Consider the following 144,179-nt stretch of genomic DNA (forward strand, 5'->3'; position numbering starts at 1 on the left):
ATTATGGCGAAGCATAGACTGCAATTTACCCTGTGAATGCGTAAATTACAAACATGCAATAATCATACAGAGTGCAGTAGTTGAACTCTAGCTACAATTTTGTAACATAAATTATAGCGTCGTTGCGGCTCCAATAAATTGCCATACGAGTAAAGAGCAACATCCTACTATTTGTATCGATAGAATATCCAGTATATCCTAACTTAATAATAAAATTTTACTTGTAACATACAATATAATTTTTCTAAACAACAAGCTTATCAACTTGCAAGCTTTAGAACATCAAAGAATCCAACTTATGATATTATAGTCATCTCCTGAAATCTACTGGTATTTATACTGGTAAGATAGAGCATTCTAATTCTCGTGCTTAAACGCCTACAAGCATTCAATAATATACCTAGTGTAATAATGATATAACGATTGTAACTGAAGAGATTATGCTCTACAATACCGTATATTGACTGGTATAGTAAGTAAATAAGTAGTTCTTGCCTAAACACTATAGATGCCTTTACTTCTAGATTTCCTGTAATAAAGTTAAATTCCAGTTTTTCACTAAGTTATTTTGGAATTATTGCGGACCGCAGCCAATTGATTTTATTATACACATCCATCGCTATCTGTGCATTTCGATAGTTTGGAATTATGATGGACCTCAGCCAATTGATTTATTATATATTTCTATCTCTATCCGTTCATTTCGTTATAACTATTATAATCAATCTAAAATGATATATTCTCTAATATGATGAATGTGAAAGTTTTCGCTAAAAAGCTAAAAGAGCAAGGTAAGATTTTTGAAAAGAACATAATCTTTACCGAACGAAAAATAAATTATTATCCGAATCGAAAAAATCTCAATTCTAATATCAGCTATCCCAATAAGCCGCTAAAGTATAGTTATTTTATTTAGCAAAAATAAGCTTCGTACTTTTTTAGCCTGCTATAATTTTATGATTGTAGAGGCAGTAGTATTACGATATATCTGAAACAGAAATGACTATCCATCTTTAGTTTTTGTTTTTATTACGAACGTCGCAATGACCTAATAGCTCATAGTTTTATCAATTTTAGTATTGTAAAATATTTCGCTATATAGATTCATCATTTATGCTTCTAGTTGCTGACTTAAAGAAAAAGAAAAGAAAGTTATAATTATCGCTCGCGACCAAGATTTCCTGCAATTTTAAATATCAACAAACTTCATAATAAAACACCCATCGTTGTTTTAGCTAGAGACTCCTACGAGAAATCCCCTAAAGGAAATTTTTCTTTCTTACAAACCCCTGTTTTTGCAAGAAAAATGAAAATCTGTTTTTGTAAACTACAAATGAATCAATTGTATAGAATTGTTGTACAGGCTAAAGCCAATTATCCTATTTACCTTAGCTGTTTTTAACTGTTATTATATGCGGAAGGAAAGTAAATTCTTCTCGGACCGGCAAGCTATTAATAAACGATACTTTTAAGGTTAAACGTGATGTTGACCTATTTGTACAAGTACATTGGACATCTGCTTGAATTTAATAAATCAAATTTCTAGTGAGTACATTGCGAATATTAGGGGGATAAATCATAAACCCATTCATTGTAATCCAATATCCGAAGTAGAAATGATTACCTATCTTTATGTAATAGTTTGATGACGATCATCATTAATCAATAAGCAGGTATCGCATCGCTTCATCAAGGAATAATCTTTTACAAGCAAATCATTAACTACCTAGTCAATAACATTAAATAGAATCTCTAATCTAAAGACAATAAAACATGTAATCGTCGACGCCAAGAATTTCCCAGAATTTCATAATAATCAGCACAAACAGCCATTATTAGCTAGCAGGAAATATCAACCATACCGTCTGTTCTATTAATTTCATTACCAAAGGAGATATTAATGTCACATCAAAAATAAACCTTAATATTCAATTTCATCTTTCCTTATTACCAGCTCAATCGAGATGACTGTATCTCTTAATTTAATCAAGGTAAAAATATTTTAACCAATTAAAAGAGGGTAATCTCACAATTACGATATTAATTACAACTAGCCAATTGACTTAATTCTTTCTAGCCAATTAATGACCCAAGATCAATAGAAATTTCAAAAATTCAATCATCAAAGAGGACTGGATAATATTATTAATTCTAATTCTACAAACATTAATTATTTTCTTATAAATGCGTGGCTATATCCATGTACCAATTCACCCAAATAGTAATGAATCAGTCACGACTACCAGAACTTCTTCCATTATAATATCATCCATGCATTAATATTAAATGAAAGGCTCACAGTCTTGGCTCTCAGTCTTGACCGGATATCAAATAATGCAAACACCTATGTCAACTTTATTTTGTGCTTAACTTCCATCGCTATTAATAACTGGGAATTCCATCGCCTACTATTAGCATTATTTCCCGTCTACTATACTTTTATCTACTGTACTTACTGATCACGACTAAGATATTTCCAATCATATTTGAATAGTGGTGTAGTATTCCACCAATAGCTTTTTATTAATTTTAGAGCAAAATTGCTATCGATCAAATTTTTGAAATTGAAATAGTGTAAAGACCCAGCATCAATATCCATTGACAGTGAAATAATAATCCAACCAATAGAGTAAATTCTCGATTCTATAGTAAAATGGTCATTGATTCTATAGTTTACCCGATTCTTTGATCTTATGTTAAATGGAATTAATGGAAAGGCCCAGTATTAATATCCATTGGCATTTCAATCACGGCACTGTATTTAACCAAGGCAGTAAATTCTTGATTTTTCATCGTAAATTTCTTTAATTTCTATAGTTTATCTGATTCTTTGATCCTCTTTGAGTTTTACAGCGAGATGACCATTAATTTTATAGTTTACCTGATCTTTTGATCCTATTTCAAATGAAAGTAACAGGAAGCCAGGCATTAAAATCCGTTGGCATTTCAGTCACGCCATAGTATTCAACTAATAGAGTGAATTCTTAATAGCGAATTTCTTCAGGTTCTATAGTTTATCTGATTTTTTGATCCAGCTCTAAATCGAAATAGTAGAAAGGGATAGCGTTAATATTCCTTGGCATTTTAATCATGACGTAGCGTTAGACTAATAAGGTCCTATTTTAATTTTAGAGCAAAAATAGCCGTTGATCCAATCTTCAAATTGAAATAGAAGATAGCTGCAGCAGTAGTATCTCTTGACATTTTAATCATGATGCAGTATTAGACTAATAAAGTCCTATTTTAATTCCAGAGTGAAATGGCCGTTGATCCAATCCTCAAATTGAAAATAATAGATAGATTTAGCATTAGTATTCATTGACACTATAATCTCGATGTAGTATTTGACCAATGAAGTCATTTTTTAATTTTTCAGCCAAAATAGCCATTAATCCAATTTTAAATTTAAATGGATATCAATACCCTGCATTAATATCCATTGACAGTGGGATAATAACTCAATCGGTAGCGTACATTCTTGATTTTATAACAGAATGGCCACTGATTGTAAATTTTGTACGATCGTCGATCCAATTTTAAATTGAAGCTGTAAAAAATCCCATCACTAATATCCGTCCGAATTATAATATGATGCAGTATTCTCCCAATAGAGTCAATTCTTGATTTTAAAGCAACATTAATTTTATAATTAATTCGATTCTTAGAGTTAAATTTTAAATTAAAATGATATAAAAAAAACCCAGCATAAGCGTCCATCGAGATTTCAGTGGTCTTGCACTATTCGACTACTAGAGTAAATTCTCAACTCGACAGCAAAATGGCTATTAATTTAGCGGTTTATCCTATTCTTGGATGCAATTTTAAGATGAAATAGTAGTAAAACTCTACATTAATACTCACCCAATAATATATATAGTTTGACTTATTGAAATTCCCTTTTTTGTATTTAGGTGAGTGCTAATCCTAAACAACATTTTGTGCCGCCTTTTTTATGTTATTACCAGATGTTCATTTTAATTTCTTTAGTATGAAAGAAAATGTAATTCTACAGAAAAAAATAGATTTGTAATTTTTTACTAACGGAATTTCCAATTTCAGTAAAATGCAAGAAATTGGTATGCTTAGAAAACTTGCAAGACAACTATAGCCAGATTAGGCTTTTACTTTTTTTTACTAAATAATCGATGAATGGAATAGATAGACATCGTTTAGATTGAAAGCTAAAGTAAAATTACCGTCATGATTACGTAGGGATAATTATTAAGGATTACTTCCACCTGCCATGTTGAAATGACTGGTATGAGATCAGAAACAGACTTTGTTCATGTATGAGTAATCCAATTTTCATTGCTGTGCAGATATTTGAAAATTTTTGATGACATCAATGTATGATTAATGATCCAGTCTAATTCTCTAATAGCAATTAAAATCACTGGATTAATCTGCTTATTTTGAAAGAAGAATTTATCTTGAATGCAATGGAGTATAAAGTCAATTAAAATTGACGTCAATCCTATTTTACTTAGAAAGAATAACTAGTACGAAACAACATCGTAAAGATGGAATAATATTGTCAAATGTCCAAATTACAACTCGATATCAATGGAACAATATCATTTATTTACTTTAGAGATGTAGTTTAATATTATTTTTGTCGTTATTTTTTCCTTTTTATCCCCACTATTCCGTTGTTACTCTAGTCCATTGGACCCTTATTGAAGTTCAATCAACGATAGACGAATAATATATCATTCATTGCTTATTGCAGTCTTGTTATGGATGGAATAGCGTTGAGTTAATCATTAACAAGAAGTTAGTTGTATTGGATTGAGAAAATCAAGTTGGTGTATACAATAGCCTACAGATGGGATCGAAGCGTTGTCAAGAAAAGGAGATGGAGAGAATTGATTTTTTTAAGGAAATTGTGAACTACCGCCAACTCATGTCTAGTTGTTTTGCCGAATGCGTGGGCAAATGGCAAAGAATACAAGTTTATATAGTTATCAAGGCAACTTTCTCATCACTCTATTATTGCAATTGAAGGTAAATGAGTAAAACATATGCCCCTAAAATCTCTTTCTTCAATAACTAATTAAGATACAAGTGAAATAGTATAGGCTATTTTGATTTCAATAAAACAATGTAATACCCTATTGAAATAAATTACCCCCATTGCAGCTAAATATATCCTCATTATGATGATAATCGTCACTGCTAGCGAATAAGAAATTGTTAATTTTCCAATGTTAAGAAAACATTATTAATTAACAATCATACTGTGGACTATTTCAATGGATTACATTTCTTAAATTGAGGCTAATGTCTTATTCTATTTTTGATAGTATCAAGGTTAATGATCTTAAAATGCGGCTATGGATATCGAGGAAAAGTCTAATAATAAAAGACCTTCTAGATTGCCTTAACTATATTTAGAATAGAGAAATGAATTACTTACAAAATCCTATCGAAACTTGTTTATTGATAGGATACTTCTTGGTTCTATTTTGACGGAAAATAGTAAACAACTGGGACATAACATCATTATACCTCCGATCTATTTTTGAATAGAGAAAATAATTTTAATTTACCTATCCTTGATACTATACCTATTGTCTAATTAACTACATGATACTCTCTTCTATCAGTATAAGTACAATATTATTAAATTAATGTAGATAATAGGAGGAAAAGATGTGACTGAAAAAGAAAAGTAGCCATAGCAGCAGAGGATGAATTAAATAAAAATTACGCACTGCAAAAATGGAAGGAGGAGGGAGAAAGAATGATAAGAAAGACTTTGTTCTGTCATGAATAGCTTAAAAATTAGCCAAATAAAATAGTGTATAATTAATCAAGATTAATCAAAAGGCACTCTTTTCTATACAATATAGTAATTTTTATATCAACTATAATTGAAAAGGACAAACTAAGACAGGCCGAGTGAGAGAGGAAAGAAAAAAGAACCCATGAAAAAATAAAACACACATATAATCTATTACCAAAGGCGTGGATACTAACAGAAAAAAAACAACAGTTACATAACAAATGCAGGAAAAAAAATGGAATTATCCTATCATTGCTCCTAATGGCACATAAATGTTAATCTTACAATAGTGGAGAAGTGAATAAATCAGACAATAGAGTTGTAATTTCTCTCCTACAACATTAAACTAAAGTATACTCTCAACTTTTGAATACGATTCCTGTCGATGGCCAATGAATCATTCATGCTTGTAGTCTAACTTATTTGGCTTTCATTTTCTTCTACCTTGAATTTTGTAGCCAACACCTTTTCCCATATTCCATTGGTGTGGTGTACAAAAAAGAACTCAACACCTTACTCGATCCATTTTCAACGATTTACAACAAGTTACTCTGATTGATCCATCTTCAAGTCTATTCCAGATTTGCTGTATGTTGGTCCTTTATTTTTGACCTTCTATCTACGGCAGAATTCAAGTCTTTCAACCAATATTACTAATATCCTATGGTCTTCCATTTCTGTAAAATAGAAGATGAAATAATGCAACTGAATGGCTAATAGCAAAATTCAGACAAACCAATTTCCACATTAATCAATGAAAATTGATAAATCAAGTATACTATCGCCAATCATTCATAGCTACCTAAACTTGTCTCACAAAAAGAGACAAGAAAACCATTTTTATCAGGATAATTTTTAATTTTTCGCCCAGTGGAAGATTGATTTCATTGCCTAATGATAAAAAATTACTCTAATATATTAAATTTAATTAAACTGTTTTGATTTTTTCATCATCTTCTATACTATAACTCTCCATACAACCATTATAACAAGATGGTAAACTTAAATCAGACCTGCCAGGAACATTCGATAAATAGCTCCTGTTCTTGGCCATTTTCTGATGTAGTTGCAGCCAGTCTGACGATCGCCATGATTATAGTGGCTATCATCACCATTGTATGTAATACTGCAGTCCTTACGGTCATCTTTAACAAACCTATGCTACAAAATGCTACTGGTTTCTTAATGTTTAGCTTAGCTATTGCCGATCTTTTGATTGGTCTTTTTACTATGCCAACATTAATTGTAACCTTATTAGCCAAAAATTGGGTATTTGGCGATGCTTTCTGTTCAGTGAGCGGTGTAATCCAAACTGCTATGAGTAATTTATCGGTTTGTGTTATTGTCGGCTTATGTATTGATCGCTATATTGCTATTCTACGTCCATTAAGATATTGTAGTATCATTTCACGTAAAAGAGTTATTTTTTACTTGATGATAGCTTGGTCATTTTCAATCTTGTTAGCATCTTTACCCCTTTTTGGTTTACATCAATTTGGACTTGGTCGCTATACTTATTTACCAAGCGAAGCTTCGTGTTGGCTATCTATTGCCGATAGTTATAACTTTATAATCCTATTTATTAATTTATTTCTAGCTTATACATTAGGCATTTTCATCGTTTATTGCTTAATTTATCGAGTAGCTCGTCGCAGCTTTTTTCGAATATCTGATATTACGTTAACTCTATCGCCTAAACATGATCGCCGTGTCAATTCCAAAGCTGCTAAGACAACATTTGTTATTGTAGGAGCATTTATATTATGTTGGATGCCAAGGATGATTTTACTTATTTATCAAGTACAACTTAAGTTAAGAAATGATCCTCAACTAGCTCATCATACTGTATCACCAATAGTGATGCTACTCCTAACTTGGCTATCCCTGATTAATTCAGCTTTAAATCCATTAATTTATGGTACCTATAATCGCAATTTTCGACGTAGTGTTGTAGAAATTTTATCCACGGGCGAAGCGAGATCGCGTGGCGAAAGTTTATCAAACCCTCATGCTAGGAAAATTAGCAATTTTACTACCAAATCTAGCTCACGTACAACATGCACCAATTGCTCATCAAGTTAATCTTCATGACCCTCCAACTACTCATTCACGCAATGAAAGATGGTAAATTGCCAAGCTACAAGATTTCTATCGTTTACCTTAAAGAAATGATCAACAAATATTCATTACCAATTTATGTTCTCCGAACTTCAAGGGTAAAGACTGCTGTTGCTATACTCGTTACTAATATTCAATGAATAAGTTATAATCTTTCCATCCAATAGACTACGATGTTATACAGGAGGAAAAAATCCAACTTGTGCGTTAAATAAATGATCGCTAAATGCTCATTACCAGTTTATACTTTCTAATCCTAAAGGGTAAAGATTGGTTTATATACTATCATAGATATCAATTGAAAGACTAGGATCTTTCTATCTAACATACTATGATGTTATAAAGCTATGTAATATAAAATTGAAACTTTAATGGATGCGATACAATCTCTCTATGTAGAATACTACAGTTTTATAGCTAATATAAAACTTGAAACTCTAATGGATGAGCTGCAATCTATCCATGTAGAATACTACAGTTTAATGGGCAATATAAAACTTGAAATCTTTCAATTGAAGAGCTGCAATTTTTCTATCCGGAATGCTATAGTGTTTTCAGGCAACGAAAAAATGGAACTTGAAACTATAATGAATAAGCGATAATCATTCTGTTCGATATAATACAGTGTTATAAAGCAAGAAAAAATGGAACTTGAAATATACATGCTAATCTATCCACTAACGTTCATTGGTGATAAATGCTCTCATCTTTGAGGGCAAAGAATGTTATATGTATTTGTATTAATTGTGATGCTAATGGCTGAGTTATAATATTTCCATCAAATGCTAAATTATCAATTAGCTTTCATGAGTAACGAAAGTTCTCTCATCTTTGAGGGCAAAAATATTATGTGTATTAGTTGATGATGTTAATGGATGAGCTATGATCTTTCTATCAAATATACTACTGTGTTATAATGCACAAAAAACAAAACTTAAAACTTACTCGCTCAATCCATTTTATCAACTAACGCTCATAGCCATGGATGCTCTCTCATCTTTAAGAGCAAAGGTTATTGTTTTACATATGATACCTGATGATATTCATTGATGAGCTAGAATCTTTCCGAAATACATACTGAATGGTTGTACTACAAGAAAAATTCTAACCTGAAACTTGTGCACTCTCTACCGTGAATAAACGTGTCATATAATCTTGTACATAGTTAAAAAATCTTCACTCTAAATGTCGACCGTATGATAGCAAATTAATTTCATTGTAATCATTTACCAATGTATAGAATAAGTATTTGATAGTATGATCATCGAGTCTCCGTAACTTTTGTACAGAAAGAGACCTAAAGGAAATTTTAACATATTCATGTTCTGCTTTAAAAAATTATTCTATACCACCATATCGTATTAACAATTTTATAAATGGAAGAAAATAAATATAAAAAACTAAATCTAACATCATTGGAAGATTATTGGCTTTGTTTTTTTAATTAACATTTACCCTTTGGGTACCAATCGCTACAATATCGATTAATCCTATTTTAATATCATATAGCATCGCGAACATAGTCAAGTCTAACGAGTTAAATTTCCATTTTATCGCGATAATATAGACTCCATCACGATGTGGCTACAACTTTAATTAATTGATCGAATTTTTACTTTAGATACTGATAGTCATATCATGGCTACCTAGTATACAGATTTAAAAATAATTGAGGTCGATAGATTGGGAGGGTACCCAATCATACGCTTGATAGCAGTACTGATTTTAATTTGTCCTGGAGCTTCTCAATTTTTACCAATTTCTGTATGGGCATGAATAGGTAAATTGCCAATTATGATAGACTGCGGTATCTTTCAAAATGGTGGATGCGATAACTATTCTATAACTCAATAAATCTATCGTCACATTATGACATAGATTGATTACTGATATCTATTATTTCCTAGTAAAATAGATATTTCATGCACTTACCAATTTTCATCTAAGTCTAAATTGAATTGGTATAGGCATACCAAGAAACAGAAAATGTCTTGTTAAAAAGGAATTTTATTTCTGGCATCATTGTTCACTAAATTATCATAGTCTGAAATAATTTGTTCTATTAGAATTTTGGCTCAGTTAAACTTCACAGTCAATGACATCCTTTTAGCTACTTTCTGATTGTCAATATTACTTCTTATAAGAGTAATAATTTCAGCTAGACAGTAGATCCTACCTTACTAGTACTAAATACCATGATTATTTTTTAAAATTGCCTTTAGACAACTTTGAGCAACGGCACAAAATCAAATAAACTCTGCATCCTAATGCATATTTATCCGCTATATTAGAAGAATATCATCGACTATGTACAGTTATACAGTACTTTAGGGAGAGGGCATTAATGGATGAGTAGCATTTATAGTGTATTTTCTCAATTTACTGATTTGAATCTATAAAATAAAGCTTAAATTCCTAAAAAATTTATCAATTCCTAGTGCTTGCCTAAGCATTAACCTTTATAGTAGATTAATATATTTGAGTTAGAGTTGTTTAAGGAAAATTTGATTGGCTGTAAATAGATTTAGTACGTGTTTTTTTATCTTTTAGGTAAGTAATATTTTTTCTTCGAAGTACCTCTTAACGCAGCGATATTAGCTTAGCTCGAGACCGTAAAATATTGTATGTCCTGCCCTAAAATTTATTTACTAAGATATACGCTTTTTTTTATGGTATGGTTGCCGCGAAAATTATTATATAAATTATAAGTTACTCTTTGCCATTCAAGACAAACAGAATCCATTTAAAAGAAATTCCTTAACACTTTATGCTCATTTATTGTCTTGTTTAGTCTAGAAGACGCTATCTGAATGATAAATTAATTTAGAATAATCATTTCTGGAGAAGCAAATAAATTAGAACAGCTGTAGAAATAGAAGAGCTAAATTTATTATCGAAAGAAGGAGTCATGAGAAGCTAGAAGAAGCTATTTACTTCCTGGTCACTGTAGCTTATCAATTTTTCTCCTTAATTAGTCAGGAAGTGCGCATTTATTAGGTTATTCTATTTTACTGATATAAAACTACTATCTATCGCAGTGCGTAACTTCGTAGCTAAGTTCAAATAGACAATGCTTCCTTTCTTCTAGGAAAAATTAACAATATTGTTCGCTTTTCCCTTTATTTTATCAATGATTAGTGTTTACGGCCAAAAGATATTCTTAACACAGAGCACAAATTTACAGCTATCGTTGTCTAAGTAATCTTAAATAGACGTAATAAACACAAAAGCCGCCTAATTCTTAACTTAGTATTTTAAAGATGGCATCACAATCAACGTAATGTGATCATCTAGATTCTAATCTTTCCTAAACCTTTCATCATCGTATTTGCAAAATTATTGCTATAAAGCGAATAAGAAAAGAGCACATGGTTAGCTGATTGTCGGATTCATACAAGGTGATATGGCGATATAGGTATAATTAAATCAGTTCAAATTTGAGAGATGCTTATTTAAAAGCAAATCATGATTAATTAATGTACTGACGAATAAATATCTGCAATTGATAGTGAAAGTTCATAGAATAAAACGGAAGTAGAAGCGAATAGTAAAATAAACAAAATCGATCACTACCGGTAGGACCTATTGCGGTAGAAGTCTTCGTATAATTGATTGACCCTTGCCCAGCTTTGTATTTATAGATATATTGGCATGCATACGAGTAGACAACTAGTAATAAATACAATTCAAATATCAATTGCAAATGATGATCATGTTTAACAGATTACTTCTGAATAATTGCTGTAATTCAATACATGCATCATCGACTATGCTCTTTCTGCTGTATTTCCAATAGGGTAGGATTTAAAATCATGCAGTTTTTCTGATATTGTATCATGACTATACACCCTATACTATACAATTATCTCTAATATTTTCTATGGTGACATTTTGCATGAAGTAATCTGCTTGGTAAGAATTTCAATCATCGAAAGAGAAGAAATTTAATATCAAGTCTGTTTTATTCAGACTAAATTCCTTTTACAGAAATGCTTTATGGACAATACTTTGCTATTTCTATTGTCTATCCATAAATTTGAAACTCTAGAAATGTGAATATTAAAATACTTTTATTACAATTACTTGAAATCTACTAACAGCAATATCTAACGTATAACTTACGAATAAAGCCTAAATAATTTATCATAGATAACAATTGCAAGCAAAAATTGTTTTATTCGGAAATCACGAAAAACATTAATTAATTAATTATAGCGTATCATAGAACAAGAACGATTCTGAGTATGAAGCATTCATTATTGGGTTCCAATGCTACTTAATAAAGTATTAGTTCTCTGTTATGATAATAATTTAAGCAGACTTGAACTATCCACACATATACTTATATACTAATCAATAGAGTGATTATGATGTAAACTAGCAAAATACTTTACTTTTGTCAAGATGGAAGCTACTATTCATATTTGATTAATGACAATAAATCAATCAAGTTAGTACTACGTCATTGTATGGCCGGTATAACCAATTTGTTAGCTACCTCCAACTATTATTAATATTTAAACTAGTTACTATCATTTTATTATTCTAATATTGAGCTAAAGCTTGATTTACTGTATAATAAAGCATTATTTGATTACACCGGTATACCATATACTAATTTTGGCTTCTATTTTGATGCTTATCAGCTAGTTATTTTAGCTTTTACAATCGCCCTTATGTAAGTTAATTAAGATCATTAATCAAACTATTAAGATAGTGAGCAAAGTTTGAATCTGTATTGCGTAATCGTATCGAACTAATACGCAATAATCATGAATAATAAGCCACAGTACGGCCCTAATCGAGGTTAGCTAATTTCGCCAATCATAACTATTTCAAATCAATTATTGTTTTATCATACTAATAACCATAGTATGGCCCATAATACGTAATTTTACTAAATAACTCAAATATATTTCACATTAATTAACTTTGTAACATGACTCAAACAATACCGGGAGGGTAGTTAGTTTTTGGGCCTAATTATCATCAAATTTCAAGTTGATTACCATCAGCTTGTTGCATCAGTATCACCGTTTATCCGATATTTTATAGTGATTAGATTCAAGCTGATCTCAAGTCGCAAAATGACCATTATTATAGTGGTTTGGCTTAACTATTAATGTCCATTACTGATTTTTGCAACAGTTATTAGTATAGTCAATTTAACTAAAGGCCAGTTATAATTGGCATTTATTTCAAACTTCTTTGCAATTGGTAGATGAGTGAACGTGTGTATTAATTAAATCGTAGTTTGCCTCACTGAAACAAATTTGTTAGCCCCAACTCTCATCAATATTTACTTGATTACTATCATTTTATTATTATATGCTTATAACATCCATGCCATTGTTTAATCTATCTTCTTAATTTTAATTATACTAACGTACAATATATTAATTAAGCCATACCAACGTAAATTTGGCAATTAGTTAAGTTAGTGCAATTAATAATAATGTTCGAATTAATCAATATTATTCAGTCATCACATATTAGACTAGAGTATGAGTAATAGTGCGTGATTTTAGCTTACTGTTTAGTGCCTGCGAAGTTATATAATACTCTACATTGTACACTCTACTAGGAGCTAGTTAGTTGCAGTAATCGCTGGCATTTAAATTGATTGCCAATGTCGGGATAATTCAAATCTAGAACTGCCAACCGAATTTTAAGAGACTCAATACATGAAGACAAGCTATGTGTGCTTGCTGTTATATACGTAAATAGTTGTTATGGTTACAGTTACAGTTATCGTTGTCTAAAAATCTTCGGCAAAGCAATGCATGTATTAACAACTCACATTAATTCAGACGTTGTTATAAATCGAAATGATTCTAATTTTCTCCATCTTTGCAATCACATACTTACAAGATAAGGTGCGATTGAAATAAAGCTTTTCATATCGACAATTACATAAAATGTTTAAGTTAATATCAAATATGAATTACTCATAGGGTCCCTGCGATCTTGACGACCAGCAGCGCTCAAGAAACGAAATAAATCTCCTACACAGCTATCTTGGCCTTCTATATTCTTAATTTCGCGTAATTTTGCTACAACATAGAGGCCAACGAAATCGAGTTTTATCCAACTCAATAGAGGACTGCTGTCGACTACTGAGCTCGTGACTTTTCTTTACAGCATCCGTAAGCAAATCTTACGCCACTGAAAATCTATAGGTAAACTTGTTCGTCACTGAAGCTCTTAGCGAATGTTTTAGCAGTCTGGAAAAAAAAATAAAATACATAACAACAATTTTATTAACTGCTACTGCATATTGTTTATTAAAGTGTAATATCTTTTGCTTAATAAAACTTTCACTACAACACTTGCCTTACGAAGGACTCTCTTTCTTTTCTGCGCTCTGCTACTCAATTTTACTAAACTAGCAGCTTCAGGATTCTATAGAATGGTGCAATGGAACAATAAATTAATCTCGAATTTGTAAATTATATTATTGTATGATGCAGCGACATCATCGTAATTATGATCAGATAATGATAGCCGAATCGGAGGTGATTTTTTATTTGAAAGATTTTATCTACTGAGGGATACTAGAGTTGACAATTTGATCATTTATACTTTAGAAAATCTGTAGAAAAAATGGATAAATTCCAGGTCAAACAATTTTTGATAAATTCATCATTGAACTCTGTAGCTGCTAATATGATAAATATAGATCAGGCTGTGTAACTGAGTAAGAATTTTAAAATAAGGCAGTAGAGTATTTAGTACTTGAGTGAGCTGTGAAGCCTACTATACTGTATATCCTATGGATGCAGTTATGATCATATATTTCTCATATAAATCGAGATTTGCAATACTAAAAAGAAAATCGACATTCAGTAGAAATTAAAGCAGAGTAAAAAGCCTATATACAACTATATCTCTCTCGTATTTCTATCAGATAGCAAAATTACTTTTATTACTTTAGTAATACATATATGAACGATTTAATAAAAATCGCAAACTCGCAGAGTAGTCACTGTTGAATATCCATATAGAAGTTAACTCTGAATGCAAATTTCGCACAGACCTCATAGCGAAATCTCACGTTAAGGTGGCGGACAGAATACGCAAAAGTTTTTTTCATGATAAGACAGCAACTAGAATTGAAACTTTATATACTGAAAGTTTTTAATATCCTACTACATACCTGTTTAACAGAATTAAGATGCACAAGCCAGCAATTCAAGGAAATTGTCTCTTTCTCCTTGAACCTTCTTCGTTCATTTGTAATGCTACAATTTGGATTTACTTGTATAATGTGCTTACGATTTGACTTCATTTACACTTGAATAGCGCTTCCATAAGATAATTTTCTTAACGGATTCTTTATATCATAGTCATTATAATCGTTCTGGACTCACTTACTGTCTAATCATTAATCTTGGAGTATTCATCAGATTAAGGTCATTACAATTGAATCGATAGTATATTGATCATAGAGAATTATTTCTTCAATTTAAGTCAATGTCCTAATCTTGACATAGGGAATTCTTCCAGATTAATAATCTTATAGAAAAGGAACAGAAGCAAACTCGAAGGTCCTACATACAAAGATGTCGTAATTCCATCAATATACCAAGGATGCACTACGGAAAAAATCCATTTCCAAAGGCTACATGTTTATTTACTCTTTATTTTTACCTTTCACAAAGTAGTTATTAGGTGCCCTTAAAATGTCAATATTGTCAATATAGAGTGTAAATAGTCTAGGATATCAGTTTTAATTTTAAATTAAAAGTACCTTTCAACGCAAACATTACTAATTGCATGAACTACTCGAAGAAAACTTGATTCCCTTCGAGTAGTCTATGCTAATTGATACAATTTTGTTGCTCTAATTTTAGAATTAGGCATGAAAGATACATCATACCTTGAAAGAGTCGAATTATTCTAGGAGAACTGTAAAATCTATCTTTAATTATGTATCTAAAGTATTAAACATCAAGATATTGAAGTCTTACGCTAAATCCTTTAGATATAAATTGTTTCAATACGGTAATTTAACTGATGGTATAATACTTTGTCATAAAATCACTTAATCTTCTAACTAAAAGTATTATTGCCCTTTCTACCTCTCATACTTAATGATAATTCTACGACTCATACTTGCGTAAATTTCTCCTCAATGAAAGCTAAAATTGTATCAAAGCAACTAAAAAATTCAAAACAAGCATTTTTACTATGATGCCTATCTAATTAACTTGTAACAGAAGATCCATTCCTACGAACGATTTGCATTTCTAGCAGATGGACTAATGTAGCTCTGATATTTATTCCGAGATATTGCATAAATCAATCTGACATATTAAATTAGGCTTTTACAAAGTCTTAAAGATCTGATTTGGACCGAATAAATATAAAAATTAATAACAAGACAAGCTATCATCTCGCAGATAATTCTGATGATAGCTACTGTGAAACAGCATTATTTTTGTATTATCATTCAAACCCATTTACTTGTGGTTTGATGTTAATTGAATACTCCTTACTTTAAAGTTTCGGTCTGGCAACCTACAGATATACAGTTATAGCTTTAGATTTGGTACATTACTATCTAGTTATTAATTTTTCTATCAGATACTTATATTTACTTTCAACTTTGAATAATATTATGCTATAAATTAAACTCATCAACTACAGTATTTTTATTATGGTTGAATAACATAAGCTTTAGCTTCATGGACTGTCTTATGATGGCTTAGATAGTCATTGACGGTTTGTAGAAGTTTTACTCTCTTTTTCATATCGGAGTATTTTCAATAACTGTAAGGAAAATTTTTGCTGTGTTATAATAGCCGATAAAGTTTTTGGCTATTTTGTGGTACTTCTACTTTCATTTTTTGATTTATTATAATATTTTTTGATAATTGTAAATAAAAATTTTCAAATCATTTGCGTCATAGTCAATATGCGTAAAGCTTGACTGAATATTCTTTTTATAATTCTCGAGCAGTTATTGACTTTGTCTATAATTTCTCAGTTTCATTCACAATCGAATATACTACGATTTTATCTTATTCATGACCTGTATTGTTGTAATTGGACAATTATTATTACCCCTGAAAGCAGTTTTTTTATATTGCTAACAGTATCCTTGGTGTCTTCAAGCTTGACTGATTGCAAAATCTAGTGCATAAAATTTATAGAAGGAATTCCAGGATCATTTATTTGTCGAGATTCTGGTATATTTTGCATCATGAATTATATTGTTTGCGCACTTTATGAATTTTGCTTAAGTTTTTTCCAAGAAGTTGAAGTAGTAAATAATGTCATTAAAATCTATATGAATAATTTATGTGCTCTATTTAGCTATAAACAATTACTTATCTATCTATATCTATCTATATACGTAGAGAGAGAGAGAGATGTATATGACACTACGCAGATAAATATGTGCTCATAACGTATGGAAGATATGTGTTGAATTTACAGATGAGAGTGGAATGGTACCTTGATGCATAACTAGGCCAATAAAGTTATTTTCCGAGTATCTCAAGTTAGACGTGGTCACCATCTCGTGTAGATACGGACATCATAGTTATTAGCTTACAATCTATACCAACATTCGTGGATGTCTACTTTGTAAGGCTATGGTGGATAGAAAAAATCATTCTCATATTTCTTTTAAGGTATCGTTCATAGTGTAGTAAAAGGACTAAAAGTAGAGTCCTTTGTAGTTTTTAGTATGTAATTAGTATTATTTTTCTATAGACAATACCTAGAAAGTGATAGTGTCTTTAAGTTTTACCCTGCCAAATCATCATGTCGCCATCTTTTCTTCTTCATTATTTTACAAGGTATTATATAGATTACTATAGAAGTAGCCCTATAGAGCAAATGCCTAATCTAAAGAAAGGGCGTTTGATCGTCTATTCAAATTGTAAAGGAATTTGACTTAGTAGCAAAACCCTATTCTTAGAGAAAGGGGATTTATAACATGACGATAAAGTACTGTAATGTAGTCTATACTCGTACAGTTACAGTACAATCTGACGCTAAAACATCAACTGTCAATACTCGCGAATACTAAGCGATACTAATGTCAGAAAAGTAGTCGTAATAGTCATATAAATTTTTTGGATAAGCGATTACTGTGATCTTTATAAAAACCGAATTTTTCCGGATTTGTGTCCGATATAATTTTCCTGTTTTGGAACCGGTCGGGTTTATTTTTAATTTATGTCTGAATTATAATTTTTCTGTTTTAATTTTTGGATTTTTGTTCATGAAAAATATCGTAAGAGTTGATTTTTGAGATTTGGACTTTTTGTTATGAATTTGAAACTTTGGAATTTTATGACGTGACTTGAAGTCACATTAGGAGATTTGGTGAGGAAAATAGAAAATAAGATGGAAATTGGCAGAGGTTGTGTTGATTATTAGGTAGTTAGAATGTTGTTTTTATGACTAAATCTTGATGTTTAAAGGTTGATTTTTAGACTTTTATAGTGTATTAATGATAGAAATTATGTTAGAAATGAAGTTTGATGTATTTTTATAGTTAGCTTGTTAGTTTTATAGTGTTTTGTAAGGGAATCGTAGGGTAAATTGTGTCTGAACTTTGAATGATTTTTGTTTTCTAAAATGGTGCAAAGTAGTTTTCTAAAACGGATCTTAAGAGCGATTGGTTAGCAAATGTTTAGTTTTAAATACCTCAAACGGCTCTACGAAGCCTATAAATGATAGTGCAATTAGAAAATTGAGAGAGAGAGTAGAAGAAGATTTTATTTGAAGAACTTGTTGAATTTAAAAGGCCTTCGGGGTCGAATTGTCGTAAGTTAAAACGTTCTTCTTTTTGAAAGGTTGTTTGGTCGTTGACAGTTTTTAAGTCTGTCATTTATTTTAATAATACTTAAAGCTAAGTATTTGTAAGGTTGTTCGGTTTATACTTCTCTCCATTTTTGTTTTGAAATAAATTGTTGTTCGGTTATTTCCCCAAATTTTATTTGGTGTCAAAGTATTAGCGTTAAGTCGACCGGAGTGCAACGAATGTAGAATCAAAGTTTGTTAAAGTTTTGTAGCTTGATCTCTACATTTTCATTTCATTACAATAGGATGTATATGCTCGCTAGGTAATCAATCTGGTGTCAAAATTAAATGACTGGAATAATAAAATGAAAAATCAACAGATTACTAGTTAAATATATACTACAACTGCTTTCTGTAATTGTTGAGATGACAAGATGAAGCGAGATACAAACTTTATATAATTGGAACACAATTTCTTTCTTTTCTGCTTATAAAAAATTAATTTATCAAGTTTTGATTAGCCAAACTTATGAATAGCAATCATGAAACACTTAATAATGAAATAAATATATAATCTTATAAAAATGCTCTACAGATTGACGATGTATTATTCGATAATCAATTAAACCTTTTCCTTATTCATAAGCATGGAAAGGAAGTGGTCTAGCTGAACGATAGTACTAAAGATCTGTTGTCTAACAATCATGATTGATTCTTAATTTATATGTAAAGGAGAAAATTTAAACATGAAAGAATGATGGCGCCACTGATCTATAAGTACAATTGCAGGTCTATTAATTAAAATCGATCAGTTTAATCGTTTATTTCTTACTGTGCACTTTTCCTACTACACTGGTCTATAAATTGAATTCTATTGACTTAACACTTGGCTAAAACATCTAGTATATAGTTTTGAATTCTACAGTAGTCACTGATCGATGATTTTAACCAATCTTATATACTGTATAATATACAGTAATAATGTAACTCTTAAAAAATTAAAATGGTTGTAGATATGTCGTACATAATATTGAGTCAATTATTGACGTAAAAAATGATGTAGATATCGATTTATCTACGTAAACTATCCTATTTTCCTTTATTTATTTCTGTATACAATTTTACAATATTAGCTATAGGTCTAAATGAATATAATTTTGATTATGATAATATTAATTAAAATAGCGATTCCTCCTGGAACTAGATTAAGTTATCAAGATAAATTGTTACTGTTGCTACGGTTTGTGTTTATATTTGTTTATTCAATGGACACAGATGACTAAACCAGCATATTGAAGATCAATTTTTTGAATATGTATAGTGGAAACATTTTATAACGTTGCAAATCATTTTCTATCATCATTTTCTATATGCCGATCTTCAACATCAATTAATAAAATTGGAACGATCGATCTTTTAATGTTAACATTCATTAGTAATCAAAAAATATGTAATGATTCCATCTTAAGTGAAGTTATAATATTTGATTGTCCCTACAGTTACTACAGAAAATGTTTTACTTTCTCAGTAATCATACAATTGGACTGTGCTAATTGCTTTTACATTTCATTTACTACCTCAAATAATTAGCATTGGAAATAAGGAAGTAACTGATAGTAGTAATAGGTCAATTTCGACCCCTAATTTCCTTTATTAAACGATCATTATCATTATAAAATTGTTTTAGACAGCTTATAATCATTCGAGGGTAGATTCTGACCGTATTATCTGTAGTAAGAAATGAAAGCATACGGAAATGTAAATAAGAATTGATTTGAGTACAGTATCTATTGACCTGAATTAATTGATGTAACTTTTTGAATTTTCATAATAACGCTACTAAATGTCATCCAATTGCATCATATTATCATGAATTGATGTTGCTTAATAATTAATTAAACTATAAGCCAAGGTGGTATAAAAATTATATTTCTAGTACATGCTAACGACATGGAATATCATGGTATACCCATAATTTTTGCTTAATTTTTTACAATTTTGATAAGTTGACATTTCTCAGTTATAGCTAATTTATATTTATCATTGATCATACAGAGTAGGCCATTAGATGTTATATAACTATAATATACAGTAAGTATAAGACTACTTTTATAGTTAAGTATAATTATAAGGTGGAAATCCTGTCGATTGTTTTCATATAGACTAGCTGTGCATAATAATATAAAAGAAAGCCGTAGAATAAATTTAAGTCGTTGTCTGTTGCAGACAGTATTGACGAAAGTATGGAGGTCAAGGCTATCTACATAAGTACTATGGTAGATCAGATTAAAATCAGTTGATTAACTGATCGCTATTGAATGCAATACTAATAACACTTGAAACGATCTATTGACAGGAAAAAATAGCGTAGAATTGAGAATGCTTATAAAGTTGAAGCCAAATCCAATTAGCCAGACATGCTGAAGAAGTTGCAATTTTATTGACTTCAATCACTTTGATTATTTTATAAAAAGACTGATTATCTATACGGTAAACGACATATATATGTCAGTTCTTCGCTAGGAGTTATAGCACTATTAAACCATTTAATTATTATTGGATTCAAATAATTATAATCGTATTTGATCCTATTTCTAGTTATTTTGCTAATGTTAATCATCTATCTACACATATGTCTATTTGCATAGTACTAGATTAGTTGCTATCCAACATAGACTAAATAGTTTTATATCGCCATTTATCATTGGAGAAAATAAAGCATGTTCTTTTATAGAACTAGAATAGGCAGGATAACCCTTGTAGAAATTCATGTATATTGATAACTTTCGCTTATTGTTTTAATAAAAACAAGAGCATACGAGTCTAAATTGCATACACATAGCATTAATTAAGGAAAATTTCTGTCAATTACAACACCAACTTTTCTCTGACCAATTGAATAGATTTCATCGTGACATATTACGTCAATTTACCGGTAGAAACCAAATTTCCACGTTGACTCAAATAAATTCCGATTATACTCTTTTTCAATTAATGAAACAGCTACTCAACCACGTGATAGATCAGTTCTTTGCTTGTTCATACAAAAAAAATCGGATGAATAGATAGATGATAGTAAGAGAAAGCAATAGAGTAAATTTTAATAACGGATTAGATATTATACAGACGCTTACATGATGGACAATCAGTACTAACTTTAATCTTAATGACTAAGGTGATTGGTAGATATATTATGGATAAATAATCCTCTGCCTATCACGATTGGTTACTTGCCTCATTTAAGAATAAAATTGGTTGATTCTAAATGATTAATTGTCTATGAGCCACTGCAATATCATCGTTAATTATTAGCAGCAAACGGCAAGTATTGATCATGAAAATTTAGCGGTGGCTATGACTTTCACTTTTGGCTTTTTCTTATTCTTAAATTGATCACGATTTTCGTTCTATTAAATTTCTTTAACTTTTAGATTATTCATTTTCTTACGATAATCATAGAGTGCAGCTTCATCTGATCGTTTTCTTTCCTATTTCAGCATTTCCACTTTAAGTAGACTTTAGCATTGAATCAACATCAATGCAAAATAGCATTCTTAATTAGAAACTATCTATATGAGTTAATCGTTGTAATTGCGCAATTTATTCCTTTCTTTTGCTGCTCAGACCTTCCATTTTTATGTTAAAAAAGGCTACAAATACAATTTTTAATCTAATTCTTTCCTTCTATAGTCCTAACTTGAACAATATTCCCCGAAAATCAATTAAAATTCTTGTATTTCTTACATTCCAATTGCTTCATACTTAGGTATCCATTTTAGATCGTTACGCGTTTAAACTGCAAAATAACCAATTTTGCAAAGGATACCACGCATTCCGGCTATTTTAAGCCAGCCATTTCTAAATCATAATTTTCCTTACTAAGTGCTTCTCAATACTGTACTATCTGTCATCATATTAGAATTATCCTGATTTTACGGCGGGTATATTCTGTACATATATATGTACATATACTTTTAAGAATTTGATTGTTTTAGTAACTTAGAAAGATATCCTTTTGTATGAGTCTTTCAACTTAATCATGTAAGTTATAGCTATCATTTTCCTATAAATCTATTTGATATATTACAGTTTATAGTATCATCTGTTATCATTGCAATTTGATTCGACTAATTTATTTCCTTCTTTCGGTATTTTACAATTTTATAAGCTAACTATAAAATAATCTTTGCGGTGAATCCAAAATCAATTTTAAAATTATTACTGTATAGACTTTCTCTATATTCTTTAACTTTCAAGTATTTATTTGTGTCTTTTTAATTGCTACTTCTTTTATTTTTCTCTCCTTTTCTCACGCTCAACTAATCATTGAATTGATTATCAGTGGCGCTTATAAGAGTTGATCAATATGTTCCATATATGTCGATAGAGTAACAGTCAATAAGATAGAATTATTCGTCTTTGCAGATGATGCAGTCTCAGTTCATCGTATCGTTCAGTTAATATTTAGCCTTTGTCAAAGGTCATCGATATTGTTGCCTTCATGGCTTTAAGTACCGCTAATTTTAATTATTCTTGCGACTTGCAAAGCAACGAAACAGTTCGATGTAGTGGGCAACTATGCAGTGCATTACTATCCATATTAATGATTTCACTAATTATTATTACAGTTATTGGCAATGGATGTGTCATGTATGTTATTTATCATAAATCGGTTCTTCATACAGTCACTGGATTTATGATGTTCAACTTAGCTGTAACTGATTTTATTGTTGGTATATTTAATATGCCATTTTCCTTAGCAGCTTTTGTAGCTAGTCAATGGGAATTTGGATTAGCTGTGTGTAAAATTGTAGCATTTATTCATACTCAAATGTCGACGGCATCAGTAGTATGGCTAGCTGCTATTAGTATCGATCGATGTTATGCCATCTGTCGACCATTAAAATATTATTCGGTCATAACTACATCCAAAGTGAAAATATTCATCGCTTTAGGCTATCTTATTTCAATTGTAGTAGCATTGCCACCATTATTTGAATATAAATCATGGGGACGATATCGTTACCTTGGCAAGATGGCATTTTGTTGGGTGTCCGATTGTAAAGCAAGGCAATATTTGATATCATTAATGTCATTTTTATTGACTTCATTTTTGGTTATCGTTATATGTCATGCATTAATCTATCGGTCTGCTAAATCCAATTTTCGACGAATTCCACGACCTACTATGGCCGATCATAACGATCAAATAAGTAATTCAACAACATCGCGTACATTAATGCCATGGTTATCGAACTTTACACAAGTACAGCATAATGCAACGGTTAGTAAGCGCTTAGAAATAGCTGATAAAGATAAAATTAATAAGACAACTCTGATAATTGTGGGGACATTTTTCATTTGTTGGGCACCTCGTACTATTATTGGTATCCTACAATTGCTTACAACTCAATTAGATAACTATGGTATGATAGAACTGCTATTTTTATGGTTATCTATGATTAATTCAACGTTAAATCCTATTATTTATGGTTTCCATAATAAGGTTTTTCGACAAGAATTTCGACGTGCATTTAGTTGTCGTCCTCATCGTATTCGACCTATCGTTTTACCGACTTCTAATAGGCCATCGATGCAATCATTTCATAGAAATACATCAAATTAAATTAGTAAAAATGTTGAAACATCATTTTTTCTCCAATTTATAACTTGAAAATGGTTGATGGTTCTATTGTAATTAGGCTGTTATTGAATACAGCTAATCGTAAGATTGAGCAATAATATTTTTCTTTCTACTGATTATAAACACCTATAGAATAATGTAGAAATGAAAGCTGCAAAATAAAGTAATAGAATATTAATGTATGTCTTTCTATTTTTTGTTCAATATAATAACAGTATATTGGCTTAAATTATCCTTTAGCTGTTGGTTATTGAACTAGTATCCAACAAATAGATCACAAGTCAACTTGGATGGAGATAATACCATTAGTCCAAAGGCTAATAATGGTTTGTCTTTTGTATAGGCGATTCTTTTCCTATACATTATTCGATTCCAAGTGGAAAGAATAAATATAACTTTTATTTTAGAGTTTACAAGAGAGTATTTGCCAACAAAAGAGTAGAAAGAGCATTCATGGTACTATTATAATTAATCATAGAATAGTAATTCTATCTTCTTGCGTGATAATATTATTACAGTACTTATTTCTTGAAACTATGATAAAAGCCTGACTAAAATAGATTACTGATGCCTATGACTTGTGCAAAAGTATTATCCTTCAAAAAATGTTGGCGCTACTAGTCTCGTCTTTTAAGAAATTTTAAATTCCTTAGTTAAATTCATTCTGAGAAATAATAAAGTAGAATACCCTATCTAGAAATGGCATGATAGAATATCCTCTAAAATAGATTTAAGAAGCCTACAACTAAGGGCTAATTCTTATACCTCTCTAAATAGAATGATATCGAGAAATATTATTGGGTTCCTATCACACTATCGGTAACATGGTAAAATCCTATCTAAAATTAGCTTTAGAGGCGACTAATAAGGCTCAGTTATTAGTTTAGTACAAGCATCATGACTTCGAGAAATATTATCATGCTATTAATAAGTTTTTGGTAGCATGATGGAATCTTATCTGTAATAGATTTTCAAGGTAAACTGCAAAGCCAGAACATTGTTCTAAGGATAAGTAGAATAAGTGGCATGACCAGAAGAAAGCTAATCTTATTCCTTCTATAACTGTAGCATGATTTATCGATGGCACGATAAAATTTCAACTAGCCATGTGTAAAGTTCATTTTGTAATCTAGTAACAAAGATTTAGGAAATATTATCTTAGAATATGAGTAATAATACTTTCTATCGAGATGCACGATCATGTTTCTATTGATATACCATATATTCCAGCGATAATAGAAATAATTTTATAGTTACTCAGGTATTGCAAACTTTAAACCAACAAAAATAATATGTCATAGATTTATTTTAATACTTGTTTGTGATAGCATGCGTAATTATGGATGAGAAATAAGCATAAAGTACAGCAGAAGAGACAATACATGTCAGTAGCTGTCAATAGTTTTCATTTCTTTCCCATGTCATTATCTTTTCCTTCTAAACTTTTTATTCTACGTGACTACATATGCGAAAGTGTTATAGCTAAGTAATATGAGCTACATTTATAAGAGGCTCTATTTAAATAGACCGGATGCAATTTTCAAGTGAATGGCAAATGAAATCTTCATAGTTTGATCAATACCATTTGATCATTGGAAATTGTGTCACGAGACTGAAAGTAAGCATAAATTCTCGTCGGCATTTTTACTTATTTTCGTGATTTTAATTCAAACTTTTTTAAAATTTCACTTTTTTTACGATCTAAAATACGGTGATATGAAAACTCAAGAGTAAGACGCTTCTAAAATTCTCTTCTGAAGATTTTAGGCTTTTATTAGTCATTTTCTACTTCAGTTTTACTTGGTTTCTGGATCGGCTGATTGGAATATTTCTAATGTAGATGTAAACAAACTTGCAATTAGATCTATCTGACAGCAAAGAAATAATAACAATTAAGCAAGATGGTTATTCCGGTATATTGTAAGCTAGAATAGAATATTCCAATCAACATTATATGTCGTGCATATTGAAGACAAGAGGCTGAATTTTAAATCCAATAATAGCTTTAAAATATTTATATTATATTATAAAGTTGGATTGAAAGCACGGGAAGATACATAGGAGTTACTTCTATAGTAATAGAACGAAACTTTAATTAGCGAATTGGATTTTGAACAGAAATTAGAGTTAGATCTTAGTTCGCTGTTAAAGTAGATATAGCATAATAAGCTGAACCTTCTGTTGAAGTGCATATATACTCTTACATGGTAATAGAAAAATACTGATATAATTCAATTTAGGATCTCTTTGTACCTTCATTCTTTTTCAAAGCTATTGGAAGATAGAAAGAATTTGTATCCCAACCTACTAAATGACATGATTACTTCCTACCGATATTGAAGGAAATTGAATAATATCGCTTACAATGATAACTTTACCCTGATCTGGCGAGAAGTTCAATAAGATATTTATGTATTAGGTAGAACAGTAAAAAAAAATTTATTTATTAATCGACTTTATCCATTTTTAATGAAGGTCATATTACCCTCTCTTACATATAAATCTAGATCGTGACTAGATTTACATATTTGCTAATAGCCAAAAGTAATTTTTATCAAGTATAAAATATTCGGAATATCCTTCCAAGTCTTCACTTGATAATTTATATATTGATATAGATTGAGAAAGAAATAATTTACGAGCTCTACACGCGCATTCATACCTAATGTAATTTAAACTATTTGCAATCAATCAGCCAGAAATTGTATAATTGTAAATAAATGAAGAAGAGCATATACCTTGGGTAGCCGCAATGCGAATAATCGAAATTATATTATTACTTAATCATCAATATAAACTATCCAATATTGAATTCCTATAATTATTTTCTTTCATTTACTTTATCATATTCCATATTAGTTATTAGCATTGCTTAATCATCAGAATTGAATTTCTTCGAAAAGGATTATGCTAATTTAGTTCCTAATTTCAATTTATGTTTTGCCTTAGTTGCATAACCAATATTAATATTCACAGTAATTTTTCTTTACGGTGCAAGATTATCTAGTTGATACGATTCTTTTAACTGTTGATTGAGACAGGAAATATGGATAACTTAAGACAGAAATGTGGTCGAAATCAGTAGTATCTAGACTGCGTAGAGATTTCTAGTCTACAATCGCAAAAAAAACATAAGATTTCTATAGAAACGTTGGGAGTTCATAATTTAACTGAGTTCCTATTAGATGATGATTGTATTTAAATCATCTTACACTATATATTTTTATGTAATATCTCCATTTGTCAGCATTGGCCAAGCCTAATTAAATTTTCATTTTTAATGATAATAAAGATACGATAGGTTATGACTAGAAGGTGGTGAAGGAGGCAAAATTAGTTTCGAATCTCTTACATTTGTCTTTAGTAGTGTAAAGGACTCACATGAATAATATATGAATAAGATAATAATTGTCAATACATCCTCTTATTCTCTTCTTATTAATTATATTTTATCCAATAAATCATAGGAATAGAAATATATATTACTTTATAGAACATTTATTTTGCAATCGGTAATGACGGCAATAAATCATAGGTTCAGGATCAGCTAATACATAGAATATTGATGAATTATTTTGAGTCAAATCCGACCACATATGATAACTTTCCTATTTAACCCAGAAAGAAATAATGTCATTTACTAGTAGCTACGATAGTTGTGAAATATTTTAGATATAATGATATGAATTACCGCTGATATTCAAATTCCTTATTTAAAGCTGGTCTGTCAGCCATATAATTATTTTATTTACCGATTAATGTTTAATTTTGTATGTGTATTATTACAACATCGCGAAACTTCAGAAAATAAATAAGCAACAGGAAATTTCGCTATCAACTGCTTTTTGCCCTTTTAAGATAGCATATTATAGCTTATAAATAAACCAAATTGTGGCTACGATCATCAAAGTGTTGAGAAATTATAATCATGAATAGTAGACTAGTAAATTTCAATACCAGAGTAACGCTATTTTATAAATTTGATAGTTTTCCCAGGATTACTTTAAGGCAACTAAACTTTATTCCAGATATTTGGGTTACTTTTTACTGAAAATCAGCTGCTCTACCCTGCTGTACATTTCATCAACGATTAGTATGGTGCACTGAGTATTTAGATAATAAATAAATTAATCAAAAGCGCTATATAATATTCTATCTCACTTATGCTATGATGAATTCCAAAAGGTTAAAATGTTGGAGATGCTAATCTCCGTAATAGTTTCCTAATCATATTCAATAAGTAGCCTAAATCATAATACAATGATATGTTTTCTATCTAAAGCTCATCACCGATAACTAACAAAATAATTAATTTAAATAATGTAGTAGCATCTATCTTCAATTTTATATTGCGTCAACGTCGTAATAATTTATTATAGGCGAAAGTGCAGGCGGTTTAATCTCCGATATGGATTTCCTATCTCATTATGTAGGTTATTACATGTGAGCTATATGAGGGATAATCAATCGAAATAGTAGAGGTATAATTGACCTTAATCTTATCCTAAATNTCAAGTTTGCGTTCATGATGACTAATATGTTCAATAACATTGAAAATATTGAATCACTTTCTTTTCCATGAAGATATTATATTTAGGGCTATACCGATATTTATTTTGACAACTAACAAGAAATTATGATAAAGAAAAATAAACAGCATCGTATCCTATTTTCATATAATGTATTTAAAAATTTTGATAATTTACCAAGATGGGAGGTATTCTATTGTCACTAGCCAATGATTAATTGAAAGTTTAATAGCAAGCTATCTTAAATTTTATATTATCTCTGAGCTAGAATGAATTGCCATAGATAGAGGTGTGGTTAATAGTCCAGTAGTGATTTTCTATCACTTAATACGGTATTCTATAAATTATATTCAGTATAAATTAGCGGTAGCTAACAATTACTTAACGAAAGGGAAGAGCTTTCTATCTTAATTTATATCGTATTTAAATTGTCAGTGACTGAAGATAAAGGTCCAGATGATTTTAATCTTGCCACGATTTTTTAATTTGCCTTTATTATGTACCACGGTATATATTTTACTAATATTAAGCTAATCAGACCTGAAATTTATTACTAGTAGCTAACAAGCAGTTACTCATAAAGCGAATGAGATCTTACTATAACTTTATACCATCCTTGGGCTTTGATGCAGCATAAATTTCAATTACGTCAAGCCTATTATATCCAATATTTACTACCGATAATTAGCATGTACTAATACTTAATTAAAAGCATGATATGGCCTTGCTCTAGTTATCATAATAGATGAAGAAATCGAATACATAATAGATATCCTTGGAATTCTGTAGATTCATTAAATCAGATTAAGTTATATTCAGCATTACCTAACTAATGAGTAAATTAATTACAAATATATAATAACATCTTATTTAGTTTTAAATTATGTTAGGATCATGATTACTAAGAATGGGTGGTGGTCCAGGTAATCTTAATTTCATCATAGTTTTTCTAATTAAATAATCATAGAGTGACATACCTTGTTAATACAGATGATCATCATCATATCTAACATATTTTACAGGCTATATTCCAATATTGATTACACAATAAGTAAGTAAATTAAACAAATGAAACGAGATTTTACTTCAATGCATAAATTGCATTAGGCTTATGGCGATAAATCAAAATTGATGAAGATATAGGCAAACTAAATCTTCTGAATTTTAATAATTGATATTGGTGAAATAATACATAGGCGTATTTCATTAATTTGGAATCGTCTAGTTTCAGTTTTGATTAATTAATAAATAGATTAATTGAAAATGTAATCAGTACCTTATTTTAATTTTATATTGAATCGTGGCGAAATAGAATAAGTGAAAAACGCAGGCAATCTTAATCTCGCTATAATTTTTCTAATTAATATTTATGGAGTGACCGATGACTCATTAATATTGACAGCATTGTATCCATCAATTTAGCTTATGAGTTTAACAATTAATTAAATGATGTACTAGCGTCTTAGTTTGATCTTTTAGATTTCTTAAAGTCACGATGAATCAGAATAAACAGAAATGTATGTAATTTTTAACTTCGCCATAATTATTTAGTTTATGTTTATCAACTTCAGATCATAGTTAAAATTTCAACATAGCTCTATTTAAAGTAAAATATTTCATTGATGAATTAGCTATAGCAACCACATAACAACTAATAATAACTATTATTATTTTGAAGACTAATTCTACAATCAATTGATTTCAATAATAACTCAAGCTATAAGATATTAATCTTACGAGACCGTAACATCTGTCAACGTTGGATAATACACCTATAATAGATTACTCGTATGATGAAGATAAACTAATAAATTGCCAATCACGTATTCACATTTTATTATCTCCGCTAATTTCGTCAAAATGCAAGAATTAGCTTTAGCCTTAATCCAACTTATAAATTGCAATATTATTTTTCCTTAAGTAGTTATCTTTTTGTCATAACAAATACATCTCGATATATATTAATAAAAAAGTTTTACCTAATAAGCTATTAAAAAGTGTGAAAATGGATCTCATGCTAATACTAATCGGCATAAATTAATTTAGGTTGTGAATAATGTAATAAATATCAACTAAGATATCTTTTTGTTTTGCATTTCAATTTGCTTTGATGCCCGCATACATAAGAATCGTGTACCTAACGAATAGAACTTAAATTAGAATGAACTGGAAGATTATGTACTGACAACTGGTGACTATGTTACAACAATTGTAGCCAATACTACATAGCTGTATTAATCTACAATTTTTGTCTTAGTTCTCCTTAACCTTAGCATTATTTTAGTACAAATGTAGTTTTACATATTGTAATAGGCTACAACTAACGTCAACCTGACTAGATTTTTAATTACCATTTCTATGACTCTTGCAGTAGTAATTTAGTAAATTATACTTTTACAAAATTTAAATCTTAACGTATCAAAAAATATCCGTGTATTTCTACCTATGAAGTTGAGCATTAGCGAAGATACATTCATTAATTCTGTCTTAATTACTTTACAGACAGTAATATCGATACTAGCAATTTACACCTTCCAGAAATTAATTTTTCCTCAGCAATAAACGGATTTACGTTAAAGTGCTTTATTTGACTCCAAATCGAAGAAAAATTTTAAGATTTCCTCTATTTAGGGAATACTTTTGTCTATTTTGACATTATAGCCTATTATCACAACACCTACAATTATCACGATAAATATATACAGGATAATGACTCTAACTTTGGCAATTTTTATCATGATTTTGAACCCTAATGAATGAAGTGCTTATTGCTAAAAGGTGGATGATATGATATTTAGATAGAAATTAACCAAATTGACTATAATATATATAATATATATACAAGAATACTATTAGTATAACACTATTAGTATGTCAATTCCAAAGCAGGTTTTTATCTCGAGTAGGATAAGCAAAGCTAAATAATTCCAGTAGAACTGAATATTTGGGATTCGTTAACTTTCTGGAAAATAATATCATAACGGCCATAAATGCTATATAGCACAAAATTTTTCAATTATTTATATCTTCCAATACGCATTATGTACACGTATCATCGGATATGTTTAAATAGGAGCCACCTTACAACAAAGAAGCGCGCCTGCATATAAACATCGAAAATATTGTTAGTGTTATGAAATTACAGCTTGCTCTTAAGTGAATAATTTATACTCGCATTTACCACTTCACAAATCCAAGTATTGATCTTTTTTATTATTATATTCGTACTGAATATGGCAATCGGGAAGAACGTATGTACACATGTAGGAATATAACAAGAGGAATGTTCACATTTGTAGCTTAATGCTAACATTCAAAATCTCAGATTTGACACATTTGGCAAATATTGAATCCGGTTCGATTTTGCTTATTGCAGTGAAATTACCCTCAAGTCATAGTTAAATGACTATAATAATTTTTGAAGTACACCTATTTAACCACAATGTAGGCTTGTACTGAAGCTTAATTTAAAATGTTATTTCCTAGCCGAAAATTGACAAATTTCTAAATTTTAACATAGTAAAGCGTTCATTAATTAAAAGAAGCACTAAAAAAGCTATAAAAATTGATATTGATAACGCTTATTTATGCTAAATGCGCTATAATGCGCTATCTTACTAGCATCAAATTTATAATTAATTCATTTACGAATACATCATAACATAAAATTCTACACTATTAAAATTAAACTAACATAAATGTGTTCATTTAGTTTAAGAGTTGCGACCAATTAATGACGGAAGTAGTGCTAGAATTTTGTATTAGCATTACATAAAAATAATTAAAATGCTAATTAAATAGTAAAAACTACTAATTTGTTTATAGAATATGTAACATGCGTAGAGTAATGTTGTCACTACTAGTATAGGATACAAGAATACCTGAGCGTATCAAACAGTTGATAATTCTGAAACTTACGGATAAAATAACCACAAAAACTAGCAATATTGAATATTCGACCAGGCTGTAATAATTAATTGAAAGAGCATGCAAACTACTAGCATGCGCGTATAATAGGCAAAGAGGCTATTGATTTAACAATTACAGATATATTCAATATCATAAATTACTAAAATTTATTAGATGGAACACTTTGAAAGATGGTTTCCGTGCAGTGATGCTCAAAATAGACCATATCAATAGCCATAGCTAACCTTTATCATTTCCTATAACATTCACTTGACCAAACAGTTTTAGAACATCGCATTCATCTAAGCAGTGTTCTCGCTTGGATTGGTTGTTGCCCCGGCAGTTAATTGACGTAGCACTAATTTTTTATAAACACCACCTTGTTCTATTAATTGATCATGGGTTCCTTCTTCAACAATTCTGCCTTTGTCTATAACTAAAACCTATATACGTACATCAATACAAATATTTAGGATTGGATGAATAACTTAATACGCAGTTTTTAAATCAAAACCTATAAATAAAATATTAATGGCTATTGCAAAAAATATGGAGTAGGCATGCTGTCAAGTACTAATGAGATAAAGATGTGGTATTCAGTATCTTGCGATTGTGTCCACGTAAAAGTTAAAAATAACATTATTTCAACTACAAAAGGTTGAAAATTACTTTCAATACGCGGTGAACTAAATATAAACTTTAGATCAGATACCTTTGAAGCACTTCGAACAGTAGACAAGCGGTGAGCAATGACCAAGACGGTTCTTCCATTCATAGCTCGATCAATAGCTTCTTGCACAAGATACTCGCTTTCAGCGTCAAGCGCGCTTGTGGCCTATCGTAGAATAGGTTCAAGCATAGTATTAATTTAATCGGAGTTCAAACGTAGCATTTACCATAAATTATTAATATGAAGGAGTGAAACTAAGTTAAACACCTCATCCAGAAGTAACAAAGAAGGATTCTTAATTAATGCTCTAGCGATAGCAACTCTCTGCTTCTGACCACCAGATAATCGAACTCCCCGTTCACCAACAAGTGTATCATAACCTTCCTAAAATATTAACACAAATTTATAATAATGTTGGGTGAATCTTCAGTAAGCAATACTTGACCATAGGCGCTATAACATTTACAAAATTTCTTTCATTTCCTTATGCTTACGCTAAAAGATGTGATAAAGTCGTGGGCGTTTGCCTGCTTCGCAGCTTCTTCGATCTATAAATAAGAAATTTAAATTATTATCATTACAATAATAAAGGACATAAAACATTGCACAATCTGTGATACCTCGGATCGAGTTGCATCGCATCCGTACTGAATGTTATCATAAATCGAACAAGCAAATAAAATTGGTTCTTGGCTAACTAAACCGATATTATCTCGGAGCCAAACTGCATCGACATTTCTTAGATCATCATCGCCTAGAATTATATTTGAACAGTTTACATAAGTAGGTTACGTTTCGCACTCAGTATTCTGGGCATTAAGATATAGCTTCATCTGATTTCTATCAGATACCATTTATAGAATACGATATATCAATGTACCTAAAGCAATAGACCCAGTATTCGGATGATAGAACTGCTCGATGAGATTAACCGTGGTGGATTTACCGCCACCTGAAGGTCCCACAAGTGCAACCATCTCACCAGGTTTAATTTTAAAGTTAATGTCCTAAAATCATTCCGTGAATTAAAGTACATTTCTACCGTATTAGATCGTATTTGTTGATTTATTATCATTTATAGAAATTATTGCATAATCCCATACAGCAATAGTACGCTATATTAGACTTGAAATGAAATAATGTACCTTGAGTACTTCCGTATCAGATCTAGCTGGATACTTGAAAGACACTTCTTTAAATTCCAATACTTTAAAAACCAATCAATTCAATTATTCTTCTACTAAGCATAAAACGACAAATGACATTACGTAGCGAAATGTTACAAGTTTTATTACCTCCCTGAAACTTTTGTGGTTTCAAGCCACCTTCTAACTTAAGTTCAGGATCACGATCCATCAGTTCAAACATTCTTACCGATGCACCAACGGCCTTTGTGTAAAGGTTTTGCGAGTATCATCAAAAAATAATACGTTATTTAAAATAGATCGATTATGACTAGTTTTATTAATATATTGTCTGGCCATAGAACTATCGAAAAATTGTTTTAGGTTATTGACAACTAAAAGCATCCGATTGAGGGAAATTATATCGCGAATATCTAAATTAGTCGATATCTCAATTTATTTACTATATTTAGATGTTAAGCCTTTAGAATAAGTTTAAAATAAATCAAGTTGTAAGAAATTAAGCGAACCTGCATAAAGTCACCATATAACGATGTAATAAAGGCAAAAGCCATGGCTACATTTAAAGCGTATAGCATAAAAGCTATTCGAAATTAAATCAATCTTTTAATACGTTGCCAAATTCATAGGCTTAGCAAATGACTATTAATAGGGATTTATGACTATAATATTTGCTCACAGGTTAATAGACCAGCAGTTAAATGACCCTCTAAAACTTGCTTTGCTCCAAACCATAGCACCAAGACGATTGCACCCTATTGAAAAGTTGGTACATTTGCAATGGATAGAGAATCAATACTTTTAAATACGAAATGGTCAGATGAAGTTAAAATCAAGGTATTACCTGAGCAAATATCCCCATGTATCCATTAAATAAGCCTATGCATATCGTAAGATAAAAAATTTATGAAGTTACCTAAGATTATAGTCTAATAATTTCGTGAATATTTTTTGTTTGACCCACCAGTATATAAAGCTAACTTTCGGCCGATGTTATAACTATTTTCAATCATTTCTCCGTAATGGTTCATTGTCTTTTTTTCACCGTTAAATGACCGTACGGTCCTAATATTACCGATAGTTTCCTCAGCCACATTTGAGGCATTTGCTAATTCATCTTGAAATTTCTTTCGCAAATCTCTTAGTTTTCTTCCTGTAATCGAATTGATAAATGTATCATTTAACCAAAAAGAAGCCCCAAGTGGAGCAATAAGGTATTGATACAATTTTTATTATTTAGTAATGAGGAGAATTCAATATACTGTATAAATTTAAATAATATTTTATGGCTGAGTTGCTTAATTCATAAGTACCATAAAGGACTGCCATGATAGCAATAATCGGCACAACAGCCAGTAGTACACCAGTAACAGATGGGCTTAGAATAAACATGACAATCAATGAACCAATAATTTGCAATATATAACGCAGTAACATTGAAATGTTGACCTGTACCATAATAGAAACATATAAAGAGGTTATTAGGATAGATCATTACATCTTTGTAACTATAAATGAAACATTAAAAGGTTTTAGATCTATTAGTTATCACTCGAGAACAGTGAATGAACAAGTGCCATGATTTACTATATTACTAGCGAGTAGAGATGGCTTCAACATAATACTATATTCAGTATCAGTTTTATTAAATATCATTTCGAGGTAGCATAGGCAAAATTTGGGAAATTAATCATAAAGTAGAGAAATTTCAATTAGGGCCAATAATAATATTATCATGAAATGAGATAGAAACACTACTTATAACTTCGCTACGATAAGATCCAACTACAGAGTTGAGGTTTATATTCAAAGAGGCATGGAAAAGCAAGATTGAAACAATTTATTACTCACAGTAACAGCGTTTTGTATGACGGCAGTATCGGATGACAGCCTATTCGTTAATTCACCAGTTCTATTCTTATCGAAAAATCCGATTTCTTGCACGATAATGGCATTAAATAGCTAAAGCATAATAAATAAACATCATTAGAAAGAATACCATTGACATAATAAAGCTTAACAGTTGATAGTACAACAATGGACAAGTGCACGTTTACCATTTTCCGAATTCTTGCCACTAATCGTTCACCAGCTAAAGTGAATAACCAAGAACGGAAAAAGCTAGCAATGGATCCACCGACGTAAATTGCAAGTAGAATCACCACCGTTGTATTTAGACCTCCTGGTAAAACAATGAGATCGATAGTTTAGCGTGTTGTGATTTCAAACATAAACATTTCGATTTCGAGCAAATTACGTTCTTAATGAATGGATAGTAAACAAAGTGAACAAGGAAACTTGGCCTAGTGAGCCACTAACACGGTCTATAACTTTAGATCGATGAGTATTGACAAATGATTAATAAAGTAAATAGCACTGATTAACTAATTATAGTTTATTTTAATAAATTGATACATAGATGCATATGACTACTTCGTTGAAGTAGTAGCCACAGAATTACAGCTTCAGTTTACGCGTCTTAACTAAAATTGCATTAGATACTTTTATCAGATTGTATTAATTCATTTTTAAAATTTTAGTTACTGTTTTGTCAACTAATGTATCCTTGTGTAATATGAACAACGGAGAATACCAGCGATTTATGTTCGCTATTTAATTAAACGGTATCTTTTCGGTGTCTATATGACTGCTTAGTAACGTAAACATAGATAGTGGCTAGCTTACGATTTTTATCTACTGAAATTAAAATTGGTCATGATTAGCCATGAATCTTTAAGACATGTGAGAAAATCTCAATCGAGAACTATCAGTGTTTTTATAGCGAGTCCAAGTGAGTAAATTCTTGTCGAAAAAATGTGAGAAAGATACATGTGTAAATAAATATCACTCCTACGATTGAATGTTTCTAAAACAAGAAGATAGAGCAAACCTTCGTTGCGAGTAATAGCATTATTGATAACTTGACCAAAGAAATAAGGAGCGATCATTAAAGTACCGCTCGATACTAGCAAGGCTAGAACACCACCAAGTATAATCCAAAATTCCTATAATGAGTTGGGAAAGAGTTTGAGGATCAAAGTTGTAAGTGTATGCTTGGTGTCATTTGCATAGGTAAGTACGTTATTAACAGTCAATAAACATACAGGTAATTCACCAATTATAATGATTGACATCTTTTCGTAACGGTACAAATTTGCATTCTACAACGTATAATGTGCAGTTGCGTCTGCTTGTATGCTTAGATTATAGTATGTTTACTAATTCTTTTTTTGATACTTGCTACTAAGTACAATCACAACAAGACTACTATCGAGCGACATCTAACCTCTTTAGCTAAACCAAGAACTCGACGCAAATTAGCTGTGCCTTTCGAAGGATTAAATTTTCGATATTGTCCAACGCGACTGATTAAAGTATTGGCTGGTAAAGTAGCTACTAATTCGATGAGGGTAAAGACAAGTGAGGCAATAGCACAACCGACATAACTGGAATTCATGGCTGCTCGATCGGCCTTGGAAGCCGGTAAATAAAGAAGGATTAATTTTGCCATAGAATAGGCCATAAATCCTAAAGTGAAAAGGATTGAAAGAAATAACACTATTGTTTTCCTTCGTAGTAAGCCGGTACCGCGCGGATGATCGATGATGATTGCAGCAGTATCTTCAAATCTTGTCCATAACAAGAATAACAAGATCATTCTAGCTAAAGCTAAACACGCTAAATCAAACACCGACGTGGTGATCGTAAAATGAAATATACTCTTTCTTAACTGAGTAGAATCACCACCGGCTAGCCATAAAGTAACACAAGTAATACCGTCGATCAATAGAATTAAGCGTAAAAGGTTATTATATCGCATAAACGGCAATGTGAACGGCTTGAGTATTTTAACACGGACTTCAGCTTCATCCGTTTGGGTATTCCCTCCATTCACTTTATCGTTATTATTAATGAGATAACGAGTATCATGATTCTGATCAATTTCAATGGAGTCACTGGTCTGGCTAGAACTCATCTTGGTATAGAATACGTCGAATAGCAAAGTAGAAACGATTCCACAGCAAGATTGGATGGGTTGGAGACCAACAGATTGTTGAAATTCTTCAAGTTGAGAGCGCGACGAACGAGGGGGGGGGGGAGAAAGTGCAGCAAGATTTGGCCGTCGACGCGTTTATATACTACCGTAGACGATGTGGTAGGGGTGACACTATGGATGAGCACGTCCACGTATGGTGACGCTCTGAACGTACACCGGTCGCCTGTAACCAATAAGATAATGCATATTGAATGACTCTTTTTAAGGTGACGGTGTTCCTTTGTATGTCCGTCACCTAGACAGTGTATGAAATACAATACGGGCGTGAGACCGGCTGATTGACAATGGTGCACGACACCCTCTACTGCGGCGGCGTACGATTGACTTTGGGCTATGGATGGCTGACTCTACAGCCTACTACCCTACTGGTTCATACAGTAGGTGTGATTTCTTACTCTATCCTATAGCCAATCGTGTTGTACTCCTTTTACTACAGCATTTTTGCGTCACCCATGACATCATGCTAACTGACCCCAAAAATGGAAACGTGGACGTTGTCCTAATGTCATAACATAGCTGTACCAAACAATCCTAACAGTCAGTACTAGCAATGGAGAATCCCCACTTGTCCTCCATCTTTCTTTATTGACCGATCAATCGGTTAATTTATGCTTCGTCATTTTACTTCTACTGTAAACCAACTATATAATAAGCTTTTACAAAGCTAGGTGGCATTGTAATCAATCAATCGGCACCATTTAATCGTTCAAATACTGCTCTATTTACTTATTTCTTTCTATTTCATATTGCTTGAACCATAAACCAACTACGTCAACAAGCTTATACAAAGCTACGTAGCATTATAATCAATCGATCCACTCCATTTAGTCGGTCAAATGCTACTCTATTAACTTATGTATTTCTATCTCATTTTGCAACTACGTCAACAAGCTTTTACAAAGCTGTGTAGCATTATAATCAATCGATCCACTCCATTTAGTCGGTCAAATGCTACTCTATTAACTTATTTATTTCTATCTCATTTTGCAATTACGTCATCAAGCTTTTACAAAGCTACGTAGCATTATAATCAATCGATCTACTCCATTTAGTCGGTCAAATACTACTCTATTAACTTATTTATTTCTATCTCATTTTGCAATTACGTCAACAAGCTTTTACAAAGCTGTGTAGCATTATAATCAATCGACCCACTCAATTTAGTCTGTTAAATACTACTCTATTAACGTTTTTCTATGTTGCGTTGCTTGTACCGTAAACCAACTACATGCTACGTAGCTTTTACAAAGCTACGTAGCATTATATCAATCGATCCACTCGATTTAGTCGGTCAAATACTACTCTATTAACTTATGTATTTCTATCTCATTTTGCAGTTACGTCAACAAGCTTTTACAAAGCTGCGTAGCATTATAATCAATCGACCCACTCAATTTAGTCTGTTAAATACTACTCTACTAACGTTTTTCTATCTCGCGTTGCTTGTACCGTAAACCAACTAAGTCATCAAGCTTTTACAAAGCTACGTAGCATTATAATCAATCGATCCACTCCATTTAGTCGGTCAAATGCTACCCTATTAACTTATTTATTTCTATCTCATTTTGCAACTACGTTAACAAGCTTATACAAAGCTACGTAGCATTGTAATCAATCGATCCACTCGATTTAGTCGGTCAAATGCTACTCTATTAACTTATTTATTTCTATCTCATTTTGCAATTACGTCAACAAGCTTTTACAAAGCTGCGTAGCATTATAATCAATCGATCTACTCAATTTAGTCTGTTAAATACTACTCTGTTAACTTTTTTCTATGTTGCGTTGCTTGTACCGTAAACCAACTACGTCAACAAGCTTTTACAAAGCTACGTAGCATTATAATCAATCAATCCACTCCATTTCGTCTCTTAAATACTACGCTATTAACTTCTTTCTATCTCGCGTTGCTTCTACCGCAAGCAAAGTTAATTACGTCAATAAGCTTCTTCTTACAAAGCTACGTAGCATTGTAATCAATCGATCCACTCAATTTAGTCGGTCAAATACTACTCTATTAACTTATTTATTTCCATCTCATTTGGCAATTACGTCAACAAGCTTTTACAAAGCTACGTAGCATTATGATCAATCAATCCACTCCATTTCGTCTCTTAAATACTATTCTATTAACTTCTTTCCTAACTTTCTTAACTTCTTTCTATCTCGCGTTGCTTCTACCGCAAACCAAGTTAACTACGTCAATAAGCTTATTCTATAAAACTTCGCAGCATTGTAATCAATCAATTAGCTCAATTTAGTCTCTCAAATACTACTCTATCAACTCCTTTCTATCTCGCTTTGCTTCTACTGTAAACCAACTGCGTCAATAACCTTTTAAAAATAACAAAGCTACGTAATATTATGATATAAACTAAGCCAAACCAAACTATAAATAGATCCTTTTATACGGATATGTTGCAAGAGTAGTTTCAGCAGTTACTTGCAGTTAACAGATCATCTATAAAAATACGCCAAGGGTAACACTGGTAGTCTACTTCCTGGTAGAGCTTAAATCGTTTTCAAGTAGATAGTACATAGAAGTTGTCGACCATGCTGGACATGAGTGAGGATAGAGCGCTCATCTATTGGCATGTCATAGATCGATAATGTTATTAATCCATAGCAACTTTGCTGCAGTAGAAGCTTATGCTTACTCCCAAGTCCAATAGGCAAGGCACAACCTGAATCTAAATCCCATACCATTTAATATGATCATTCTAAATTATCCCGGTAAAATGCACAATCACGATTACTTAGTGGCTTCGAGTATATAATAAGGGACGTATGTATGGCATGCAATTTTCATCGTATGCAAATCATAATGAATCTTAAATCACAGCTTGCGACGATTTACAGTACTACTCTATATTTTAGGTCGACATAAAATTGATGACAGAAAATCCCCCAATTTTTATACATTTGTTTTCAGCCCAAAATCATGAAAAATACCAAGTCCAATTAGACCTGAGAAAGGTTGGGTTACATGACTATGACAGTGCATCGTAAAGAATCACCACAACGACATTACAAGGTAGTAGCACGCGTCTAGAAATATACTGTATCAATCATCGAATCCCGATTGAATGGAAAGATAGATATTAGCACCCAATATTTGACTATGCATGAATCAATGCATTACCAGGCACTTCTGATGATAGCAAATGTCTCTCTTCTGCTTCTGTGGTAGGCTTACATGACTATGACAGTGCATCGTAAAGAATCACCACAACGACATTACAAGGTAGTAGCACGCGTCTAGAAATATATTGTATCAATCATCGAATCCCGATTGAATGGAAAGATAGATATTAGCACCCAATATTTGACTATGCATGAATCAATGCATTACCAGGCACGTCTGATGATAGCAAATGTCTCTCTTCTGCTTCTGTGGTAGGCTTACATGACTATGACAGTGCATCGTAAAGAATCACCACAACGACATTACAAGGTAGTAGCACGCGTCTAGAAATATACTGTATCAATCATCGAATCCCGATTGAATGGAAAGATAGATATTAGCACCCAATATTTGACTATGCATGAATCAATGCATTACCAGGCACTTCTGATGATAGCAAATGTCTCTCTTCTGCTTCTGTGGTAGGCTTACATGACTATGACAGTGCATCGTAAAGAATCACCATAACGACACTACAAGGTAATAGCACGCGTTTAGAAATCTACTGTATCAATCATCGAATCCCGATTGAATGGAAAGATAGATATTAGCACCCAATATTTGACTATGCATGAATCAATGCATTACCAGGCACTTCTGACGATAGCAAATGTCTCTCTTCTGCAACTGTGGTAGAGGCCTTGGCAAGGCGCAATTTACGCCATACAATTTTCGACGCCATCTTGCCATCGAAGTGAATCGCGCGATCAGTACTATACAGACAGTACTACAGTACGGTATAGTACTGTGCTTTACAGTACACTGTACTGTACCGTATTGTACCACACACCGCTGCTGTCGCAGGGAGAAATCTTGAGGTGGTGTTTCGAGGCTTCTTTCCTGTTTAAATTGACTTTGGCAATTGTACTGGATTGGCAAGAAATGGCGATGGACTACCTCGATTATAGCATTAACCTCTTAAATCTGCCGGATGAAGTAATCGAATTCATTATAACTACAAGCAGCTTAGGACTTTTAGATATTATCCATGTATCTGCGACTTGTAAGCAGCTGCGAGACATTGCTTGCAGTTCCACTGTTTGGCAACATCTTTCAAGATCAAGGTTGGTCCATTTGTGGTTAATATATATATATGTTACCTATACATATATATTTATTTGATATGCGTACAACTGCTACTATTACTAATATTGCTTATGAGTAGACCTGACTAAGCGTTATGGCTATTCTACGCTCTCGAATAAAGTAAATTGTTCGTGGAAAGAGCGAAACTAGTACTATGAAGAATTGCTAATGCTGTCACTCTTGATCATTCCTTGCAATCGATACTATTCATTACACCGGCTGTACTCAATATTGACCAATAATTAATTAATATATAATTAAGAAGAGATTGGTACAGTAGCCATGGAATAGTAGAACCTGCAGTAGACTTACCTTTAGTGCTAGCCAATTTACCTTCCGTACAACCTGTATTACATTATTTGTCATTTATAGGATTATATCAGGTCATAGACTACTACAAATAGACCAGTTCTATTTTTAATGGTCCATAATCAAATACTCAATGCTTACGGTAGAGTAAGGTAACAGTGGACCTGCAATAGATTCACCACTAGTGCTAGCCAATTTACATTCCTTACAAGTTGTATTACATGACTTATCATTTATATCAAGTCATAGACTACTAAAAATAAAACGATTCTACTGAATACTAGTCCATGATCAAGTACTCAACGTTTACGGTAGAGTAATGCAACAGTGGACATGCAGTCGACTCACCATCAGTGCTAGCCTATTGATATTCTGTACACTTGTATTACATGTCATTTATATCAAGTCATGGACTACTAAAATAAAACAGTTCTATTTTTAGTAGTCCATGATCAAGTACTCAATGTTTGCGGTAGAGTAAGGCAACAGTGGATCTGCAATGCACTCACCATTAGTGCTGGTTAAGTTACATGCCTTGCAAGTTGTGTATTACTGTATATTACTTGTCATTTATATCAAGTCATAGACTACTAAAAATAAAACGATTCTACTTTTACTAGTCTATGATCAATTACTTAATGTTTATGGTAAACTACCGGGTAGAGTAATGCAACACTGGACCTGCAGTGGACTCACCATTAATGCTAGCAAATTGACATTTTGTACAACCTTTATTACATTACTTGTCGTCGATACCAACTACTCAATGTTTACGAATAAGATCAGTACAGTACTGAATCATAGTAAATTTTTATTCCGTTCAACCTGTATTACATGACTTGCCATCTATCAAGTTCTACGTGACTGATACTCAAATCTAGCAGAAAGTTGTCAATACTATGTTTAATTAGAATGATTTTAAGTCTTAAATGAATAACCTATACAGTACCTGCTTAGAGTAGTTGATTATTCAACGCTGCCTATCAGTTGCTAAAGTAAATGAATTTATTTGAATACTTTGTCCAAATTGCTGATATCAGGTGGTCAAAATGGAGTCCTAAATTAACTGGTCTTGTACTAGATTGGTATCAAATATACAAAGCAAGACATAAGTTGGAGTCTCAATTCCAAGTTGAATTAGCCCAGATGAATGAAAAATATTTCAATGATGATATATTACCCCGTCAGGCTTATCAAGCTTTTGTTAATTTGATACTAAGTGACGATCACAACATTGCCACGGAAACATTGTATGAATATTTAGCCACCATTTTATCTGATAAAAGGTAAGAAACGCGATAATATGATGATAATATTCAACTACTTATGCTTACATACTACTGCTTCAGTAAACCTTTTTGCTATTCTTAGACGTTAACTTTTCCGGTCTAATTTATGTAACGTAAGCGAATGACAGAGATACACAATTATTATACGTATCATTCATTTTAGCTTACGATTCAGTTATCTTCTTTGCTATTCCTCTTTGTAGACTTTACAGGATTATTCTATGTAATAGAATCAAGTGATGAGAACTAACTATTATACATTTCATTCATTTTAGCTTAATAAATAGGATAATTACTTGTTTTTGAAAAAGTAATGTTCTTGCAGCACGTAGTAATTATAATAAAGTTACCATCTTTTCCTTAACCCGAACATGTCTTCCATGATTAATATCGTTATCCTTGAAATTGCAGTCAACATAATTTAACGTTGAAATATTACGGGAAAAGAGTATTCAATAATGTTTGCCTCCAGTCAATATTGAAAGAATTTTTGCAAATGGACGATGATAAAATAAACTTGGAGGAAGGTGCTGTTATCATTTCAACATGGTTAATGCCATCCTTGGGTATAGTGCATGAAGATAGCGTGTATAAACAATTGGATTCAATTGCTTACCAGGTGCAAAAGAAGCTGATAAATACCAAGAATGGTCAACAACTTTTAGAAAGGTTTCAAAATTCAAATGGCTATGGTACGTAAATCAAATAAATATATTATGATGTTCATGTTTATAAATTATTTGTCCTTGATGTAGCTATAGACTATCATTTCATCTAGCCGACAACTGATTAATATAGGATGGTGTACGTAACCATCATTATTCTATTCTTGCTGCATTTCATTAGTTTATACTAGCTTGTCGTAACTTCTTGAGTCAGATAATGTTATTTATTAAGTACACTTTTATTATATCTACTAACAATAAATAATTACCCTACAAATGCACGCAACCGCACATCAATAGGAACACCGTAATTATCTGTAAAAATTTTTCCTGGCAAAAATTAGTCTCTTAATTTGCTGTACCTTTCTTGATTACTACTACTTGCTATTAAATCTATTGTCAAGATTATAATATAAATAATTCGATAAAATATAATGAGTGGTTTTACAAGATATATTTTTCTGATTTCAGTCACCGATTACAATTACTGTCGTAATGTACTATCAGCAATGAATGAAGTTCTATACAATGACCTAAATTTTCGCGGAAATCGCACCAATTACTATGATGATCGAAATTCGTTTATTGATCAGGTAGTTCCATTTTACACTTGAAATTGACTATATATTTCAATTACCTTCATTTACAATATGCCAAGAGCAACAGTAACGACTGAAACAAGTCTTACATTTTTCAAGGTTTTACATCGTCGGATAGGAATTCCTATAAGTCTATGCATCATTTATCTTGCTATTGCACGAAGGCTGAAAGTCAAACTGGATCCGGTAATTCCATTCTTATCTGTTATCGGAAAAAATTGCTATTATAGAATGAACACCGTCACAGAATGAGAATATAACGAATTATATCCATATTCGTTCAATCTCTAGTATTTCAAGGGTTACGTAAATGAATAACTGATAATATTTTATAGCTCCAAAATATAAAGGCTTATTAAGTAATACATTAACCTAGCAATTTCACATTAAATAGTTAATTATTCAACTAAATGTTTTGGTCACGCACTCTTTTAGATCGGTTTTCCTGGTCATTTCTTATTACGCTTGCAACATTCTGAAACGTACGTAATATGATTGAGGAAAAATTTCCTTATTCAATATGTAAAATAAATAAAGTACAGTGCATACTCGTATATCAAGTATTTATAAACCATTATTACTTTAATATGTCTATAGTATGAATCTATTATCAAATATTGGCATCTAAATTAGTAATGTTTGTGCAAAATATTTCTTTCTGATTAGAGTTTATGGCGATGCTACTACAGCTGAAGTATTCATTGATGCTTTCGACCATGGTAAATTGCTCAATCAAAATGAAGCATTTGATATGTCACCTAACCCATCACATAAGAAAATTGAACTCTTACAACCTATTAAAAACAGACAGGTGATAATAAGTTAATGTACCGTGTATATTTTCTACCTCAATGTATGTTAATAAACCTAAGCAACAGAAACAGAGTGTTTCTAGTACTGCGTTGTTTAGAAAATTTTTGTATCGTAATCTTAATGAAATTGTCCTATTTTCTAGGTACTAGCCAGAATGGTTAGAAATCTCACTAATATCTATCAGAACAACTTTAGGCGTCAAAACATGTAATTTCATTATTACTAGATTTCTTTATTTCTAATATCCTTTTACTACAGAGTCTACATTTTGAATACAAAATAATAGGACTCTTATAAATCAATATTATTTCTTACAGAAATAATGATCCTTCGTTTGCAACATTTTAATAGGTTAACTGCCTTAATTAATTCGCTACGCTTGATATTGCTCTTGTGTCCTGAAGATGAAGATAATCATTCCTTTTTAACACGATTGCTTTACCATTTTCACGTTTACGATGAAGAGGTCGATCATCTTTCTTGCTACAGTTTAGCGGATAAATATAAATTTCATTTGTTTTATTATTTTCAATTTTTTATTTAATTCTCGCAGGTGATCAGAAGTGCAGAAGAGAAAGCGAAGAGCGGAATTTTTAAATTAAACCTTGGGCACTTAGATAGCTTAGAAAGGATGAAAGAATTAAAACAAAAATCCCGTAAACATGAGGTAGATGGTTGTTTGATTGGTATTCAAGTGTAGTAATTTGCTTAATATTTAGTTGCTTCAATCTTATAGTTGAAAGTTAAGCGTCGGCCGCCACATGTCAATTTACCAACAAATGTGATATACAAAGTTGGAATGATGATGCAACATCGAAGGTTGGCATACTATCTTAATCAAATTAGACATAATAACAGTATTAGCAGAGTTATATTGGTACGATTATTAATATTATACAATATAACTAATATATCAGAAAATCCTGATTAATATACATGATTTACACGGTCAATTAGCTATCAGCGTTATTATCAATACTTGAAATATCTTTGTTTTAGATATAACTATACGTGTGTAATATATGGCTGGGATTATGAATGCAGAATGACCCAGGCTTGGGTTACACAAATGGGAGTTGATATGTTACCGAATGGAACTAAACAACCCTTTTATAATGTTCTTGTAGAAGATGGTTCACAGCGTTATGCTGCCCAAGGTAAGGGGTCTTGTTAAGCATTCTTCGCGATGGATTTACCATTCATTCATGAATTCCTTTGCTATTTTTTTCTTGCATATTAGAAAATCTACGACAAATTGAAGAACAAATCGAACCATGCCCTAACGCAGAAGTTGGCAAGTTCTTTCAATCGTTCACTGGTACAAATTATGTGCCCAATGACCAATTGCGAATTCGTTATCCAGACTACTAAAGCAGCGGGCGTATGAAAATTTTATTGTAAAATTATATCCGAGTTATTGTATTATCGTGTATAAGTGTTTAATCCGTTACTCTACGATGAATATAAATTACCAGGCTGGATCGTGAGATAAGCCAGTTCTGTATTCGATTTACATCGGATGCTATCAACTATAATTTACTTAATGATTCGAAGGCTGGAACTGTAACGGTTAAAAAATCTCTTCTTTAATAACACACTACTCTTTTATCTATATTATTTAAAATAAGTCTAAATTTATCACACGAAAGATATTCCATGTCAACATGGACTTCGCTAAGTAAATTATGCAACTCCCTACTGTGAGTATATTGAAATAAGAGTTTATTAAGATAATACAAACTCCGTTTATCAGATATGCAAATTGGTTAGTCATTACTAATTATGTTACCAATTAGAGAAGTTTAATTAATGCAATAATTTTCCTTGAAAGCGATTTAAAAGGCTAATTGTGGAATTAACAATCTGTATTATACGACAATTTATGGAAATAGAAGTTCTCAATAATTAGGTTTCAATGTAGTAAATTAATGCGTACTTGTTTGTACAATAATTGCATTTCTGTACGTATACTGTACATCTTTATACATGTAGTACTGTCGAGCATTTCATTTTCAAATCAACATGCGGAACTAGTTAAAAATAAAAAAAACTCTAATATTACAAATGATGCTAAAATCTCAAGACTAAAATTATTAAAATCAGCTTTAAGTGATTAGCAAAAGCTATAACTTTCGTAATATTGTAATACGCAGAATACTAGCATGTAAGTGCATACAGTTTGCTTTATTCAAATTTAACAAATATGAATATGGATAATTTATTTTTTGATCGTTTAAAAGATAGCATTTGTCGTAGGGCAGAGTGCGATCACTGCTAATCTCAACAGTATAAATATGCGTATACCCTTTACTTGTATACAAGTGCTTGAAAAGGTGTAATGTACAAAGCTATTTCATAAATTAAGATAACATAATATTCACATACCCGTATAATTACTTTACAATAGCGCAGATATTTATACATGCCTGGCTGTAGTACAGAATTAGTAATACGTAAAATGTATTATAATCTTAATGTCCGCAAGATTAGCATTGAAACATACGCAAGGTGTAATTGAAATAATACACCGAAAAATACCGTAGTAAAATGGTCAAAAATAATTTGGAAGTAGGGTGCTATAAGTTAAAATATTATTAGGGTAAAATTAGAATTTAGGACTAGGGCAAAATATTATATACTGTTAACATGCCTATATGAGTAAGTACAGCACGAGAATAGGGCATACTACATGTGAAAGTAATACTTTCATATAAGTTCTAACTGGCTTTATGCAACAGTCATTCTTCTAAACATTTGGCAAATAAGATATGGCTAAATTAGTGTATATAGATAAGTTGATGATCGTTGTAAATGATAATATATATAATGCCATGTTATAAACTAGCCAGCTAAATCATAATTTTTATTTCTGGTATAAAATAGTATATAAAAATAGGAATATGTTTCCATAAAGTTGAAAAATAAGAGTTATGTTAATTATCTTAATCGTCCGGATAACGAATAGATAATTCCTGATTCAGAATGTATCTTTCGCCATCAAACGATTGAAAATATTTGCCAACCTCAGGATGACAGCATGTGGATTTTTGTCCTTCTACTTCCACAAGATTTTCTATAAAATTAGAAGGAATTTAGCAATTATAGCGGTTATAATTAATCAGCATAATCTAATTTTGAAGAATACTAATGCTTGCCTTGTGCAGCATATCTTTCTGAATTATCTTGAGCAAGTATGTAATAGAATGGCTGTTTTGCATTAGTAACTGGTGAATCAACTTTGATTTGCTTTATTCGATTTTGAGTAATTTTACGTTGATAATCCCAGCCATGAATGACACCAGTCCAACCGTCACTTTCGTTAATAAATAATGTTGAAATAAAAGTAATTAAGATCATACCAACATGAAATCGTAAAGAAAAATTAGCATTTTTGTAAACAACCTTATTATTATCTCTACGAGTATCGAAAATAAAAACTTATAACAATAATATCAAATATGTTATAGGTAACAATTTATAGATACCTTCTATGTTTTACTATAGTTCCAATTCGGAAAAGAATAGTAGCAGATGATTCCAAGGATCGATACTTAACTTTCGGCTAAAATGAGATATTTCCGAATGAGCAACTTTGTTCTTACAAGCATCTAATGGGTATAACATTATGGTATCTGCTGCTTAATATCGAATTTGTATATGATTTACCTCAGCAGGTATATGCTTTATATCTTTTAGGCGATTTAGACAAGTTAAGTGGCGTGGATTGATTTCGAATATGCCAGCTCTCGCTTTTTCGAATGCACTTTCAACAACCTGACGATTTGGTAAGTAAATTAAAAATTTATTAAATAGTGGTTGAAAAATTGTTCCACAACTCACTTATACCTCATCGTCATAAACACAATAATCGAGATAGATACGGGATAGAACTCCGTGATTTTCCTCATCTTCTGGATAAATAAGTACCACCAGCTGAAGATAGCTCGTTAACACTTTGTATCTAGATTAGAAAGAATCAGTTATTATCATAACAATTCTATAATACTATTACATATGTAAATTTGATAAACAGCATCGTTCAGAATCCGATAGTGTATGCTATGCTATATAACCGAGGACATAAATTAGAATAATTTTATTATTTTTGAAGCAGCAACTTTTGAAATTTACGTTTTTCCGTTTCTATATTTATTCATGCAGCTGTTGGTTAGATTTCTCGCAATTGCGCGTAAAAACTGCCATGACATTGAGATGAGAAAAGAAACTTATTTGTTTTGGTTTGTCATTAACATTCCGATCTAAACGTTATACAGGAAACTGCAATTTTCGTTACTAAAACGAAGTAATAGGTATATTATTTGGAAGTCCATGTAATTTATGGTATTGAATTACCTCTCTATTTTTAATTGGCTTTAAGGATTTAATCGATGCATTCAAGTTTCCAGGCAATGTAGTCAAAGCTTCGCGCTGCGTTAACAACTTACCGTTGCTAAGAATATCAACGTATCGCTCTATCATTTCCAAGTTTTTGCTTCAGAGAAATACATAACATTTTAGTAATAAGAAGGCTTAAATGTTTCATATCGAATAGTTTCACCTATATTTCATTAGTTGTCTTACAGCTAAATAATATTACTAAATATCTATTAGGGAGTACGTAACACTTGAAAATTATTAGGATATTATTTCATGGTCTCTTTAATTCAATAATAATTAAAAACGCATTTACCTTCCAAAGCATTGAAGTCGAAGTATTATATAATTCGGAAAGGTAATCTGTAGAGTATTTACAACAAGAAATAAGCAATAAAAGCCAATCTCTTACAGCTATTGTAATAAATACTTCATGTAATATCTGGAATTAAAACATACCCATAGTTGCGATAGTACCGCAAAAATAGCCCACGGAATACTAAAACTGCATATTAATAAGGTATAATTTCAATTTATAATCTAATGACATACCGGATCTAGTTTTACTCTCAATCGTTGAGCAATTGCAGAATATAATGCAGCAAAAAATATTGGCGTTCTGTCCGTACGCAAGATCTTAGGAAAGTTGTATAAAAAATAATTACTATACTAAGAATAAAATTATCCATCCTCGTCTTAAATTTATTACCATAAGTGGGGTTGCAGTTGTAAATCCTCTTGCTTCAAGATCAATAAAGGCTATGAGATCACGGTAAGAATTGATATTACCATCATAGCCAAGATCGCCATAAAGAACCTTGTTGATTGCCGATAAAATGTTGCAGCAAGAATAATAATCTCGTACTATTTAATAAATATAAGAATAAGATGAACCGTTAAGATTTTAATAGGTTAAGCTATAATCGCATCCAAAGCCATAAAAATATGATTACTTTATCTCGAAAGACAGCGATGCATATAATACACCCGCGTATAACATTGACTAGACTTGCTTCACAGTCTTGCAATTTAGCTAGCGCGACTAATAACGTAATACTATTAGTGTGAAGTGTTGAATACTCAAATGTCTATTTCGAAAAAAAAGTACATTATCACAAAATGTAACACTTTGATTTAATTTTACGATATGTCTGTAAGTTTATAATCTATGGTAAGAATATAGAACATCTATTATCACAAATATGCACGTAAGCTTTCAATCTATGGTAAGAAATGGAACATCTGCAATTACATGATGCTGTTATAAATCGGAGTTCAAATAATTTCAAGTTATTTTACGTAATAATTAGCCTATCAATGCAGTGCAATATGTCCATACAGTACATGCATTGCTAACTTACAATAGCCAGTTTCGCTGTCTCTTACTGACAAGTTAGAGTCAATCAAATATTGTTTAACTTGTTTAACAATAGCATCAATTTGTTTGTTGCAGTTATCTTCATTTGTAATATTACAAGCCATCAACCAAGAAGAAAATAGAAATGCTCCTTCCTCGATTAATATGTCGTCATCCGGTAATTTTAACATATTTTTAATTCGTGGCAACAAGCAAAGCTTATTGTAGACATTTTTTCCATAATACTTTAAAGTTAAGTTATCGTTGCTGTAACAAAAAATACGAATAATGAATTAGTAGATTCAGTAACTTATATACCATTTTCAGTTTATGATATTTATATTTTAATGATGCTAGATTTCGATAGGCAATATTGCCAGTTAACTAAATGATCGATTGTACAGCAACAGATAAAATATTTTCAGATGTCTGATGATAGCTTCATGATTGAGCAGGGATAATGCATATAAGAGGGGTAATGAAACAAATTTATAGAACATAACAAATATTAAGCCTAATTGATTATTAAAAGCGAATGAAATAAGTGAAATTTCATATATCATTACATTTTGTAATAATTTTTGAATACAACCAATTTTGCAATTATGAATTTCACGAATATTAGAGACCAAGTACTTATCGTCGTCATAAGTTAACACTAACCTTGAATCAGATAAAAGTGTTACTAAATACTCGGTAAGTGTTTCATTAGCAATGTTGTCCTTATCCTTTTGCAATAGAGTTTTGATGGGTCTGTAAGCATCACTTGATATTAAATCATCATCATAATATCGTCGATTAATTTCATTTAGTTCTTGTTGGATCTTCAATCCTAGTTTATGCCTTGCTATAAACAGTTGATACCAATCCGTGGATGCATTTTCTAGTGCTTTATCCCATTTAGACCACCTAAATAAGGCATTGATAATTAATCATAAAAAAAGGAAATAATACGATATACTAGTTTAATAGTCTTATTATTAAAATAGGGATTAGTAATAATAATAATATATCCCTTTGTTTATAATAGTATATCTGTATCAATTCAACATGGATCTCTTTAGTTATGGAACAAGTAAATAACTACAAGGAGTTTCCTGTTACCATTTCGCTTAAGATCATGACAGATCTCTTTTTTTTAAATTACTCTTGAATTATGTTGGTCGTTGAACAGTGTTATAGCGACATGATCGTTTTCTATTCTCATATCGACCCAACCAACTCAGTAGCTTTTTCTTCATCTCCATTTTTTTATTGTAATATATCAACTTTGAGAGTAAAATGAAGGTGAAAAGACGTTTCTACAGATTAATTTAATACAGTAGAAGTTCTATAAGATATGATGGTGTTGCAAGGATGTTGTCGTAGCAAATTTTCTGTCTAATTTGTGATTGAATGCGTAATAAGCCAACGATTTCAGTTAGAACAAAATTTGTTATCTATGATCCCTTTAGGATCCTTGCCAATGTAGAGCTCTATGTCGTTAAAAAAGTTCAATACAAACCCAAAATGAATGACAACTAAGTAGCAATTTTACTTGTCTGATGTCTGGTTAGGCCTAGCAATAATTAATTTGTATTTCAAGCAGATTTCCTTAGTAGATTAGTACGACTAAATAGTATCTAGCAATCATTAGTCATTAAGATGAAATTTGCTTATCTTCAATTACGTATCGTTAAAAACAATTCAACATTAAACCTAAAATGGACGATAACTATTAAGAATCAATTCTACTTGTCTTATGTCTTACTAGGCTTAGCAATGATTAATTTGTATCTAACGCAAATTTTCATGGTATAGTATCTAGTAGTCATTGATCATTAAGATGAATGTCGCTTTGTCTTCAATTAGGCATCTTCATAGTATGCAACATAGCCCAGTAGGTAAAGGCAATAACGGGTATCAAAACTTGAATTGATACGACTGGTACTACTAAATAACATCATTTCAGATGTTTATAGCAGTATCTACTATAACATAGAATACAAATTGCTTCCAACATACATGGGTAGTAATTCTATTTTGTGTTATGGCCATCAAGTACATTCAATGATAATTGATATCAGTTACTAGATAATCAAGAGAAAATTTGTATGAGATTGCTTAGCAGGGCCATAGTGTGGAAATCATGAATAAGCTTGTTAACACTTGTGTTCGTAGTATCTATCCTGATATTGCTAACTACAATTCAAGTAGTGAATATTGATGTCAAAGATTACTTCTCTTTGGACATGATTTTCCCGGTAAATGTACTTCTATTCGATCAGCACTATCCTTTAGAAGGTCAGTCATTTCAAGGGAAATAATGGACGAGGATATTTTAGTGCCCTAAATTGCCAAATTCTTGTGGTGGACATTGATCAACGCTTTTGTCTATCAGTCTTTCCACTTATAATTTATGACGTTAAACACTTCTATTCCACAACAGCAATATTCTTTAGAATACCACTCATTTCAAGGGAAATATTGGGTGATGATGCATGAGCGCTGTAAATTGACAAACTCTTATAATGGACATTGGTCAACGATGTTATCTATCCGTCTTTCTCCTGATTGCTTATCATTTATGACTTTAAACGTTTTTATTCCATACCAGCAACATCTTTAAAAAGTACCACTCCTTTCAAGGGAAATATTGGGTGAGGATACATGAGTGCTCCAAATTGACAAACTCTTATGATGGACATTGATCCTGACAATCAGTCTTTCTCCAGGTTGCTCAATTATTACCTTAAACACGATAGCTAACAGAGTTATTGTAATTGAAAAGGAAGCTACTATATCTTTAAAAGTAAACTAGACATGATAGCATGATATTTCAGATGAACAACATGATTAATAGTAGGATAACATTGTAAACTGATCTACTGGTCGATGAAAGCACCGTCATTTATTCTACTCATAGTGAACTAAACATCCTTTACAGTAGTATTTAGTTCATATCCATAAGTAGAGTTTTTTTTGAACGCATGGGAAGGTGTGAAAACTGTAGGAGCCATGACTTGCCAATTAATCATTCATTTTTCCCGCTTCATGTTGTTTGTCTTTGGTTCAAGTACTGTAGAATGCAATTGCTTTCTCTATCGTATGATCATAAGCCTACAAGAATGGGTAGGCTACAGGGTAAAATGGATAATGCTATGGCAATGACAAGGGTCCATTGCTAGTTTTTAATTTTCCTCTACTACTTGATATCATCAGCAATATCCAGGGATACCCTTATCCAATCATGGTGAAAATACAAGTAAACTAACAATTCATGCCGTTAGTAGGTAATGCAATTATAGCAATTAACAAGGACTATCTATTCTATCGATGGCACTACTGACAGTAATATCATTCACTTTTAACTGTATTAGACATAAGTAGATGATTTTTGCTCCTTGTTGAAATAGCAAAATGGACTTTACAAGGGTTAAAATAGTAATTAATATCATGACACCGATGTTGTCGACCTAGAAGTGCCACGGTAGAATGGACTAATTTTATTCAGCAGTTGCTCGTTTCTTACCTTGATTTGGCTTTAAATTGCCACAAACTAGAGCCTAAACACACATGATGGAGATATTTACAAACAGCCGATATACAAAGAATATCATGATGATTCAGAAGTGGCTGGATTAAAATCGCTTCAATTAATTCGTCTGGTAAATAGATCAAATTCAACTGGTTATCGCCATGACAATCTTCTTCATCGCCCATTCTACTTCTTTCTTACGATCAATACAGTAAGTAAAAAAATTGATCACACCAGTGGTTGTTGCTGTTGTTAAAGAAGCTTTTAAAGATAGAAAAGTCGATCTAGTATGCAGTAATAGCCAACGTTTCTGCTTTGAACGATAGTTTAGCACCCCTAGTAGACGAAAAAGTTGCCGATGGGCTAGTGGAAACTAGACTAAAGACTATTTTATCCTCACGTCGATGGGGAGTGGCAGTAGCATATCTAGCATTCCATAGATAAATTATATTTTCGCTAGGTTTCCATACTAGACTATATACATAGATTAATTGTATGGTATACTATACTACACGGTTTCCAAGGCAATGTGAATTGCTAATGGACTACCCACTACTCTATCAATTACTCTGGTAGAATCTCGCCATTGCAATTCCATTTCTGTTGGCTATTGCTTATGGATGCAATAGTATTAAGATAGAATAATGGTCAAGCACAGGAGCTTCTTTCCTTTAATAGTATAATATTCTATGACTAAATACAATAGCAATATAATTAGGCCCATTTTCCATAGTCATAATAACGCTTAGACAGATTTAAGGCCAACAGTAGAAAAGCAGGCGTTGCTTTCTACTTTCTGTTTTCAGATTTGTTAATAGAATAATTGTCAGGAAAGTAATAGGCTATTTAGGATGAATTTTGTGTGAAAATGGCAATTTGATGTGATGGGAAAATTTGAATTTTCTACTTCCAATCTGATGGAAAAATTTTCTTCAATTGAAGAGAGAGAGTGTGATAAAAAACAGGTTATGCAGTCTGGAGCTACGTCCAAGACTGGTAGAATGTTCAGTAGGGGAAATGCTAGGCGATCTGCCGCAATAATTTCAGCTATTAAAGCAGAGCAATTCCTTCTTACAGTAATTTTCGATTCTAATAATGCAGTAATATCAACATATCTCAAGACTAAAGATATACATAGGTTAAAAACAATTTATCATTGTTATTGACTATCCAGTGATTAAAGAGAAGAATATTCACGACATGGCCTATCTTCTACACTTTATTGTGCATGCTATTAGAAATACAGTTAGAATCTTTTTCCAGTAGCTATGTTGCACACTACGCATCATCGTGGACCTTTTGAAGTACATAAAACAATTTATGCAATGAGAGAGAAGACTATGATCACGACTTGTGGCCTAATGTGCCATACGGAATTCAAGTACAGATTATAGTAGGAGTGTACCTGTGTTAGATGATTTTTAATATTGGTTGTGTCTCTAATACTAACAGATTATCATTCCCTAGCTTATGGAAGGAGAGTAACCGTAATTTATGGTCTATGATGGGTTATCACGTTGCACTACGATCGAGAAGGGCGTTTAGTAACTACAAGAAATATGTGACCAATAGATCAGTCTAAGCACTTCTTGCGTTAAAAAATTGGACAAACGCACAACTCGTTTATTTACAAATGAGCTACGCTTGCCCACCTCGTTAAAGAAGAGCCATCGTAGTTTACGATCCTTTTACAAGTATATGATCAATATAGTATCCTCACCCAAAGCATTTTTCTCGGTGAAAAAGGTATAATCGATCAATTCGTTTGTTGATCAATTACGAAATGAAAACTTATACCCTAATATTATCTCTATTCCACAATTTGACAAGACAGTAATTTAAAGAATACAAAATTATTTTGATCGTCGTCTATGATCAGCTTCAAATTTTAGCGATATTTCTCATCGTCTACTTAAGAATGATAGAAATTGGATAGCGATTATCCAAGGTTTCTTCTAAAAGTATCATCGGAGGATGCTATCATTAGTTGCTATTACCCTTTCGCGTTTCTTTCTCCTGCTGATACATAGAATACGTCAATACTTCATTTATACAATCAATTAACATATAGTGCAATCGTTACAGCGGAGATGCTAGGACTCCTACAGCTTAAAAAGTAAAATTTCCATGATACTTAGGCGCTTTACTTACTAAGAATAGAGTGTACACTGTAAATAAACAAAAAAAAGATGTTATATTCTATGCATGCTGTCTTGATCAACAAAATATCGCACAATAGCGACGCGGCTATTGGTAAACCGAAAGTAACTTATCCTAGATTTGAAGACAAAAGTGGGGCGGAGTAATGCTTAACTATTTCAAATGGAAATGCTCGTCTTAACGCCAATCAATCATAATGATATGCAAAACAGTAGTGAGACATCTTAGATTATGTTACATCTTGTCAATATTACACAAACGCAATGACGGCTGTTTATCCATTTGAGACCGATTTATTTGTTGTAGATACCGTCAATCGATCAAATTTACTATAGCTGCAGGAATAACAGGAAGTCCCTGCTAATTACTACTATCAACTACACCTGTAAACATGTTGTATTTGTGCTCGTATATAAATATAATATATAACAATTCAATCTTCAATATAATTATATTGAAAAACAACCTAGCTGACTACACTGTAAAAGCTATACTTTAGTGATGCAATACCGGCATTAGTTACATACGCGTATCATTCGACTATATTGTCGAGTAAAATTAAATAATATTTATGCACATTGCAGCCCCATTGGCGTACTCAAATTGACTGAGCCGATTCACTTATCGACTGCATGTCTAAAAGTGTAATAGCTAAGCACTATGTACCTAACGCATTTGTGTAAGCCTTAACATGTATAATTTACAGTCGTCATTTTGGCTCATATAATAGACAGTATCTGACGTTACTTAATTTGATCAGTTAAAACTATTAAATTATTACGTCAACCAGAATAGGCATAAAAACTTTTTATGGGTCAAAAAATAATTGCAATTATGAGGTGCTAATGCTGCAACTAGTACGGTAGTAAATATAATTGTTGTCATGGAGTAGGATTCATTCATGATTGAAAATAAAATACATGAAATTTTTTCGCAAGTGTAAAACTTCTAAGAACGAATACACCAATAGATTTACTATGCTGATTTACAACGGTCATCCTAGATATTTTTCTATAACATATATAATAACGGAATAAACTAATATTGCTAGTATTTTTGTAATATCTGTATATTAATAAAGTTCGACCTGAAACCTCATGTACTACTATGCTGTTGTCATTAATCTTACAGACCCACTTCTGAGCAATCTTCGGGATAACGCTTATGCATTTGCTCATTCGGTTCGTAAATCTTTGAACTAAATGAGTTAAAGTAACGACCAAGTTCCGGGTGTTGAATTAATTCAGTTCGATCAGTGGTTTCTAAATTTTCTATTTTAAACAAGTACAATACGTAAACTTACTAATTACAACATATCATCTTATGATTACATATATAGCAATTCGTATGTATGCTAAAACATCTGGTTATGAAAGGATAGAATATATGCTATAGATAATGACTAAAAAATAATATTTGTATACCTTGGGCAACATATCGTTCCGAACTATCGGCACCAAGTACGTTGTAGAATGGCTGATTCTTGCCTTGACTTAGTTGATTAATACCATTTTGAAGGATCCATGCTTCCCCCTTGTCACACACCGAATCCCAACCACAAACAATACATTGAAAATTATATCTAGTGAAAAAATAATTTCAAAAATTGTACAATTATTCCATGATCCATTCGAATAACAAAATCAACGATTTGAAAAGTGATTAACTTACGATTAATACGAAGCATAAACTTATTACATAACTGACCTCTTATGAAGTAAAATGTCGCCTATCTTAAACTTCACTTGTGGATATTCAGAACGTAATTTAATCTGTATCCAACAGAACCGTATCGTTATAAAATCTAATATTGCATCTACTAAAACGTTACTATTTTAGAAGAACTAACTATTTCCATCGTATTGTCTTTCTCATATTTCTTCTTTACTAGGGTCTTCAAATATCTCTGGTGCTGCGGTGTCATTTGAAAAAATCCATGATTTCCCTTTTCGAAAGTATCTCTTATGATCTACCCATTTACAGTTATGTTCAACATAATATTTACTATAATTAATAATTGCTCACTTCTATAGGCAAAAATAAAGTAATCTTCATAACTTATACACTATTTTACCTTAATGTCATAAGCTTTTACCCGAGCTAACAGATATAAGTACATAAATCGAATGGACTGATCATTTGGATTCAATATTAGATCTAAATTTAAAGCATGGACCAGCTGTAGTAAGCTATCAAGAAATAGAAATAAAAATATGAAGTTAATATATGACATAATCTACACGGAGCTTAATCTTTAACAGACTATTCGTTTAACACAAACACATTTGATTTACCTATCACGGTAAGGGATGGACCTGTGCAGTTCATTGACCCAATTACCAATAGCAACACACAATAGCTGAAAATATTAACGAAACTAACTCAGGTCATAACAAATTTTGAGAAGTACTATTCATAAATTCATTATATGTCCAGCAGATATTTTGACTTTCTAGTTACCTCCTTAGTTGAAACATGTTCTAATGTACGATGTAGTCGAAATGATATCATCTGCAGACACTCTTCTCGAGTTTTCAATTTTCCATTCTCCAGGACATCAATATATTTAAATCTTTCTGTTTCATTAGTACTACTTAATTATATTAATAAAAATTATAATGGATCTTATTTATTATGCATAGGACATAGTGATACAATGTAAATTTATTATTATTGTACCTTGAGTTGCAAGGCCATCTTAACATGAAGTGACTTAGAAAGCTAACCTATTGCGAAAAATTCAAGCAGTAACTACAATTAAAAGGCATTATCAGCTCTCATTTACTAATATTAAGAAGTCTTATATATAATAGCTTACAAATTATATCTAATATACCATGATAAAAATTGATATCGCAAAAAATCTTAGAATTTATGCTAAGGCAAAAACACACGTGTTAAACGTACAAATTCAAGATGAACACCTAGTCTAGCTGCGATAGCAAGATATATAGCACACATAGTTAGAGGAATTCCATATCCGCTCTCCAATACCTAAAGACAGAGGCGAAAAAGAGCAGATAAATTTATTTGCAGTATAATAAAATACCTATATTATGTCAACGATGCTTTTACACTTATGGAAAAAAGTATCGGATATTATCACCTTATCAATAGAAACATTTTTTTCATCATAATAGTTGTCGCAATTACAATGATAATTTAATTCCGTGAAGAGTACTTTATTAATAGTGAGCAGTATTCTTTCCGCTTCGGTATGATCTGTAACTATTGTAGAATATAATACAATCAGTCATGAGAAAATATTGATACCAGAATAGTTTAATTCGTCAGTGCATAATTAGAATAGTTTCAGATATAAAATGACTTTAAGAAGAAAAAAATTACTCCAGTCATCTCTGCCAAATGATAAATGTGTAAGACGAATTTGGATTTGGCTAGGCTGCAATAACTGTAAAACTCTCATGGCTATTCGATCAATGCGCTGACCGGTATCATTCACTATGTCAACTTTGTAAGATGAAGTCATCCAATAGGCCAGTAACGAAAAACCTAAAATGTCAGAGGTCCTATTTTTAATTCAAATATAGAAGTGCATGCTAGAAATATTTTGGTAGACGATACCTAATTACGGATATTATAAATCGGACAAATTAAAATCTCTATAAAAATAACTCTATTGATAAGCATAATTACCTAGCTCTGGCGACTGCTTCCAATCAGGTAAGGCCAAAAATGCTTGAATTTCATCCTGAAGCCGACAATGAGATAAATATTTAACAACCAATCTAGCATAATATCTCATTGTCAGCTTATTCCATCTGCCAGAATATCCACGGAAATAAATGTAGATTAACATTATGCGAAAAACAATTCTTTTAACATTATAATAATTTAATCTACTTAAGAATCTCGTGCATGAGAAAATATTTCGACCTATAAGTACTATACTGGATAATGTAACGAACTGCTCCTAGAACGCAAGTGTTTTCTGCAATTACTTATTAGCATCAAGAAATTCTTCCAGACATTCGATCGCTGATGGAACTATTACTGTTGAATCAGCTCCTGTAACGATCCGATCGATTCCATCGTAGCGATCATTTGTAATGATTTGCTCATCATGACACTTGTAAGCAATTAAATTAATTTCCTTCCTTAACAACTCTTCAAGTTGATGCCTTTTCTTATATATTTCATACCAGTCACATTGATCATCCGATGCATTATGCCAGTGAGACCATCTAGTTTAAAATACGTACATTTTCAACATGATTAGAGTGCCATAGCTCGATTACTTCATCAACATATAGTATAGAGGTATTCAAACTTGTCAATGATTGCCATGTCTAACATAATACACGTAATGGCTATCTTTGTACTTTACACGATTGGATTCTGTCCTTGATGGCAGTAAACTATCGCTAGGAAAGTTACTGTCTTATAACAGTGATCTATGATTGGAATTGGTAAATATTCGTACACATTATGCAAATCAACAGTACTGTATTGAGGATAAAACTTTCGATTAGTTCGGTATATATCATTAGAAATACAACACTACCTTCATTTGCAAATAGTACAAAGATTAATAATTATAATTGAGTGACATAAATTATCTCAGACTATGCTATCTTACTTCATTACTAGACGGTTTACACAACAGTTGTAAAGTTGATAAGTAGATGGTATAGTAAAATGTAATGATTATTTATCTAGTCGTATAAATTATAAATTCATCATTTGATAGAATTAGCTTGATTTAGCATCATCCATGCCAAGATTTTACGATGGATATAACATTGATGAAATGATGACTAAAAGTTGAAAACCAGAATTTGATTTTTTAAACAAGCGTATGATTAACGTGGCTGCTGATCTGGTCACTTCGTATAATGGCTGCATCTACAGTACTGTAGCAATGTTCTGTTTCATTTAGTACAATGGCTACATGGATAGTAGAAATGGTCCGTTTTAATTATTCTCGTATCTTCGATAGGACCTGTTGGCTTTCAACGCGTATAATAGCAATAACCCTAAGCCACTGGTGTCTATACAATCATGCAAGGTACATACCTTGTCAAAGCTTTCCTTTTCCATAATTTACTACTCATGCATATCGAATACAGCCTTCGTGATGTTGACCGTACGGCTAATAGATGACGATGATCAAGACTATCATCTGCTAATATCACTTCTAGTAATTCGTTGGCTAACGTTAGGAGATTGGGATGACATTCATTCATTCTCTTTCTTCTTATTCAATCAGTAAGTAACTTTGTCAACATCATGCAAAATACGTCGAAGTCATCTCGTATGGATCAATTTTCTAGACATTCAGTAGAACATTAAGAGTGGATAACATCTGTCATTGCATTTCCCATATGAATAACACTGTCTACGCTAGCGGATAAGGTGTGCAGATTTTCTACTGTCCTGCTCAATTATTGATCAACATTTGGACTTGGCGTAGCGATGGAAATGGAGTAGATCGCTGACTACAGTACCAGTCCGTACTGTAGATTGACTCTCGTACAGTACTAGTAACTGTACCGTATTGTACCGTACAGTCTTAACGATGCCACCCTCTACAGTGCAATGTACAGCACTGTGCACTGTCGATTTTTCACGGGAAAAATTTTAAAAAGGGGGAAAAAAAAGAAATTTTTTCGTTTCTTGAACTAATTTTATATCAATGGATAGGGAAATAGTTAAGTTACAAGATTCTGTCCTTAAAATTGATGTTAAATGTCGAATTGGGGAGTAGATGATAAGTTAAAGTACCCCAACTGCTACAGTGCAATACTATACACCGTGTACAGTACAGTATAGTGTCAGGGACCTATAAAAAGAGAATTTTTCTCTTCAGTAAACTATTATACAATATACAGTACAGTACTGCAATCAGTGTGCTCTCCTCTACTGAACAGTGAACAGCCTCTTCCATTTCGTTTTAGATACTTTCACTGGGAAAAAATGGAATTCAAATTAAGGCGCGAGTAAAGTAGTTTATACCGCTATCTAGCATATGAACAGATTTTTCTTAATTTACAGATAGAATCTTTGAGTTTACTGTATGTATAGAAATGGTTGTTTCGATAGCAATCAATTTCATTGATACTTTTATTAAAATATCTGATACGAAAATAAACATGGCTGTCCTGTAGATACGTAGTATAGTACTATATAAGATAAAGAGGTAAAATAGACACAAATCATAACATACTGTATAATCGTAACGAGCTTGAATGCAATTAATGCAATTAGTGCCATACCTTACTCTTTAAGGTTAAAAAAATAGGCATCAAATTTGCTGAAAGCCCATTTTAACTGCCATTCTAGCGTTTCGAGTGAACTTTGAAACAAATTTTCAAAAATAGAGTTTGCTAAGAACGTATCTCAAAAGTTCGGTGTCAACTTCTGCTCAATATGCAGATATTGCGTATAACGACGCGTTTACTATCGATGTATGAGTATTTCCGCTATCAGGGGACTTCTAAAAATGGCCGGTCAATGTCTGGCGTGGACCGATTGCTCGGGACATTGCCAGGCAATTTGATATTTCTAGGATTGAGCTCAATATATGGATTTACAACGTAGTACAGTACTATAAGAAAAAAAAGAGGTAAAATGCACACAAATCTCCGTATGCTGTATAACCAGAAACTACTCAACTAGGAATTCTCCCTCAAAAGCTGTCACTAAAAATGTTTTCCCACTGTACTCAACTAAGAATTCTCCATCAAAAGCCATAACTAAAAAAATTTCCCCCTCCCCTATACTAAAAATACACGGGACTCGTATATTTTTTAGTATAGAGAGAAATTTTTCTAGTTACGGCTTTTGATGGAGAATTCTTGGTAGAGTAGTCCTTGGTATAACCATAACTAACTTGAATGCGTTGATACAATATTTTACTCTTTAAGATTAAAATTGGGCATCAAATCTGATGAAAGCCTATTTTAGCTGTCACTTTTAGCGTATTGAGTGAACTTTTAAACAAATTTTCGAAAATACGAGTTTGCCAAGAAGATGTCTCAAAAGTTCGTTATAAAACTTCAATTCGATATACACAGTACAGTACGTCGTTTCGTATGGCGACGCATTTTCTATGCACATATGTCTCTGCTATCGATAGTATACAGGACTGTAAGTCGGGACTTTTTAAGGGATGGCAGGAAAGCGTGTTGGATAATACAAAAAATATTCAAATCTTACCAAGTGATTACCCTTATTTACCCGTATAGCACCCTATGCGGTGGAAAATGCGGATCAATCCCATTTTACGGCGTTACGTTGTAGAATCTAGCTTGATCTGTGAAATGGAATTGATCCGAAAATCCTACTTCTAATGGTGTGGCTTTCATTTTAAGACCTACATTATAGTGATATTAAAAATAGAGATTTTGAGTGGGCAAAAATGATTAAAATGCAATGAATCTCTCCTTCACTGAAAAAATTTTGTGGCTCAAATAGTACTTCTTTCTCAATCAGATTGACCACAATATTCGTACAGTATGTAGTCCTGGATGAGCATTAGTGGAACTGTAGAGATAGCCTTTAGCAAAGTCATGTTGCTAGCGAGATGAGCGATTTCAATCGCGAGCAATAAACAATATCACCATTCCATGCTAGATTCAATATGATGCTTGGAAGAGCTAAGACCGTTTAGATTGTATCTATTAATATTCAGTAGGATAACGTTTATTTATTATATACCAGGCAGTAGTAGTTTCGACTAGGTCAACGAAAAATCAATCTTGAATTGATTGAGCTCTGCACTGTACGTGATTCCATCTTAAATTGACAGCTAAATTGCAATGCTAGGATATAGGCGCATTGAATTTGGCGCGATTCCGTAGCACAACATGATGCTCTAGTGCGGCTAGATCCAGATAATCTATAAGCTACTACCCACAACATTGACTAATTCTCCACTATGAGCAAAAAATGCGAATACATGCATTAAAGCTACGATCCGGTCAGAAATGAATAACACAGCACAGTATACGGATGCAGTGAGTCCTAAATCACTTCTAGCTATTACCTATACTATTAATATCAACTGAATCTGCTTCTGTACCAGGAGAAAATTGAAATTAATTTAACGTCTTTTTTGCATTAATAAGCCACGCCACGATTAGATACGAATATTGATGTTAGTGGTAGTATACGAGTACAGAGCCATCCCATGTGGTCGGTGCAATATCATGATGTACTTAGTAAAGCTAGTCCTAAATCACTTCAAGATATTACCCAAAATACAAATGTGAATATTGATGGTCATGGCAATATACGAGTACAGATCCTTCATATGATCAGCACAATATCATGTGAGAGTAAAGCTACTTCTTGGCCACTTTCACGCCACTACCTATAACATGGACCAATTCTGTTTATGCACTAGGATAATATTGAAATACCTCTACCATAGCAATCAAAGATAGAACCTACGATGCTATCGTCGAGATTAACTAAATTTGAGCTAGAAATCAATCCATTGGAAGTACGAACATGATGACAAGCATACCATACCAAAATTCGCCAATTTTTTTCCGTACGCTAATTCCTAATACAGTATCAGTATTAACATCCGCTACAATGACTGTAAAATATTGCCATCATTTATAGCTACTTCGCCGAGGATTTCCCTAACTTCCAGATAATAATTTTAAATTTGCAAAATTTTACCATCATAAGCAAATGCTTTTAATTTTCGGTAGATATGAAATTCTATAGATTCATTAGATTAATCGGCCCAATTACACCTTTGCTACATGGAGACAATCATACTGTATTTTCGATATACGAAATAAATTTACGTAGTTTAGAAATTGTTTCTGCATTTCAATTTTTAATATTGCTACTAAATTCTCCGGTACAATTAAAAATAAAAAACATACGAATACGGATTAACGGTTTATTTTTATATTTATTTTTATAATGACATTAACTCATTTTTTTAATCGAATAGAATTTATCATAATAACTGTTGGAAAATAAAATTTTAGAATATATACTCGTACCACACTAGAGCATGCTGTATGTATACGATGATATATCGTAAAACGGAATTAATTTTAGGCCTAACCGAAATATTGCGGCGGCTATACCAGTAGTGTAGTTCACGATCTGGAGTCCGATAGTAAGACATGACATTCGCGTATACCGATATCTTTATGACATGGCAATAAAATCATCTATAGATTCCATAGTTAAAAACAGATGCTGGCTGCAATTTCATTACAACGTGTCGAAATAGAGCTCTTTACGGATGACCACTTGGCGTTGCTAGAAGTTATTATCTAACATTACCCCTAATGCTGTGATAGTTCACTACATTATATGCTCCAAATTTAAATTTAGATACGTCAAAGTCCAATTTTAATCATTTCTCATATTTCCTTACTTCAGCGTAGAATTGCGCCCGTCGTGGGAAATATAAACACTAGAACAGTGTTTAAAAAAGCTTATAAAGTAGCTAGACAATCATCTGATATCAAAGTCGTACTTTGAAAGATAATAGCCATGATAAATGTTCTAAAGTTTAGACTTGGGAAGCTCTTCTGTTATCCTCTTTAGTTACATAATACACGTAGTTATAAAGCGATAGTTTTAAAACCATTATCGATCTGCTTATGAATTCGATAGGGAAAGTATCTCGCCACCAACATCGCTAATAAACATATAAAACGAAATCATCACGAGCTCGATAATATCGTCGACGAGGGCAGCAACAGTCGTACATATCATGATAGCGATTTCTCATCCACCTTCTTCCTTTAAAGGCTACGAGGATAGCACAATTGATGATTGCAGCTATCGCTAAGATAGCAAAAACGATAATCATTGCCAGAATGTCCGTCGGTAAGTTTAAAAAATTTCGAATGTCATATCCAGCTTCGGTCGATGGCATGGTAGTGGTATTTCTCGAACTCATCTTCAAAATTAACGTGAAATAATTTAAATATTTACAGAGACGATCTCCTTCCTGATAGTGCTCTTATCTTTCTAGGAGAAATATTAAGCCTAGAGATGCCCACGACAACGCTGATAAGCGATTCAGCTCACGCCGGTTATCAAACATATGACAGCAGCCCTAGCTACGTTAATTAAATTACCATTACCCTATTAAAGAAACAGTTCAAACTGACTTTGTTATGAAATTAAACATTCAAAGTTTGCGAGGTCTATGGTATCAATCATAAGGCCATTAATAATAGATTATACTAGAAGGCGAGATGCCAATCTAACAGGGCAGTTTTCTACAATTTTGAGCATAATAAATTTACCTATAATAATTCTCATCAATAAAATTTGCAACTATTTTACTTTTAATGTTTCTCCGCTTCCTAATTACAGTTATGCGCTTCAAATACTTGTACCGTACATAGGAATGTTACTGCAATATTGCAACTAATCGATTTGAGACATGAGATACAATTAGTAAGGTATCGATTTAACATTGAATTTATCGTCAGTTGTACTAGTTGTACTTTTGAAATGTTCCGAAAAGGTTTAAATTTATAAGGTGAATAACAGCATTATCAATGAGAACATGCGCTGAATATACTAAAAAATTGCAATTTAGCTTAATTAATACTCGTATGTTTTCGTAACGCCGTTATCGACAATCATACTTCTTATATGATAGTGATAATTCTATTTACTGTCGGTTATATTCGATCATAATATTGTGATAAAAAGGTCGTAGTCTATATGTTTCATAACATCTATACTATTGGATGACAATTTATGAAGAATTTGGTAGTCATTGCGATATTTGTCGCATTCAATAAATTAAGGCCTAAAGTTTTATTTTACGCTAGTAAAACGGCAAGCGCTAATGTTAGCATTCAGCGTTTCTAATATATAACAGTAAAAATTAGATAATAATACTTTATTTCTTGATTAACAAGATCAACTTTTACAGAGAGTTTGAGTACACTTACGGCTTATAAATATATGTATCCGTTTCCGAATAGAACAGTTGGAAGATCTGATTGTCGAATGCAATACAGCATAATATATATATAAACAAGTTGAAAAATAGCACTTTAAGTATTACCGCTTTCATTAAATGAAGTCAGCAATATAGAACAAGACAAATCAATCACGATATTCCTGGATTTGCTTTATAAGGAATCCTTGAAATAACCAATTCGATAATAATTCATGACTCTCAACAGCTATAAAATCAACAAACATGATGTCTTAAGCACACAAAATAAATTACGTATTATGTGTTAAATAGTAACGGAAACAATACAATTAAACTATCTTTGACACAACGTATTATTAATTTGCAATCAGCAATCTCCTATGATTCTTTCTTAACACGACTCAACAACTGTTGCAAAGCCATGACGCATTGATTCGGAATTAATACTCCTAGTATCAACAAGAAAGATAAATTAATACCTAACGTCGTGTATGATTACTCTAGTTAATCAAGTTTGATACTCACCAACAATTTTTTCGTCTTCTTTCGTTGTGAGACGCACGATTTGAACTTTACTTTGCTGTGATTGACCAAGTAAGACACTCTCGATACAATTCCAAACACTAAATACAGATCCACTAAAAACGTGATAAGTCCGACATCTTAAGCCAACTTCACATGCTAAACCAGCAGCTACTTTTTTACAGTTACCTTTCCTAAAATCGCAGATCAATTAAAATAATTATCATTTAATAAGATATCATTACTCATTTTGTAATAGTATAAATTAAATTACCAGAAAGCGTGACTACATAAGGTTAGTGAGGCTTCGTATTGATCAATCCATACAGACTTTGCGGCAGTTTTCGAAGACTACAAAAAAATTTATTTCGTTGTGCTAAATAGAGTAAAAGTCATATGGCAACAGGCGTGTAATTTAAAAGATCAAATTTTACCTTACGATACTTTTTTAAAATATCCGTAAATCTTTCAAATTTTTTCTGTATTCCAGTATTTGGTCGATATATCTGGAAATTATCTTCCGCCCCCGAATTGGTGATAACTTGTTTAATGAACACAGCCACTCTTTTATAATTTCTTGTCTTAAGATCAAAATAGAGAAGCAATTTCGTTAAGAAGGTTGCCAATACCTATACAATCTTATTATTATTAACCTGCACAGACAGATAAAAACCATCCTTTTCTTCACTTGTTCCATCTGCGATCTCGACTACTTTCTCCCAAGATAAGCCTCGCGTTAATTTCAACTGTTACAAGAGAAAATACTCTAGTAAACTCTCACAATATAGATTCAAAAAACAAAAACTGTTCAAATTTTATCGCTGTTAAAGATAAGATTTTACGCAAAAGGTATACCGTGTGCAATTTAACCATTGCTCCTGAATGACGCGAAGAAACATCAAATTGAATGCTCTGCACTTTTTCAACAGTCATATCATCAGTGCCGAAATCTAGTATACCGCTTTCCCATCTTCCAGTTTTTTTTGATTCCTGAATTATTTTATTCAATGTATCACTAAAATATGCAAACAGCTTATTTTGCAACACTACAGGAATACCTAAAATTCTATTTAAGAATTTGGGTATACTATTATAGTCTTTCTCGTATACATAATATGGCCATCGATTTTGCTTGTTTAATAATCCAACGTCTGCCATCGCTTCCGAAATGTCATTGAAAAAATCTCCCTCATAATTCTCTGGTGCTGGTACTATTGCTTTTTGTTGTCCAGTTACGCTATTAAAGACGGCTTCGAGAGCCGTACGACCGTATCGATTATCAAAGTTATATTTACTAAAATCACGAGTTTCAGTAGCCCGTCTATCACCATGTGTTAAAGCTCCTAAACTTTCTAATCTCCTTGCAATTATAGATGCAAATCTTTGTTCTCCAGCCAGCTCAGATATTAAGTAAAGGTAATCGGGAGCACTAACTTGATTTGAACGATGAGATCGACCAAATTGTTGAATAGCCCTATCAGCACTCCATGGTAGCTCTAATGTTATGTGGACGCGACGACGCCGATTTGCTACTCGTTTATCCGCATGAAGAGATATACCTGAACTAGCTGCTTCAGAAATAACGGCGATTAATTTTTCACCGTCCATAAATCTTTTCTTTTCTATTAGATTTAGGACTTCTAATGGTATATCTGATTCACAACGCGATTGATAGCTAATAGTCCCATCGGCATTACATACAACTCTACCTTTTCTACCAGTCATCTGAAATAATATATCAAATCGATTTACATTACTACAATAATTTTTTGAATATTAAAAAAATTTTGTGCACAAATCCACAAACGTTAACCTCAGCAACATTTTTAGGCCCGCCCAATGAATCAATCAGTTCATCCAATGTATTCGGTGGCAACTTTGGAGCAAGTTCTTCAAAACTACTTAGTAGCTGCTCTTTTAATTGGTTAGCTGATTCACCCGGCGTAGATACACTCCTGCTTGCATTGTGAGAAGGCGGCCTAACATTCCCAACAGCACGAGCTAAGCAAAAAAGAAGGTAATTGGAGCTGTCATAGATTTGTCACGTAAAGGTTGAAATAAATAATTGAATAAACGAATCTTAAAGAACCTCGATCTGCTTTTGAAGAGTCTTCCTTTTGCCATGATCGAGTAGATGAGTCAATTCCAGATGCACGAAGAATATCATTCAAAGTAAGTCCAGCATCTTGACGCACTTTTTTACTCGCCTTCGATTTCTTGTCACGGGAAGCATCTAAAAGTAACAGTTGATGTAATTACAGAAATTAGTTTTGAAATTTAGTTTAAATTACCAGTACGTCAATTGATACAAATTCCTATACCTAAATAGAAATGCATAGTATGAAGATGGTAAAAATCAGTAAATAAGACGCACTTGCGATGTATATACCTTTTGCCTTTGATTTACGAGAAACGCCATTGTCGCTAGAATCACTGCTGTTGAAAAGTTTATTGATGTCTTCTTCAGACTCTGAATTAGAGTCTGATTTAATTATTTCACTATCGTTATCACTATCACTATCATCACTATTGCTGCTATGATTCTCTTCATCCTTGCAAGCTCTTTTCTCTGTATCGCTATCTGAACCATTTTCCTCTAACAAAGGCATGATTCAAAGTTACCATAGTTATACAGCAAAAAATATAAATATAGCATATCATTCAGAGTAATAGCGTCTACATAAAATTTATCATGAAATACCTCGTTTACGTTTCCGATCGTAACTGTCGCTTTTATTATTGCCTTTATTGTTAGAGTAATCGAAACCCATCAATTTGGCAAGTCGCTGCATGTTAGGAGCCGGAAAATGCTTCTCTATCAAAGCCGTAAATACCCCCCTACCATACATAGCAACGAAATAATTATTCATTAACATCTACACAACCAATAAATGATCCAAATAATTTGTTTTTATAAGCATCTTACTTAGCGGTAGAGATAAAGTCATCAATCTCTCCGTTTGATTCCCCTAGCTGCTCCATCATTTGGGCTTCACCTGTTGACTGCAATCCGATTATGACGCACTAATGAAGAAAGACAATTTCATATTGAATACTATACAATCATAGCAAAAATACACTGTACACATCATGTTCTGTTGTACCTTCCCATTCGCAACGGCATCTTTTGCTATGTCTACAGCGACCTTAACTTTGGCAGCTATGCATAAATATTTGAAGAACCTCTACCGGTTCATACCAAATCAATTTAGCGAAGTTATAATTTACCGAGATTCAAAGCTTAATATAATCTCTACGGATAAATCATTAATATCGAAAGCAGACCTGATGAGCAGACCAAAATTGACCCCACATGTTTTTATGCAATTTACTATCTGCCCCCATTATTGTAGCAGCCTGGCTAAATTTTTGACGAGCCTCCACCCACTAGGGAAAAATGGCATAACTATTCGTTATCAATTATTCATAAAGTTAAATTAGAAATTGTACCTTGTAGTTACGTACTAGTTTAACTGATTTGTTGTACATTTCTTTAAAATCATGAGATAGAGGAATCTCTTGAATATTGAAGGTAACTCCTGTAAAGCTTAATTGTCTTGCCATATAGACGCCACTCATCTAAAGATGTTATCATAACCAATATACGAACAATTCACTACTTATTAGCATTCGTTGGTTTGTGTAGAAGTAACAAATTGTACTGCATCAACATTTAAACCATTTATTGTTTACCTTCATGTCCATAGCAACAAGTTCCATGGCACTAACTCCTCTATTAATAAAGTAGCCTATAAATTACTAGTTCACATCATGTAATCATCAGTTGCATAAGCTACACACCCTTTATCGATAGCGTGAATAAAATTTTCAAATTCTTGAAAAGGCGTTCCTTTCCCCCATATTCCTAAACGATTCATATAAGCCATGTTGCGCGGTTCGGAAGCGCCTAATTGTGTAGGAAAACAGCAATTACTTTAAAATGATAAAACGAGTAGAATGCCAATAACAATTTTTATGCGTATTTAAACTTTATGACAAAGAATACCAGTTGCACTAGCATATACAATTCTGGCTTTTGGCAGTTTATTTTGCAAGGCCAAAACAGTTTTTCCAGTTTTTGTTGGCTTTGATGAAGCAGAGCGATAGAGATTTTTTGCTTTATGGCACTCATCGAAAATTATCTGTTAACGAAAACGAAGAGTATTTTCAATGAGTAACTCGGCTTGCTACCGCAGGTTTTTAAAACGAAGTTACTGTAAGAATATAAAGAGCTATACCACGCCGTCAAAGCTTTCGCCGAGCCAACGAATTATCTGCGATAGCCGGGTACGGTACTTAGCCTTCCCTTGGCTTTCACTGATTAACGAAGAATAAGTGGCAAAAATAACACCCTTTCTAACGCAACCGTTTTCCTTTGATGAGATCTTTCCATATTTAAACTGAAATATAATTTAAATAACTGTATATAAGATGTCCATAATTACATTATAATAAATCCAGAGCAATTGCACGTAAAACTGACATAACTCCACAGCCTACCTTGTTTAAGGAATAAATTTTTATCCTTTCAGCTCCAATATCCTTTAGATCTCTATGAATTAATTTTTTTTTAAAGTTATTATGATTACATGGTACGCGACTCAATCGTTAGTATGAAAACGACTGACAACAACAAACCTTGCAGAATCATATTTTAGATCATTCGATACACTCAACCTAGAACCAAGTTGAAAACGGCAATTAATTATTATAATACGAATATATATATCGTATACTTAATTGTATTCCCATTTCGAACTTATAAGACCGTAACGGCTATACAAAATATAAGAGATAGCGTTATCAATGAGTGCACGAATAGTACCATAATGCACGTTTCCTTCCTTCGATGTAATTTTCATAAATGATAGCTAAAATTGACAGATAGAGGAGTACGATTACTGAATAAATAACAAAAGTTCACGACACGGTGTGCCAATTTAAATTATTTTAATATCACCTTACCTGCAAGAGTCCGACCTTTACCAACACCTGCGCCATCGCCTGCAAATAACAAGAAGGTAATCAATGAGCCAGTTAACAATTTAAAAATTAATACAGAGCATTTCAATCTTGCCCATATCGATTTACTATCCGTGGCGAGTGAAATTCTCGGTACAAGTAGCTATACAAAAGTGAAACGAATCCTATACCGATGAGAAATCCAGCCCTTCTTCCATCAGCTAACCATGTATTATGTTGTTGGCATGCGTACACAACGGCTTCTAATTGTAGTGATGATAACATTCCATTCGCAATAACGGATTTAGGTAAATTTAAATTGTAAGTAATGTCTGGAGGAAGTACACTTGAAAGAGAACTATAAATATAAAAAAAACGTAATTGGTTCATTCCTATCCTTGCAAAAGGTAACCCATTAAGAAAAGGTAAATATTAATAATTTACTTTTACTATACCTGGTTTCGACGACCGGATCGGGATGTCTTTTGCCACTTTTGACTGTAAAGTGATAGTAGTAGGCATCTTTTCAAAATTATTGTTGAATAAAATCAATTAAATGATAGAAAGAGCTTACACTTGCTAGGAACGTATTGAGAATATGTTTCAGTTCGGTGCTGCTCATCTTCATCCTCAGAATCAGATTCAGCAGCAGTGGTCTGTTTATCTGCTCGGGAATTTTCGGGATCAGGTAGTAACCACGAACGCGTAACAGCCGGATTACTAAAAGCACAATATAATAAATATCACAGATTAATGCATGTTAACTTTAATTAAGCGTAATAAAAACATGAAACACTATGATAGCTACGCTTCTATTAGTATTATTTAATTACTGAAACAACAGTTAACAGACTTTAAATTTTTCCATTTATTCTTGGACAATTTGCTCATGATATAATTATGGGCTTGAGCGATAATTATAATTTTCTAACGCGGCGATTGTAAATGTAGGTACAAAATATCAAGCCTAAGCTATGATTGGTGTTAATTAACAATTATCTGCAGAAAGACAATGTCTTCGTAAACGTTATATGTCGAATTCGATGGGTCAGTGAATTACTATAACATCTAGTTAGCAATATAATGATTAAAGAAAACTGTAAAAGTATTCCCTTGATTTCTTTCTCGAAAATGTAGAAGCTTTCACCACGGATAACTAACTAATTTTTAAATTATTAATATATACGAGATATTCATGATGCGAATAAAAGGGGATACTAAAGGGGATATAACAAGTCCTCTAATTTCTATACACAAGATTACTCCAAGCATTGTGCAGACTTTTACCCTGCTATTATTTCAGCAATATCCTGCAACATTATTTAATATAAACAATTAATTAACATAGACTTTGGCACCAGTCCCAATATTAATAATTAATAAATAATAATTATATCTTTAGTATACGCAAGAACAAGATTTTAGTTCATGGAAACCGTATTGGAAATTAATTTCACTGTAATGAAAAGCACGAATTGCTAGCCAAATATAGACAATAAAATGAAGTCTGTCCTTACAGGTCAATAAGAACGTATCAAAATAGCTGCAAAACATTAAAATTCCTTTTGGTGCAGCACTATGACCCAGAATCAAAACCAATAAAGAAATAATTTGAATTACCAGATCGTATATTAGTTGATGATTACAATTAGAATGGATAAAAATCACTTAATGCGTATTTATCATACATTTGCTACCTTGTCATGGCGCCAATCGAATAATAGAAACGGAGTATAAAACTACTGGTAGATTAGCAAAATTACTATTATCGCTTTCACTTGAAATAGATAACTTCTACCTTGGAGCAATTTTAAATATGCATGACCAACTGTTGGTTGTCTATATTTAGCTTAGACGATAATACTTGGTAGTGCAAGTTGTAGCTGCAAGAATTACCAAAAACAAGAAATAAAACCAATACCAAATAACTCGCTGATAGTAAGACTTTGATCAACAAAGTACAGTACAAGAATAATTTCAGAAAGGCAGCAATAGCTTCTACGACGGGCTACTAACCACTGGCAATCTGCCCGAAATTGAGCTATTTTATATAACTAGAAGTCTAGTACGCCAAGGTGAGCTCTATTATCCATGAGACGTGTAATTGCGACATTATGAACTATACAAACTGGACGAATTGTTGGTCGGCTAATTGCTAATACCCTCTATGAGATGTGTAACTGCGACTTTATGAACTATACAAGCTGGACGAATTGTTGGTCGGCTAATTACTAATACCATCTATGAGACGTGTAATTACGACTTTATGAACTATACAAACTGGAGGAATTGTTGGTCGGCTAATTACTAATACCATCCATGAGATGGATGGTACACCTTCAGGATCATTGGCGACTTTATAATTAATTTATACGAAATGGAGAATTGTTGGTCGGCTAATTACTAATACCATCCATGAGATGGGTGGTACACCTTCAGTATCATTGGCGACATTATAATTAATTTATACGAAATGGAGAATTGTTGGTCAGCCGATTGCTAAGGACTTTTAGAGGACTGATGGTATCCATAGCACCGTAGATTGTAACAGACGATAATTCTGAACTGCTCAATGTTCATGCCCATGGATAACAAGACAGTAGAATCTGTTTGTATTGAGAGCATCGTTACTGATACAAAATACTTGTTAATCAACGCCTACATTTACTGTTCCATTCTTATCATTAATGGTGTCTGCAAGAGCCAATTGCTTACACTACAGCAATTGCAGATGAATAATAATTGACCTATTATGAAATTTTTGCGTCATGACCATTTATCAGATCTATATGATTGAGCAACAATTCAAATTGGCAAGTGGATGAAATGGATTCGATGAGTTTGATTTAATGAATGCTTACCGAGTAAAGGAAGAAAACTGTGTATATGCTCCTTGAATAAAATTTTGAACAAATTCGCTGGAGCCAGACGGCAAAGGTGGCAACGATACGTTGGCTATGAAGGGAACGTTACTGGCAATAGAGTCAGGAAGGCTATTGGCGTAATTGGTAGGAAGACCAACAGGAGTCTGATAAGTATAATTGTCGTTCCTATAAAATTGGTTTTGCTGTTGATTGATTGTATCCACTTGTAATACCATGGAAGCTTGATGATCAACGTCATATTGGCTATCATTGACATTGCCAGGTGGATAACTAGAAGTGTTATTGTCTTGATCAATAATGTCATGATGGATGGAGTCATGACCATGATCAACGCCAGGATAATTAAATTGCTGTTGATTGAGTGATAGGGATAAACCACTCTCTGCTAGAGCAAATGACAATAAATCTGTATCCAATCCATTCAGTAAGGGTAAAGAAGTGGTTGCATCAGTTTTAGTCGATGATTCATAATGAGTTTGTTGCATGCCGTTTCCATCCTCTGTTGTTAAACTGTGGTGATCCATTGGATCGTGATCATGATATTCTTGCCTACTCATGATAATAATAATAATAATGCTGTACGTAATTCTTCTTCCAAATGAATTGACCTCCTGTGTAGTACAGTATATATACAACTGTACTCAGTCTACTGCTTGTCAGCACAAGTGTATGATTAATTGGCATAGGCAGCAATGAGTCCCATGCAGAGTATTTAAAATGAATCAATCACCATTGACATGTATATCTCGATGTTATACTATCCTCGAGCGCACTGCAATCTACTGCACTGTCGACCAATGGCCATGCAAAGCAAACCACTCGCCTGCATGTGCCAGGGAATGAAATACGACTATGACAAATTGTCCTTCTCCTACAAATGAGAACAACAATCTCGATATGATGACTTGGACCCACAGCAAAGCACTACATTACCGCAATATCCCTTGTACAATCTTATACCTGGTCACTGGATGGAAAAGATTGAAAATCAATCTTGATGTTGATGCAGTCTAAATGATCTTGCGGTCTCGAGTAGAAAATGCCTTGAGAGAAAATTTCATCACGATGTTGGAGATGGTGATGGAAGCTACAGTACAGCATGAGTACCATGTACTGTAAGCCGTGTACTGTACACTGTACGGTACTGTACGTCAATAGACAAACTGGCCAATGGAAGTGCAATCCAGGCTTTTTGGGCAGCCATTTTTGCAATCAAATCAACTCCATTTTTTAGTATGTAGAGTTCCAATTTAATAGCTTAAACATGGTCAAAAATTGCTTAAAATGCGTAGAAAAATAGAGAAATATCTAAAATTTGCATATCCAAACAATTTAGTGCTAATAAAGCTTTACTGATCGTAAAAGGAAATTTTTATAATAAAACATTGAAGTGAGCATAGGAATTAGACTGGAAAAAAATGATGGCGTCAGTCAATAAAATGTAGAGTTCCATTTTAATTGCTTTAACATGGTCAAAAATTGTTTAAAATACGTAAAAAAATAGAGAAATATCTAAAATTTGCACATCCAAATAGTTTAGTAATAATAAAGCTTTCTTGACCGTAAATAGAAATTTTTAAAATAAACCATTGAAGTGAGCATAGGAATTAGACTGGAAAAAATGATGGCGTCAGTCAATAAAAATGTAGAGTTCCATTTTAATTGCTTAAAAATGGTCAAAAATCATTTAAAATGTGTAGAAAAATAAAGAAATATCTAAAATTTGCATATCCAAACAGTTTAGAGCTAATAAAGCTTTACTGACCGTAAATGGAAATTTTTATAATAAAATATTCAAGTGAGTATAGGAATTAGACTGGAAAAAAATGATGGCGTCAGTCAATAAAAATATAGAGTTCCATTTTAATTGCTTAAACATAGTCAAAAATTGTTTAAAATGCGTAGAAAAATAGAGAAATATCTAAAATTTGCATATCCAAACAGTTTAGTAATAATAAAGCTTTCTTGGTCGTAAATGGAAATTTTTATAATAAAACATTGAAGTGAGCATAGGAATTAGGCTGGTAAAAAATGATGGCGTCAGTCAAAAAAAAGCATTAGTCGATTGAAGAGCGTGCTGTTACGAATTCAAAACGGGCAACAGCTAAATAGCCCACTCTATAGCTTGTTAAATATCTTCATATGTCATAGAAACAGGATAAGAAAGTTTACTAATGGAGAATTTCTTTCTATGGATACGAAATAAGAAGTACTCCATTTTTAGGTTTTAACAGCTTTTAGACTAGGATTTTAGATATTCAATTTTCTTTGTTGCACTTTTATTGGCCATTACTTGTACTAGACACTGTGGACAGTACAGAAACCATAGGCTAAAATGGGTGAACCACCTTGTGGCGTCTTTGCTTGTGTACCACAGTACAGTGTATAGTGCTGTAGTAAATCATAGTTATTTACTATGAAGTTTTGAAGGGCATACAGCACTGTATTGAGTCGATACTGTGAGCATATTAGTGTCTCTGTATTACTGTAGAATCATATAATCAAGATGTTTCCTGTGATGCATCATAGTGACATTACTTTTGCTAAGCCGATCCAATGCAATTTGTATTGCACACTGTCCTGGACTGGACCGGTCACGGTGGTCCATGACCATAGACAGTGTATAGTACTACACGGTAGTGATGATTGATCGCTTGCTGCAGACTAAAAACAGATGTCACCCCTTGGCAAAGAGCATCAGACAGTCCAAAACCTGTAAATAAAAGGAAAAATGGAGACGGGAAATGACGATTCTTGTACTTTAGGTACTGCCAACGACACAAATACAGGGCTAGTAATTGATTATCAAGAAAATTGAATAAGATTGCGTCTTTTTTGATTGGCTTTGAGTTTGTGGTATACTATAAAAGGTGCTATTAATTACGCTAATCGAAATCCTAATCATTTATTCCGTTCTATGTCAGGTCAAGATCTCTGTCTGGTCTCGTACACTATAACGATTGTGTCGAGATGATCAATTTGCTGTACTGTACCAGCGACTACTAAAGGAAAAATGGCACCCCTCCGTTGTACGTCCCGATCTTTTTGAGACGGTAGGGAAATTTTGAGAAGGAAAATAGGGGGAAGGAGGGTTGCAATTTTCTCTCTAGTAGCCCCTGGCTATATATACCCTAGACTACGAGAAAAAATACCTGGACTAGATGCTCTCTTCGGATGGACGGACTACTTTTCATACCAGATGAGGCAGAAAATGTGGAAAAATAGTTACTCAGGATGGATCTTCCGTGTGTATTCATTTGAATAACAGTCATAATCAAAAATTGACTGCTTCCAAGCAAAGTTGAGTAACAAGCAATGAAATACAATGGAATATTACTTAATTTGGAAAAAAGAAAGTCCATCAGAATGAACTATCTGCATACTAAAGTAATTTCATAATGCAGTATTTGGACATCATTGATTGACTTAAGTAGGCCCAATGTCTGTCCGTCCAAAGGAGTGTCCAGTCCAGGTATCTTGCAGTCCATGACTTTGCATACTGTAGTGTATAGTATACAGTATACCAACTGCCAGGTTGGTTTTAGACACTACTGTGTACCATTTCAGTGGCAGAGTTATAGTAGAATGACCAGAACAAGGATAAACCTCGACCGGCTCAACCTTCTCCTCCTCCTGTCCAGCTCCTTCCGTCTTTCTGTCTATATGTCATCGAAATGTCCTCGTCGCTAGGTACTGGATTCAGGGAACTCTAGCAAGGATTTGCCAACCCATTTTCTCTAACCAGAAGTCGCTGATATTGGCGAGCTATCGATTGCATTCGATCAGCAATCCAACAATCCGCTAACATGAGTGAAAATACGGAGGAAAGTGATGAAATCGACAGCGAAAGGTAATGCTACAAAGGACATCCATCAGTAAGAGTAGTCTCGATCGATTGACACTGTTGCTTTCAAATAAATATTGACTTGTATAGACAGTAGACGATTATAAAGAAACGCCCTTGAAGACTAGGCTAGAGTAGAATGAATTAAACTCTTCTCCACCGAGCTGACTTGATGGACTATTCTATTTTACAGTAGAGAGAGAGAGATACAAGCACACTACTGACCTTCTCCACTACTCTACGCATATTTTCAACCTAGTCACTATATAGGCACTGCATAATATGAAAGTCGACAACAACTATAATACTATTTTACTCATATTTCTTGTTACTGTAATAAGAGAGAAATTTATACAACTCTACGACTTGGACGTGTACTTCATATTAAGCCATCAAAATTATTTTCGATAGTTTCAAGTCCTAGCATGATTTGATTAATACTAATAAATAGGACAGGATTCAGATAGACTGATGGATTGAGGTTGAAAAGTGATATACAGTATACGGTGCCGTAGGTTATTATTGTTGATTTCAGGTATACAAATGAATGCTTGCTTGCTTTCTGATCAATTCTAACTTGAATACTGTACTACTCCACTTGTATACAGCAAATGATCTCACTTCGTCGACTAGTATTGTAGGACTCATCAATCAACAATCTTACTGCATACAATCTAAGGCATGGATCTATAGGCTAGCAATTGCTTACTCAATGTAATCATGTTACCGTATAGTGCAATAGATATACAGTAGCAATGATTAATCTCGTCAGTACTCTACCGTATACCATCAATGTCCACCAGTAAATGAACTTTTTTGATGATAAATTAAAATGCAGCACTGATAGATTAAATTATCTACTACCCATTGCGCGATAATACCACGGCAATACCTTACTTGCTGTCTACATCATGCAAAAATTCAGATAGTCCAGTCCATAAAACTAACAGACAGTTGTACCTTGTGCAAGAAAACTATGTACAAATTATATTATAGTATAATACTGTATATCGATAATCTACTGATAAAAAGGTTCAGCATATGAACCTTGAGACACCTTGGGACATGTGTAGAACTAGAACAGGATAGATATAGATTGATTAATGTTGATATTAACTTTAAGAGAACGTTGCATCTTGAATAATCCTACATGTCTAATATACATAGTGTAGAGCTGGAACTGGAAATGCTAAAGGAGATTTATATAAATGAATTACAAGTGGAACAGCAATGCTCAAAGTAAGACATTATAAATAATATGCTACCAAAAACAAGCAAACATGTGAATAATATCAATTGAACAATACAATTAATATACAAGAGTTTTCAACGTAATCATCATACACTTATTGCAGTCAGGTCGCCATAAGATTAATATTCCAACTTAATCCTGGTACTGGTGATGATGCCTCAAAGCAATACGTCCGCTTAAAATTAGTAATTGATATTCCATTAAAGGTAACTAAAATGATAAATTAAGACTATATCTTTTTGCCATCTATGGATGATCATTGATCAAAAGTTTCTCGTCAAGTTCTTAAAAGTTTAAATAAAATAAATGGAATAGAGTCTTACTAGTCCATCTCGTAGAAGGTAATAAGGCTTTTTTTATAAACCTAATAACATGAACTAACACTCGCAGTTAAAAGCAATACTTTTTTGGTTGAACATTGAATTATACTCGTGTAGCTTTATGATACCTATAATACATGAAACTGTAGTGATAAGAGTACTGAATTGATTTTACCCATACAAATCTTGCATGAGAAATTTTTAATCTCGACAGAATTTAATACTCGAAATAATTATAATGCTGGTAATCTAGCCACATCTTACAGTACTAAGAACTGTTGACAAATTATCTTTCAAAAGTACCCTATAGAATCTCCCATTTTCAAAATTGAAAACCCACGAGGACTGTCAGAAGCTCACATTGCAAGGTAATATTTTCAGCTTTAATTTTTTGATAAATAACGTCATAAAACTGCTCATATACGACGCAAGCACATCGATGAATTTCATTATGATAATCATGTTTAAAGCTATCGAACTTAAACTAATAACTCAGTATTTACTATCTGATTAATAGCATCTTGGCTAATTGTACAGAACTTGCGAAAAGCAGGGAAGGAGAATTAATCCTATTAGAATTAGTTGAGGTTATTCAATCACAGCTTTGTAATAACATTTCAAAACCTACTTGAAATAATTATTCGAATACTTTATAAAATAAAATATGGTTTCATTCATTGCTGATTTTAGTACGTCAAAGACAGCTTAACTGCCAATAATATCCCTATATGCAAATGTGCCATTTGTTTACGCCATTTTATGGTAAAAGTAATATTTATACGTTCGCTTTTGAAAACTTTCTCGTATACTAAGATGATGAACTAACTCTAAACAAAATTTAATGTCAGGACGCTAGCAACTTTATTAAAACGGATTGCTACCATTACTTTCACAATGCATGCATTATGCGATACAAAAGGCATCAAGATGATAATAATGAAGAGGTAAATTGACGTTGTCTTGTTTTAAGATTTTGGTCACGATTTTTCATCTGTATCTATAGGTAATTGAATGGACAACATATATCACCTGATCTTTGCTCTTGTTCGTGATAGTTACTGTGTCCAATATGTAGGGAGCCATTAGATAACATTGATCTTGATGCATTCAAAAATTTATCACTTAAGGACGGCGATCAGACCGAAGTAAGTGGATCATCAAATATAAATGTATCTCGATGATATTACTGCAATTGCCTACAGTCTTCTATGCCTATTCTCTTATACAAGACATTTATAATAATGTAGGAGGATGACAGCGAATATGTTCATAGTAAAGATTTTAAGTTATGGCAACAAGAAACCGCTAAAATTTATCAGAAACAATTAGAAAATGGTGGTATAATTGACTTGGAAAAGGAAAAAAAGAGATTCTTAGTAACTGAAGCTACGGTAAGATGATCGTTGTTAAATGGATATCTATCGATCTGATTCTAATATCGAATTTAAATTTTATCACCATGCTATAAATTGAAATTATTTACAATCAAGACTTTATCACCAACAAGCAAACAAGTAGTAAAATCAGGGGATGATTCAAGAGCTGAACTTAATACATCTTATGATCGTGTGTATGAAACTCCACGTAAGGAAGATTTTAAGGTGGAAGATAGAATTAGTAAAACGCTTCCTCGCAAGAATATAACCGAATCGCACTCGTATCAATCTTTTAATCGATCACATAAACGGCACTATCGGTGGACATCTAAGAATGATTATGTTCGCTCAGAAGCAGAAGTGAATCGTGACAACAACTTAACAAGAAGCGAATTTCATACGCCTTCTAAACATAATTCTCCTCCAGCTCGGTCTGGTCAAGCTACAAATCGTGTATTTGATGATCATTCAAGCAAATCTAGTCGTTATCGTGGAAACAAAGGCGATAAAAAACACTACAGGTCACCAAATCATTCGAATGAATCAAAAGATCAGAACTTATGATACTTAGCTAGTACAGGATATATATTGCAAAACGGTAAAATTTTTTTCATGTTATTTGCGTAGGTAACATTGATTAATTGTAGATAATACTAGTACAGTCTCGCTGATGTAACATACGTGTATGTACGTGTAAGGAATGATTGTAAATATAAAGAAAATATCTAAATTTTTATATAAATTAATTCCACCGACTTAGCTACTGACAGGCAATGTGTATTCAGTGTGAGTTTTAAGCCATCTCAGGTGGATATATTCTAATTGATAATGAATCACAACGTTGAAACTTGAGTTATTATTTGTTTATACCTATTTCTGCAGATTGCTATAGTGTCATAATAGCTATAAAAGGGAATATCATTATCTTATTCACTTAGTAATATAGGTAGCATAGCATTGAAGCGTAGAATACAGTAACCAATTTTATTTTACACAAAGCAACAAAATTCATAATTATAATGTACAAAACATATATATTTGTTATATATGTCGTATATATATAAATTCGAATTTGTAGCACAAAAAATTCGGACAATATCTTAAAACTATACACTCACGATAGTGAATGACTGGTGATGCAGTTTAGTCGTCCATCTTTATTTTAAGTTGCTGCTATTATTACGCAGCACATCTGTGACAATAAAGTGATATCCTCAACACAAATGATATATAGATAAATGCTGATATATTTTACAGAAATATCATATACAGCAAAAGATGGTCACTATTTACGTTATGAGAAACGAAATGACGCCATAGCAAAATCATGGCATCATTATACTACTTCTAATTAAGACTTATACGAGGTATATTATGCATGATTTATCAGGAGCAAAATAAATAAAAGATATGAAATATAACCGGTGATCTTTCTGAGCATTCGATGTGATGCGACAGTAAGAAGTCAAAATGATTATCAACTTTGGACTAGTGCAATTATTGACAATTCTTATGATATAACAATACAAAATCATGACATTGCTGATCACATTTTTAAATACAGCACACAATTAATTCTTGTTATCATAAAAATTTAGTTTGATGCTAGATTAATTCCTAATCTTACAAAAAAGTTTGTAATAATGGAATAAATAATACGTTGTAAAATTTTCTATAAATGTTAAAAATTTGTAATTTCACTAAATGGATTCAAATATATCCGTTGCTCTTCAACACTTGGTTCCACAACTTGAATGCAGTACCAGATTTTCTGAGAATGTAATAGTGAATGCGAATTGTCTAGTTCTAGGGTATCTATGATATTAAGAAATAGCACAACATTAGTTAATAAAATGGAGCAACTTTTTACGACTACAAGCTTACAATAACCGGGAAAGATACAGAAGCACCCATCACACGTTGGAGTACATTTAGCCTTCATAGTCTTTTGAGCAATCTATATTACATTGAAATTTTTAAAGCTATAAGTATAACACCTTAGATAATCATAGAAATATTTTGATAGACTAAATGCAAGTTATAAAAAGTAATAATTCGCAGAAGCTCATAAAAATAAATCGATAAGGATAATAGTTAGCTATAAGTGTTTATTAACAAAGTATTACAAGAGTGAAAACCATGTAACAATTATTGATAAGATTTTAAAACTACAAATTCAAACTTACTACAGCGTCCTCATCTTTCTTGATAGGATTAGTCTTATCAGTGCCTTTATAGTATAATCCAACGTTTATATAATTTGATTGGAATACGATTTCCCATCTGTAATATGATGTAGCATACTATCAATTATTTTATTTTCAAGCATTGCTACAAGATTACTAAATAATACAATAGTTATCAGCTATCAAAAATTTATCCTCTGTTAAATTAGCACTATATGATTTATTTGATAGCAATTAATATACGGCATAAAGCAATCGTTAATTTCCAGAAATGAAAACTATTAGCATTATGACCTAAGCATACATATTTAGTATGCCTTTTATCTTCACGCACAGTATATTTAAACACTCTTATATCGATGAATTGCAAATACTTATATATGTATTAAAAGCAATCATAAACAGTTAGCAAATTAACAATAGCGTATAATTTCGATACAATATATACTTTTGCATGATTTAGATACGAGAAACTGCTAGAAATAATTTCTTCTTATCTAAAGCCTATATACTAATGCTATTCGTAGTAATTTATTAAATCCGTGAAAAAAGTAATGTATTTGTTATTGCCAAAGTTATTACTTATTGTGTATTATACAGCTTGTAAATTACATAATATCTGCTTAATAAAATATGGATATTAAAAAATAATAATAACTAATTAGAGAATATTTCATTAACTTTAATATGTGAATTGTTTTAGACAGCTTTCAAAATTTCATATAACGGTAGCGCAACAAATGATTGTATAGCCTTAATCACGTCTTAATCATTAAAAGATATTTTTCATAGGTTTGATGAAACATAAGCTGTTATATTATAATCTTTCGTATCATTAAAAATGAAACCAATAAGAAAAAACAGGGTACATCGTTCAACCTTAATGTACTGCCAGCAACTGATATCTCCACGTCAATATCATAAACAGATTTTCTCCCAACACTGCATTCCTTCCACGTGCCAAAATGAAGCGATGGCAAAGCCTTACCATATAAATATTTGGGAATCTTATGCGGGTAAGCCAACTAGTTTATTAATATTGAATTATATTAAAAGTAAAAATTAGGTATTGAAATATTAGACTGTATTGTGCCTACACTATAAGAAATTTTACCCAGCATCTACGTGTATTTTATATTTTACCCATTCCGAACAATTTGGATCTTCATTAGTATCGGTTAAATTACCTCCATAGCAAGCTGGTACTACCTCAGCGCCAAGTTCATCTACAAGAACACTTTGATAATGATAATCTACTGGACACAAATAATTATATCAGTTTGTAGTTAAATATCTATGTATTAATTATGCAGATATTTGTATCTATCATTCACTAGGACTGTTAAAGATCATCCAATTTAAATACTAAGTAGCATATGTTGGCACAAACGTACTTGGTAATATAACAGCCTTTTTCCGAAATTCCTTTATGAATAAGCTCTTATACGTCCAATAAAAGATGTGAAAACTTTTAGGACATCGAATGATATAAATTTTCTCTATCATTCCCGGCCATATTTTCATGAATGCGTTACAGATCTGTCAATTTGAAAATTTTATCGTTCTATCAGCAATGTTATATTTGCTTTTCTTACTTCAGGATAATTATGATTGGATAAGATTGAACTTCACCTACCTGACTAAAGAAACTGTTGCCTACAAAATATAGCCAAAAAAATCGGAGAAATTATTAGTTTTAAATTTCGAAAGAAATAAAAGTATTTGAAATCATGATATCTGTGCACGAACGTTTATTATTCTTGTCATGCTTTACAACTTTAAATGATTCAATAGTAAAAAGGGATTCAAATAAATTAAAGTCTCGTAATAAATCTTTAAAATTCAATTTAACTGTATTCTATCCTCTGATAGGGAATTAAGGATCAATATTTAATTGAAGGATGATCAATTACGAAATCTCTTATAATCTATATTAAAATGTTAAGCATGAACAATATCTGCACTAAATTACGCCATACATGCAAATAAGAAACAGCTACTGTTTTCTAAGATTTCTTATCCGCAACAATCCATCATTAGGATCGTTTTATATTTTGCGACCTATCGATATGGTAGTACCAAAAATAAGCTTTCTCTAATTGTATGAAAATAATTTTCGTAGCGTTACAAATCGAAATTTATAACAAGGAAGATTAAAACTATTACAGAAACTACACACAATGAGTCTACTATCAGGTTTATCCTTCCTGACATTTGCCCATTAAACGACTCTAAATACTGAAGATCTCCTATTGTCTATAGGAACGGTAATACAACGCTAGTCTCTCTCAGACGCAACTGAACCCAAACTTTATTGAAAAGTCAGATAATTTGTAGAAAATCAATACAAACATTAGTTATCAGTACTTGGATAATATTATAAAACTAAGCAGCTATCCATTAAAAGAATGTATAATGTCATAGATAAATTAATTCTATGAAATGTAGTAATATCATGTTTGATTTACTCACCCATTTTTAAAGCGTTCCATAAGAATTTCATATCGAACAGGAACATATCAATGATAATAACAATTTTTTCCGGTAGGACGCATGGCTACATTTGTAGGAAAGGGAGCCATTAAAATAAATAATATAACACATTAAGTAACGACTTATAGAATTCTTATGTTATTTCAAATTGATATCTGAATACGAGAAAGTATCTATGACGACCCACTGTTAGATTGAGAAATCAAAAATGAACTACTTTAAAATACTCTTGAAGTAGACTCTTGGAAATTGTAGCGTAGCGTGCCTAATACAGGATTATCGGCATAAGATCAAAGTCAATTTGTATTAATTTACCTGTTGACCAGATAGCTGGCTATTCTCAATATTTCTTTGAGTTCGTAGAAGATAAGCTTGAAGATCACTTTCTGTAACTGCATTTGCCATACCGAAAACGTCTATATTTCCCAGTAATTCAACACGAACACGGTAATTATTCTTGCTCAATTTAGGCAGCCAACCTCCCGGATAGTAACTATCCAGAATCTATGAGTAAAATAGAATATCAGATTTAATTATCATTGTAAATCATTGTTATAAAAGTTAAAGTCTATCTAAGGCTATAATATACTTGCTTAGTGAGTTACAATAATAGTATAATCATTAGCTAAGCTGCAACGAAGTTCAAATAAGATGTGAGTACGCATACCTCTGATGATTTGATTGATGTTGATTGTTGATGATTTTGAGAATTTCCCAATTCTATAGGAGTTTTCCATGGCAGCTAGTCAAGAACAGCGAGAATAGTCGTTATATACGGACATACAATTAAACTCATATCTCATAAGTACCAAACACGGCTAGACTTATATAACGTAAAATAAACCGACTATATTTAATGTATGAAAAGTTTATACCTAGCTAAATGTTTTAATTATCTTATCAATATTTAAACTGCCGTATTTAATACATGATAAGTTGATTCCTAACTAAATATGTTAGCATAGCTTATCAATATTTAAGCCGGTTTTATTGAATACGTTTATGTCTCAGTAAATATTTTAATGTATCTCGTCAACGTTTAAAATTTGCTATATTGAATAATTGATAGCTTATATCTAACAAACAATATCAATGTGTCTTATAAACATTCAGCTACACTATTAGGAGATATTATAAACTTTTGTAACTATTAATTCATCAGACTTTGATTAGCTCTTTCTTGTACACTTAAATGCATATGCTATCGAAAATATCAGTAGAAGAGATTTATCTATAAATTCGAAATACATGTCTTTAGAAGGCAATTTTATATACACCTTTTAGCAAATGTGTAGACCCTAATATTATATCTATATTTTCGAATGTATATTACATAAAGTATTTCTATCTACAAAGCTTAGTATATGAATAGAGACCTAAAGATTCTAATAATCATTTCTCTGTGCACTTATTTTCTCTTGCTCATAAAAATTGATATTGTCATCTGGATGTTATAGTAGATCTAAGTTAACTTATTCAATACTAGATAATAAATTCATATCCACTAAAATGTTAATATGTCTTATAAATATTCAGCTTTATCACTAGATACGGCAATATTATAGACTTTTATAACTGAATATCCTATATATATAGTTTACGTAGAAGAAATATTAAAAATGATCCTATCTATAAATTCTAAATATAGTTCCTTCTAAAGCATTTCTACCTACTTCATTTAGTGAATATGTAGATCTAAATATTCTTGAAATAATTAAATGTGTCTATCTTCTCCTAATCCTATAGATTACTATTCTTATTCGTAAGCTATAAAAGTTCTAATCCTATAGTAACTATTTGCTGTGAATCATTTGAAATTACATTATCGTATAAATTGGCTAAATTCAAGTTATAGAAGTCATCAAAATTAGTCTAGTTATATACTTCGAGTACTCACTGAATTAATAAGACTTCCAGGGATTGATATTTTCCTTAGTCCATTAACTAAGGATAATAAAAGAAAAAAATTACTTTATTTTCGCATTTTAAAGAATACAGGTTAATGCGATATATATCAATTTTATTTTATGAGAACTTAAAAATAAGAATGGATAAATTCTTCTCCATACTAATTTGCTAGACTATTTATACTATAATTATTTCAATCAAATCCGAAATCCCTTTCACCCAACCTATTATTCAAATTGAACTAGTTTAAAATAGTAATTATAACAAACAATTAATCAAATCACATCCATCTAGGGATCACTGCTAAAGTAGTCTACGGGACATCATAAAAGTTATAGAACGCATCCTCAGTTAAAATAGCTAAGGCTATACGTAGTTATGATACATTAAATGCTGCAGAAAAGCGTTAGCTAGAATACATTAAGGATACCCCAAAAAAACTTCCATCATAATAAGTAGCAGAAATAAATAAAAAAGAAGAAGGATTTGCTTAGTTTTCTACGTCAGAAACGATCAATCTTAGGGCTATTTCCATTTCAAGAGTAGCTATTTAGGATTTAATCACGGTACATATAATTTATAAATGTTTATCGTTCACGTCAAAATCATACTATGACATGGTACTAAAAATGGTTGTAGAGTTGTAAAATTCTAGAATCTCTATTCTATTACTGTATTTGCTGCAGTTAAGTTTGGCAATCCTATATATAACCTATTTTATTTAATGTGCAGAAATGGCGATTAATAAGTTTTTCCTTGTATTAATATTCAGTCTAGATACGAAAGTTAATGAATCTACGATAGTCAAAGTGAAAACCTTAGTGATTTCATGCAGGTTCTGCAGTTTAAGGTTTCATTGCATACTAACATATATTTAAAAAGCTTTGCAAAAGTTAATTCTTTAATAGAAAAGTATTACTTTTACACTGGTATCTACGTATTGCTCCATCATTCATGTGGCTATAATTGTATACAGCATCAAGACGTATTATAATGTAAGATTAGCTAAAAAATACTTTTGTACAATGTTTGAATATCTGGATAACATTTTTGATTACTATTGTCCATAATGACACATTAAAAGAACATTGCATACTGCAACCTTAATCCAGTCGATTATCGAGTGAATAAGATATTAATGAATATTAGCACAACAGAAGAAAATAGTTTCATCAAAATCTGTCCAATTGAGCGACGCTACCTCACGAAAGTAAATCTGATCATTAATTTTTTATTCTATATGTATGTAGGTGAAGATCCAGTTTTGTATAGGTAATAGTTATTTCACCCATTTATACCGGTAAACTTTCTTTTACAGTATTAATCTTAAGTAAGGTATTATGAAGGAAATAGTTGCTATACCCTATTCATAAATGTGGAAAACGAGTCATGAAGTACTAATCTATTATAGAAATTACCCCCTTTCTGACAGAAAATTTTTGTTCTGCCATTTACTACTAGAATTGTATCGGCAGTACTTATAATATACTATTAGAAGGATGTAATTAGAGATTTTAAAAATAAAAAACTTTGGTCAAAAAATCTGCCCAGCATTTTCTCCATCTATTATAGTGGAATATGATCAGTAGAAGCTCTCGTTAAATGCTATAAAATGGTATCATCTAGACTCTACCTTCTATTCGCGGTATAGGATGGTTATTTGATTGATGCAGCATGGATTTCTTGTCTTTTAAGCTAGAATTAGGTTGCCAAACGGTCGATACAAGAAATAACGAGCGAATCGTCATGATGATATTCAAGAAATGATAATAATACTTTGTAGTAGTAATGGATATTTGGTGTAATTATACGGATTTTAAAAGCTGCTTGTTTATTCATAAAAGTAGAATACACTGAATAGATGATAATAAGTGTAGTGATATATAAACTAGCACTAGCTAGCTATGTTTTTGCTAATTACTACGCTAATAGCAGTACGTCAAAAAATCACGGTTGGAATGTTTTTATAGGATTGAGAATTTCAAAGAGCTATTATATAATATTACTCACCGTAAAGTATGTGTCTTGATAAATGATGCCCAGTGAAGTTAAAAGCTTTATGTCTTGTTTGTGAATATAGCAATAGATCAATATGGCTATCAACACTATAATAGTGTTGTTAAGATGATTAAAGTTAATAGAAAGTACCGTTACTGTTGTTGGCAGGTGTATAATTCAGGGATTGCAAAAAGTTGAAATAAATTGATTAAAAGTAGTGATTTCTTAGATCGATGACTACAGTAGAGGAAAACACTGTTGACTAGCAAGCGATAAATACATAATAATAAAATCTGTAAAATATATCCATGCAGATGTTGAAATAGGAGTGATTAATCATTAATAGCTAAATCGATTATCTCGCGCGATATATATATATATATATACATATATTGTATAGGCTGTACAGCTATTGCGCGCATATCAGTAGCCTTAACATACCGTATATAGAAAAATTTCGGAGTAAAGTAATAGAAAAAGGGCATGTACCTTATTATGTAAAGGACATGAATCATTTTCTATTTGTTACAAAATGTAGAATAGATTATTGTCGTTTTTATAAATACAGAAAGATGATTCTTTAAGGAAATGTTATTTTCTCTCTATTAAAAGTTTATCGATACTCTCTAATCTAATTCATTTTAGAGGCAAAAGTAGATGTATTAGCTCAGTAACTTATTGATAAAACTAGCGGTAAATCTTCACTTTAAAGCAGGTCAGGAAAATAATCAATTAGTACAACATGCTATCATTTTGCTAGCACATCATCAAATATTACTGAAGCTTATTGTTTTACATCTATAGAGATAAGAATTTCCCACGATAAACGGCGAATCAGTAATCTAAATTTAATATCTGTATTGCAATACAATGTATACAAAAGTCATATGCCAATGACAGCAATTATTGCTCCAGCCATTTGCAATAATAGGAACCCTAGGGTAGAGATATTCTGTAATAGTAATAGGCATAAACAATAATTTAATATCTCTTATTGTAAATGGACATTTGACCGAATTTTATCTCCCTATGACTCCTAGACATCACGTCTCCACCAGTAAATTTGTATCGGTTGATCTCTATTTCTTAATACAATCTGATTTATGTTTTCGAAAAATTTTTTTAATTATTTTTTTATAAGGAAATTAGATAGTATTTTATACTATCAAAGACTCACTCTCAATTTTGATCATCATTTTAGCGGCCTTTGTATTTGATGTTGTAGTAAATAGATGGAGAATACGTTAATATAAAGCGGACGAATACAAGAAAGAAAAGAAAGCATCAATTAAAAAATCGCAATTTGTAAGAATAGTAAAAAATAATCATCCTTTTGCTTTATGGCGTACGTTATAATGGAAGCAATGCTTGCGAAATATTCTAATCGAATTATCTATCATAAACAACATAAACCGATTATACGTAATTATTCTTTGTATAGACTTTAAGATTAGACATGTACCATAGCATCCCTCAATCATGGACCATAAGTTGTTTTACAACTAGTTGTATCAAATAATCTATCTTTATTTTTATATTATTAATAACAGGTTGCCCCAATTGGCACCGATATTAAGCACGATATTTAAATATAGATAAATATGTTACAAAATATGCATATAGCTTAATCGAATTTTTAATGATGGTTTATTCAGTGATCTTCGTTGATTATAAACTGAAACATGTATCATATCATTTCTCAATCATTTTCATAATTCGCATTTATAGTTAATTGCATCATATCATTTATCTTTTTTGTATTATTTAATAGCAGCTTGCTACAATTCACTACGATAGTAGGCAAGGTATACAAATAAATGCAGATATAAATTCATAGTGCACCTTCATAATTCTAACGATATATGTTCAGTAATCTTTATTATCTAATACAGACGTAAATTTACGGTTTAATTTACTTTAAAAGAACTATATTTGCAGTAATCAATAAAGAGTTTATATATTTTAATACGGAAAAAATGATGGCATAAATCATGAAGAAGGCCTTTATATAAACATATCATATATATATAAATATAGCCGTTTATGTTCTCCTTTAGTTATTAATGATAACTACGAACGTCTATATCCATACCCTAGGCGTTGTAATATTAATCATTGTTGTTTATGGAAGAACTGACGTCTTAAAATGCCATAGTGGTGCAAATTGTAAAGAATACCTGTATACAAATGTATCATATATATAAATAATCGGTCAAGTTCTCCATTGGCTATTTATAATAACTACGAACGCCTTTATCCACACCCTAGATATTATAATATTAATCATTGCTGCCTATAGGAAGACTGGTATCTTTGAATGCCGTGGCGGTGCAAACTATAAAAGAATGCCCTTATGAAAACGTATCATATATATAAAAAGCCGGTTATATGTTCGATTAGTTAATCATACTAACTACGAACGCCAATATCCACACCCTATGCGTTGTAACCTGTAATATTAATCATTGCTGCTCATAGATGGAATATTATCTTAAAATGCTTTAGTGGTGAAAATTATGAAGAACGCCCATATATAAATGTATCATATGTATAAATAGCCTGTTGTTTTCGGTTAGTATTCATAATAACTAAGAACACCTAAATCCACACCCTAGGGCATTGTAATATTTATCATTGCTGTTTATAGAAGGAATAGTACTTTTAAAATGCTCACTTTCTTGTAAGCTTAATTTTTGTCAAGTGATGAGTATTTGCAGTAAATATTACACGACTATCTTAATGATATCTTGCCCATAACGTTTCGTTTTATATCCCATTTTTACTACTTTAAGATCGCTCTTTTATGGAACTTTAGTAGATGTATTCGATTATTTCAAGATCTTTATGAGCTATTTAAAACTATGATGTCAAATTTAGCTAATTCGGTAATATAATAATCGATTGTTGATAAAAATAGTAATATTGATCAAATAAACAATTTTAAGAAATATCAATATATGCCACTTTATGACCAGATGAGAGTTCAAAACTAACTATGCTTGTAAGATAGCCCGAAACAGTAACTCTTAGAGTAAAATATTGCTAAAGAGTGTATCGATATTTGTCCTACGTAAAGATTCAATTTATTTTAATGAAATAATTTTCTTACCAACAAGTATGCAGATAATATACGGTATTAAATCAGGCAAAGTAAGATCCCAAAATTATTACTGATGCAATACGAAGCAACAACAATTTTTGCATAAAGTACTATATTACAGAAATATCGATATACACCTTATATAGTACATAAAATTTTAACCAAATAATTCACTCAGTAACCTTGTAGATGATCTACAAATAATAAACAACATTACTTCCTGAACTTAGTCCAATTTAGTGAATATTAAAACTACTACACACATCGTAAGCCATTTGATACTTAGAGCCCTATATAAGCAATGTTTACCATTAAATAGAAGTTTATAATCTAAAGTTATGAATGATATCCAATTATTTAACTTCTGGCCAACACCAAAGATTCTCAGCTGGAGATTGTAAATCTGGAATAGCTATAATCCTCTGACGTCATAATAAATTAGACTTGAATCGACGTGAATTTTGATATAGTTCTTCCATTTTTTTCGATAATGATAACATTATCTAAAAATCAATCACGTATTATTTGTACTCAAATTACTGATAATAAAAAATAGCGTTGTGATATGATTATCATGTTAGTATAGAAGCTATACACATATCTTGAAACCATAACTATCGCAATACTTTACTCACCTCGTATGAAAAGTCTCCAACTACATGCAGAAGCATATTGATAACTTTAATTAATATTGCAACGTTTGTACAGAACAGCAACTTAGATAGGAAATTTAATCCTATTTGAATCAGCTTTACTGGAAGTTTTTGACAACGAAATAGCAAAATAAAAACAGTAATTACCCATATTGACGTTAAAATTTGATATAATGCATCTTAAAGCAGTTCATTTATTGCAGTTTAAATCATCATTAACTCTCATGTAATTTAAAAATAAAACTGGGCCTTGTCTTATAGCATTAGTATCTTGAGCTAGGTATTTAATTGTAATTTGAATTATGAATCCCTTCAAATATTAATCAGCATTACAAATCAGTTGTAGTCTATTTCAGATCATTAAATCAAATAAACAGACAAAATGATATATCCGATCAATATGCTAGTACATTGTTATTGAAGCATTTTACCAGTGGGATAGACTGATAATATAGAATCAAAAGCAATGAGTCATAATATCGCCTTTCAATCCAAACATTATTCAGTCCATTAATCCAGCAAAAGGTTATCGTTTCGTAGCTGTAGATGATAAATCAATCAAGTAATTATATCGTTATAAATTACCGATAAAAGATCGTATTTAAGAGTTTCAAATTTAAAAATGAGTGAACCAATATCCCGGAATTAAAGGTTTTCATATAAGATTGTGCAAAGGTTAACGTGCAAACATTAGCCCATACATTGATAAATCGAAGCAATAATAATGAAGTTTACGTCAGATATACATCGTGCGGAATATAAAGACTTCATACAGTGATTACTAAAATTTACCGAGCAACGTTATATGGTATCCTAAGTTTATTAAGCAATAAATACCAACTTAATAAAAACTATACAAGGATAAGGATATTTCCTGAAAGGAGGAATGCTTCAATTGGCGTAGAATACCGGATAACTTTGACATAGTTTGGTACGTAATATTACAGCTTTCAGAAGCTAAATTAAATAAGAATGCTGCAACATGCTTCAATTTTAAATTGTAGAAATTAAACTAAACTCTATTATTTATGTTCTATAGATAAGTACTGTATCTGTTCCCTAGTGGATGATTCAATATATTTATCCTATGTAATAAACAAGGACTGATTCATAGCACTTTGCATGCCGTAATCGTTCATATTCCTTACGCAGCATTGCACATATTCTCCTTCCAATGTATTAAATATGTTAGGCGTAAAGAGCTCATAGCTTTCATGAAGACTACCATCGAGAAAGCTACTATCTACACAATAGCAAGTATATTGTAGTAATAATAGTAAAATATGTATAACAGCTGCTATTCATATTCAAAAGCTAGAAAAATCTGTTCGAATCTTGCTAGAATTGCAGCAATTCCATGAAATGACTGTCTAGTTAGTATAAATTTGTACTGATTCCACATTCTTTTTCTATTCCAATTTCGTTTGTACTCTATCAGAACAATTTCCCATATGATGCATATTATTTTGTGTGAATACTGAGTCCAGCTACTACTGTACTAGCTAGTTACTATCCTATCATGAAAGGTAATAGAGTAAATGAGTCTGATTTTAGTGTAAAGTTATTAGTTTATGTTCAAAAATTAGCATTTTAAACATAATTTAAGATAGTAAGACTTGCAATCCATACCAATAGAATCATATACTTTGTTTACTTACTCCTCTACAGAGATTTTACAGCCTGATATACTGTGCATTCAAGATAAGAAGCGCAAACAACATAACTAACCACAATTCATTAATTATATATGCATAGGGGGTCATTTTTAATAGCAGCCTGTAGGCCAAAGGGCCTGACATTTTACATAATCTAAGAATGCTATGTCAACAAAATTGTTGTTATTTTTCGTATCCTGAGTAATTACCTCTTGTTAAATTGAAGTCTAAACCAATGAATAAGTCAATAAGTATTCTTCCTAAACAAACAAATTAACATCATAATATCAGTAATAAACTCTTTTGTTCAGTATTCCATTAAATTTCCATCATCTGTATGAGTCTAATTTATTCAGCCATTAATTTAAAGTAATGAAGCTGTTTACTGCATATAATAATTATGCATGAATGTTCTTGGTAGAAGGAGCAATCAATATTTTTTATATCATCCAATTTAATAGTAAACATTTCAATACAAAAACAAGTGATAAAACTATTTTAGAAGTGATCATTAAGGAAATAACTTAGCCCGTCATAATGCCATATGTTAACAGCATTTGAGAGTGATTCAAATAATCTACCAGCAGTTCAATATAGCACTCAAATAGAATGATGAACAGCTAATATGAAGGAATCTTAATTAATATAAACATAGTAATTATAAATGAGGAGAATGTAAAGCTAGATTGCCAAAATGAATCATATTGAAATGGCATTGCATTCCGCTTGGCATCATCTTTAACCATTCTTCTAATACAATCTGCCTTTGAAAGATCTTAGAGTACTGGTTATCCACCATCTACTGTGACTATTGCAATCTTTCATTAAAGTTATAATATATCCCAATTTTAATGCTGACTTACTTCCTCAAAGCTTGTTTTTCACAAAACCACTGCTAATCAGTAGTATAAAGAACGTAGAATATATCAAGATCGATATTATGTAGAAAGTTCAGTCCTTTTTACAAAAATGTTATTGCAACCAAGAGACAACATAGCAAATGTTATCATATCATAGTGATTTCATCGCTGAGCAGCACAATCTTGCGTGTGTATACTGTAGAAGGATTATCGCAAAAATTTGCAGCTCTAAGATTAATTTAGATAGCTACGGTTTATATGTAAAAATTTCTATATCTGCACAATGAGAGTTAATCAAATTTTATGGCTACAGATTGTTACTGCTTTAAGTTTGTAGCGTGGTTAGCATTGATCATTAATCTTCTATATTTTAAATTATCATAATAATGGTTGCAATCCCAACTCGATTAGTGCATAACTGAGGATTGATTTGCAAATATTTCTAAGTCCAAAGATTATTGAAAAGATCTACTAAATCAACTGACATAAGTATAATGTTATTTCCGAGATTGAGCAGCAAGATATCGATCATTAGTCATGGATATCGCTGATAACTAATTTTGTATTCTGTAGAAAAAAATATTAAAAAGCTGTAAATTCTAGCTTAGCCTTGAATAGCTACGATCGATTTAAAAAAAATTTCTCATATCCAAATAACACTGAAGAGTATTACTAAATCAAATTGTATAGCCACAGATTGCTAAGGTTCAAAATTAACATCGTGATAACGATAATTACAATTTGTCGTGGACAGCATGATAATTGTATTATAAATAATCTTATATGCTCGTATTGTATTCTAGAACGATCACAGCAAATGTAGCAATTCTAATTCGGTAAATGGATAATTATAGCTAATGTGCAAAAGTTTTCATATCTAATAGCATTAAAGAGAATGATTAAGTCGAATAGGATAGCTGCAAATTATTACAGGTCAAGTTTAGTAGCATGATTACGATAATTTATGGTGGGTAACACGGCTAATCAAAGTTAAATTTATACGCTATGCTTAAAAAAGATCATAAAATAGGAAAAAATTTCAATTTGGTAAATAGACGACAACACTCAATTTGTAGAAGCTTTTACTTGTAAATAACATTAAGAAGAATTACCAGATTAAACTGTATGGTTGTAGATCGTAATTTCTTGAGCTAATAGCATGCTTGTAATAATATAGAGGTAGATAATTAATTAACCTTACATATTTTAGAAGGATTATAGTAAAGGCTGTAATTCTATCTGATCTAGTGGATTACTATGGTTAATTTGCAAAAATTGTCATACTCAAGCAACATTAGGCAGAATTACTAGTGATAAAATTATAATGTATACTTGCAGAATGTTAGTACTGTAATGTTTAATCATAAAGAATGCCGATAAATGTTCTTCTATACTTTAAAGTGATCATAGCAAAAGCTGCAATTTAATACTAACTCTGTCAGCTATAGCTTATTTATCAAAGTTTTCATATTTTAATTACGCTAAACAGAATTACTGAGTATCCAATTGTATGTCTATAAAACATTAGAGCTCCAATTAGTAGCACAAAAATACTGATTAACAGTGGATGATGGTGATAAATAATTTTATGAATATTTTAAAATGATCATTGCAAAGGCTACATTTCAACATTAACTTTTTCAATTATGGCTTATTTACCAAAATTTTCATACCTTAATAATACTAAAATAGAACTACTCAGAATCCAATTGCATGTCTATAAAATGTTAGTACTGTAGTTATTAGTACGAAAATACTGATTAATAATAGATAACGCTAATAAATAATCTTTTATACTTTCAAAAGATTATTGCAAAGGCTATAATTCAGCGTTAACTCTTTCAGCTATGGTATATTTACCAAAATTTTCATATCTTAAATTAATTAATAATACTAAATACAACTACTCCAATCAAATTATATATCTGAAAAATGTTAGTACTGTAGTTAGTAGCATGAGAATATTGATTAACCAAGGATAATGTTAATAACCTTTTATACTTTTAATGATTATTGCAAAGGTTACAATTCAATGCTAACTCTTTTCACTATGACCTATTTTACCAAATTTCATATCTTAATAATACTAAATAGAACTACTCAGAATCCAATTTTGTATGTGTAAAATGTTAGTGCTGCAGTTAGTAGCACGAAAGTATTGATTACCCATGGATAACGCTAATGAATAATCTTTTCTATGTTCAAGTAATTATTGTAAAGGCTGCAATTTAACGTTAACTCATTCAACTATGGCTTATTTATCCAAATTTTCATATCTTAATAATACTAAATAGAACTACTCAAAATCCAATTGTATATCTGCAAAATGTTAGTACTCTAGTTAATAGCGCGAAAATATTGATCAACCATGGATAAAGCTAATCAATAATCTCTATACTTTCCAATGATCATTGTAAAGGCTGCAATTCAACGTTATTTTATCGGTTGGAGCTGATTTGCAAAAGTTTTCATAACTTAATGATACTAAACAAAATTATTCAGGTGCAAATTGTCTATCTACAGAATATTAGTGCTCCACTCAGTAGTACGATCATAATAATTAACCATGAGGCAACGTGGATAACTAATTATTGAATAAGTGAAAATAATGCCTAGTTTTAGTTAGACTACAAAGTTGCAAAGCTACTCCAACTGCTATTTAACACCATGAAAGATTTACTTTTCAAGGTGCAATTATTGTCAAATTTAGCAAACTATCTATCACCTATTCCTCTCTATTTGGAGTAGCATGGCTATTCCTGTCTAGCTAAGAGCAGATAGAATGCTTGCTTTGTCCTTTTTCTTCTGTGTATAGATCCTCTATCATCTCTATTGGTCCTATGCAGGAAGCTAGAATAGAATTAGTAGGAGGTCTACGTTATTTATTGTCTTAATTAAATCAACTTGGAGCCATCCTCCATATTCAATGCTATTCCATATTGTAAATAGCCTAATGAATTGTCATTCAAGTAATTCTTTATTGTCCATCATGATGGTCGGCATAAACTAGCAAATGTCTGCCAAAGTAATAATATTCATTATTCTAGAGGGCACCAAGTCGACCAGGCGGATCTTACTCATTGAATTAACGTGTTTACACAAATATATGACGAGAAGATGTTGCAACTGTATATTGTTAGCAAATGATGACTGTATTTAATTATGAATTAGCGATAAATTTTCCCATCGGCTACTTGGTTATACTGGCTTAATAAATATTTTAAACATCGATTAGTTATACAGTATAAAATGAACTCCATATTATCATTTTCCTAGCTAGCTTACAACATTGCCTTGATTCAGTTGATATTTATATTATTGGCCAAATAAGTTCGAAAGCGTTTACTGACTACTCTATTACTACATTTTTTTCTCCCACTGCTGTTAGTCCTAGTAACATAGTTAATCCCATCTTTATTCAACGTTATTCATCTATTGTAAGGATACATGTCCATCCATTAGCACGATCATCATGTTGAGTAAATTGGATGTTGCTCAAAACGAAGCATTGATCGAGGTAAGTTTATTTTTCCTATTGATTTAATTCTAAAATTAAATTATTTGCCGTCGTCATAGGGTAAAAATCTTAAGCAGCAATAAAATCAATTTTATCAAATTTCTATGCAATAGTAGTTAGCAGAGTAAGTAGTCTTTCTACTTCACGTTGACATTGTGAATGGATGACGGTAGCCATAACTGCAAAGATCGTCGAGATTCAGCCATAACTAGGAATCGTTCTACGACATTTTTGTTAAAGATCTCGCTAGTATGATGACTTGTCTAATGTTACTGATAGACATTGGATATTTAGATTTATGGATATCGATGTTAGGACAAATCCTTTACTTTCTATACAAGCATGTGCACCCCCAAAAAGTCGCCATTAAGCACAATTTTGCATTAGTTCACCCTTTAAAAATGGCTACTTTTCCAGCAAAATTAACGCTCTTCCTTCGTATAACACTACTAGCGATCGTATAATAAATGCCCATCACTTTCTACTTGCAAAATCAAGGCTTCTAATACGAAGAGAAAATCGTTCAATTACACTAGCACTGTTTGATATTAGAAAGAAGCAAGTGTAGTTATTTATAACATCCATAGAAATATCTGCAAAAAAGTGATCATCAAGCCCAATCTTGTAGTGATTTAACTTTTCAAAATGGCTCTAGATTTCCAGCAAAATTGCCTTCTTCTTTCATACAACACCGTTCGTGATCAATTATCATCAATATCTATCCCTTTCAATTTAAAAAAAGCAAGGTTGCATTACGAAAGAAAATTTGCTTGATGGCACAATCAATATTTAGTATTAGAAATGAACGAGTGTAGTCATTCTTTTTGTTAAGTGTAATTATTGCCACCTTTCAAGAAAATCACTATACCAATTCAGGAGGTTATGTTGCTAATGAGTCAACGCAACTAGAGAAACTAGTCCGTAAATATCTATCAATAATTCTAATGTCTATTTCTGTATTGAACTTTCAAGATATTTCGAGTCTATTTAATAAGTAGGGACAAAATGAACGATGCCTTCTGTCCTCATCAATGCAGTCGAAACATGATTTTCTTTTATTAATCTCTTCCTTACTTAGCATTAATCCAGCCCTAATGCGACTCTCTGAAGTTAGTCTCTTTCTTGCTTGGTGCAAATCCAGTCAAAATACGATTCTCTGTGTATATAGTCTTCCTTGTTTGGCGCAATGCCTTCGATGATTATTATTTTAATGATAAATTGGGATAAAAATGAACTACGCCTTCCTGGCTGGTCAAGGCGGTCAAAATACATTCTGTGATATCTACTTTCTTCCCTGCTCGGCGTCGATGTAGTCTAAATACTATTCTCTGTTATTTTAGTGTATTCGTTACTTGGCGCAAGACCTTCTACAATTATTAATTTGTTCGTCAATAGGGGTAAAAGTGAACTATCTCTTTTAGGCTTGCCAAGGTAGTCAAAACGCTATTCTCTGTCATTAATTTCTTCCTTCTTAGCTCGTCAACGCAGTCCAAATACTATTCTCTGTGATTTAGTTTCTTCTTTGCTTGACGCAATACTTTCTGTAACTATTACTTTATTAATAATAATTATTAGTAGGGATAAAAATGAACTATTTCCTCTTGGTATGTCAACATGGTCAAAACTACTATTTTCTGTTATTTAGTCTCTTCCTTGCTTGGTATGCTATCTCCTATAAATAATAACCTTTTTTCTGTGGATTAAGATCATAGAATACTGATTAAAATTTGTGTATTAGTAAGATCGAAAATTTCCTATCATTACTACTCTATCTATTCGTATCTTTCTACCTACATTAGGTTAGGATAGCCTTTCTAAACTATCCCAACCGTAATAATTTGAGAATTGGCTTCATGTAGCCTCTCTATCTTTCCTCGATAATGGAAGTAAATGCACTCGTGTTTATTGTAGCTCCCAACATCACCACATGTTTTCCTTCTTTCTTTACAATGTCAGCCTATTCGATGAGTGCTTCATCATTTTACTCTAAGAAGAACTGAAAAGGACAGCATAAAATGATCCATCGCGGCAATCGGCTATTGCTGTGATATGATCTATATAATTTATTTGACATGATTATCAAAATGGTTCCCCTTCTGTAGACACCAATACTCTCTCTTGGCTAACGAATTTATCGACCTATTTTGACTTTTAAATAACTTTTAATTTAAGAATGAAGAAAGTCTAGTAGAGTAGGCACATAAAATAACATATCGAGCAAGTGGATAAACTTGATCAAAAGCTCTTTAGAGCTTTCTTTATCCTCTGTGATAATGTCCGAAAGGCTTAAGATTACCATTAGCCCGAATCAAGACCATTAGGATATTATAACAGGGGTTACCATCACTGATTTATACCTGTCTTTTGAACTAGGATTATACGATATCCCTTTTTGATTAAGCAAGAAAGTTCAACATTCAATCTAATTGTTGTTGTTTAATTTATTTTGTTGTCTGTAATAGTTCCGCGACAATGTTAAATCACTACTGGATAAGCCAGAACAAGACTTGCACTTTCTACTGCGATTTTTACAAGGTAAGCTAAACTTTTATAGCTAAGGATAAAACTATTCCTTATAAAGTAAATGAAAGAGCCATTTGGATAATCATCATATCATCGATGTCGTAAATAGCAAAAGGATGCCGATGGCATTGATATTGTACTTCTTTTTACGGAGATTTGCACTTTTACTCTATTACTATCCTACTCACTTGCGCCCTCTACTTCTTCAACAAGTGGATAGAAATGCAATGGATAGAGTCCTTAAAGATACATTTGAATGCCAAATTTATCCCATTACAAATTTCTTATTGGATAACGAGGGGTAATTAGCAATACCTTGCATCATTCCTATGAAGTAAATTGATTATAGCCAGGCCTTGACAAACAGAAAAGCCATCAAACGAGCAATCCATAACAACTGCACGTAAAAATTTTCTAGGCTAAATAGCTTAAATCGATCAAGCTTTATAATTTAGCAACATCAATTTTATTTGAGTTCCATCTAAAATCAAGAGATGATTATTATCGTAAACCTCTAGTGCATTACTGACTTCCGTATAAAATATAGATGCTATATTGAGTGTATCTCAGTTTAATGAAAATGTCAATCTATTAATCCTAAACTTGCATACTGAATTACCAGTTTATTCCTTCTCTGGTAAAACTAATTCAACAGTATTTTATCACCCAAGGGCAATACCTTCTTCTAGCTTATTCTAGCACATCATTGAATCTATTCTAAAATTATTAGCGAATCCTTGAGTTAAGAAAACATAGATGATCAACTGTTCAAAAGTATGCTAATGTTCTATTAGGAAAATATGATCTTGCCTACAAGTAGGCTAATGCTCACTTTTGCGATGGATTAATTCAGTAAAGCCATTACCCTCTGGATGATATTTGTAAACTAATAGTAAGCTCAGAAAATATGAAATACTACTTTACTACATGGATATCCATGCAAGATTATTCCACTTATCATCAATAGTTTCTCATAGATCATTGTTGATATCAGATTACTTTTTTCTCATCATTATTCGGTAAAATCGTGAACTGTAGATCGATATACATTCAGAATTCGATACTACTGTACATAGAAGCAATCCATAGATGGGCGGTTGCATCTTTCAAGAAATAATCCCAAATTATCGGCCATGAAGTACTTCAAAGGTTCATGAGATTTTTTGTGCTTCAAGTTAATATGATTTCTTTCAGCATGCGGTTGTGATGATCTACGGTTCAAACTATTAATATGTAGACATCGAACTCCTCCATGTGAGAAATCAATGCCTTCAGTAGATCGTTAGAAACTCCATTTTAGTTGTATTAGTGATGCTTATGTAAATACTGCAGTCTATTTTTCTAAATAAACACTGACATAACATTGATATAATGAGTTAATTTCCCTCATTTGCATGTCTTTGAATGAATGCTTCAAATGGGGCTTTCCCTAAACTGATTATAGAATATCATTAGGATTGTAATTTAAATTTTACATATAGGTTTGCTATAACAGAAAATTACCTTGATGTACATCTAATTAAATCATTCTTCCCAACAATGAAGGATCAATAGTGATATTGACTTAACCGCTGATGCTAATGGCTGTTTTTTGGGCAAATCAATTAAATTCATTAACGAAACCCGTTAGCTTAGCACATGGGGTTATTTAAAAAATTATAGCCTATTGAATCAGATTTATATCTAAATTGATATCTTCATTTATACCTATGATTGCATATAACAGGTATAAGTATCTATCGAGACTCATGGCCAAATATCCGATTGTTGCTCACGATAAATCAAAATAATATGTTGCCTAGTCTAGAGTAAATGAATGTATCTTGCATTATACACTACCAAATCAGACTCAATGAATTTATTCTTAGGGCTCTAAAAGTACATTTTAAATCATTAACTCCAGCATCATTAATTTCACTTTGTAAATATCCTTGCCGTATTTGTGTTATGAGCGTTATGTACGCTATCGCAACACTAGATCAATCATGCTAGCCAAGGTTAGAGACGTTATAGCAGTCTTAAATGCATAATCCACTTTTTATTTTGAATTACTTTCTCATCAGTAACATCTATATTCGCATTTTTATCGAATGGTGGGTAGAATGTTATGAATTAGACCTGTTGAGCTTAATTTTCATAGTTAAATATGGGGCGATAAAAGGGACAGTATAGTAGGATACCCGTAAATGGTGCTAGAGGAATGTTAGCATAAGTTATAATAGTTGCAAATAGACTCAGAAACAAGTTAGAATAGCCACATTGAGCTTAATTAGTCTAATTCATTCTTGATTCTATTTGAGACTATTTGCAATTTACGCTAATATGACTCTACCATCATTTATTTCCTTCCATAAATATTTTTTTGCTACAGAATGGTAGCATAAGCTGTAACAGACGTTAATAGACTCAGAAAAAAGTTAGAATAGCTATGTGGAGCTTAACTAATCTAATTCATTCTTGAGCTTATTTAAGTCTACTTGCAATTTACGCTGACATGACTCTAGTATCATTCATTCCGCTCTATAAGTATCTTTACTATATCTAGACTTTGCATACCATTTCATCTCATATCTTACATGTATATCTCTGCTTGCTATAGAATGTTAGTATAGCCTATCATCGACGCAAATAGACTCAAAAATAAGTTAGAATACTAGTAAATAATTTAATTAATGCAGTATGAGCTGCACATCATATTGTAGACTGAAATATCCTACTCAGTAAACCGGTATATGTAGTATCACGAGCGAGGAAATATACTAGTGCATTTGCTATAAAATGTTATTATAACCTATGATAGACGCTAATAAACTCAAAAATAAGTTATAATAGCCATATTGAACTTAACTAGTCTAACTCATTCATATCCCATCAGTTAGATAATTGCTTGATAAGGTTATATTAAATTTGATTTATCATTGCTTGCTCATTATAATTACCTGAATATCTTCTCTAATCATTTTCTCTGACTAATCTTGATTAATCTTTACTTTCATTCATTTTCCCTGTGGTGCTTAATTCAAGCTAATAATTTCGATTTATCTAAGGCAACGGAAATGCTTAGAGAGGTAATTTTAGCTTTCAATGTCACTGTTTTTACTTGCTTATAAAATTTGCTTCAACAAAGATTGAATACTATCTATCGTAAAATTTGCCACACCAGAACTTAATTTTCCTACAAAAGTCTAATTATAAATCACTTTTATATCCAGCATGCACTAAAAGAATGGATTAAAATAGCTTTAGCAATAATTTAGAACTAAGCATAGAATAGGTCGGATTGAAACTGGCTATAGAGGCAGTTCTAATTCGACATGCGCACTATTTATCTTCTTAGTATGTCATTAGTCAAAATTTTATATCGATTAAATCAATTATATGCGAGTAAAATAAAATATTGTACCAACACGGTAATATTACTCTGCATCAGTGAGGGAAAAGCCACTGTTTTTCAAAATAAGGCTGATTTTGTTTCGAATAATTTAGAGCCTTCGATTTCGTCGTCTATGGCGTTTAGGCGATAATCTTAGTCAATGGAACCCACCAGAGGTGAGATCTTAGACAGCATGGAAATTTAAATGCCATAGCATCTTTCTCTCTGCTCTATCCAGTATAAAGGGCTGTAAACCGTCATAATACTCAAAATTTAACTAATGTCATTCATTGTTCTATAATCTTTACAAAATATTACAAGTTAATCATGATTAAATTTAACCTTTTATTTCCTTCATCTCTTGAATACTGGTTAGGTGCTAAGAAATTATTTTCCAGGCGGTTGGCTTCCAGGATGTGATAAAGATGGCCATCCGATACGAATCGAGCCAATGGGAAAAGTTGACATGCCCGGAATTATAAAATCGTGCCAATACAGTGAATTAATCAAGTTCCATGCTGCTATTTCTGAAAAAGGTTTATTATTGTGTCGCGAGTTTGGCGATAAGGCAAGAGATTCATAAGAACTATACATTCTCTCTGTGCTCAATATACTAATTTTAAATACTATGCTTTATTTTTACATTATTGCTTGAAATAGCAATATTAATTTCAAGCTCAGATACTATATACTTGCTTTTTAATAGTTAGCTTGCAATACAAAATGTCAGTTTAAAATTGAAATATACTATGCTTAATTTTGATCATTTTATTTAAAATATAAAATATCAATTCGTAATTTAGGTGTAAAATGTTTAATTTTTAAAACTTTATCCAGAATAGAAATATCAATTTCGAGTTTAGAACTCTGGGACTCAAGTTAGCTTAAAATACAAAATATCAATTTCGAATTGAAATACACGGTGCTTAATTTTGATCATTTTGCTTGAAATGTAAAACCTCGATTCGGAATTTAGATATGAAGTGCTCAATTTTTAAAACTTAACCCAGAATAGGAAGATCAATTTCAAATTTAGATATATTGTGCTTAATTTTTATCGTTTTGCTTAACATAACAATATCAAATTCCAAATTTAGATAATACTTAATGAACAGTAAAATAATACTAATCCTTCAATATTAATTTCGGACATTATAGCTGAGAAAGTATATACATTCCTTTACACTTATTATCGATTTGGAAGGTCTAGGCTTGGATTTTCTGTGGAAGCCGGGTAAGAAACAATTTTTCTAGATTATCTATCTCTATTACATCTAACAACCTACCCTAATTCTTTATTGAATTCCTAATTATGTCTTACAAACAAATATTCAACATGAATTTTCTAATCTTAGGCATTAATATATATACCGAAATGATCAGCGTGCAAGAACAAAATTATCCTGCACTTTTTAATAATATTTTCATTATCAACCCTCCCATGTTCTTTTCGCAAATATTCAGCATTGTCAAGCCGTTTCTACATAGTAGTGCTGATAAAATTATTATTTTAAAAGGTAAGCATAGCGTGAAATTAGTCATAAAATAGACAAATTTTGTGATTATAATATGGCATTGTTACTCTATTAATAGACGATTACAGAGAAGAATTGCGAAAATATATTCCTGTCGAAAATATACCAGCATGCTACGGTGGTAGCTTGGTAGATGCTGATGGCGACGAACACTGCCGTCAATGGGTATGAATTCTAGAATTCAAGAAGATTTCTTTCATACTTTACTGTATCTTAACTATTTACTATTCGAATCTATGGACTTTCCTATTCATCAACCTTTTCAAATAATATTAGCAACCTTCTGTCTTAGTCATAATTACATTAGATAGTAGTAGTAAATTAGCTTTATATAGGCAATTTGACAAGGTAGAACTCGCTTCTGTAAGATAACTCCTATCCTTACAAGCGCCTTTTAGCCATCTTCTAGTCAAGTCGCTATTAGATTGCAAGAAGTTATAATTTTACCTTGTGCAAGGAATCTATTAAGCTATTAACAAATTGCGCTTTAATCATGCTGTGCCAGTGATCATCTACAACATTCTAGACAAGCATAATTGGGACAAACTATTTAGTAAAGATAGCAAATTAATCACCAAAATATATATCAATTGGTTTATTACTTTTCAAATGCACTAGCAAATGATTTAAGTAATGTTCTACTCCGCATTTTATAACAGCGATTTATTTCTAGCTTGATATATGAACAAGCACTTTTATTTCAGAATGGAAAGCTGCAGTATCATATTATGCGATCAAAAATCATTTATCATTTCACACTTTTATTTAAAGTGTCTTGTATATTCAATATGCTACAATTTTTTAACCGATTTCAGGACTCACAGCAAACTTCATATTGAACGAATAGTTTTTGATAAAAACTGAAAGGATACGCTATTCCACTAAATAGAACTATAATTTTATACTCAATAGAAGCGGCTGATACAGCGAACATATCTCAATTTCATAACTAACTTTTAGGATTTTTTAACTCGATGCTAGCGTGTAACTTTGAGATGAAAGCAGAAAAAATACTGCACGATTAAATATGATTGCAGTCTTTTATTTTACTCTTACCAGAAGTATTTTATGAAACAATTCCATGATCAAATATGATTGTGAACCCAAATCTTATTCTTATTATTAAGAACTTACAAAGCCCCTATAGAATAATTCTATAATCAACTTTTACGGTAGAAATTGTAAATTAATTATGATTAAATTATTGTATAGCTAAAATTTAAGTACTTTTACGCGTAAGATAATAATTATACTTTATCCTGCTCATAGATAACCTATGGAAACCAAGTTCCGCAAAACTACTATATAAGCGATGATAGTGCCATCATCAGCGCTATGAAGAGTAAACATCCGCCATTGAATTTAATTCTAGATGAGGTTAATGGATGGAATAGAAATGCAATCACTGATACAATTAATGAGTGTTTTAAATTCATCTTTCATCCAAAATCAAATGATGAACTGCGGTACCTTCCGTCCATAAACAACTAATTCCTTTCTAACATTCACTATTCCATCTCTAGTTCAAGGAAAGAATCAATGATTTAATGCTGCAAGATAATTACGATAATGAAACTTGTATGAAATGGCTGAAATGTTCGTTTTAGTAGCTTATATTAATAGCTTTACTTACTTTCCTGAATATTGGATCTCGTCAAGATGGACTTCTAATAACGACTAATTGTTAATCCATTTATATTAGGTTACGATTTTGATTTAATACAAGCTGAAGAAATGTTTCGCAGGGTTAGTTGATCCTATTTAAACAGGAATTAGTTCACCTTTTTAGTTATTAAATTACAATATGCCTTTACAAACTAAAATTAAAATCTTTGAAAAATTCGTAGAATGTAGAATTTAAGCAAATTTGGCGTCTAGATGATTCAATTCTTCATTGGATACCTCCGCTGGTAAGATAGATTCGACACTACGCAGACTATAATTGAGTATCAGGACTGATAATTAAAATGTTTAATTAGATATATGTTCTGTCTTTGGACTCTAGGTGTTACAAAAGTACTTTCCTGGAGGATGGCTACCTGGAGTTGACAGAGATGGTCATCCAGTTAGATTAGAACCACTTGGGAACATTGATTTTCGAGGAATTATGCATTCGTGTACATTTAGCGATTTATTACGCTTTCACGTAAAAGTTGCTGAAGAAAACATTAATAAATGTAAAAAGCTAAGTTCAAAGGTAAGTATTGGAGTCTTAATTCTTACCAGCAGTAACCTACATCTATTCAAATCATCAATTTTCGAGAAATTATACTAACCAGAACCTTGAAAAGTTATAAACATCCTCAACACTCTAATTATTACAGCATTTACATTGTTTGTTGATAATATAAGTCATTATAAATTCTGCATACGTAAAATAAAGTAGAGTCTTAATATTGATATCTAATCCCTAAGAAAGTAATTGTTTAATTTCATAACTAAAAGCTCTATAAATCAGCTGTACTTATATTAGTTAAAGATATTGACAAATAGAAAACGATTACAATTTCTTGGCATAAATTATCTGTACCTTATTTCGGAAAAATTTCAAATCCTCGCGATAAAATTAAAAATTTATAATAAGTAGTCAATATAACTGTATCTTATAGTACCGGATTAATCTATAATTTTGATATTATTCATTGAAATAATCTTATTCTTTCCTTTAAATGTCTTTCAATCTTAAAAATTAGGCGGGGAGATCTATTGAAGGATATACGCTAATTGTCGATCTAAAAGGACTTAATCGAAGTTTCTTATGGGGTCCAGGTAATAATTGAATTGATAATGTATTTGAAATGACTTCCTATACTTCAAAGGGTAAATTTTGCTAAATAAACATCTTGTGGAGGATACATTAGAACTAATACTTTTTATCTGATGTATTGATTTTTAGGTATCACCGTATTTAATGAGGTATTACAAATTAAGTACCTTAATCTATTTAATAAATAGCGTAATGTCTGTGTAATAAAATTCAAATTCAAAGAAGACGTCAATGGATAGTAATAGCTTTATTACAATTTATTGGGAGTCTAATGTGAACGCTGGATAATAACTAACTATTAACAGAAGACCTCGCTTTATATGCAACTGGCAAACATCATCTGCCATTTTACAAGTTACTATAGCTTCCTAATTAATACAATAGGAACTTCTGCTAACACCATCGTTTCTTATATTATCGTCTATCTTTCCAAATACGGCATAGATAATAACTGATTACATTGTTCATATACTTTCAGTTGCCAACACTATTATAATCATCATAATAGATAAGATATCTCTACTAATATAGGATCTCCTATATTAACGTCAACAGCTATTTTACTTAAGTTAGTTAATCACTCTAATGTTACAGTCTGAAACTATTTTCTATCACTAAAACAACATTTCCACAGTGTTATCCTAATATTTTGACATTTTTTTCTACAGATGCTTAGTTTGATAGCCAATAACTATCCATCTAGCCTGAAAGTAATCTATCTCATCAGAAGTCCTCCAATATTTCCGGTCATCTATAACTTATGTAAATCATTCTTAGGACGAGATACCGCCAAAGTTAAATTACTAGGATGTAAGTTTTACAAATGCATATAAGAATTTTAACGCAAGGGATAAAAACCTTTTGATTTTAATCAGCATCCTAATATATAGCTAATAAATTTAACATTTACCTTAAAAGTATATATCATAACTAGCATAAATACTTAACATCAAGTAAAATTGCTTTATAACTACATTTTTGATTATCTCAACTGATTATTACTCTGTCTACTTTAATATAATAATAATTACTAGCCGATTACAAAGAAACCTTGCTCAAAGTTATTAATCCAAATACATTACCAAAATATTATGGTGGAAATTTAAAAGATTCAGACAGTGATGAGAAATGCTCCGAGTGGGTACGAATATTTTATTTTAGCAATACTATATATTTACTCAATAGGTGTCAATTAAAACAAGTGAAATATTTCAATTCTTCAAGCTTAGGATATTAAACTTATGAATAGTTTTTGCATTCCTACACGAAATAAAACTAAGTCTTTATAAGCTTTGGTAATTTATTAATTACTATTAACAATGTGTTTTTTACCAACGTTAGATTTGTTACGGCGGAGAGGTACCACACTCTTACTATATTAATCAAAATGCCAGTTTACAAGACGATTTAAATTGGCAAAATGTAGTTATTTCAGCTGGGCTCTCATTTAAAGCTGAATATCCTGTTGATGTCAAAGGTAGCATCTTTCGGTAAGCTACGCTACTCTATTAGAATTAACCATCGATATATTCATTTTCAATCGATTCTCATATGATACCAGTCTTACTAGAGAGCAGTGGCTTAAAATTTTAATAATTTGGTAGCTTTTATACTACAATGTCCAAGAATAATATTAAATTTTTAAATTTAATGGTCATATTATTCCCCTGCAGGTGGAAATTTCGATGTAAAAAGCACGACATAGGCTTTGGTGTATATTTTAAGAAAAATCTGAAAATTAACACCCTGCAAAATATGAAAAACCTCGTAAGAAAGACTGCTTATTGTTGAATTAGGACAACTTTAGTAATCTATCTGTCGCAAAACAGCTTTGCAACAAGATAGCGTAATGTACGATCAATAAGTCAATTCCTTGAACTACGTATCAAGGAACGATATCTGCACTATCAGAAACACTTTTGCTCTACTAGCAGACTACACAAAGACTTAAACGCCTCGTATTTTACGTTAAACACTAAGTTTGAGAATCCTCTTTATTACACGATATACTGCATTTATATACTCTTCCTCAATAGTTCATGAGTCATAGTTAGTACGATTAACTTTGGAATCATTTACTGAATTAGATATTAATTATAGCTACTGCTCCCTTAATGCAGACAACAGTATTTACGAACATAGATATCTGATGACTAATACAGAATAGTCAGATTACGATATGTCCTATCACGGAACATTTCCACGATAATTTACAATCTACCATAAGTAAGTTACAATCACAATGATTCGAACTGTAAGTAGATGATTTGCATTCCCTATTATAACTACTAGTCCAAACTCCCGACGCTCTGCTGACGGGATACGATAATGTTCCCATTTGTTCATAATTAACAGATAGTATTACCATTCGAGGTTTTATATATCCCAGTAATAGCCGGGTACTACTATATTTAAAGGAGATTGATTTAATGTACGTACTGATCGTGCATTTTCACATTGTTCACTTCGCTTTCGCCTATCAGATCGCTGACTAACTGACATTATCCTCTTAGAAACACTTTTTGTTATATTATATATAGCAATCAAAAATAACCGGGACAGGGGAACTACAGTAGGGTGTCATAAAAAGTCAATGCTATATTAAAACACACCATATCCAAATTAGAAGTTAATTAAATAAGGATAGGCTAACAGAATTATCCTAATATAACACTATCACAATATCCTAGATAATATATTCATCATTTCAATCTCAAGAAAAGAAATTTGTGTAACGCTAACCAGTTTTATATAATAATAAAAATCACGATCATATGACGATTAATTCTCGAAAAATAAGGTTTTATTAGTTGTTACATGAAATCTGTATTTGATAATATTAAAAATTGCATAATCTACCTTTCTCTATTTTGTACAGTCTTAAGCCTTATTTATACCATTTATTTATCGTATAGATTCCTGTTGAACGACATTCTTGCCGAGTTATACCAGAAAGAGGTAGCTTATATTGTGAAGACGTCGGCATTTGTAAGTCTTAACAATTAGTTAACTTTGAAAGCATATATATAATCACTAAAACTATCATGCAATACTACGAGATATGCTTTCGCTATTAACTTATAAATATATATTTATTTTAATTTAAAATCATTATAGATGCGCTGGTTTTCGACAATTCTTATAGCTACTTTAATTGGAAAGATGTTAGCTATCAAATAGAAATTATAGAACCTAGAGTAACTGAAGATAATGATAGTAAACTGACTTCCGATAGTTATACTCTCGGCTGAGAATCAGAACAATCACAACGTTATTACCAATTTTTATTATTCCACAACAAGAAGTATCGATATATTAAATTCAAATAATAATCACTTATTACTCATCCAATCACCTGGTTATGCCACTCACTATATTAACTACTATGTTACCTGTTACCTACTATATTCAATGATGTCAAATTTTAATTCTGTAAGTATTTAATGTCACAAATATCATATAATGCTTTAGATCCAATAGATATTGCATGACTAATTTATTCGAATATCTTACTCGATTTTTGACTGTAATCAATAAGCATGTGCGGTATATGACCCCCAATATCGCTCTAAGATGATTAAGTAAACTAAGAACTGATGCAATAATGTGGCATCTAAAATTTCAATTATACGAGTATTAATAAAATTATTAATAAGTCTCGTAAATTTCAACATATTTCAGGTTTTTGTATCTATGCCAGTAGTTACAGTGACAAAATAAAATATGGTGGCACCTAGAAAGTAAAGTGTTTAGCAATATATAATTGTTGCTTCATGTTCATAATTTTCGAGGTCTAGTAACCGGTAATATCGAGCAGTTTCTTAGCAATTGGTTGAATACCGGTCAATGAACTTGTAATTTATGCAGCAGTGGATCCTAGCAGGTTAAACATCTAATGCGAAACTTTGCGATCGATACTGTGAAATATCCGAAAAATCATTGCTATGAAACATTACGCGATATATTTACAATAATATTTTTAAATACGATATAAATCAACTGATTTAACTCTTTGATATTGTTCAATTATACTTCTAATAATCAATTACAAAGTTCATACTTGTAATTTATTATTTTGACCCTAGAAGTACAAAGCATTTCTGTTTAGATGATTGCGTATTGATATGACCGAAAAAGCAAGGTCCGTTGCATGTAAGAGGACCTTATTAATCGATACACAATATTTAATTGAGATCAGACGCTATAACTGATGAACTATTATATTGGGCAATATATACATTCTAGGAATTTATTAACAAAATAACTATCGAAGCCCTATTGATCTATTTGTATTGTTAAGGCTTAAGCCGATCACGAATAATTACATTTATCTTATTTTTCATATCCATATCAGTTATCATAGGATATAATGATGTTTTTGTCAATAATTTATCTTGTTTACATATCTCCTTATCTTGTTGCTGATAAACAAGAATTCTAATGCTAAAACCCATTCTATGAAATTTCCATAAATAGTAAGATCAAGCAAATAAATTTAATCTAATATTGATCGTTGTTGATATCAAAACACGGTAAAATGCCTCCACATGATGTAAAAAGATGCCAAAAGAATCAATAGCATTATGCTAAGGCTTAAATCAAAAATTAAATGATATCATTCACTGAAATAACTAAGCGTTGTTTCTTTAACAATAGAGAAATCTTCTAAACTTGTATAAAATAATACTTTGGTAGAGGTATATCTCAAAATAATGAAGTCTAGAAATTCATCTATGCCGTGCAGACAAAAGCACTTCTAAATTGATAACTTAATTGAGTTGTGTGTCATAAATGGAAACATCCGCAAAGATGTTTATCAGTAATGGCATCAAAATTATTCGTTAAAGACATTGCTTTAACTGACTAGTACTGCTTTATCTTGTTGAAGTAAGTATAATTCTGTAAGCTTTAAATTATATTTAGCTTTAGTAGCAATAAATTGTCATATTTATTAAAAATAAATAGTATACAGCAGTGGCAATCATAGTCCTCCAGCAAATTCTTCATTTCGTGGAACAATTTTTATACTTATAAATATTTACAGCGCGTACCGATAGTTAATATTCGACTAAATAATACGATAAAATAGTAGTGAATTCTGGCTTCAATCTATGCATTGAAGCAGTGCCATGAGCTTATCATTGAGCATACATTCTTGCTTAGTATCGGAATTACTAATATACGCTATAGCAGAATACAATGATTACGTTGTTCAATATAATTATTTGCCCGTGACTGGGCATGATAGAATATTCTAATTACTAATATGCGCGACAGTGGAATGTAATACTTACGTAGTTTAATATGATAACCTGTCCGTACTCCGGTAGGATATAGTGTTATATGCGCTATAATAGAAAGCTATGGTCACGTCATTTAATGTGATTATTTGCCCGTACCCTAGAAGGATATAGCATTCCAATTACTAATATGCTACGGTAGAATGCAGTGGTTATGCAGTTTAATACGATTACTTGTCTGTGCCCCCAGTACAGTAGAATGCAAAACTTAAGTAGTTTAATACGATTATTTTCCCGTGCTTCTACAGGATAAAGTATTCCAGTCATTAATATGTACTACCGTAGAATGCGATGCTTGCGTAGTTTTATATGATTACTTGTCCGCGCCCCAGTAGAATATAGTATTCTAATTCTTGGGCTTAACGCGTGAAAGCGTAACCATATACATTGGGTGTAATAGTAATACTGCTACTGTTATTTAATAGGCCAAAAAAAGGATTACAAGTGAATACATCGGGCAAGTAGAGATCTTTTTGCTAATAGCTTGTTATAGATACTGTTATACTTTGGGTTTTACTGTAATAAAGTTTAATTTGATTTTAACAATCCTGTCAGTTGAATATATTGTAAACCTTGTTGGCTTTGCGGTAACTTAATATTAGTATATAGCATAAAGATAATTTTTTAACAAGCTTTTTTATATAATAGCAAATATTATGGATCTACAAAGGGTTTTGAAGAAATGAAAAGATCATTAATTTATTACGCTGTATTAAATAATTTCGATCGAGGTCATTAACTGTAAGATGTAAGTAGAGACTACTAAAGGAAAAATACAAGTATGCCAGTTTTTAGAAATGCAAATACTCGCACAGTACTGTATGATCTCGTACTTATAGGTGTGGCTGCTCATCGCTCTATCCTTCATTCAAGCTGAATACTGTGGTTGCCTTATTTATGAGATTAGCAACTCAACCAGGATTAGCTAATAATAAAAATAAAATTAATAGCTAGACCGTAAGATTGAAATTTCTCTTCGTTGTGATTGCTAAAGAAATATCTTATAAATATAGTCAACAGTATCGAGTTAACACAGTAATGATTACAGAAAATCTTAAAAGTATCACTTTTTCAAATTATGACCCGATGCAGATTTTAAGGTCATCTACCGTAAATACGCTATCGAGATATTACTTTATTAAATACTGAAGGTTCTGTTGGTATAAATCTAGATTGACACATAATGACATACTCTGTACTTTATAACGGTATACTCTATCTGAAAATTTTATTACTGCTGCTACTTTCAGTAACAAGGACGTAATTATTTATCAATGACTTTTTACCATACATCAGATCTGTCTTACCTTACAAATAAATAGCCTAAATCAGATTTTAACCGATAGATCTATATACTCTGTAAACATCATCAAGGGAATTAATATATGACATTAATAAAAATAATAGAAAGGTAGGCAAGTCTATGATATAGTTTATGTTTGTTTGACACGTTTCCAGGTAATTTGAACAAGAGATAAATACTTTACCTAGAAAAAACTATCTCTAAAAGAAATTTATTAGCCAATGACAGTCAGATTCTATGCTTTTTCGTCTAATAAGAATTATTACTAATTTTAAGAAATGTAAAGAACTATTTATACCGGAAGTAATGGAGAACACATCACTAGCACATTAACTAGTATGACATATCGAATTAATCTAATTTTCTTTTCTCAATGGTTGCTAAAGATACCCTTTATATTTAATTAAAAATTGAAAATGTAACTGAAGTAATAGGCTACTATTCATAAATGTAAGACACTATTTGATACCTGATTTCACAAAATATTTATTGCTTCAAAAATGCTCTTTTCTATAAACACAGTAAAACACACATCACAAGAGGTAAACCTGAGTTTTCTTCTATTAATCTAAGAGTATAATAATAATCATTGTATACCTTTCAGCCAAAAGCGATGAATTAACTACCAATTATAGGAGTTCAGCTGATTACTCAGCATAAACATTATTTCATGTGCATAATTATTTTTACCCATAATTCCCATATAATCTCGATTTAAACTGATTTATAAGTCAAAATTGAACGAAATGTGAATATCTAGTTCATTAATAACTTCATCATATTAACCCTGGCAACCTAAGATAGTCCAATATCTCTCATTAATTTTAATTACTAAAAATTCGCAGTGACGGTTGGAGATCAACGTAGGAAGTTACGCCTATGAGCTGTATCAAACATTGCTTTCCTTAAAAAAGAAGCACTTCCCCAGCTATTTTTAGTTATATCATTTTAATTCTAAATACCTGGTACTGTATAAGTAGTACTTCTCATCGGAGACATAATATACGTAAATTAGTTTAAAGAAATTACCCAAAAATTTAATTAACAATATATTGAACGCAATCTCACCGATCTCGAGAAATTTTAAACATACTTTCTCCTTTAACTTGTATTCTAGTATAAACAGAATCTGAATCAACTCATACTATTGTTATAAACAAGACAAAATCAGAAACATCCTGCTTACTGTCAACTGTTAATATAGCGCGGTTAGTCCTTCCAAAGTAGATTTAATTGCACTACAATAAGGTTATAGATTGTGAAATTAATTTATTTTCCAGTAAGGCAAGTGAATTAGTTAGACATATAATTTAGACGAGAGCTCAAAAGTCAGATCGAGTTCTAATCATGACTGTCTCTATTAGAAGATCTTACAATGGACAGGTATCGTCAGAAATTCACTATACAATTGCTGTATTTTCGATATTTGGTGACGAACCGGCCACTAAAACATTACAGACTTCACTATTATATAATACGTAAGAAAGTCATAGAGTCCAAGCTCATATAATAGCGAAGTTATCGCTATAGAAGATCGAACTATTCCTTTCCGGCAGATGTACTTGTATCTTTTAGAATAAAATTATAAGCTGGTAATAAACACCAGAAATGAATAATCGAGTAGAATAGTTGTTGTCATGGGTCAGCAAATTTAAAAAAATACAAGATTATCGCAGAGGAAATAGAATATTCAATTGTGATGTTAATTCATCGCTATCATTAGTATAAAGTAACTCTTACTTTATCTAAATTTACTTGCTGTTAATAACAAAAGTTTGAATTAAATACTCAATAAATACAGATCATATCACTTTTTACAATCAATAACGCGTATGTCATGCTTATTAAGGTAATAATTTGTAGTAGCTATTTATTATCAACATAGCATCAATATCAATTTCCACTTTGCAAGGCTTTCTATCTCATAAAATGTGTGTAGCATTAATGGGATTGAGTTTCTAGACTAATAAAATGTTAGCTGCTTGACAATGACATATATCTACGAAAGAATCATTAGAAGTCAAATAAATTTTGTTTGAGGCTTCATTTGGGATGGATTGCATATTAAATTGTTTATGCAGTACCGTATATAAAAATCAAAGCATATCATTTTCTTAATTTGTTAATTATATTATTATGTAACCATAATCTTTCACCAATTATTCTTATAATCTATATGGTCATTAAGCAATTGAAATTGCCAGCCGATAAATATTATATAACAAATTATTTTAGAGCATAATTTACTTAAATCGTTCATATTTCATTTATTATTGATTTCTTCGAACCAATTAAATAGAAAATAACGATACCGGAATAAAAATTTTAACGGATCACGCTATTAATCTACTCATGATATAAAAATTAATCAAGAAATTTATAGGTGATAAATTTACAAGAAAATTAATTTACGAATAACATTCTTTATGTTAAATGGATCAGATTTCAGTATGAATAAATAATTACGATTCTCGATATTTAAAATGTTTTATAATATTATTATTTACTTGAGGTCAATTTTAATTGTTTATTTCCATTCTATAAGCATTTAAATGCTTAAGAAAGTAAAAACAGCTCTCTTAGTTAAATATTTCGAATTTTGACGTGTAATTTATTTTAATATAAATCTAAAATTAGGACACAAGTAGCACTTAAATTCATCATCTACGATAAGATTTTAAATTTTACTAATATAGTTGTTACAGCGGTAATGCTAATATCTTCTAGGCACAATCTCGATTCTAGACATTTAAAATCGATTAATGGGATATGTCTTGTGGATTAAATGGTGAAGTTCATCTAAAGCCATTTACGCGTGTTAATCGGTTTACTAATTTAATAGCCCTAAACTCTGGTAGAAGAATTATAGTGCAATATTATGAAATTACTACACTTTTTAATTCTCAAGCTTTTTTATACATAATTGGAACATCCTTATCATAGCTTTACGAAATAGAACAGCTGTATAATTTCATCTATTCATTTTAATATGAGTTAAAATAATTTTGTCTAATCCATCATATAAAGGTGAAATAAAAAAATGGTGCCAATGTGTATATATCAATTGATATAAGTAGAATACTCTTGTCTGCTAAATAATGGTAACTACGCTATAAAATAGTAGCAAAATGTTATTGATTGCGGTAAATACATTGCGGCGTAAAAGGAGTTAGAAAAGGAAATAAGTTCATTAAAAACATTTATTTAACTTGGTCAAAGAGTTAATGCTACAGTTTAACGTTTCTCAGGGCATACGGAATATTTCAATCTACTGGATGATAATAAGGTTTTAGAATCCCTAGTACACGCATTTTAATGTCTAATCAATTTAACTATGAAAGTACTACATGGTAGTCATTCCATGTAAACCAAGAGTTATATTCTTATTACTTGTTTGAGATATTTGCTCGAACTTTAAATATTAAAGACGAACTTCATAAGTTGCTCTTACTAAGTATAAACAAGTATGATCATTGAGAGTAAGCTATAATCTATCGTTACTAATCATTGCAACATACTCAAACTTATTAATCATCCTCATTTTAGGTAAGATGATATAATCTTCACTTTTACGTAAAAGTGAATTTAATTGTTCCAAATTAATTTTACCAGAATCATATTTCAAATCAATGAAATTATTTTCCTTACCTAAAGCTATATCCCGATCTCTTGAACAAAAAATTAATGATATAGCCGTATACAAAATCACAATACACTATTTTTAAAGTGTTATAACCCACCATTAAGACTATACATTAATTGTATAAAAGCGTTATAATGGTAGTTTAAACGGGCTCAATAAATGAATCGATCAAATATCACACTGATAACATAGATTCTATTAATTACAGTCAGTGAACATGTACGCCACTTATATAACATTTCATTCCCGTAGGTATTAATACAGTAGTGAGCCTGGTTTATTGTAATGATGTAAACTTGCTAACTATGTTTATGAGATATCTGGGTTAGTTAAAATTTTACGAATAAATCCATAGTCATTTCTATAAAAAAATAAGCTACAAACAATTATTCTAGATACTCCCACTAGGAATTATCTAGATTAGGTAATAGTAGTTAAAACAGATATAGTAAGTATCCTATTATTTTCTTTAAAAAATAAACGACAAAAAACACCAGCTGTTAACATTCATTTTATCCAAGAAATAAAAAGATACATCAATTCTCTTGAGTCTCTACATCAGCCAATTTAAAGCTAATTAGTTATTATTAATTGACTATAATGCGCAGTATTAGTTTAAATTCATTTTTATTTTATTATTAATTATCATAACTTATTTTTTTATTTTTATTGCCTTATAAACTACTTTAGTTTAACTGTAAGGGATATTTCTCACTTCTCTTATTTACTTAAATAATCTACATTGAAAATTTTTCATTAGTCTACAGACTCGATATTTTAATATCAGTATTATGTGATGTCATTTCTATTATCCACAATACTAATGTTAGCAATTGTAGAAAGCTATTTTCAGTATTGTGAATTTAATACAATCAATTAGATACCAAAGCCCCTTTGATCAAAAAAATAATTTACGCCATCTTCCATTTCCTTATCTCTTTCAAAGTATGTGTATGCACATAGACTTTTTTATATGTGCAGTATATCCCTATGACATGTCATATTTGGTATGCAATATACTGGTACCGTTTATATCCACATATAAAAGTATTATAATTGAATCAAAAATTGATCATAATAAGGACGTTTTTATATTACTAACAGAATCGTTATCATGACTTTGAAAAGTAACCGGGTAGTAATTATAACACGCCACGATAATCTAGTATTATCACTAATTGCGACTATGGTGAATTTATATTTACACATTATTACTATAACTCGATCACTGACAGTTAATTATTGCATGCGTAGACGATAATAATTCAATCAAAAATGATTTACTTCAATGATATTGAAGTAAATAATTAATTTTAATGACAGCTATTGGACGTTGTTGCATTTGAATCTTTAAAGCAATGAGGTAAGTTGGTTAACTATTACCACAGCAGCTTGAATAATGTTAGTTAACACTGAATCGGATGTCATCTACGATAATCAGTTACAACTTAGATAGAAGTTTTTCAAGCGTAACTTCTATTGAGATTCATGAATACAGTAGATAGGAAACCAATCTAGGATTTCTACTAAGAATTTATACACTTATTTTCATAAGTATATTTATTCAATTGGCCCTTGAGATATCTATTATTCTAATCTTATCCATAACAAAATACCTATCATTATAGTACGTAGTTTTAATTAGCAACAACTATAAACAGGTCAGTATTTACTCTCTCATAGCAACGATTCAATACTTAGGAGACAGCTTTAAAGATTTCTTACGTCCGATTTCGTGCAGGAACTTTAATTCAATTATCCAAATTTATTTGTGATTTTCTGAAATAGCTGTCTGTATTAAGAAATAGGATAAAGTAGCGAAATTAGGGCAGGATAAGCAAAAGTAATAGCAACTGAGGTATTTTTACGTGGTCTTTATAATAAAAGTAGTATCCTCTAATCAGTTTTCGTGTGATCTAGAATGTTAATTTGGTCTCATCGTACAGTAATTAGGTGAATTTTAGTGTTAAATTGGTAGCAACTAAGGTACTTTTAGGGGTCTTTATACTAAAAGTAGTATCTGTAGGCAGATTTTGTGTGATCTAAACTATTAATTTGCTCTCTTTGTGCTGCTACCAAATAAATTGATTCCAATTGATCACGATTGGATTGTCATATATCATACGATCAAAAATTGCCTAGATATTACGCTACTATCTGAACAAATATTTTTATTCACTCTAGTTTTTGTTGATATTATCAAATTCTTTAATTTTATTAATTAAGTACTAATTTTAGACTATGATGTCTATATCGAGCCATAATCTACTTATCAGAGTCTTTGTACGAAATGTAAAATCATCAATATAATTTTACAGAATAAAACAGCAAGCAAATACCAATATTGTCTCTTCTATCACAGCCAGATTTGAACACATGATCTTGAAATCATCTTTCGCTAATTATCATTAGCTTTATTCCTTCTATTATCTAATTTTTACAATTGGATAAGAAAAGAATCAGTTTACTACTGTCAAATAACATTATCTTAATAGAAAGTGTAACAATCTTATCGTTTATCAACTTATTTAGTAACTTTACTAGATAATTGAATCAATATAAATTGATTAACGTAATCGATAGCATCAAGACAGATAATGACTATTTCCTTTGTTTTTATCCATATTAGTTTTTTTCCAAGGATAAATGTTCCCTTTTATCGATACAGTAAATCTCATTGTTAACAGATTTCGATCTTGTGTACTTTTTCTATATCATACTAAGTTTATTTGATGTATAGCACTTGCTTTGTTGGTCGTTCCCTCTTTACTTCAATGAATATATCATTGATGAATTGCCTTTATAAAAGCGAGTTTCTTGCAGTATATCCAGTCAACATCACGCATTGAAGCTGAATTGCAATTGTAATAAGATCTTGGTACGTTTCAATAATATTTATGATATTCCATTTTTTTAAGAAATGGCAAGGATAAACCCTAACATTATGAAGAGTTATGGTATATTCAGCTAATAAAGTGATTAATGTTTGTTTTTTCTCCTGACTAGATATAAAATTTTATCTCTCAAGAGACTTAACGGTTGCAAACTGCTATCTACTGACAAGATTTTCAGGTAAATTAAGTCTAATATCCTTTAATTTATCACTTTAAAAAAAATCGATATTTCACATCATCAATTACGATATTGGATGAACGAAAATGAATAACTAAATTATTAATCATAGCTTTTAGCTAGCAAACTTTTACAATAATGAAATCTCATTTTAATATCATTTGATATAGTAAACAGTAATCGCATAAGATCAGAACTACTTTTACCAGTAGATAAATGAATATTATTTTAAATTAAAATTATAACATGAACATGTCTCGAATAGTATTCTGCTCTCTTAAACTACACATTCACAATCAATATTGCACAAGTAATTAACTTACTGCAGCCAAATTAATTTTTTACTTTTATCCAGTTTATTGTAGGGTACCAATTCTCGTACATACTGTAGATATTAAGAATAGAATTATCAATCGAGCAGTAACTTGACATATCTAAATGCTCCTGCTGAAATAAGCCCAATCTGTAGTTAGGGCAAAAGCAATCATAATAACACAAGTAGCTCGTTAACTATAGATTATTGAATTTAAAAAAACAACTATAGATGACTTATTGCAGTTAAAATTCTTGTAAATATTAAGAACAAAAGGAAATCTATCAAGTAGTAACTTTATATCGAAAAATTGCTATCTGGACAAGCCACAGTTGCAATTGGAGCGTTAGTTGAGCTTGAAATAAAAATCAGTCAGCTTTATTTACTTTATTTAGTCATATTATCTCGATTCTAGAATAGTAACCAGGAAAGGAAGATATTTTCAACCTTGAAATATTGGTATTGCACAGCATAGGAATAATTCCATTAATATTTTAATGCCAATGTATTCTACAATTTATGATAGTTACCGAAGTAATAGCTTATCATGAAGTAGGCGCAATTAAAGATTTCGTGTTCAAGTAACGATTTTAATGTTGCGGTAATCTGATAAAGGATGTCTTAGTATCAAGATTATGTCACTTATTATCGCTATGATGATTAAATTAGGGATAAGATATAAATTAAGCTAGCTTCAATATACAGTATAAAATTTGAATACCATCGCATCTACTAATTTAATATATCAAGTATCTAATATTTAAGATATCAGATAGCCTGCAATTTCTCGTTCAATTATCCCTTCGAATCTCTATTTCTAACAATTTAATTTTAAATTTTTGATGACACCTGGGCCATCAGTAACGATAGATTCTTGGTGGACTTGTTTTCTAAATGAATTCATAGAAAGAATACTGAAGCATTTGCTATCTTACCATACTGCAAGATCAATTCATGAATGAGATGATTAAACTTTAACTAGTAAATAGAATGGTCAGCACTGATCATACGCTGATCATAAATATAAATATAAATATTAGAGTACTGAAATATGCGCGTATATGGTTGCCATCAATTTTACGTAATCAAATAGAATAATGTAAATATAGTACATCAAAATTGCAGTCTCTGTTATCGAATGATATAGAACAGCTGTTATGCAGCATAATCCTCCTACAATTGTTTTCTTTGATAACTTGGATATGAACTGATAATTTAAACTACCAGATTAATGTCTAAATTATTCATTTTCAGCTGGTAGTATTGATCATTTCCTTGCTTAGACTAAATTTTCGCCTAGTTAGGAATACAACAGATAAAATAGGATGTTCATTGAGAAAATTAAGAAATAGAATTGACTATTGCGTAGTCTTGATATTAATTTCTTAGCGGTCTTGCATACTTCATCGCCGTCTATTAAGCTCAAAGTATAGACTTTAACTGTTTACCTTCTAATTGATTGCATTAATAGAATAATTATCGAACAAGAATTCGACCTTAAAAGGCGTTAGAGATAAGCTACAATATTAATAGGGTAATCAGCTAAAAATCATTCTTTTATTGGTCAGTTATTGTAACAATTGCATTGATAATCATTAGTCAATAATTATGAATAGTATTATATACTATACATTGATGCAATAATCCAATATAGAGTTAGAATAAAAGGGGGCAGCGGACGATATCGCCATTAAAATTAGACATTTTTCAAATCTGCAGCAGTTGATTAAAGTTTGATAATGTGTTGATATTTTCTTTACCATTTTCTGAAGTGGATTTTATTGAACTCTTTTTGACTAACTTGATAGATCATGATCACAAAATACAGATCAATCTTGGTCTTGATAGCTGTAATAACTTGCAATTGCTTCATGAATACCTGCAGTGCTGATGCTTTACCAACTAGCCTACCCAGTTTATCAGCTGAAATAACAGAAACATTGCCTAGCGCATCTTATGGACAAAGTCTTACCATTAGCATTGCAACACCAGAACGCGAACCAAGTAGCGTAGAACCAACTAAAATATCAACAAGTTTTATACAACAACCAGAAGCTACATCAGAAGGTAGAAATTAACCTACAATATAAGAATCGAATTTTAATATATTACATGCGTACTTGTTTTGAGGCATTGATTTCACGTTGGCTAATAAAAGACAATATTCTTGTCTTCATCTCTATCAAGTAATGACTAATTTGATATAACTATTGCACATAAATACTAATTGATTCTATTTTGAATGCTATATTATTTCCGCTCTTATTATCGCGGAACTAGCGTTAGAGTCAGCTCCAGCCGAAAATCAAGTAACTAACTCGGTAGAACCAACATCAAATCCTAAAGGTCAAGCAGAAGCAGCTGAGACAGCCACGACTGCAGAGTCAGAAGCTCAAACAGAATCTTCAATTGGAGAACCAGAAAGTCAAGGGGAAAGCCAAGCTGAAAATACTGCTACATCAAGCAATGAGCCAGAAAGTGAAAATCAAGCGGAGCCTTCTGCTGTGCCAGAGGGCGAAGGAGAAAGTCAGGCCGAAGGTGCTTCTCCATCAACTAGTGAGCCAGAAAGTGAAAATCAAATAGAACCCAATAGCTATTCAGAATCGCCTTCAGAACCTTCTACAGCTGCTCCAGAAAGCCAAGCTGAAACTAATAATCCCGAAAGTGAAAGTAAAGCAGAAGCTTCTACTTCGAAGCCAGAAAGTGAAAGTCAGGCAGAATCTTCTACTGTTGTGCCAGAAAGCCAAGCTGAAACTAATAAGCCTGAGAGTCAAGGTCAAGCAGAGCCTTCTACTGTTGAGCCAGAAAGTCAAGCAGAGTTTTCTACTGTTGAGCCAGAAAGCCAAGCACAGTCTTCTACTGTTAAGCCAGAAAGCCAAGCTGAAACTAATAACCCTGAAAGTGAAAGTCAAGCAGAACCTTCTACCACCAAGCCAGAAGGTCAAGCTGAAATTAATAAGCCTGAAAGTGAAAGTCAAGCAGAGTCTTCTACTGTTGAGCCAGAAGGTGAAAGTCAAGCAGAGTCTTCTGCTGTTGAGCCAGAAAGCCAAGCTGAAACTAATAAGCCAGAAGGTGAAAGTCAAGCAGAGTCTTCTACTATTGAGCCAGAAAATCAAGCTGAAAATTACAGGCCAGAAAGCGAAAATCAGGTCGAGCCTTCTACTATTGAACCGGAAAGCCAAGCTGAAACTAACAAGCCAGAAAGTGAAAATTCGGCAGAATCTCCTCCTAGTGTTGAGCCAGAGAATCAAGCAGAGCCCATTGGTCAAGCAGAATCCACACCAGAACCTTCTGCTATACCAGAGAATCAAGGGAAAACTACCAGTAAACCAGAAAGCGAAAACCGAGGTACTTCCGCACCAAGTAGTGAATCAGAAGGTAATGCAAACTCGGAAACTAATCCAGAATCATCTCAGCCTGAATCAACAGCGGGTGCACCTGAAAGCCATGGAGAAGGCGAAGCAGAATTACCTGGTACCTCTACTGAGTCAGAAACCAACGCTAATGTTACCAGTGAGCCATCAGGTCAGTCATGGCCTGAGCCAGAACCTGAATGGTCAAGTGCTGAATCGAAATGGCTTGCTTGCTGGCCCTTTCATATTTATTTTTTCTCGACAGCGTATATAGTCATTGCTATTTTAGCCTTCTGGTCTATTATTTGTTTGGTGTTAGGTAGGAGGACTAGTCAATTCTACCTAACAGGAACTCTGAATACATTATTAATCGTTATGGGAATTACACGAGTTATAATATTGCTAGTCGATCCGTATGGATCTAAGAGGATACTATCCTTATTAGCTTTACGACTAATTTGGTCTAGTGGTTATCCTTGTATCACTGGATCTTTTACATTACTTTTACTTGTCTTTATGGACACAACAAAACAAAGTATTGGGCCACCAAGATTTAAAGATTTCCCTACAATTCTTAAAGCAGTCGTAGGCCATTTCGTTGTAGTTATGACAGTCGATGTAGTAGTTTTGTATTATTCAACGGCTAAATTTCTGTTAATCTTTTGCCAATCCCTTTTTATAATATGGGGCTCAGTAGTAAGTATTGGATATTTCTGCGTTCTTTATAAAATTAATCGCAACATCGGTGCAAGTAGAAGTTTTACTACAAAAGGATCGGGTTTTGATGATTCTCATCGACGATTACGTAAGATAAAAGGCAGCATGTTAATCTCCGGCTGCAATGGAACTTTAATTGCAGTTACTAATATCTACGCTTTATTTGGTGTATTTAATGTTTATTCTAATCAGAAATATGTTGAAGCATGGTCTTGGCTAATCCTGCAAACATTTCTGCGAGCTGGTGAAGTAATTATCGGAATCATCGTGTTAATGACCACATTGAAATTAAAATACTCTAACAGAGTGAATACATCGGCAACTGCATCGACCAATCTATTGCTTACAAAGCAAAGAGAAACTATGGCAATTGCCGATATATAATATTTCAAATTATTACGAAACTGTTTAATTGAATACGACAAAGAGCGCATTTTTATAGCAATATTGTCGTTATATTTAAGGACTGTTGCCACCACATTATTTCTAGTAACTGATAGTTAATATTAAAAAATAACTCTACTTAATTTAAGGTGATAATGTAAAAATTACAGACGGTAATGTCTGTTTGTAAATCTACCAGCTGCTGTTTTGCGATTCAAATTTATACTCGTATTTATTAGTTAATTTATTAACATTGCTTAGGTTGTTACAAGTCTATGATTAACATTCATACTTCTTAATATTAATAATGATATTTTATACTTGATTATTAGCCTAATTCCGATTTAATAGAGATGTAAGTCCATCTAGTAATCATTAAAAAGTTGATACAAAATTGTACGTTTATTGCACTCATCGGATGAATATCGTATCTAAATATAGTCAATATCTGGCATCGATGCTGGATTGATTTTAATGAAGTCGATTTGATATCATTTTATAGGTTATAATTAATTGCTTATTTAATGACTGCCTATGCTAAGCCATAGCAAAATAACATCATTCGTTATAGGATATCGTCTACTTGCATTAATCTTTACAAATAGCACCAATGGTTAATGTGATCAATAGCGGGTACTGTATGCGTTTATAAAGGTTTGCCTGGAGAAGAGTATTATCAACAAATTCTTGCTTATTGTGAAATTACTTTGATAGATCAACAATAAATACTATATATCACATTCTACCACACTGATAAACTTTTGATAGCAGATATACAAGTAACACGTTCACTTGTTACATTGTAATTTTTCTATGCGAAATAATTATAGCTTGATTTGTTCGCATTGAAGCAATAGCTAAAAATTGTAAATCTTTATCTAATAATGACATGATATTATGCTATCTTTAACCGTGAAACTATTGTTGCACATTATCTGCAATTTATACTTATTGTAAATAAAAGAATTTTATCCATCGAATTTGCATAGAAATGCTTTATTAATTAAAATTCAGATTACAAAATAGCGCACACGATATACATTAATTAAATAAGAGTAAATTATAAATGCGCCTATCATCCTGTGCCTAGCATGAAACAAATTTTGACAACGATAGAATAATATTTAGCACTAAAATGATAATTTTACTACATAATCATTTGATGGTTTTGCGCTTTCGCCCAAAATAATAACAATACCTTTCAAAAATTGTCTTTTATGAACTTGAAAGTCCTCTAGCCGTTGCGAAGAAACCAGTATCACCTTGAGAGAAACGCGGCTAGATTCAATCATTATATTATAGTTCTTGCAGACCCTATCAAGGGAAGACATGTACAATTGTGTATGATGTGATACAGAGATATAAGATTTTAAACAATCACGCGAGATAGCGTCTTCTGAAAGAACGTTAGAAATAATTATATAATATAATAAATGATTAGCGCTAATACTAATAATAAAAATTATGGAGGTAAAGATATGGTAGCAGCTGTGGCAGTAATATAATGTGAAAGAAGAAAATACAATGCAATATTAACACTGAAATGATCAGTCACATAGTCATTAAGACTGGATTGATATTTTGTTAATACAGTAAATTTTAAGCAGCCAATTTACTGCTCACAGTACGGTAAGATTATGCAACATATCTACTTCTATTGAAGGATTCAGTTTAGTATAAAATTCAGATATTGAAACTTGAAATCCTGTTATAGTAAATTAGTTTACACAAAAAATACTATTTTTATCAATAAGATGCATACAAAGCTGTACTGATATAGTCTCTCTTTCATCAAGATAAAGATTCCAACTCCACTTCCAGCGTACGCCGATTTTTGACTTTGATTTACCACAATTTCATATTTAGCTTATGGATGTATGCATAACCAGAAATAGCAACTATAATTATCGATCCTCTCAAATACTATGCAATACATGCATATTTTTGCATTGTACATGATGAGAGTTTTTGCCGATATGAATCAAAACAAAACTATTTCGTACGTAGTATGTTTATTACAACTTTTTGCCATAATAGTTGGCTTCTGAAGTAATGTAAATACTCTTTTAAGGTTAATAAATGAAGAATATAAGTTGGCGTCATATCTGAAATGTAAACCCTAGACAAATCATTTGATGAAGCGTATAATTAGATAAAATCCCAGATTATGCTATGAAAAATATCGGATCGCAAGTAATTTTTGATAAAAAAAGTCAGAAATGATATCTGTAACAGACAGATAAAGTAGTGAACCTTGGCTAAAAATTTTCTTAGTCAGATTTAGTATGAGATGGAGTTGATTTTTTGTCAGATGTCTGATTTCTCTGTTTATCGCGAGATGTTTCCGAAGTGTTATTTCCTAAATCGAGTAAGTCAATGGGTGCCTCCAGTAAACTATTTCGATCGGATTCTATTACCCAATTGGTTAATTTACCAATGCCATAGCCAAAGGCGGAAATAATGAATATCACACTGCCCTGAGCGATTAGGTTATCTCGAAGCAACGGCTTTTGTAATATTCGACTGTCTATTATTACAATTATTATAGCTAAAACTAAAGATACAGCTAAGCAAAACAAGGGTCTTCTGCCTTCCTTGCGACGTTGCTCTTGCAAGGTATCCAATGATTGTTTCAAGCATTCTTCAATTTTCTATCACCGTAACAAAAATATACAAGGCGAGTTTATAATATCATTGTTATTCAAAAATGATATATATTACTCCTTAATATTACAGCAGCAAGATCCAGTACAAATCTATTCGTCATTTACAGATACAGATCATTGCCTTGTACTTGGAGTATCATGATGTCATTATTTTGCATTGGTAATAAGAATGTTACCTTTTTGCCCCTTGCATCTTTAGTCTTTTCAGCTGCAAGGCGGTAGCTGATCACAGCGTTTTTGTAATGTTGAGCGCTATGTTCTATCTCAGCTTTCATAATATACCCATCAGGCTTATTTCGCGATCTTTGTATATATAATATAGCATCTTGAAGTGCTAAAGAATGATGCTCCATTTGTAAAAATACTTTGGATCTCTTTAAATACAAATGATATACAGCCGGCTGTATCTTGATTGCTTCGGTATAATGCAAAGCTGCTTCTATAGGTTTCTTCTCTTCCGCGGCAGCATCGCCTTTTTTTTCAGCTTCAACAGCCCGTTGTTCCCAAGACGACATGATTGCCTTTAAAATATCAATGTCAAGTCGATCAATTGAAACTGACGATGAGTTCAATTCAAGCGGATAGACAATGCAGTATATCGATACAGAGCAGACAATATGATCGATTGTAAGAAACCTGTAAAATATCCACCTGAGTAGGCTATCAGAGGTAAAAATTTCACCAGTTGTAAGCTGAGGTATGATTGATTAATTAATTGGTATCCTGTACGTAGTAGTGGCGTATCCCCGTAGGTAGACGTGGACAAGCGATGAATCCGGGTTCTAATTGAAGCCTCTACAACACCAACTTGACCAGGCTATCAGAGTCGAAAATTTCTACAGTTGTAAGCTGAGGTATGATCTATAAAGTGGTTTAATAGTATGTATGTATGTATCAGTGGATATAGAAGGAAGATTGAATAGAAAGTCAATGCTTGCAATAGGCTGGAAAAGTCGAGAAATGGACGTCGAAAGAAGGCCAAGAACTACAACGTTGCCAATTGCATCCACTGTCACTGCCGTCGTCCAGTTGACATGAGCAGGAAAGCTACTGTCTCATACCAGTCATAGATACAATAGACTACGCTAGCAGTAACGTTAGTATGCGCTATAGAGTTACTCCATCAAGGCACAGTTGGACACCGACATAAACGGTACTGTACCGTACCGTACCATATCGTACCGTACCATATCGTACCGTGCCGTGCCGCGCTCTCTTCCAGTACTGCATGCTCCTTTTCCAAACCGATCAATCAGCTCATACTGTACTCTACACATACGCATGTACTGTACACTGTACAGTACAGTATCCTATGCGGACATTTTTGGACGGAATCCGGTCCATTTTTTATACAGTACTGTGTGTGGAAATAGTAAGCTCTGATGCTACATTGGTGAATATTAAAGTGTTGAACTTTATATTCAAGAATTGAAAAGGAAAAAGATCGCGTTGATGGGTACAGTAGGTTACTATTCAGGAAAAGTTCTCGAAATACTTAAAATATGGAATATGTTTACTACTTCTCCCAGATTTTTAGATGGCAATGTATATCGAAATTATTGCTGTATGCCTTAACTATTCTGGCATAGACAGTAGTTCAATACTGGTGTAAGTATGGCATTTTTACCTTGGTTGAAGTCCTAGTTTTTCCCTTTTCCTTTATCGAAAGAGAAAAATAAACATGCTCTGTGTGGCTCATAAAGAATTCTCGACGATTGAAATGATATGAAAACACAATTTGAAGACCGAATTAGACAAATTTGGTATCAGTCTGTGATAAAGTGTCTTCTTTAAAATACAACAAGAACTACACTTTCTTGTAAACTTCACTTTATTACATAACATTATCTTAGCCTTAAGCTTAGTTGGGGCTTCACTACACACTAAGTCCACAGTCCAAAGACTATCCTTGTGTAAACGTTGACATTTTTTTCGATTTGTGCTATCCTACAATGGGGTTAATTTCGAAATTTTTGATATAAAAAGTATTTAGTGATATTCAGTATGGTATACAGTAATAAGGTATGACAATTTCAGCCAAGTATTCTAACAAATTTTCATTAACTGGCGGGATTTACTATACACTGTACAGTTGAGGGACTTTCAAGACTTAAACTTAGTCTTAGTAGCCCTTGGTACAGTTACTGCCGTCCGGACTCCGGTAGAGTTGCGTTGTGCTAGAATATGAGTAGATAACGTATACTTTACCAGAGACTTGGAAGAGAAAATAGAGAATCATAAAAACTTCGAAATGACGTGGAAAATTGTTCAATTTTTTCATTTTCCCATGTGGCATTAGTATGGACAGATTCCTACTTTTAGGCTCATGACATTAGAGAAGGATTTCTAAAAGAGAAGTCCCTGCATTACAATGTCAGAACGATGAAAATATGTGTAATAAGCTTGAAAAGAATCAGACTAAAACTGCAAGCAGTAGTAGGCTACCAAATAGAAATTCGTAATTGATTCAGTATTCTTAACGAGGTTCACTTTAGTGCTCAAGTTCTAGTATGGTATAGTTTCGGTGAACTCTTTTAATTGTTGCGGCAAAATTTTACAGACAGAATTGATAACCATAATTTATAATTTAACCCCTTAGGTTAATAAGCGCAATTGTACATTAATTAAAATAAAAATCTATATCTTGAAGCAGAAAGCGCTCTAAGGAGTGGCGGTATCAAACGTCGATAATTACATAAGTGAAACAGAAAATTTATACTATATAAGCTCAGTAAAATGGATGAACCTTAAAGCTGCGTAGTCGTATTTTTACCATGATGCTATGGAATAGACTAACGGATTTTCAAACGTACGTGTACAGCATGCAATATTTTAAAAGACTAGGTGTTCAAATGCAGTGTTGTAGAATAAAATCGCTCATTAAACAAAACATCACAAGCAAATACTAAATTATGGTTGGAATAATTGATAAAATTCATTGTATACTTCAATCTTGATGTACAGAAGTATTTTTATTGACAGTGAAATTCAAAAACGCTACTCATTCTAATCGTTAAAAGAATCCTTCATCAAATACCATGAATTCCGCTACGGTTTGTGCTTCATTGGAATCATTACAGCTCCAGCCTTACACAACTGTTTTTACTGTATTTTCGTTCATTTTGCCAGTGGTAAAAAAATAGAAAAGACCACAATCATAATACCCGTAGTATATGCATAATAAGTAAGATGGCAGCGCTAGCCGGAGGGGACTAGTGGTGTCAAGGATATTACATTTAGGCGTTAGGATACTGAAGTCGAATGTTACTAATGGATAATTTAGAGACAATACCTGTAGCGATTACGTTGTCTAGGTTTTACTACTGTAATATTCAACAGTAAAATTAAGTAGTAAACTATTTTTACCAACTAACTTTAGAAAATAATTTAATGATGAGTGACCGTTCTGTAGTAGGGGAAATATTAGTACTGATTATACTAGTCAAGCTGCGAAGCGAGTGTTATGCTTACAAGTAATTTATCCTCCTTGACTTAAAATCAGTTTTGCTCATAACGTCGCTAACTCAATGGATAGCACCGTATCAACAGATATCCCGAATAACATTGGCCTGCGTTAACCATAGCATTGAATATTTTGCTTTTACTATCTTTTTAAATCCATTGAGAATGTAATGTTTAATGTTGCAGAAACTTGAATACCCATGTGCAATGGAGCGTTCAGTATCATTGATAAAAGTTTGAAAATATCCATGGTATTTTCAACTAGGTATTAATTTTATTTAACTTCGCCTTAAGCGTACCGTAGTGAAGTGGTTCCTGTGATAGTCTTATACATGCAAACATAGAGTAATTCGCTTGTGGTGGGTGTAAAATCGTAGAAGTAAAAGAAAGAAAAAGCTCTTTGGTAAACCAACAACCTTAATTACTATACAATGTACTGTACATACTGTATACCGTTAAAGGTCACTTTAAACCAGAGTTTGATTATAATTCTTAGGACTCGACGATACAGTATCAAAGACCTCTCGCATCCATAGCATTAATCCATCATTGAGGCAGACAAGCAATCTTCGCCGCTGTCTTGATTCAGTATTCACGCTATCGTTTGGCGATACGCCCGATTTTACAAGTATAGCTCATACGAGCTTTAGTAATATCGCTCTATGTACATTACATTATAAATCTAAAAGCGCATCAACTTCAGTTCCATAAATCTATCGCGATTACTGTCTATGTAAGTAATAAATTAATCTCTGTTTGACTTCAACATGGCCAATTGAACGTCATATTTGACGTATTTTGTACGTAAACGTTAAATTAGCCGCTATTTTACCACAAAATAATCTGTTGCCTGGGCCATAAGACCAGACTTAGACAATATTTGCTATTATGACCCACTCATCAATAAATAATAATATTTACAATTTCCATTATCAACATGTTACAATGCTGTTAGTATCGTAAATACAGAATCTTATCATTTAGCAACTGAAATATACTTATGTAGAGGTATGTCCTAACAGAAGCCATTTATGTACTTAGAAAATCTATATGCAATTGATGATGTAGCTTATTATCGCTAAACTTAGCAGAAACTGCTAATAGTATATTTTGATAATGTAAATGTTACTCTATGTCTAATACTGTGACCCAAAATATTATTCTAGGCAAGAGAAATGGAAAAAGTAAGATAATGAAGAACTTGTTTTTGTAAGCTATTCTTCTATATAACTGAGGTCTTTTCATGATATAAATAGTAGCTATGGCTTTAACTTTATATCTAGGGTTATAGCAGGTTTTTGTTGCACTAAGACACAAGTTACTTAAAACTATGATTCTCTTAACAATAAATAGTATTTAAATTAATCTTTCAATTATTCATACAATAACAATTTCCTTCATTTTAGCAAGAAATCAACCTACTATATTCTATGATATCGCATTTCAACAACCCCCTATACACTTTATGAATTAATGTTGATATCATTATCGTAGCTAATTAAAACTATCAATCTCATCAATGTTCTAGAATTCTTCATTAAATAATATGTGAATATGTCAGTTAATGCGGTCCATATTTAGTCGAACTTAACAAATTAAACTGTTAACGTTAACAATCTTGTAAGAACCGCATCATATGATCTTAAGGTGCATGTGAACACTTAATAATACCAGAAAGGTAACATGTGTCTTCGTTTATGGCTGAATTGGTTTCAGTACGGATACGAATATAAAATTAAAATAGGGTTGTAAATTTTAATATTAAAAAATCTGCTCGAAAAGCATCCGTACACGACTTGTGTGGGGCCAATGGATGCGAATAAAATAAAGTCGTGTAGTGGATTATATAACGTAAAGATGTGTAGGCATGCAGTAGGTATAGGCTGATGATGATAGGACAGCTTAAGAACCGAATGTACTAGTTATTCTCAGTACTTTAAAGTCATGGCTGATGATCTATTAGCTGTCTCCAAGTAACAAAGTCCCGTACTCATATACGAATTTAAACGTAGTAGCAGTTAGCTATTACAAATCCTAAAGTGATCTATAAGGAAAATGATCCTCTGACACATATAGCAATATAGGGATTTCCTTTTATGGAATCTACGGCATATTAGTGCTAACTATTTTATCGTAAATAACTAATTATGGTTTGCTCAGTTGTAGCAACTGACACAGGTTCGCTTATTAAGAGATTGAGGTTAACTATATAAGTAATAGGATAACTTATTCTGATGGGGTTCTTATGATTAGCGTGAACAAATTAGGAATAAAAAATTACAATACTCTATATAAACTCTCAAATTTAAGCATAAAATTAGCATTTCTTCATTCTCCTCAATCTCTTTCGTCTCATATCAGATCCATCAATAAAATCAAATAGCAATTACCACCGGCAGCAGCACAGTCTGCACAGATCTCAGCAGACAGTGCAAATGCAATTATAACAGATTTGACGATTTAATCGTGAATTGATCACTTTAATTAATACTACAAGAAGAAACCTATCGGAATTTTTGCAAATTAATTCATCAAGTTCTTAACAACCAACAGTAATATTCCTATAATCATGGTAGGTATTGACATAACTATAGTAGTAATATGAATCGCTTAGAGAAATATATTCTCTTGACTTACACATTGTTGCTAACATTCTCAGGCGTAAACTTGAATACGATTTCAAGTTGTTTCTTTAAATCATGTTAGAGCGAAGTAAAACGGGAACAAGTTTATTTTGAATCATGAAATTATAGGTAGACGTCAAGTCTACAAACTAAAATTAAAATTTATCAACATCCGCAACAACAATCTTGATCGTATTGTACCTTTGTGTATATTTATTAATTCATCTATGTTAGCGATGACACAGACTGATACTATGGTATCTAGTAGTCCATAGCTCTGATCAAATGTATAATTGTTACAGATGAGACATGTAACTTCATATCTATGCATCACTATAGGAATATACTTATAATTATCCACTTACCTTCATATATAAAAATATTATTGACAAGGTATTAAAAATAATTCAATTCCTAATTAATTAATAACAATAACCTCAATATGAATTGGTCAGTGTAAATATGTTCAAGTAAGTAGAATGTGGTAAACTTTTTCATTCTATAGTTCCATAAAACTTGAAAAGAGGATTTTAATTGTAATTTTACAGTAAAATTAAATAAAAGGGCGAGTGTAATTGATCATAAGTACAGCAATATAGTTCTATTTCACTATATGTCTACTCTCTTGCTGCCATCTAAATCAATCATTCTTGCTTATGGATTATTATCATAATTAGGATTAAAGTGAAGTCTTGTATCCAATAGTTGACCTTTATAGAGCCACATATAAATTTGGTATAGTTTTTTGCTTTCATTGTCAAATGCTGTATAATTACGTTAAAAAAATAGATAAATTATTGATTATGAAGAAAATATTTTGATTCATATAACGCCAAATCCTAATATTAATCCCTATTAGGGAAGTATTCAAAACTTTGAGATAGTCACTTATTACTAGTAATATTCATAATAAACTATTACCATGGTAAATAGGAAAGCCACTTTGATATATTGCTAAACTTAATGTCGGATGAATGCAATACAGTTTTAAATAGACAGCATCACCTGTGCCATTTTATAACTAATAAATATCGCCTTCATCATAGAATTTATTGCAAGACAATCTTCTATTTTCCTGTTCATTATTTCTCTCGCAAAATATAGCCCTATGAACGCTTGAAGAAAGAGCTCCAATTTAATTTTAGTTTCCGCTATTGTAAATAGGTTCTTGATCACAATAGCACGTAGTCATTTGTACTCGGAATATCCTTACGCTGAAATGGCGCCGATTTTCGATCATAATCGAAAGGTCGTCTCTTTATGATAGGATAAATTCATTTAATACTAAATGAAATGATTGAAATGAATGATACGATATTTAATTATACTCACTTTCAAAGGGTATTATGAATGTAATTCATCAATACCGATATTTTTTTCAATTGATTTGAAATCAGTATGAGTATCTTTGATTAGATTTAAAAACATTTCAAGTAGAATAGTCGATTCTCTCTAACTACAGCAATCTATTCTTGGCGTTTAGACGTAATTGCATGTAGATTGATTTGAATGGCAGGTATAGACATATCACAAAGTCATAGTGATAATCATAATATCGTTGATAGACATCGTCTTGTCTTCAATGTCGCCTCTATTAAAAAATGTTCAAGTAATGTCAAATTAATTTGTCATTAAAGAATGTCAAGTTATCAAAAATTCTATCGTTTCCAATCATGGACATTACCCTTATTAATTATTCTTGTTTACATTTTTATGATGATAAATTCAACTAATAATACGACCTGATAATCTTGGAAAAATGATAAAGTACGAGATTGTCAAATGTTACTACACCGACGATGGCTACTTTAAAATTAAAATTAGATCTTGATATCGATATGAAATGCTTTGCAATTATTTTGTAACATTTCTCCTTATAGTATAGACGTAATCTAAATTTTACCTTCTTTTAATTTACAGTACTCAAAATCTGATCTTGAGTAATGCATGCTAAAAGAGAGTATCTCTAGGATTAAATTTAAAACATTTATTATTTCATTCAATCATTTATTCATTTTATTCACAGATTGATGGAAAAATAGATCATTCTTTAGATTTTTAATATTATCTCTAAGAAATTGTTTATGAAATGATTGACAATTATCTTTTCGCCAGTAAAATGATCAAAATTTCATCACATACAGGACAGGTACTGTTAGCTTGTAATAAGCAAGAAATAAATAATACCCAATATTTAGTAGTATGTATCCTTTTAAAACTAGAGAAATAAATATAAATTTATTAGTCAATTAAACGACTCATCATGATGAAAATTAAAACTATCATACCAAATTGTTTTATTATTTTAAGTTATCCACTATTATAAATATTTAAATGAGAGCATATTCTGATAACAATCTTCGCGTATTACTCTTTCTTAAAGCTATTAAAGTTAAACAACGATTTATTAAGTGGCGGTCCTTCTCTATTTTTACATCAGTCTACGGAAGCTTGCGATATTGTAATACATTCTTTTGTCACCTTGTCTATAAAGACAGGTCGGTAAAAATAATTGACGTCAATAAACGAGTCTTTATTGTGTTCATAATATTAATTTCCTTTTTATTTTCTTGTTTGTTAAGTTTCTCCTAACTTACTCATTGAATGATCTCTCAATATCCATGAAAGAGATTTTTTCATTCTATGGTGATTCAACGCCTATGCTGTTTAATCAATGCTATGTAGAACTATAAACTATAAAATAGACGCCAACTGATTTAGAAATTACTCTCTGGAAAATTGACATCAAAGACCACAAACTAAGAAGGTAAGAGAAAATATATAGTTGTCATTAAACTTTAGACATCAATTCCTGTACTACAAGCATGATTATTAGAAACTTCGTAAAGAAATTCTTTAACAGTATCATTCAATTTTGGGTAAATTCTACTTATTAAAAGAGTTTTACGTTCAAGACTAGAAAATTGTCGTCAATCTTGTAGCAGAATAAATCTTTATTAATTTATGCTATTATATTCAATATTCCGTTAAAACTGCTTTGCTAAAATAAATCAGTAATATATAAAATGGAAAACATAGCTTTATTTATAGTTACTTCTTACAATTTTAAAAAATTTTCTACTAGTTTTCCCGATAGAACTCGGAAATACGGTATTGGAGGGCTTATTTAAATCACGACTACACTTTACCATTTTCTTAATAATTCACAGAAACTTAATTGATACCTACAACATGAAATATTTTCTCTGAGTTATTCTATAATTATGATATAAAGCCTTTTGCGTTATCAAAAGCTTTAGCTTGCATTAATTTATGCCTACGGTATTAGCCGATCATAGCCCATTTTGATCGTCTATAACCAAATTTCTAAAATATTCAAGCCGTCGATATCGAACCAAAACAAAATACCAGCAAATTGCTTTAACTTTAAAAGATAATTTAGATTCCTTCGCTGATAATGAGATTATCTACTTGTAAGTTTGAAGCAAGCGTTATACAGTATACTGTACTGTACAATCGTTTCTTCAGCATAGGGATGCCTTTTAAAAGGATTTTAAATTTAGTACCCAATTGTAAGTGTTTACATCTTGGCAGGTAATTCATTAATTATAGAAATACGGTATCAACGTTACTGACTTGATTATACTGTACATCGTAAATTAAATAGACATAAACAGGATTTTATTAATTGTAACGGATATAATTAAATGGTCTTTACTTTGCACATCGGAAACTTCAGTTTTAATTTACATAAACGAATTTATCATTACCCTAGCAATGATTTCTTAGTTAAGATGAAATGAAAAACTCGGAGACTTTTAAGCACCGTTATTACGTCAGCAATTGCTGGTATTGTTCTAAGCACCCTTTGATAAGTCAATTTTTTATGTATTACAGTATTACAATAGCTTTCGATTTAGAAGCTTTAGAGAGGGTATATCAGTTTTTTAAATAAAAACTCTTTAGTATAAAACTGGTACTATCCATCCTTAATTTATTCGTTTTCGTAAGAAGCTAAAATTAAACGTCTTTTCGAGTAAGTTAAAAATTTAAAGGTTTAAATTAAATCAATTAGAATTGATGGAGGACAACCATCACTAGCTTTATATAAATTGTGTAGTATACGTATAAATAATCTGATTTATCATTACCCCTTTCCTCTAAAAAATGGAATCAAATTGTCCTCACCTATCAAAACATTCCGAACCATGTGTAGTGACTATATTATTATATATATTACTATAGGTTTCTTTTTTATTAATTACACCCTGTTTATGATTAAACAATGTATTTAATTTAAAACATGAATAGATTTATCATCTTTAACGATAGTGTAGTATTTATAAATAGAATGTTACTGCCCCCTTCATTAGTAGCCACCCAACTATCTGATTTTCAGATTTCTTCAATATTGTACGGATGCTTACTGTTAAATGAAGTATACTATAATTATAAATTGAGTCCATATATATATATATCTTATACTGGTGAATTATCGGTATCAATTATTATATTAAGGAACAAATAAATAAATCGTCGGGCATTCAAAACATAGAGTGTAGATAGCTTTTGAGTAAAGTAGAAATCAACCATCTAGTTCCGATACAATTAAATAGGTTAATAGGTTTCTTAAAGTAATCTTGCAATTGTAAAATACATGTACGTATTATCTCACAATTTTATAAGCCAGATAAGATAACAAGTTAAATTTGGATAAATCCTATTTCCATGTATGTTCGATCTTACAAGACATTTTGTGTCAAAATTGATATACGACCTTT

At 31.6% G+C, this 144,179-nt stretch overlaps 11 protein-coding genes across 11 annotated transcripts; 5 read left to right on the plus strand and 6 right to left on the minus strand.

Annotated features, from left to right (window-relative positions):
* Nucleotides 1–6,889: 6,889 nt before the first annotated feature.
* On the plus strand, nucleotides 6,890–7,750 carry TRIADDRAFT_15459 (uncharacterized protein; the record flags this gene model as incomplete). The annotated part of the gene is made up of 1 exon (XM_002115188.1): nucleotides 6,890–7,750. A coding segment is annotated over one exon (861 nt), but the record flags the coding sequence as incomplete, so codon positions are not given.
* A 15,511-nt stretch (nucleotides 7,751–23,261) lies between these two features.
* Nucleotides 23,262–24,188, plus strand: TRIADDRAFT_5190 (uncharacterized protein; the record flags this gene model as incomplete). The annotated part of the gene is made up of 2 exons (XM_002115189.1): nucleotides 23,262–23,874; nucleotides 23,968–24,188. Coding segments are annotated over 2 exons (834 nt in total), but the record flags the coding sequence as incomplete, so codon positions are not given.
* Nucleotides 24,189–33,045: 8,857 nt separating this feature from the next.
* TRIADDRAFT_29232 (uncharacterized protein) lies at nucleotides 33,046–38,534 on the minus strand (the record flags this gene model as incomplete). The annotated part of the gene is made up of 17 exons (XM_002115320.1): nucleotides 33,046–33,186; nucleotides 33,456–33,578; nucleotides 33,681–33,797; nucleotides 33,908–33,961; nucleotides 34,034–34,167; nucleotides 34,294–34,420; nucleotides 34,559–34,620; nucleotides 34,709–34,802; nucleotides 35,068–35,141; nucleotides 35,238–35,313; nucleotides 35,403–35,437; nucleotides 35,523–35,711; nucleotides 35,872–36,007; nucleotides 36,410–36,520; nucleotides 36,616–36,737; nucleotides 37,449–37,563; nucleotides 37,845–38,534. 17 exons carry the CDS (start codon nucleotides 38,532–38,534, stop codon nucleotides 33,046–33,048), a joined length of 2,400 nt encoding a protein of 799 aa, XP_002115356.1.
* Nucleotides 38,535–42,681: 4,147 nt separating this feature from the next.
* TRIADDRAFT_59192 (uncharacterized protein) lies at nucleotides 42,682–47,931 on the plus strand (the record flags this gene model as incomplete). The annotated part of the gene is made up of 13 exons (XM_002115190.1): nucleotides 42,682–42,863; nucleotides 44,235–44,480; nucleotides 44,895–45,175; nucleotides 45,620–45,741; nucleotides 45,847–45,933; nucleotides 46,183–46,229; nucleotides 46,414–46,558; nucleotides 46,703–46,767; nucleotides 46,912–47,026; nucleotides 47,114–47,227; nucleotides 47,297–47,379; nucleotides 47,560–47,717; nucleotides 47,801–47,931. The coding sequence occupies 13 exons, from the start codon at nucleotides 42,682–42,684 to the stop codon at nucleotides 47,929–47,931; spliced, it is 1,776 nt and encodes a 591-aa protein (XP_002115226.1).
* A 1,571-nt stretch (nucleotides 47,932–49,502) lies between these two features.
* TRIADDRAFT_59193 (uncharacterized protein) lies at nucleotides 49,503–55,993 on the minus strand (the record flags this gene model as incomplete). Its single annotated transcript, XM_002115321.1, has 11 exons — nucleotides 49,503–49,633; nucleotides 49,833–49,975; nucleotides 50,046–50,122; nucleotides 50,227–50,334; nucleotides 50,407–50,521; nucleotides 51,251–51,297; nucleotides 51,487–51,570; nucleotides 51,644–51,798; nucleotides 52,296–52,558; nucleotides 52,955–53,200; nucleotides 55,803–55,993. The coding sequence occupies 11 exons, from the start codon at nucleotides 55,991–55,993 to the stop codon at nucleotides 49,503–49,505; spliced, it is 1,560 nt and encodes a 519-aa protein (XP_002115357.1).
* A 3,100-nt stretch (nucleotides 55,994–59,093) lies between these two features.
* TRIADDRAFT_59194 (uncharacterized protein) lies at nucleotides 59,094–63,175 on the minus strand (the record flags this gene model as incomplete). Its single annotated transcript, XM_002115322.1, has 13 exons — nucleotides 59,094–59,239; nucleotides 59,393–59,550; nucleotides 59,676–59,740; nucleotides 59,818–59,937; nucleotides 60,043–60,157; nucleotides 60,263–60,327; nucleotides 60,429–60,561; nucleotides 60,648–60,694; nucleotides 60,876–60,962; nucleotides 61,075–61,196; nucleotides 61,626–61,750; nucleotides 61,931–62,173; nucleotides 63,006–63,175. 13 exons carry the CDS (start codon nucleotides 63,173–63,175, stop codon nucleotides 59,094–59,096), a joined length of 1,596 nt encoding a protein of 531 aa, XP_002115358.1.
* Nucleotides 63,176–69,379: 6,204 nt separating this feature from the next.
* On the minus strand, nucleotides 69,380–74,999 carry TRIADDRAFT_29150 (uncharacterized protein; the record flags this gene model as incomplete). The annotated part of the gene is made up of 24 exons (XM_002115323.1): nucleotides 69,380–69,587; nucleotides 69,668–69,744; nucleotides 69,828–69,974; nucleotides 70,047–70,139; nucleotides 70,249–71,118; nucleotides 71,207–71,394; nucleotides 71,483–71,626; nucleotides 71,783–71,989; nucleotides 72,095–72,231; nucleotides 72,320–72,417; nucleotides 72,498–72,578; nucleotides 72,679–72,780; nucleotides 72,859–72,972; nucleotides 73,087–73,126; nucleotides 73,195–73,300; nucleotides 73,400–73,535; nucleotides 73,632–73,793; nucleotides 73,894–73,945; nucleotides 74,032–74,064; nucleotides 74,210–74,264; nucleotides 74,359–74,397; nucleotides 74,547–74,713; nucleotides 74,811–74,853; nucleotides 74,930–74,999. Coding segments are annotated over 24 exons (3,369 nt in total), but the record flags the coding sequence as incomplete, so codon positions are not given.
* A 6,047-nt stretch (nucleotides 75,000–81,046) lies between these two features.
* On the plus strand, nucleotides 81,047–84,596 carry TRIADDRAFT_59196 (uncharacterized protein; the record flags this gene model as incomplete). Its single annotated transcript, XM_002115191.1, has 10 exons — nucleotides 81,047–81,090; nucleotides 82,252–82,323; nucleotides 82,440–82,542; nucleotides 82,957–83,024; nucleotides 83,174–83,243; nucleotides 83,347–83,418; nucleotides 83,505–83,600; nucleotides 83,712–83,801; nucleotides 83,904–84,047; nucleotides 84,147–84,596. 10 exons carry the CDS (start codon nucleotides 81,047–81,049, stop codon nucleotides 84,594–84,596), a joined length of 1,209 nt encoding a protein of 402 aa, XP_002115227.1.
* Nucleotides 84,597–85,713: 1,117 nt separating this feature from the next.
* Nucleotides 85,714–92,367, minus strand: TRIADDRAFT_59197 (uncharacterized protein; the record flags this gene model as incomplete). Its single annotated transcript, XM_002115324.1, has 12 exons — nucleotides 85,714–85,847; nucleotides 85,917–85,989; nucleotides 86,219–86,315; nucleotides 87,098–87,243; nucleotides 87,362–87,471; nucleotides 87,613–87,757; nucleotides 87,855–87,874; nucleotides 88,691–88,775; nucleotides 89,027–89,215; nucleotides 89,379–89,453; nucleotides 90,609–90,655; nucleotides 92,253–92,367. 12 exons carry the CDS (start codon nucleotides 92,365–92,367, stop codon nucleotides 85,714–85,716), a joined length of 1,236 nt encoding a protein of 411 aa, XP_002115360.1.
* A 14,543-nt stretch (nucleotides 92,368–106,910) lies between these two features.
* TRIADDRAFT_59198 (uncharacterized protein) lies at nucleotides 106,911–115,851 on the plus strand (the record flags this gene model as incomplete). Its single annotated transcript, XM_002115192.1, has 19 exons — nucleotides 106,911–106,922; nucleotides 108,412–108,474; nucleotides 108,675–108,834; nucleotides 109,457–109,532; nucleotides 109,682–109,815; nucleotides 109,892–109,998; nucleotides 111,103–111,210; nucleotides 111,357–111,429; nucleotides 111,536–111,579; nucleotides 111,681–111,743; nucleotides 111,839–112,030; nucleotides 112,527–112,602; nucleotides 112,730–112,749; nucleotides 113,269–113,410; nucleotides 113,635–113,741; nucleotides 113,942–114,090; nucleotides 114,274–114,367; nucleotides 115,516–115,588; nucleotides 115,718–115,851. 19 exons carry the CDS (start codon nucleotides 106,911–106,913, stop codon nucleotides 115,849–115,851), a joined length of 1,827 nt encoding a protein of 608 aa, XP_002115228.1.
* A 17,104-nt stretch (nucleotides 115,852–132,955) lies between these two features.
* Nucleotides 132,956–133,866, minus strand: TRIADDRAFT_59200 (uncharacterized protein; the record flags this gene model as incomplete). The annotated part of the gene is made up of 2 exons (XM_002115325.1): nucleotides 132,956–133,336; nucleotides 133,528–133,866. 2 exons carry the CDS (start codon nucleotides 133,864–133,866, stop codon nucleotides 132,956–132,958), a joined length of 720 nt encoding a protein of 239 aa, XP_002115361.1.
* Nucleotides 133,867–144,179: the final 10,313 nt, after the last annotated feature.

This window comes from Trichoplax adhaerens, genomic scaffold (genome assembly GCF_000150275.1).
Source record: "Trichoplax adhaerens TRIADscaffold_10 genomic scaffold, whole genome shotgun sequence".
NCBI lineage: Eukaryota > Metazoa > Placozoa > Uniplacotomia > Trichoplacea > Trichoplacidae > Trichoplax > Trichoplax adhaerens.